Source organism: Pongo abelii, chromosome 2, assembly GCF_028885655.2.
Source record: "Pongo abelii isolate AG06213 chromosome 2, NHGRI_mPonAbe1-v2.0_pri, whole genome shotgun sequence".
Classification (NCBI taxonomy): domain Eukaryota; kingdom Metazoa; phylum Chordata; class Mammalia; order Primates; family Hominidae; genus Pongo; species Pongo abelii.
This window is the reverse complement of record NC_085928.1, coordinates 189,511,380-189,642,412: the sequence shown is the minus strand read 5'-3', so window position 1 is coordinate 189,642,412 and position 131,033 is coordinate 189,511,380. Positions and strand designations below refer to the sequence as shown.

Genomic DNA, 131,033 nt, shown 5'->3' with positions numbered 1-131,033 from the left:
TGAGTTGTCCTACATGCAAGTACTTGTTTTTTTGGTTTTTTGTTTGTTTGTTTTGTTTTGTTTTTGTTTTTGAGACAGAGTCTCACTCTGTCACCCAGGCTGGAGGGCAGTGGTGTGATCTCGGCTCACTGCAACCTCCGCCTCCCGAGTTCAAGCAATTCTCTGCCTCAGCCTCCTGAGTAGCTGGGATTACAGGCGCCCACCACCATGTCCGGCTAATTTTTGTATTTTTAGTAGAGACAGGGTTTCACCATCTTGGCCAGGCTTGTCTTGAACTCCTGACCTTGTGATCCACCCACCTCGACCTCCCAAAGTGCTAGGATTACAGTCGTGAGCCACCGCAACTAGCCCATGTTTTTAAATGTTGTCTGTCTTCTGTGCTGTTCCTGTAACTTTGCTATTAAAATACATTAAACTATAAAAAAGTAATTACAACTCAATTGTAAAAACATTACAAGTTGAATGACTAGTAATAGTAATAGAAATTGAAGTTGCATCACTATAAAAATGCATTCCAACTTTTTTCATATAATGGCACACATTGAAAATGATATTTGTACAACCCACCGAAATAATCAGTCAAGGATACGTCTTGCAGCCAGAGCCTACTAATCTGAGGATCACCACAGGTCCCATCCATGGCCTCTCAGAGGACTGAGGAGATACCACACCTGAATCCATCTCTGTGCACCAGAATGCCAATGGCACACCAGATGGAAAGTTCTAATCAAACCAGGGAAAAATAGAAAACATCTAAACATAGAGAAGTCATTAAATTAGATACATCTACTCAAAGATGCTTATACAAACTTAAAATGATAATTATGAAAATGATTGACTTAATATGTTTATAGAATGCTGCTTAACATGCTTGCTATGCTTATATAACATTATTGCAACTGGGTAAAAATAAATATCCATTTTGACAAGACTGGAAAATTTAAATAGTTATGTTTGGGATTAGGTTATAAGATTTTGTTTCTATTTTCAAAATGTTTCCAATGATATCACATTTGTTTTGTAATATAAAAAGTTATCAGCCGGGCGCGGTGGCTCAGCACTTTGGGAGGCTGAGGTGGGTGGATCACCTGAGGTCAGAAGTTTGAGACCAGCCTGACCAACAAGGTGAAAACCCATCTCTACTAAAAATATAAAAATTAGCCAGGCGTGGTGGCAGGCGCTTGTAGTGTAGTCCCAGCTACCTGGGAGGCTGAGACAGGAGAATTGCTTGAACGCGGGAGGCAGAGGTTGCAGTGAGCCATGATCGTGCCACTGCACTCAAGCCTGGGCGATGGAGCAAGACTCCATCTCAAAAAAAAAAAAGTTATCAAGACAAAAATGTTAGTAAAAGAAGCTTCACTGAAGTATGACCACTATGTTAATCATGACATTTTAGGAAAACATCTGGTTCAATTACTGGAATATTTAAACTTAATTTTGCAGATTCTACATATGAATTTTTTTTTTTTTTTTTTTTTTTTTTAGAGACAGGATCTCACTCTGTTGCCCAGGCTATATATCACAGTGGCACAATCAAACCTCACTGCAGCCTCAAACTCCTGGGCGTCTGGGTTCCAGTGATCCTTCCTACCTCAGCCTCCTCAGCAGCTGGGACTATAGGCACACACCACTGTACCAGGCTAATTTTTTTTTTTTTGGAACCAGAGTCTTGCTGTGTTGCCCAGGCTGGTTCTGAACTCCTGGGCTCATGTGATCCTCTCACCTTGGCCTCACAAACTGCTGGAATGACAGGTATGAGCCACTGTGCCCAGCCTACATATGAATTCATAACTGTTTTACTACTAGGCTAGTTTCTGTATGTGAATCCCAGTCATGAGCAAGAGGAAAGAAATGATGGGTAAACAATTTTCCAACATAAATTCAAAGTCTTACTACAGAGGTTTTAAGAGACATGAAGACTATGAACTGACTTTTGCCACATCAGTGTGTCAGGCCACCATGTCACTCTACTGCTCCAAACCCTCCTCTCACGATTCAGGGTGGAGCCCAGGCTACGATAGACTGAAAGATAGACTGAGGCATTCAAGGGCCTCTTCCACCCAGCAATGATCTATCTTTCAGACTTTACCTCCCACTCTTACACATCTTGTGAGCTCAGCTTACTCTTCCCTAGCCTTTATGAAAGCTCTCCCCTTTTATTTCTATCTTCTCAATCCTTTTAAAATTTAGTGTTTTCTGGTTGGGCACGGTGGCTCATGCCTGTAATCCCAGCACTTTGGCATGCCAAGGTGGGCAGATCATGAGGTCAGGAGTTTGAGACCAGCCTGGCCAGCATGGTGAAACCCCGTCTCTACTAAAAATACAAAAAATTAGCCGGAAATGGTGGCGCACGCCTATAATTCCAGCTACTCGGGAGGTTGAGGAAGGAGAATTGCTTGAACCCGGGAGGCAGAGGTTGCAGTGAGCTGAGATCGCACCACTGCCCTCTAGTCTGGGCGACAGAGCGAGACTCCAACTCAAAAAAAAAAAAAAAAAAAAAAAAAAAAAGATGTGTTTTCTCCATGAAACAGCCTTTTCTGACTGTTCCCATCCTTAAGGATCAATCTTTAAAACAATTACAGCCCCTATTGCCTGTCGTATTCATCACTGGAAACTGCCTTATGACCTCTTTTGTACTGTTATTTAATTAGTCTTGGTTCTGTGTCTTATATGTCTATGTAGAAAGCAAATCCTTTAAAATAAGTTATATTTCTTAGTATCCTTGTACATTATGGAAGCTCAGTGTAGAATATTGCCAGCCTAGATGGTTTTATTTCAGGCACTCAATAAGTGTCTCCCAAATGAATGACTCACATCAGTGACATTGTAATAAAATTGTTTTGCAGTCTGCATTGTGTCTTTTAGGAAAATTAATTGCTGCACAAATGTTATTCCAAGAACCGACAGAGGTTACATTAAAATGTGATATAAATATTAGTTACTATCAGTAATGTCAGAAAGGGGAATTGGGAAAATCTACAGAGAAGAAAATCTAAATTATTTTAATACATAGAATAACTCTTGATCTCAGATGTCTTCCAATAACATGCAGGGATCCTACAAAGCCATATATGGTAAGACTCACTGTGGAGGCATACTCATAAAATTTTCTATAATCGCAGGTAGCCTCTGCAAGAAGCACTGGTTACTAAGTGTAGAACACTAAGGCACTGGTTAAGAAATGTATGCCATTTTCTGTTTGAGAGAATTCTATGTAGCCATGAAAATCATGTGGCATAAGAATATTTATTGACGGCTACACGGTGGCTCACACTTGTAATTCAGCACTTTGGGAGGTTGAGGCGGGTGGATCACCTGAGGTCAAGAGTTCGAGACCAGCCTGGCCAACACAGTGAAACCCCGTTTCTACTAGAAATATTTTTAAAAATTGGCCGGGCGTGGTGGCACATGCCTGTATTCCCAGCTACTCAGGAGGCTGAGGCAAGAGAATCGCTTGAACTCAGAAGGTAGAGATCACACCACTGCACTCCAGCCTGGATGACAGAGCAAGATTCTGTCAAAAAAAAAAAAAAAAGTATTGATATGGAAAGATGACAACCATAATAAAAACTTTGAAAACAGACTATAAATAAACATATACACTATTATCCCGCTTAAATACATAAACGTATGTCATATTTATAGCATAGATAAAAGACTAGATTGGAATAGGGTGTATGCTAGCAGTGGTTATCTCTGGGTGATAAAATTATTTTTGTTGTTGGTTTTTTCTTTGTGCTTTTATTTGTTAACTTAGTCTTTTGCATTAAGTATCCACTTTTATTGTTGTTTGTGAGACAGAGTCTTGCTCTGTTGCCCAGGCTGGAGTGTAGTGGCATAATCTCAGCTCCCTGCAGCCTCCACCTCCCAGGCTCAAGCAATTCTCCTGCCTCAGCCTCCCAAGTAGCTGGGATTACAGGCACGCCCCACCACGCAAGGCTAATTTTTTTATAGTTTTGGTAGAGATAGGGTTTCACCATGTTGGCCAGGCTGGTTTCAAACTCCTCACCTCAAGTGATCTGCCGACCTCGGCCTCCCAAAGTGCTGGGATTACAGGCGTGAGCCACTGCTCCCAGTCTTTTTTGTTTGTTTGTTTTCTTTTTTCTTTTTTCTTTTTCTGAGACAGGGTCTCACTCTGTCACCCTGGCTGGAGCACAGTGGCACAATCTTGACTTACTACAGCTTTGACTTCCTGGGCTCAAGCAATCCTCCCACCTCAGTCCCCCAAGTAGCTGGGACTTCAGGCACTCACCACCATGCCTGGCTAATTTTTGTATTTTCAGTAGAGACTGGGTTTCACCATGTTGTCCAGGCTGGTCTTGAACTCCTGACCTCAAGTGATCTGCCCTCCTTGGCCTCCCAAAGTGCTGGGATTACAGGTGTGAGCCAATCACACCCAGCTGAGTATCCACTTCTTTTTGTGAATAAGAGGGAAATGTAAACTTTATATACTGCCACGGATCATATCAGTTTTCACTTTCATCTGCCATCTTTCTTATCTGCTTCCCTCTTTCACTGTTTATTTAAAAGTAAGCAGGTTTCTGCTATTAGGTTTATAAATGAGCCACCTAGCTACAGGGTAGGTTCACAGGAATGAACAAACTCCTTGAGCAGCTCTTAACATCAGGATGAGGTAAGCTTTTATTCAGCTTAAGAGGAAATGTGAGATGCCTGTTCACATTTTCTGGTTTCATGCTGTGAAAGACTCCCCACAGTCCTTCCAGGAGCCTGACTCATAAGATACAGAGGTCGTCAGATTGTCTTTCAGGCCCTTCTGACAGCACCATCCCTCCTCATGCGCACCACCAGTTCCATGCACACACAGGGAGTCTTGTCCTCCATTCAGGTACAGAAGCTCAGTGTGGACACAGTAATAAAACATTAACCATGGGACCAAAGGTTGCTTTTAAGATTTCCCAGTAAATGGGTCAAAGCAAGCTATTTAAATATGATACATATTGCCTCCAAAATCCAAAGAAGCTCACCAAAGAGTTCCTCATTCTTTTTTGTTTTGTTTTTGTTTGTGAGATGGAGCCTTGCTCTGTCGCCCAGGCTGGAGTGCAATGGCGCGATCTCAGCTCACTGCAAACTCCACCTCCCGGGTTCAAGTGATTCTCCTGCCTCAGCCTCCCAAGGAGCTGGGATTACAGGCACCCGCCACCATGCCCAACTAATTTTTCTATTTTTAGTAGAGATGGAGTTTCAACATGTTGGCCATGCTGGTCTTGAACCCCTGACCTCAAGTGATCCTCCCGCCTCGGCCTCCCAAAGTGCTGGGATTACAGGCATGAGCCACCGTGCCCGGCTGAGTTCCTCATTCTTAGTGGGAAAGAGCTGAAGATGATGAACTTGACCTTGAGTAAGACAGTAAAGTTGTGCTGCATACCCTCAGGTAATAGCTAACTTGCTTATCCTAATGTGGAAAATGCTTTCACCAGATGAGCAGTGGCAAACCGAAGGCCTGCGGGGAGATATATTAATTTGCTTCAGTGAGGAGACCATCCCTGGGATATTAACCAAATTGAAATCACCACCTTGTTAACTTTACCATAACCCATCATCATTCTCTATTATATTTAAAGCCAAGATATAGGGTGGGAATATAATAGAATCACGAAGTCTGTTTCTTCCGGATCTTTGGTAATGGCATAAATTCCTGCAGTTCCACTAGGATTGCAGTCTTGTTTCATATTTCTATTTTGTTAGGGACGGGGAACACCAGTTCATCCTCTTGCTCCTTCATACTATAGTAATTACTTCACAGGTCAGGGAGCCAGTGTGAAGATTCTAGAGTTTGTTGCAGCTATGAATTCCAATAATACTTTCAGGAACTGTGGTACAGTCACAGGATGAGCTTAGGGTCCCAGTGGGCCTACTATGAAATGAACTAGGGTCAGAACCCCATATATACTCAGCCCCCAATAAGCCTCCATGCTGGCAGATGGGAATGGCATTCCAACTGGCTCCAGTTTTGCTCTGAGCCAGTTTTGCTGTAAAAGATTTGGAGAGCACAGTCACTAGGGGAGTGGCTGCAGAGAAGGGCAGGAGGAAGTTTCAAACTGCTCATATATATTTTTGTAGATGGGAGTATCGCTATGTTGTCCAGGCTGAAGTGCAGTGGCTATTCACAGCCTCCAACTCCTGGACCCAAGTGACCCTCCCACCTCAGCCTCCCACGTAGCTGGGACTATCAGCACACACCACCACACCCAGCTATGCACTGTCCATATTTGATAGTTCTGCAGCATATTTCCTCAAGGAACACTCCCTCTCCTTCAGTCAAGGAACTCTGGGTGTGCCAGTTAACTCCTGGCTGTGATCACGACTATCTAGCATGGTGGCTCGATTCAGACCTCTGCTTGCTGAGCCTGGGGATGGTGGGATATGGGATCTTAGTGGTATGCCCACTGCTTACACTCCTGGGACCCCCATGATGAACCACAGCCAGAGTTATCTGTGAATTAGCCATTCCCTGAGATTTGCTAATCACATTTAGACCGCTAGCTAATATCAAAACCACCCTGGCTTTCCTCCTGGTAGTAAATCACTACCACCTACAATGTCCACCCAGGACTCACCTCATCTCCACAGGGATCAGAAAGCCCACATGGGTAAATCCTGTCACCAGCATTCTGGACTAGTTGGAATCATTAGTAACTTGCCTTTGAAAGATTCCAGGCTGGGCACAGTGGCTTATGCCTGTAATCCCAGCACTTTGGGAGGCTGAGGCAGGCAGATCACTTGAGGTCAGAAGTTCAAGACCCACCTGGCCAAAATGGTGAAACCCTGTCTCAACTAAAAATACACACACAGGCCAGGGGTGGTGGTTCACACCTGTAATCCCAACATTTTGGGAGGCCGAGGCGGGCGGATCACCGAAGGTCAGGAGTTCAAGACCAGCCTGGCTAACATGGTGAAACCCCGTCTCTACTAAAAATACTAAAAGTTAGCCAGGCATGGTGGCACGCACCTGTAGTCCCAGCTACTCAGGAGGCTGAGGCAGGAGAATCGCTTGAACCCGTGAGGCGGAGGTTGCAGTGAGCCAAGATCACGCCACTGCACTCCAGCCTGGGCGACAGAGCAAGACTCCATCTCAAAAATAATAATAATAACAATAATAACACACAAAAATTAGCCAGGCATGGTGGCGGGCGCCTGTACTCCCAGCTACTTGGGAGGCTGAGGCACGAGAATCACTTTAACCCGGGAGGCAGAGGTTGCAGTGAGCCAAGGTTGTGCCACTGAACTCCAGCCTGGGCTACAGAGCAAGGCTCCATCAATGACGAAGAAAAAAAAAAAGATTCTAGGCCCAATGAAAATATCTCTTATAGAGCAAATTCAGCATTTCTGTCTCTTGAGTCCCTTCCCCTATGTTATGCTAAGGAATTTCTAGCATTTTGTCATCATTTAGCAGATAGGAAATGAAAGAGCTGAAATCTAAAGCTCTAATGCCTGCCCTCAAGAAGTGTATAGTTTTATAGAAGGGCAAAGTTTAATACATGACTGTATTAATCCATTCTCACATTGCTATAAAGAAATATCTGAGACTGCACGAGTTATAAGAAGAGGGATTTAATTGACTCACAGTTCTACAGGCTGTACAGAAAGCATGGCTGCATCTGCTTCTGGAAACGCCTCAGGGAGCTTTTACTCATGGCAGAAGGCAAAGTGGGAGAAGGCATCTTACATGCAAAAGTGGGAGCAAGAAACAAGGTTGGGCTGGGCACAGTGGCTCACGCCTGCAATCCCAGCACTTTGGGAGGCCTAGGTGGGTGGATCACCTGAGATCAGGAGTTCGAGACCAGCCTGACCAACATAGGGAAACCCCATCTCTACTAAAAATACAAAATTAGACAGGCGTGGTGGTGCATACCTGTAATCCCAGGTACTTGGGAGACTGAGCCAGGAGAATCGCTTGAACCCAGGAGGTGGAGGTTGCAGTGAGCCAAGATCATGCCACTGCATTCCAGCCTGGGCAACAAGAGTGAAAACTCCATCTCAAAAGAAAAAAATAAAGGAAGGGAAAGGAAGGGAAGGGAAGGGAAGGGAGGGGAGGGGAGGGAAGGGAAGGGAAAGGAGAAGGTGCTACACGGTTTCGAACGTCCAGATCTCACAAGAACGAATTCACTATCGTGAGATCATGAGGACAGTACCAAGGGGGATGGTGCTAAGCTATTCATGAGAAATCTGCCCCTGCCGATCCAATCACCTCCCACCAGGCCCCACCTCCAATGCTGAGGATTACATATTAATATGAGATTTGGGTGGTGAAACACATCCAAACTGTATTAGTGACATAAATGAATAAATAAGATAAGACAGTATGGAATCAAGGCCCATGTTGTATATTACAGTGTTTATTCAAACTTACTTATTTCTGCCTGTCCCTTCTCAGGCTTACCTATGGGCCAAGTATTTTATCCACATCAGTATCATCAAAGGTTACTCTTCCAATCTGGATTCTTGGAAACAGAAGACACATGATACCAGCAGAGCCCAGGAGATCGAAAGCTAACTCTCAGCCCTTAAGACCAAGAAACAATTGTTCATTATTGAAGTCACTGAGATGTTGGGAGTGTTTGTTACCACAGCAGAAGCTGACTAATCCAGACTAAAATGGCATTCAGGTTTTCTGCTAAACTTTATTCCTTTTTCTGTTATTTCCCTGACAAAAAGCAGTATCTTTTAAACTATTTTTAGACAGTCCCTGTTCTTTTTCTATTTTTGAAGAATATGAACAAAAAAGTTTTTGTAAACTGAACATTAGTTCACTCAAATATAACTAAATGACTCTCAAAATGTTCCACCACAGTAGTTTTAAAAACAGAAACAATAAGGCTGGGTGCGGTGGCGACGTCTGTAATCCCAGCACTTCGGGAGGTCGAGGCAGATGGATCACAAGGTCAGTAGTTCAAGACCAGCCTGGCCAATATGGTGAAACCCCATCTCTACTAAAACTACAAAAATTAGCCAGCACAGTGGCAGATGCCTGTAATCCCAGCTACTCGGGAGGCTGAGGCAGGAGAATCGCTTGAACCCAGGTAGCAGATATTGCAGTGAGTCGAGATTGCACCACTGTACTCCAGCCTGGGTGACAGAGTGAGACTCCGTCTCAAAAAAAAAAAAAAAAAAAAAAAAAAACAGAAACAGTATGAAAAAATCAAGTCATAACAAAAGTTACAAGGAATAAATCATACCAATCATCCAAGATTTTTGTATTCAGAATTACCACTGTTAATACTCCATGAACAGCCAAGTGTGGTTGTGTGCCTCTGTAGTCCCAGCTGCTTGGGAGGTTGAGGTGGAAGGATCTCTTGAGTCCAGTAGTTCTTGGCTGTAGTGTGCTATGGTCACGCCACCGGACCATAGCATACTACACTCCAGCCTGAGCAACATATCGAGACCCCATCTCTAAAAATAAAAAATAAAAGTGAATACTACATAAACTTGATTCCGGATACAGTGTCTCTCTATGTGTATCTATGGATAGAAAGGTGGATGGATGGTTGGATGGCTAAAAAGCAATGGGAGCATGCAATACCTGAAGCCAGATTGATTTTTCTACCTTATAAATGATGTGATTTTTCTGCTTAGAAATTTTCCCCTTCACCCCATTTTTAAGATCTAAAATGCAGTCATTTAACCAAGATATGTCTTAGTGTCTATTGTTTCAATATTTCTGGCTGGGTGCAGTGGCTCATGCCAGTAATCCGAGCACTTTGGGAGGCCGAGGCGGGCAGATCACGAGGTCAGCAGATTGAGACCATTATGGCTAATACGGTGAAACCCCGTCTCTACTAAAATACAAAAAATTAGCCGGGCATGTTGGCACGTGCCTGTAGTCCCAGCTACTCGGGAGGCTGAGGCAGGAGAATCGCTTGAACCCGTGAGGTGGAGGTTGCAGTGAGCCGAGATCGCACCACCGCACTCCAGCCTGGGTGACAGAGCGACACCCTGTCTCAAAAAAGAAAAAAGAAAGCCTGAGGCGCATGGGCCTGTTTAAAATTGGAGACAATGTGGAATACAGCAAACCCATACTGCTGAACATGTTGACTGCTGTCTCTATCGTCTTCAGTTCCATCACCTAAAAGGTGTTTGACAAAGGCAGTGTCTCCAACTGCAGAGTGCTTTAAAAAAAGGTTTTTTGGGGCCGGGCACGGTGACTCATGCTTGTAATCCCAGCACTTTGGGAGACCAAGGTGGTCAGATCACTTGAGGTCAGGAGTTCAAGACCAGCCTGGCCAACATGGTGAAACCCCGTCTCTACTAAAATACAAAAATTAGCTGGGCATGGTGGTGCATGCCTATAATCCCAGCTACTCAGGAGGCTGAGGCAGGAGAATCGCTTGAACCTGGGAGGTGGAGGTTGCAGTGAACCAAGATCGTGCCACTGCACTGCAGCCTGGGCAATAGAGCGAGACTGCGTCTCAAAAAAAAAGGTTTTCTTGAGTCAGGATCTTGCTCTGTCACCAGGCTGGAGGTCAATGGTGCAATCACAGCCCACTGCAGCCTCAGTCTTGCGATCTCAAGCATTCCTCCCTCCTCAGCCTCCCAAGTAGCAGCCACCATGGCTGGCTAATTTTTTTTTTTTTTTTTTTTTTTTTTTTGAGGTGAGGTCTCGAAATGTTGCCCAGGCTGGTCTCAAACTCCTGGGCTCAAGTGATCCTCCCGTCTCAACATTCTTGCTTGCTGTAGGAAATCCATGATGCTATGATTATCGTGTTTAAAGAAATCAAAGACAACTTCAAAATACCGAAAAGGGGCTGGGCTCAGTGGCTCATGCCTGTAATCCCAGCACTTTGGGAGGCCGAAGCGGGCAGATCACTTGTGGCCAGGAGTTCGAGACCAGCCTGGCCAACATGGTGAAACCCCATCTCTACTAAAATACAAAAATGAGTTGGGCGTGGTGGTGCACACCTATAGCCCAGCTACTCAGGAGGGTGAGGTAGGGGAATCACTTGAACCTGGGAGGCAGAGGTTGCAGTGAACCAACATCACTCCATTGCACTCCAGTCTGGGCGACAGAGTGAGACTTCATCTCAAAAAAATAAAAGGAACTGAAGGCTACTTTCTGAATAATTTCGTATTGTTGGCATTAACTACCTTTTATTACAATATAATGAGTACATCAAGCAATTTCATAAACAGAGTCAAATTGCCAAGATCTGGAATACTGAGCAAAGGTATAAGATCTGTGCTGAATGGGAAATGCTTTTTGAGAATGGCATTGCTCAAAAGACTTTGAGGGTGTTGATAGAAACTGTCATAAAATCCTACCATCAGTCTGACAAGACACGAAGTCTTTAAGACTTTAGGACTGGCCGGGCACAGTGGCTCACGCCTGTAATCCCAGCACTTTGGAAGGCCAAGGCAGGTGGATCACCTGAGGTCAGGAGTTTGAGACCAGCCTGGCCAACATGATGAAACCCCATCTCTACTAAAAATACAAAAAATTAGCCGGGCGTGGTGGCACATGCCTGTAATCCCAGCTACTCGGGAGGCTGAGGCAGGAGAATTGCTTGAACCTGGGAGGCGGAGGTTGCAGTGAGCTGAGATGGCGCCATTGCACTCCGGCCTGGGCAACAAGAGTGAAACTCTGTCTCAAGAAAAACAAAAAACAAAAAACAAAAAAACCGACTTTAGGGCCTGAGAAAATCTGAGAAAATTGATGCCCTCTCATGCTGTTCAATGGGAGTGTGAATTGTTACCATGTTCCAGGAGGGCAACCTTGAAACATGTATCACAGCCTAAAAACACTCTGACTAAATGTTTTTCTTCTAGCAATTTATACTAAGGAACCAATAGGGATGCATACAAATATGTAGCTATGAGATTAGAAATAAAATAAATATCAGAAAAGGGGTGGAGGGGTGATTGTTAAAGAAATTATGTACTTCCAAGGGAAAGGAGGAGAGCACTGGGCACTTAGGGGACAAAGGTGCCAAGCGAGAGTCACTTTACAACATGCCAAGACCTAATTCTGTCACTTCTTTCCTAAGACTAATCAGCTTTTTATTTATTTTCTATTCATTTTAAAAATATGGGCTGGGCGCAGTGGTTCATGCCTGTAATCCCAACACTTTGGGAGGCCGAGGCAGGTGGATCACTTGAGCCCAGGAGTTCGAGACCAGCCTGGCCAACATGGTGAAACCCTGTCTCCACTAAAAATACAAAAAATTAGACGGGCATGGTGGCACTCGAGTAGCTCACCAGCTACCCGAGAGGCTAAGGCAGGAGAATCGCTTGAACCCAGGAGGTGGAGGTTGCAGTGAGCCGAGATCGTACCACTGCACTCCAGCCTGGGCAACAGAGCAAAAACTCTGTCTCAATAAATAAATAATAAATAAATAAATCATAAAAATATGGTATAACTTTTATTAGATGTAACTTTAGGGTACTTACTTTATTTAAACTTTCTGAGCATCAGTTTTCTTATTTAAGTGAGGATAGTGATATCTCCACTGAAGCCTATTCTAAAGAAATAAATGGCCGGGCGTGGTGGCTCATGCCTGTAATCCCAGTACTTTGGGAGGCTGAGGCCGGCAGATCACGAGGTCAGGAGATTGAGACCATCCTGGCCAACATGTGAAACCCTATCCCTACTAAAAATACAAAAATTAGCTGGGCGTGGCGGTGCATGCCTGTAATCCCAGTTACTCAGGAGGCTGAGGCAGGAGAATCACTTGAACCAGGGAGTTGGAGGTTGCAGTGAGCTGAAATCGTGCCACTGCAATCCAGCCTGGCAACAGAGCAAGATTCTGTCTCAAAAAAAAAAAGAAATAAATAAGATAAAATATACGAAGTGTTTAGTTCATGTTTGCTGCATATTGGACTCGATAAATAATAGCTAGTTTTTATTTTTATTTTTTGAGACAAGATTATGGCTCACTGCAACCTTAACCTCCTGGGCCCAAAGGGTCCTCCCACCTCAGCCTCTCAGGTAGCTGGAACTACAGGTGTGAGCCACCTCCCCGGGCTAAGTTTTTGGTTTGTATTTTTTGTAGAGACAGGGTTTTGCCATGTTGCCCAGGCTGGTCTCAAAGACGTGGGCTCAATCAATTCACCCGCCTCAGCCTCCCAAAGTGCTGGGATTACAGGCATGAGCCACCGCACCCAGCCTGATAGCTAGTTTTAATTTATTTAAAAAGCAATGTAGGCTGGGCACACTGGTTCACTCCTGTAATCCCAGCACTTTGGGAGGCCAAGGCGGGTGGATCATGAGGTCAAGAGATAGAGACCATCCTGGCCAACATGGTGAAACCCCGTCTCTACTAAAAATACAAAAGTTAGCTGGGCGTTGTGGCGCGTGCCCGTAGTCCCAGCTACTCGGTAGGCTGAGGCAGGAGAATCGCTTGAACCCAGGAGGCGGAGCTTGCAGTAAGCGGAGATCCCGCCACTGCACTCCAGCCTGGCAACAGAGTGAGACTCCGTCTCAAAAAAAAGCAATATAAAAAGCAATAAAATAACATCACAGGATGTTGGATGTTTGAGGAAAAAAGAATTCCCCCTCCCTCAGGCAACTATTTTATCTTTTTGTTTCACTTTTAGGTTTTTCTCATGTTTGCAATTAGGATATATATATATTTATTTTTAATTATTAATATATTTTTAATATTAAATATGAATGTAATTTCAAACTTACAAAAAGTTGCAAAATAAAAATAGTACAAGGAACACCTCCATGTCCTTTATGCAGATTATCTATAAACCTTTTACTTCATCTGCTTTTACTTGCATTCTGGGTGTGTGTGTGTGTGTGTGTGTGTGAGACTATATATTGTATATACACTGTGTATGTATAGTATTGGCCCGCCAGGGCTGCCCTAACAAAGTACCACAGACTGAATGGCTTAAACAGCACAATTTATTTTCTTACAATTCTGGAGGCCAGAATTCTAAGACTAAGGTGTCAAAAGGGTTGGTTTTTTCTGAGGCCTCTTTCCTTGGCTTGTAAATGGCTTTTTTCTGAGGCCTCTTTCCTTGGCTTGTAAATGGCTTTTTTCTGGGGCCTCTTTCCTTGGCTTGTAAATGGCTTTTTTCTGAGGCCTCTTTCCTTGGCTTGTAAATGGCTGTCTTCTTCTGTCTTCACAGGGTCTGTCCTCTTTGTGTGTCTGTTACCTCTTCATAAAGGGGACCAGTCATAGTGGGTTGGATTAGGACCACCCTAATGATGTCATTTTAACCTAATTAACTCTTTAAAGATTCTACCTCCAAATACAGTCACATTCTAAGGTACTAGGGGTTAGAACTTCAACATATGATTTTTGAGGGGGACACGATTCAGCACATAACACATGTATACATACGTATGCATGTGTGTATATTTATATATATATGCATTAACACACCCGTATATATGTATATAATATTTTTCTCAACCATTTTGAGGGTGTCACATACATGATATCATGACCCTTTAGCCCGAAATATATTTCAGTGTCTATTTTCTGAGAATAAGGATATAAGGATCTGCTTTTTTTTTTTTTTTTTAGATGGAGTTTCACTCTTGTTTCCCAGGCTGGAGTGCAATGGCTTGATCTCGGCTCACTGCAACCTCTGACTTCCAGGTTCAAGTGATTCTCCTGCCTCAGCCTCCCGAGTAGCAGGATTACAGGCATATGCCACCACGCCTGGCTAATTTTTATATTTTTAGTAGAGATGGGGTTTCACCATGTTGGCCAGGCTGGTCTCGAACTCCTGACTTCAGGTGATCCCCCCGTCTCGGCCTCCCAAAGTGCTGGGATTACAGGTGTGAGCCACCGCGCCAGGCCAGGATATTCTCTTATATAACCACAGTACACTATCAACTCCTACATTCACTATGATATAATACTTTTATCTAACCCACCTTCCATACTCCACTTTTTGTCAGTTGATCTAATAATATCCTGTATAACATGTCTCTCACTCTACTACAAGATTCAGTGTAGTGTCAGGTGTTGCATTTACTTGCATGTCTTTTTATCCTCTTTTTATATGGAAGATTTCCGCAGCCTTTCTTTGTCTTTCCTGGTATTCACTTTTTTGTTTGTTTGTTTGTTTCTGTTTGTTTGTTTGTTTTTGAGATGGAGTCTCACTCTGTCACCCAGGCTGGAGTGCAGTGGCGCGATCTCGGCTCACTGCAACCTCCGACTCCCGGGTTTAAGCCGATTCTCCTACCTCAGCCTCTCGAATAGCTGGGACTACAGGTGCTCACCACTATGCCAGACTAATTTTTGTATTTTTAGTAGAGACTGAGTTTCACTATATTGGCCAGGCTGGTCTTGAACTCCTGACCTTGTGATCCCCCCACCTCGGCCTCCCAAAGTGCTGACATTACAGGTGTGAGCCACCGTGTCCAGCCTTCACTTTTTTTTTAAGAGACAGGGTCTCGCTCTGTTACCCAGGCTGGAGTGCAGTGGCATGATCATAGCTCACTGCAGCCTCAAACTCCTGATCTCAAGTGATCCTCCCCCTCAGCCTCCGGAGTAGCTAGTGATACAGAAGCTAAAAAGAAATTATTTAGGCAGATAGTGAAGGTAAGCGAGTTCTCAGCACGGCTTTCCTTTTAACAAAAAGCAGCCCCCAAATCATTTCTTTTCTAACAAAGAACAGCCTGTAAAATTGAGCTGCACACATGGATAAGCAAGCTTGAAGCAAGCTGGAAGTTTGCACGGGTGAATGCCGGTAGCTGTGCCAATAGAAAAGGGCTACCTGGAAGTCAGGATGTTCCACATGGAGGCTCCGTCTTCCCTTTTCTTTGTCACCACATGTAAAGGAACAGTCAGCATGGTGCCGGCCACGTAGAGAATCCCTATGCATAATGAAAGATTATGGTGGGGTGGCCAGCTTCTTCGCGCTATGTAAATGGCACACCTGATCTGAGCAATCTTTTGGGCCCTATGTAAATCAGACACCACTTCCTTAAGCTAGTCTACAAAACCCTGTGCATTTCACCACAGACCCAGAAGATGTGCTCTCGGGAGCCCCTCTCTCTGCAGGAGAGAGCTTTTCTCTTTCTTTCACCTATTAAACCTCCACTCTTAACCTCATTCCTTGTGTGTCTGCATCCTTGATTTCCTTGGTGTGAGGCAACCTCAGACATTATCCCAGATGAACAACGCTTCACTAGGACCACAGGTGATAATTTTTAAAATTCTTTTTGTAGGGATGGGGTCTTGCTCACTGTGTTACCTAAGCTTGTCTTGAACTCCTGGCCTCAAGCAATCCTTCCACCTTTGCCTCCAAACTGCTGTCCTGGGATTACAGGCATGAGCCACCACACCTGGGTTATATTCTTTTTTTTTTTTTTTTTTTTTTTTTTTGACCCGGAGTTTTGCTTTTCTTGCCCAGGCTGGAGTGCAATGGCAGAGTCTCGGCTCACTGCAACCTCCGCCGCCTGGGTTCAAGCAATTCTCCTGCCTCAGCCTCCCGAGTAGCTGGAATTACAGTCATGTGCCACCACGCCTGGCTAATTTTGTATTTTTAGGAGAGACAGGGTTTCTCCATGTTGGTCAGGCTGGTCTCGAACTCCCTACCTCAGGTGATCTGCCCGCCTTGGTCTCCAAAGTGCTGGGATTACAGGCGTGAGCCCGCGCCCAGCCTATATTCACATTTTTAATGAACACAGTCCACTCACTGTTTTCAAAATAAAGTGTTTTTTTTGTTTGTTTGTTCAATGTTTCTTTGTGATTGGATTTAGTCTGAAGTCTGTTCAACTTACACTATGTCTTTTTATAATGTCGGGCTCCTGTAGAATTGCAGAAAAGAAAAAAGATTATTTAAAGATAACCCAAAACCTGGCTGGGCGCAGTGGCTCACGCCTGTAATCCCAGCACTTTGGGAGGCAGGCGGATCCTGAGGTCAGGAGTTGGAGACCGGTCTGGACAACATGGTGAAACCCCATCTCTACTAAAAATACAAAAATTAAATGGGCCTGGTGGTGCACGCCTGTAATCCCAGCTACTCCAGAGGCTGAGGCACGAAGATCACTTGAACCTGGGATGTGGAGGTTGCAGTAAGCCAAGATCGTGCCACTGCACTCTGGTCTGGGTGACAGAGAGAGACTGTCTAAAAAATAAAAATAAAAAAGAATAAAGATAACCCCAAACCATGTTAATCCCATATATCATCCACTCAACCGATCTTTACTCAGTGTCTACTGTGTTCCAGAGGGTAGGAAATGAGCTGGGGATAATAAGATGAATAAGCATGGCACATTTTCTAAAGGAGCTCTCAAGTCAGTAAGACCTGATGATTTGTATACAGCCCTAATACAATAGAAAATGTCATAACAATTTTTTAAATGCCGTCCTATGGAAGAATTCAGGATGGCATGCGTTCACCTTTGCCTTCATAAAGGAGGTAGCTTCTGAGCTAAGACTTGAAGAATGAGAATATGATCAGTCATTCAAATGGCAGATGAGATGGAAGAGGTGACAATGTGGCTTATTCTGGGAAGAGCAAGTTGCTTAGTAAGTTTATGGGCCAGAGTGATGTGAGAACTTGTAGGGGGTAAGATTAGACAGTGTTCAGCTGGGCGCGGTGGCTCACACCTGTAATCCTGTGCTTTGGGAGGCTGAGGCAGGTGGATCACCAGAGGTCAGGAGTTCAAGACCAGCCTGGCCAACATGACAAAAGCCCATTTCTACTAAAAATACAAAAATTAGCCAGGCACGGTGGTGGGCACCTGTAGTCCCAGCTACTCAGGAGGCTGAGGCAGGAGAATCGCTTGAACCCAGAAGGCAGAGGTTACAGTGAGCCGAGATCATGCCACGGCACTCCAGCCTGGGTGACAGAATGAGACTCCCATCTCAAAAAAAAAAAGAAAAAAAAAGATTAGACAGTGTTTCAGGCCACTACCTGAAGGCTATTAAAGATCAGAGGGTGTAATTAGATTTAAAAATTAGAAAGATCACTTTGGGTAAGTATGGGGAAAGTTTTGCAGTAAGGGGAAACTGGAAGGAAGGATACCAATATAATTTAGTTGAGTAACAGGGATCTCTACCAGATGAGCAAGGATATAAAGAGCTAATTAGAAGCAGAATGGAATGACAGTCCACTCTTTGAAGACAACTTCAAATTCTTCCAGCTTCCATGCTCAGTTTTGCATAATACACCAGTTCTTCAATCTAAACGTCACACTTTCCCACTTCACTTCCTCCCCTAAGCAGATTATTTCCTGGTTCATTGTGTCAGACACTCTCCTTAATGCCATAGGTTTCCTTTCCCCATGTTCCTTCCATTGCTCCTGTCCAAGCAACCTTCATCCTCCAACATCTACCTTCCCTGCACATGCACTCAGGCTAAGTGCTGCCAAAAGAGGCCACCAACTTCACAGGTAGTGCCACAATGAATAAATGGTCGCCAATCTCAAATGGGCTCTCAATGATGCTTAGTCAAAAGACCACTTTCCCCACGTTATCTTACTCTCCTATTCTCTGCAACTACTTTCTTTTCTCAGTTTTCTCAAAGTCCCATTTCCCCTTACACTCTCAGCAGATGACCTTTCCTCTTGCACCAGCAAAAAAGAGAAATTATCAGGTAAGAACTATGCCAGCCTCCTACCACCAAACCTACTGCCTAATCTTTCCTTTCACCTCCCTAGGATCTCCTTTCCTCCTGCCTTCCCAGATATCTCAGCCCATCAAGTACTCCTTTTTTTATCTCTATCTTCAACCTCTCCCTCTCTACTGCCCCTTCTGCTCAGCATTTGATATATGGAAGCCTCTCCCCACAAATTGTCCATTGACTAGCTCCTCCATGTGCTGTTAAATTTACCTACCTCTTTTCTCCTCTGCACTGCCAAATGTCTTGAAGTTGCCTCCCTTCTATCACTCCCCATCTTCCTCAGCCTAAACTGGCTTCTGTTCCACTCGACCATAGCATCTGTTTCCATTGAGGTCATGAATGGCCCCCAGGTTGCTAAATCAACTCTTTTCATCTTTTAGTCCTTACTTTTCCCTCTCGAAACACTTTCTTCGCTTAGCTTCTGTGACACCACCTTCTCATTTTCTTTTGCCATGAATATTACTGTCTCCCAGGACTGTGTCCTAGGTCCTTTTATCTCCCTACTCTATATGGGAGAGAAGGTCTGCAGGGATCTGGAGGCACCTCAAAATCAAGTCCAAAACTGAACTCGTCTTCTGTATCAAAACTGTTTCTCCTATCATTCCTCCCCATTTCAGCAAATAGCAGCAATACCCCATTGGTTAATCCAGAAATAGGATTTATGCTTCACTCCTTATTTCCATTTCCCAAAACACTTGGTTGATTCACCAAGTCTTGTTAATTCTATCACCTCAATATCATTCAATTTCTTAAATTTGTTTTCATCCATCCCCATTGCTACTGGCCTCGCCATGTGATCACCATCTCTCACTTGGATGATCGGAACAACTTCCCAACTGGTTTTCCCTGCATTTATGTCAGTTTTTCTCAATCATTTTTTCCACTATCGCCCCCTATGGAGCATGTTAGATTTTTTTTCCCCAAATTGTTCCTTCCCCCACCATAAAATTTTAATACCACAAATGTACTATATATCTGCTCATGTATGTATAGCTATGCTTTGTACATAAAAAAGTAAGATCTTTTTATCCCCCAAGAACCAATTTTTGTCCCCTTTAAGGATAATATTGATTCCATTCAGAATGAATAATTTACACTCACTATCTTTAATTTGTTCTCCACCATGTAGCCAGAGTGATCTTTAAAAAACAAATCCAATCATGACATTTCCCCATTTAAAACACTTCAATGACATCCCATGGTCCTTAGGATGAGATCCAAATCTTCACCGAGAGCTGCAATAGTGCAAATAATCTCATCCGCACTCTCACCTCACTCACTCATGCCCTATATTTCAGGCTTCTCTAACTGGCTTTCATTTCAATTTTCTCTTGCCTCTTATTTTCTCTACTTGGAATATAGTATTCTTCCCCTCCCTCCATACATCCTCGGGTTACAGCTCACAGTCATTCCAGTAACCCTTGGGCTACCTTGGGATCCCATAGCTTACTACAAGTGCCTTTTTCTTTCTCTTGACCAATATTGAACATGTTTAAATATTTGAACTTTTAAAAAGTTAGCATAAGAATCAATATAAACACATATATTAGCTTTAATTGGCACTTTTTTTTCCCAAGCAACACTTTACAACTTAAAAAAGAAAAAAAAGGTCAATCCCATTTTATTTTACTTTTTTTTTTTTTTTTTGAGACAGTCTCGCTCTGTCACTCAGACTGCAGTTCAGTGGCATGATCTCGGCTTACTGCAATTGCTGCCTCCCAAGTTGAAGCAATTCTTTTGCCTCAGCCTCCTGAGTAGCTGGAATTACAGGTGTATGCTACTAGGCTCGGCTAATTTTTTGTATTTTTAGTAGAGACAGGGTTTCACCATGTTGGCCAGGCTGGCACTGAACTCCTGACCTCAAGCAATCCTCCTGCCTCATCCTCCCAAAGTACTGCGATTACAGGTGTGAGCCACGCACTCTGCCACAAAAGCCTATCCCATTTTTTATACATGATCCCAGCTGTGTTAAATAAAGCCTAGAGGAAACTTCTGAAATGTCTTTATGAACATTAGGATTATCAGTATTTATTGTATACTTTCCATATTTTTTATTCTAAGCTTTTCTTACATTTACAATAGTAGAAAGGAGAAAATAAAGTAAAAACTACAACTGTCAAAAAACATCCTGTAGGCTATTTTTTTAAGGTGAATATATCAACGTATATAAATCTAGGATCATTTACTGTCACCATGTACGAGACCTATCTGCTTCAATTCTCTTTATCCCTCTTCTACAAACTGGTTTGCATAAGCAGGGGCTTTAGAGAAAATATGCCCTTCTCCCAAATCCTGTGGCAGAATTATGAGGTGGTAATTAGATTGCATAGGGAAATCTAAAAACAAAACAAACTAACAACATAAACCTAGGAATGAATTTATCCAAAGAAGTGAAAGATCTCTACAAGGAACACTATACAACACTAATTAAAGAAATTGAAGAGGGCACCAAAAAATGGAAAGGTAGATATCCCATACTCGTGGATTGGAATAATCAACATTGTTAAAATGTCTATACTACCCAAAGGAATCTACAGATTCAATACAATCCTTATCACAATACCAATGACATTCTTCACAGAAATAGAAAAAAAAAATTCTAAGATGTATATGGAACTACAAAAGATCCCACATAGCTGCCAGTGTCTTCAAAAAATTGTGCTGGGAAAACTGGATATCCATATGCAGAAGAATGAAATTAGATCCTCATCTTTCACTATATATAAAAATCAACTCGAAATGGATTAAAGATTAAATGTAAGACCTGAAACTATAAAACTATTAAAACATTGGGGAAATGATATAGGACATTGGTCTGGGCAAAGATTTTTTGGGTAAGATCTCAAAAGCACAGGCAACAAAAACATAGAAAGACAAATGGGATTATGCTGAGCTACAAAAGCTTCTGTAGAGCAAAGGAAGCAATTAAAAAAGTGAAGAGACAACCTACAGATTAGAAGAAAATATCTGCAAACTATCCATATGACAGAGTTTGGATATTCGTCCCCCCAACTCTCATGCTGAAATGTGATTCCCAGTGTTGGAGGTGGGGCCTGGTGGGAGATGACTGGATCATGATGGCAAATTTCTCACGAATCGTTTAGCACCATCCCGTTGATGCTGTCCTCACAGTGTTGCAGGATTTTTAAGGAATCAGAGAGACCGATGGGGTTCAGGAGGATATTTATTATTTAGGTGCACTGGCCCAGTCAGATTAACATCCAAAGGACTGAGCCCTGAACAAAGAGTTAAGTTAGCTTTTAAGCATATCATGGGGCAGGGGGAGATCTGTGCAGGGGGAATTACAGAAGCAAGAAACAAAGCCAGTTATTCAGTCAAGACATGCATTACATCATTTCTTACTTTTCAAGGAAAAACATGTTTTGCGACTTGAGTTTATCTGTCTAGTGACCTTGCAGCTGCACAGCTAGGGAAACAGGGTCTTCACAATGCCTGGGAAGGGAGGAGAGATAACACTCACTAGCCACCAGAAAAACAGGCAGTTAATTTTTAAAGGACTCCAGCTCTTTCTCTTTCTCAGGGGGAATTGGGTTTTCTTACGTACAACTGAGTTTCTGCTTACACACTCTTTAATTTCTTTTAATTCCTTTTCTAACAATGAGTTCTTGAGAGATCTGGTTGTTTAAAACAGTGTGTGGCACCTCCTCCACCTCTCTCTTGCTCTCTTGCCATGTGATATGCCTGCTCCTGCTTTGCTTTCTGCTATGAGTGAAAGTTCCTTGAGGCCTTCCCAGAAGCCAAGCAATGCTGGTGCCATGCTTCCTGTACAGTCTGCAGAATATGAGCCAATTACACCTTTTTTCTTTATAAATTACCCAGACTCAGGATTTTCTTTATAGCAACACAAGAATGGCCTAACACACCATCTAACAAGGGATTCATAACCAGAATATATAAGGAACTCAAACAATTCAATAGCAAAAAACCCATAACCTGATTAAAAAATGGACAGGCTGGGTGCAGTGGCTCACACCTGTAATCCCAGCACTTTGGGAGGCCAAGGTGGGTGGATCACAAGGTCAGGAGTTCAAGACCACCCTGGCCAACATGGTGAACTCCCTCTCTACTAAAAATACAAAAAAATTAGCTGGGTGTGGTGGTGCACACCTGTAATCCCAGCTACTCAGGAGGCTGAGGCAGGAGAATTGCTTGAACCTGGGAGGCGGAGGTTGCACTGAGTCGAGATCGCACCACTGCACTCCAGCCTGGGTGACACAGCAAGACTCCGTCTGAAAAAAATAAAATGGACAAAAAGGCCAGGCACGCCTGAAGTCCCTGCACTTTGAAAGGCCAAAGTGAGCGGATCACTTGAGCACAGGAGTTCAAGACCAGCCTGGGCAACATGGTGAAACCTAGTCGCTACAAAAAATACAAAATTAGCCGAGCATGGTGGCACTTGCCTTTGGTCCTAGCTACTTGGGTCATCCTGAGGTGGAATGATCACTTGAGCCGAGGATGCGGAAGCTGCAATGAGCCCAGATCACCTCCAGCCTGGGTGACCCCAAATCAAAAAAAAAAAAATTTAAAAAAAGGGCAAGAGGTCTGTATAGACATTTCTCAAAGGAAGACATATGAATGGCCATTAGATATGAGAAAAAATGCTCAACCATAATTAGGGAAATGTAAACCAAAACTACATTAAGATATCATCTCACCCCTGTTAAAATGTTCATTTGAAAAAAAAGAAAAAATAACAAATGCTGGTGAGGATGTGGAGAAAGGGGAACGCTCATCCACCACTGGTAGGAATGTACAGTAGTACAACCACTATGAAGAACACCAGGAAGGTTCCTCAAAAAACTACACATAGAACTATCATACAATCCAGCAATCCCTTTGCAACCTGTGTCCATCAACAGATAAATGGATATAGAAAATGTGGTATGCATGGACAATATTATGAAAAAGAATGGGATTCTGTCCTTTGTAGCAACATGGATGGAACTGGAGGTCATTAATGTAAGTGAAATAAGCCAAGCCTAGAAAGACAAATATTGAATGTTCTCACTCATATGTGGGAGACTAAAAAATGGATCTCATGGAGGCAGAGTAGAAAGGTGGTTACAAGGCTGGGAAGGGAAGGGGAGAGTAGGAAATTCTGAAAAGTTAGTTAATGGTTACAAGAATACATTTAGATACAAGGAATAAGTTCTAGTATTTGATAGTACAGTAGGTAAATTATAGTTAACAATAACTTATATAATAATATACTTATATATACTTCTAACTTGCTATATCTTATTTTGAAATATAACTATATTTTGAAATATGTATATTCAAATACCCTGATTTGACCATTATACATTGCATACATGTATCAAAATAGCACATTACATGTACAAGCACATTATCAATAGAAATAATAAAGTTATTTGTTGAATGAATGGCCTGTGGCTTTTCAATTCACTTGTGTGTTTAGGCAGCAAAAAATTATTTCTCCATTTGGCCTTAAGTGGAGACCCACTGGCCTGAATCTTAGGAAGCCTGGATTCATTTTTATTTTTATGAAGAATGTAAAACATACTTCTAAGATGAGATGCATTGATAAGCTGTTACAGGTTTGAATATCCTGAATGCTTATGGTAAAAAGCCATTTTGAAGGTTGAAGTGTAAATGTTTTAAATGTTTATTTTTGTAAATACTGAGCTTGTGTTTAACATCTGAGCCTCAGGTTTCTAATGTGTAAAACTCAAGAGAGTAATACTACCTCTTAAGTCATTTTGAAAATAATGTTGGGTGCAGTGGCTCAGGCCTGTAATCAGCACTTTGGGAGGTGGAGACAGGCCAATCACCTGAGGTCAGAAGTTCAAGACCAGCCTGGCCAACACAGCGAAACAGTCTTTACTGAAAAATACAAAAATTAGCCGGGTGTGGTGGTGGGTGCCTGTAATCCCAGCTACCTGGAAGGCTGAGACAAGAACTGCTTGAACTCGGGAGGCGGAGATTGCAGCCAAGATCGCGGCACTGCACTCTAGCCTGGGAGACAGTGCAAGACTTCGTCAAAAAAAAAAAAAAGAAAGTAATGTTAAAAAATGCGGTTATTTAATATAGTGTCTAGCAGACAATAAATGCTTAATAAATGACAGTCATTTTTAGCTTTTACTCACACTTTATAATCTCTGCAGGAATCACATTACCTAGTGCAACTACTTCCCCAAAAAGGGACTCTAAGGGATCCCAGAGATTGCATCTAGGGAAAGAGCGTGTGTGTGTGTGTGTGTGTGTGTGTGTGTGTGTGTGTATACATGTCTGTGTGTATGTGTGTAGTTTAAAAAAGAACAATACATGGCAAAAAAAAAACCATGAAAGCATTATAAACTTTAAAATTTGTTTACTGAAAATCTGTTTATTAAGGAGTTAACGTTTTAGAGTTGGTTCAATACTTTATGGAACTTAAAATCCTGAGTTGCCCCTCAATAATACAGACATCTACAGTACAGGCTGTACAAAATACTATAATTACTGGTGCTTAACATTATTAGACTTCTTTTCTATAACTTCCATTTGTCAGGTAAATAAAACACTAACCTTTCAAAGTTGCTACAATTTCAGGAGTTCACAAATTCCTATTTCTCCAGTTTTTATTGGTACATTTTAAACCTTCTTTGGGGACTGGAAGCCAAACCCCCCAAACAAAAGCCTCAATCTGAACCAACACTGAGAGACAGTAATGTCAGAACCTCTTTTGTTTTTCACGGAGAGCAAAAATACAGAATATATTTACTAATTTATTTTCCAATAAAGAGAATATGCTTTGTATTTGGAGAAAAAAAATGCTTAATTGTCAGGAGTTGCTTTCGGAGAATGATCAATAAGTTCCTTGTCAATCGTCTCATAGTAATACCAGGGTCCATCTCCTCTCACACGCATCAATTTTCGTACTTCCAGCTCCTTTAACCTGTAACAAATGGAACAGCAATATTGAGATTCCAGCACTTCCAATTATAAATTTAATGAGCCATTTCCATAAAGGACAATCACTGGAGTCTGCTTTTATGTAAAGTATAATGTTCCTCCACAGACCCTTATGTAGGCATACATCTGGTATATATCTAAAAGCAAAATTTGGGACTTATTTTTGACTTTTATTATGTTGCTTATATAGGGAGCTATCAAACAGTTTTTTTGTTGTTTTTGTTTTTTTTTTGAGACGGAGTCTTGCACGGTTGCCCAGGTTGGAGTGCTATGGCGCAGTCTCAGCTCACTGCAACTTCTACCTCCCAGACTCAAGTGATCCTCCTGCCTCAGCCTCCCAAGTAGCTGGGACTACAGGGGCCCACCACCATGCCCAGCTAATTTTTGTATTTTTAGTAGAGACAGGGTTTCATCATGTTGGCCAGGCTGGTCTCTAACTCCTGACCTCGTGATCTGCCTGCCTTGGCCTCCCAAAGTGCTGGGATTACAGGCGTGAGCCACCGCATCCGGCCTACCAAACAGTTTTTAACACCAAAACATTACTCAAATTGATAGCGAATTCTCTCCTTCAGTGTGCCTGCACAGATCACTTTCATCCGAATTGTTACAGTGCTTTTCCTATCTTCTCACCTTTTAGATGCTAGGACAGTCATTTACAGAATGTCTACTACTATGGCCATATGCTGTGCCAGGTGTTAGGAATTAACAAATGAATAAGCCTTTTTGGAGTTTCACATCTTGTGTCCGCCTATCACCATTAGCACAGAAAACTTTTCAAGAGTAGAACTGGTTTTTTATTCACCAGCATTATACCAGGCCCGGTCAACATCAGACACTCAGTCAATATTTATAAAAACATAAATAGAAAGCAAGAAAAATCAAGATTAAGAAAAATATTCTCCAACTCTAACATCTACTTACTTGTCCTTGTCCTTCTTCACAAATTGAATAATCTCTTATTTTATACAGGTGCTTTCCCTCTTCCATATCTAAGTCTTTGCACAAACAATCACACATTCCTGAAGTAGTCCCTTCTCCATCAAACCTTTTACTTTCTGTTTTTATAGAATACATACTTTTTCATAGGACTAAAAATTTATCACAGTTAAATAAGTCACTTTATGAACCTAAACCAGCTCACTTACCCTATGTGAGATTATACACCTTTGTGAGGGTATGTTTATTGATCTTTTTTGAAGGATTAAATAACGTTCTCTTTCTTGTCTACTCTTTAGAGTATAACTATCCAAACCGTGAGTAATTAAAATATTTATCAACATGAGACTAACTGGTTAAATTATGATTAATCCACATAATGGACTACTATGTACCTGCTAAAAAGAATGAGAATCTGTATGTAGTAACATGGGAGGAGATGCTACATATGCTGTTACGTTTTAAAAAAGCAAGGTATAAAATAAGCATGTGTAGCACCTTCCTATTAAAAAATAGTAAGCTGGGAGCAGTGGCACTTCTGTAGTCCTGGCTACTCAGGAGGCTGAGGTGGGAAGGTTGCTTGAGCTCAGGAGTTCAAGTCCAGCCTGGGCAACATAGCAAGTCCCCATGTCAAATTAAAAAAAACAAAAACAAAACAAAGGACAAAAACAGGCTGGGCAAGCTGACTCATGCCTGTCATCCCAGCACTATGGGAGGCCAAGGCAGGAAGATTGCTTGAGCCCAGGAGTTCGAGATCAGCCTGGCCAACAGAGCAAGATCCCATCTCTACCAAAACAAACAAACAAAAAAAACCCCCAAACAATTAGCTGGGCATGGTGGCCAGCACCTGTGGTCCCAGCTACTCAGGAGGCTGAGGCTGGAGGATTGCTTAAGCCCAGGAGTCCGGGGCTGCAGTGAGCCATGACTGCAACATTGCACTCCAGCTCAGGCAACAGAACGAGATCCTGTCTCAAAAAAAGAAAAGGAAGACATGGGTGAATATTAAAAAAAAAATTTTGGAATTATATATTTACTGATTAAATCATCATCAGAGATCTCTGTATGACACAAAATCCCAAAAAGCTAAAGACTGTCAAACCTGACAATAATTATAAATGAGTAAATACATAGAAAGTAATTAAAACACTGATACAAAATGTACTCAAAAATTTATTAGCGGCCAGGTATGGTGGCTCATGTATGTAATCCCAGCACTTTGGGAGGCTGAGGCAGGCAGATCACTTGAGGCCAGGAGTTAAAGACCAGCCTGGCCAACATGGCAAAACCCGGTCTCTACTAAAAATACAAAAATTTGTGGGGCCTGGTGGTGGGCGCCTGTAATCCCAGCTACTCGGGAGGCTGAGGCAGAATCGCTTGAACCCGGAAGGCAGAGGTTGCAGTGAGCCGAGACCACGCCACTGTACTCCAGCCTGGGAGATAGAGCAAAACTGTCTCAAAAAAAAAAAAAAAAAAAGAAAATGTTATTAGTTACTATTACAGTTTTGTTACCTGAAAATGTAAAAACACTTCTGTGTTGCAAAAATTTCTACACTGCCAAAAGACAATATATAGAGAAAGAAATACACACAGCCAGGTACAGTGGCTCACGCCTGTAATCTCAGCATTTTGGGAGGCCTGGAGGGTGGATCGCTTGAGCCCAGGTGTTTGAGACCAGCCTGGGCAACATGGTGAAACCATGTCTCTACAAAAAATACAAAAATTAACTGGGCATGGTGTCATGCACCTGTAATCTTGGCTACTAGGGAGGCTTGGGTGGGAGGACAGCTTGAACCCAGGAGACCAAGGCTGCAGTGAGTCAAGATCATGCCACTGTACTCCAGCCTGGGCAACAGAGCAAGACTTTGTCTCGGGGGGAAAAAAAAAAAAAAAAAAACAAAGAAAAGAAATACACACAACTAATAGATATTTAAAAACTACTCAACTTTACAAAGAAATATAAAATTGAAATGATGAGGTAACATTTTTCAATTACCGTATCAGCAAAAATGTTTCACTTTGATAAATTCCATTACAGAGAAACATGGAAAACTGAAACATGGAAACTGATGAAGAAACAACTGGTGCAACTTTTTGGAGAACAGTTGGCAATATCTACCCAAAGTTTAAAAGCATGTGCTATTTGGCTTATTAATGCCACTTCCAGAAATTTATTTTCCAGATATGTTACATAAATATGCAAACAATATGGGGGAAAATTAAACACAGCAGTATGTATAATAGCAAAAAACTTGGAAAGAACCTAAGTACCAGCAATAGGGGACTGATTAAAAAAACACAGGCACTCCAAGTCAATCCTAAGCCAAAAGAACAAAGCTGGAGGCATCATGCTACCTGACTTCAAACTATACTACAAGGCTACAGTAACCAAAACAGCATGGTACTGGCACCAAAACAGAGACACAGACCAATGGAACAGAACAGAGCCCTCAGAAATAATGCCGCATATCTACAACTATCTGATCTTTGACAAACCTGACAAAAACAAGAAATGGGGAAAGGATTCCCTATTTAATAAATGGTGCTGGGAAAACTGGCTAGCCATATGTAGAAAGCTGAAACTGGATCCCTTCCTTACACCTTATACAAAAATTAATTTCAAGATGGATTAAAGACTTACATGTTAGACATAAAATCATAAAAACCCCAGAAGAAAATCTAGGCAATACCACTCAGGACATAGGCATGGGCAAGGACTTCATGTCTAAAACACCAAAAGCAATGGCAACAAAAACCAAAATTGACAAATGGGATCTAATTAAACTAAAGAGCTTCTGCACAGCAAAAGAAACTACCATCAGAGTGAACAGGCAACCTACAGAATGGGAGAAAATTTTTGCAATATACTCATCTGACAAAGGGCTAATATCCAGAATCTACAATGAACTCAAACAAATTTACAAGAAAAAAACAAACAACCCCAACCAAAAAGTGGGTGAAGGATATGCACAGACACTTCTCAAAAGAAGACATTTATGCAGCCAAAAGACACATGAAAAAATGCTCATATCACTGGCCATCAGAGAAATGCAAATCAAAACCACAATGAGATACCATCTCACACCAGTTAGAATGGTGATCATTAAAAAGTCAGGAAACAACAGGTGCTGGAGAGGATGTGGAGAAACAGGAACACTTTTACACTGTTGGTGGGACTGTAAACTAGTTCAACCATTGTGGAAGTCAGTGTGGCGATTCCTCAGGGATCTAGAACTAGAAATACCATTTGACCCAGCAATCTCATTACTGGGTATATATCCAAAGGATTATAAATCATGCTGCTATAAAGACACATGCACACGTATGTTTATTGTGGCACTATTCAGAATAGCAAAGACTTGGAACCAACCCAAATGTCCAACAATGATAGACTGGATTAAGAAAATGTGGCACATATACACCATGGAATACTATGCAGCCATAAAAAATGATGAGTTCATGTCCTTTATAGGGACATGGATGAAGCTGGAAACCATCATTCTTAGCAAACTATCGCAAGGACAAAAAACCAAACACTGCATGTTCTCAGTCATAGGTGGGAATTGAACAATGAGAACACATGGACACAGGAAGGGGAACATCACACACTGGGGCCTGTTGTGGGGTGGGTGGAGGGAGGAGGGATAGCATTAGGAGATATACCTAATGTTAAATAACGAGTTAATGGGTGCAGCACACCAACATGGCACACGTATACATATGTAACTAACCTGCACGTTGTGCACATGTACCCTAAAACTTAAAGTATAATTAAAAAAAAAAACAAAAAACAGGCACTCAGCACCATAAGAGAGGGGAAAAAAATATATGTCTAGCTTTTTAATATGTATATAAAATATAATATATAAGAAAGAAAATCCACATAGCTTTCCATAACAGCATATATCCCTTTCTTTTTAATGGCCACATTATATATTTCACTGGATGGATATATCCATCCATCTGCTTCCCAGCTGGGGCAACAGAGCAAGACTTCCACTCTAAAAAAAAAATTCAAAAATTTAAAAAAGAACTCCTTTTATATCTCCTAATAGTCTCCTTGTCACCAGTTTATAATTTTCACTTCAAACAAGCTAATTCTATCTTTATCCGTTGTTTTTTTTTGAGACGGAGTCTCGCACTGTCACCCAGGCTGCAGTGCAGTGGCATGGTCTCGGCTCACTGCAACCTCTGCTTCCCAGGTTGAAGTGATTCTTCTGCCTCAGCCTCTTGAGTAGCTGGGATTACAGGCACGTACCACCACGCCCGGCTAATTTCTGTAGCCTCCCAAAGTGCTGGGATTACAGGTGTGAGCCACTGCATCCGGACGTATCTTTTTCCTTTTACATAAAGCATCCTATAGTGCTGAAATATTAATAGTTTTATTAATTTTTTCTGGTGGTTTGCAACCTTAGGAAGATTTTCTTTCCCACCTACCCCCTCTTTTTTCCTACCGTAATTCAGCCGTTTCAGCTTCAATCTGAAGGACGGCCATTGTTCTTTCATATATCTTTTCAGGACTATCATAGAAATTACGGGCAATCCATCTCGATATGGGATGCTACAACAGAAAATTCGTTTAATATTAGTCCATTTCTGAATAATACTTTGCTTTTCTAGTTGACTATTCTTTAAAATGATCATTTCAGTTAGATAAACCAATAACATCTACTATGTAACTAATATACATATATATAAAATAATTTTAACAGATCAGGTGGATACTATTTTTGTCCGCATTTTAAACATAAGCGAATTGCACAAAGTTACGTAGCTAATAAATGGCAGCACCTGAACTCAAACCAGGTCTGTCTGACTCCAAAGCTGTGTACTCTTTTCCATTACACTATGCTGAGTATCTTAGGTGGCAGATTCAGAAGACAAACCCAAGTTTTGGTAATTCAAAATTGGAGCTCTTTGCACCAGTTAGCATAAACGAACTAAGTGTAAGGTCTGCCTTAAGATTTAATGGTTTAAGATTTATATTTAAAATATAATTCATTCAGATAATAAAACATGATGGGACATACTCTATTCAAGGCTCACAATAACACTTGTAAAAACAAGTAACAAAATTAATTTTGGATTTTGGTAGCAGTGGCAGTATGGTATAATGACCAACAGTTCAGGCTCTGGAGTCAAAGTTGCCTGGGTTGAAATAGTGACCCTATCTAGACAGGTCACTTAACTCTTTTAGCCTCAGTTTCTTCATCTCCAAAGAGGGAATAATAATAGTACATTTTACATGGGATGAAATAATAAATATTTGTAAAACACTCAGCACAGTACCTGTTCAGAGTAGGTGCTCAATAAATGACAGCTAGCAATAACATTGGTGAAATCTTTCCTAAGGCATTTAACTTAAGATAAATTATGTTACTCTGTTAGGCTGAGAACACACTGCAATCACTCTTTAAAAAATTGTAAAGCTTAAAATGATTTTTCAAAAAATGAAGTACCAAAACTCGTTGTTTATAAAAAGTATGCAAAAAATGTATCTGCTTGATATAAAAAATGAAATATAAAACTCTATCATGGCTGGACACAGTGGCTCACACCTTTAATCCCAGGACTTTGGGAGGCCGAGGTAGATGGATCACTTGAGGCCAGGAGTTCGAGAAAAGCCTGGCCAACATGGTGAAATCCTGTCTCTACTAAAAATACAAAAATTAGCCAGGAGTGGCAGCACACACCTGTGATCCCAGCAAAATGGGAGGCTGAGGCATGAGGATTGCTTGAATGCGGGAGGCAGAAGTTGCAGTGAGCCGAAATCGTGCCACTGCACTCCAGCCTGGGTGACAGAGCGAGATGCTGTCTCAAAAAAAACAAAACAAAAAACCTGACTATATCATAATTGCTGAATTAAGACATTAACTAGTGCGCTGACAAGGCATGTAACAGTATGTAATTGTCAATGTCCTATACAAACCTTATAATATTCCCAGTGTTCTGGGATATAGCCTTCTGGAATTTCTGCTAGTTCAGCTTGACCTAATAAGAAAAAATGGTTATGTTCAACTTTAGCATGAGGAGTTTATAAAATTAATTATTCACCATTAAAGTAAGAAACCAACTCCTTGTGGTTTTAAAGGATTCTTTAAAAAATGTGTACCAATGAAGATATCTAGTATTTTTAATTCACTTTAATCTGGTTGAAAATCAATTCATTTGTCAGACATTTTTAGACAGCTCTCTGTGTAAGGCATTATTTATAGGTATTCCATGAGTTTCTCATTTTGTTTTTATATACTGTAACAAGATATAATAAAAGACATATTATTCCTTCTGGTCTTCCCTATACCTATGATACAAAACATTTTAGGATTCAAGCTGTTAGAAGTACTTTGAACAAAATTTCCCATGAAAATCTAATGTTTACTGTCATTGACATTTTCATTCTTTGTAAGAGATTATAGTGTTTTTTTTTTTTTTGTGGGGGACAGAGTCTCACTCTGTTGCCCGGGCTGGAGTGTAATGGCACCATCTCAGCTCACTGCAACCTCCACCTCCTGGGTTCAAGCCATTCTCCTGCCTCAGCCTCCCTAGTAGCTAGGATTACAGGTGCCTGCCACCACGCCCGGCTAATTTTTTGTATTTTTAGTAGAGATGGGGTTTCACTATGTCAGCCAGGCTGGTCTCGAACCCCTGACCTCATGATCTGCCCGCCTCGGCCTCCCAAAGTGCTGGGATTACAGGCGTGAGCCACTGTGCCCGGCCGAGGATTATAGTTTTATATGTTCTAGGATGGATTAAAAAATTCTTAGTTCAGATTGAGATTTGGTTATTTTAAGATAAACTGCCATGCTTATGCTTATTTAATTATTTAAAGAGCTTTTCATTACAATATCCATAATTTCTTTTTTATATTAATGTACATATGTTTAAAAATTTTTCCAATCTGGTGCTGCTGGCAGGGGATGGAAGTGACTTACCAATGAACACATTCACCAGAGTTATGAAAATTGCTACTGGAATCCCAGTCAATGCAATGTAGAATCTCTAAGATAAAAAATAAAAAAGTGTTTCTCATGACCATTTCGTAACTCTCCCCACACACAAATCATCCTCATGATATGATTTCCTCATATTTCTTATAAAATAAACTTGCCAAATTGGGCATACAGTTACCAAATTATTGATTTCTGTGATTTTACTTTTTGGTAAAGCAATGCCATGAAAGAAAATAATACACTTTTGTTAAGAACAAAAGTGTAAAAACATCAGGGTGATTTCTACCACTAAACAGGATTTGAGCTGGTCATAACAAGAAAAGTAAGGGCTCAACCAAGGAGATGAAAAAGGTCATTAAACACAATGGAAGGGCAAGAGAAAGTTTTAAGGTCAGTACTCAAATGATGATTCAGAGCTTTATCTACCGTGGCAGATGGTCCAGACAATCTCCCATTTTCTAAGCCTCTACTTTGTTCCTATAGAGCCTTCAGACAGAAATACAGTCAGCATTCTAAATAAGCAATGTAATTATATTATTGCTAAATTAAGATTGCACTATAGATCCCGGTTACTCTCTGAAATCAATGTTCTTGAACAACATATAAATATAAAATCATATCCCAAAATAATGTAGCTCCTTTATTTAAGCAAGTCTTTCAACAAGTTCTTTGGTAATTTAAAGAATATTTTAGTTACAGGAACATAGATTCTATTTCGAAACGCCATAATCTTCAGAAGAAAGGAATGGTTCAAGTTTTACCTCCATTTAGTGTAACTCCTTTTGTGAAGAAGGAAAGCTTCATTAATTTAAAGAGAAATTCAATAACAAATCAGACTTTACAGTCTCAGTATCTTCTACAGAAAGAAATATAAATTTACAAAATAAAATATTTCCTAAAATGAAAGATGTTTTCTAAAGAGGCAAAAATTTTTTCCCTGTTACATGCAAAGACTTTAATTCAACAAAAAATTTAAACTTACCAATAACTTCAAAAAACGCCTGTCATAGAATCTAGAAGGTCTGATGAAAAACAGTCTTTTCCCATGGGCTCCACTGTGCCGAACAGGAGCTGGAAATATTGAATTCCCCTGTTTTATACAAGGTTCATATGGGTATACTGTTACATTCTGAGTTAAAATCAGATTATAAAAAAAATACAAGAATCCTTTTGTAGCTCATAAGCAGGATGACTGGGTTTTCACACTCATGTGTGAGATGTGCCTCCCTCAAACCTTGTTATGAGGTAGGCACATTACCCATCTGACATGAAACAAAAAGAAAATATACATTCTTAGATGTTTAATATGAGTTAAGATTTTAAAATGTCTTATTTGAGTAATAAGGCCAGGTCAGATAGGATATCTTTAAACAAAGATGGATCTACTGTTCTAAAGCATAACTTTCCTCATTTTAATTCAAAGTTAAAGTATCTAAATAATCATTTTAATTTGTTTCAATAGCAGGCAGGGAGGTTAGGTACTTAATGAGCTACTCATCTGTGTCTCCTCTGCAACAAATATTTGCTAATGCTGCAAAAGAAATAGATTTAATTTAAATTATTCCATTATGCCATTTCACATGACACATTATCTGTATTATATGTATTATTATGCTGCAAAATAGATGGAAAGGACCAGCCGTACTTATTCAACAAATCACCAGCAGGAATTAGAACTTGTTATCAAACTACACACTCTAAAATATCTTGATAAAATCACGTGGTAAACCATTGCTGATTAAGAATATCCTCTTCAAGTCTCCCCCCTGCCAGAATTTAATCAAGCCTTGCTGGAAGTAAACTGAGGCAAAATTTCACTTCTGGATCCTCTTTCTACATTCTTCCTCTTGAAGGTCTGCAAGGATTACGAGGCATTCCAAGCCCTTTCCATTGGGAACAGGAAAGGATCTAGCTGTTACTTAGAAACTGAAGGTTCCTATGTTTTCACTGTGTAACTACTCTCAAGGATATTTTGCATGTGAGTCACTGTAGAATAAAAAACTTTAATTTCCCATTAAAGGAATTTCAGTCATAATAGATGTCAGAAAGATCTGAATCTTTTGTTCATGTTTAATGTCTGGAATGCTGACCCCTCTCCTGAAATCTATGTTAGGCCCAGATAACATCGTATCTTCCAAGATGCAAACATTTTTCCCAACCACACCAGATCTTTCCTACTTTTGAATTACTGTACGTTATTGTGACGTGTATATTTGTGTTCACTGCTGCCACTTTTAAGTATAAATATCTTGAAAGCAGGAACTATCTTCTTAATTTTGGTAACACCTGCAGCAGCCTGCAGTGAGTTTGGGAGGCTGATTCACAAGAGAATTAGAAACTGGCATGAATTTACTACATATAATTCATATTACTAAGGCTTTTTAAATAACAAGATTAGAGAATTTGACAAAGTAAGTACGGACTTCAGCAAATCATCTGAAACATACATAATTTTTTTTGTGGACTAGATGAAGAAAACCGGTTGGATGACAGTACAAAGTACTCATTAGTTCAATACATATTTAATTGCATACGATGTACAGATCCTATGCTAGACCTATATACGGTCTAAGAGGGATATAGATCTTGCTGGGAGAAATACACACTACACAAATAATTACAAATCTGTAAGGGTAACAAGGGAAAGAAATAGGATACAGTGGCCCAGAAGAAAAGTTCCTATTTAGACAAGATGGGGGGGTTGGGAAGAGGGGACATTATAAGCTGAGAGAAAGAGAAAGTTAGAGAAATTTGTAATGGGTACTTGATTGACTGTAACCAAAAGGTACTGATTAACTACTGCAGTAACCTGGCAAAGGGATCTCTCAAAAGCCCTGCAGCATCAAGGTTTTTATGAATGGCTTAGATGAGGTGGATACAGCATTCCTGACTTGTCGAGTCTTAGAAACACAAAGCCACTGCTACAAGAGTGACTAAGACACTGATGAAACGGGGTCCCAAAAGAGTCTTTACACACATTACAAAAGGCTGAATCCAAAAGGATTCAACATAATAAGGTAAGTGGAAGTTCTGCCTGGAACTCTCAGAAATTTAGTTGCTCACAAAAAAGCCAAAGGCCAATTCAGTCTTAATCTGATACACTAGAAGTACAGGGTCAAAACAGGATGATCTTCCCTGTCCCTTAAACCCTGACTACACCTGCAGAAATGTGTCCATTCAAGAGCATACTCTTTTAGAGGGACAATCTATTTTCAGCTTAGTATTGGTTTGGTGCAAAAGTAATTGCAGTTTTTGCAACTGAAAGTAATTGCGGTTTTTGGCCGGGCGCGGCGGCTCACGCCTGTAATCCCAGCACTATGAGAGGCCGAGGTGGGCGGATCACGAGGTCAGGAGATTGAGCCCAACCTGGCTAACACGGTGAAACGCTGTCTCTACCAAAAATACAAAAAAATAGCTGGGTGTGGTGGCAGGCACCTGTAGTCCCAGCTACTTGGGAGGACACAGGAGAATGGCCTAAGTAAACCCAGGAGGCGGAGCTTGCAGTGAGCCTAGATCGTGCCACTGCACTCTAGCCTGGGCGACAGAGTGACACTTCGTCTCAAAAAGCAAAAAAAAAATGTTTAATGCACTTAGTAATGTGAACTGCTTGCTCTTTGTTTACACATATTACCCAATTATTAAACAATTAGTCATGTCATTAAAAGTCCTAGATAACTTATTGTTTCAAAGTATATTTCACAGCATGTAACTTTTTTTTTTTTTCCCAGAGACAAGGTTTTTTGCTATGTTACTCAAGCTGGTCTCAAACTCTTGGGATCGAGAGATCCTCCCACCTTCAGCTTGTGGAGTAGCTGGGATTACATCACGCACCACCACAACCGACTTGCCCTTAACTCTTTTCAAATGTTTTGAGCCTTCATGATTTTTGATGTAGTAGGGCTATCTGCTTAAATCTAAAAATATTAGTGTGTAACCAGGAATGGTGGTGCGTGCTTGTACTCCCAGCTACTCAGGTGGCTGAGGTGTGAGGATCACTTGAGCCCAGGAGTTTGAGGTCAGCCTGAGCAACATAGCTAGACCCTTCCCTCTCAAAAAAAAATTAAATTATTAGGGTGAATATTGCTTACAATGAGGTGACTACCAGGATTTCTGGAACCCTGATTCTCCTGACACCAAAAATAGGCATCTTTCACTGCTCTCTAAAGCCTAAAATTTCTCCATTAAGTATTCATTAGTTTCATAGGCCCAAGGCTTCAATGACTAATTTTTAAAAATGCAAATAGCCTCAGAAAAGTTATTAAGCCTTTGATGACCGAGATTTTTATAAGAATTGAATAAGATCATGTGCAAACTTTTTGTGTGTTAAAGACAACAACTGGGCCGGGCACAGTGGCTCACACCTGTAATCCCAGCACTTTGGGAAGCTGAGGGGGGCGGATCACCTGAGGTCAGGAGCTCGAGACCAGCCTGGCCAACATGGTGAAACCCCGTCTCTACTAATAATACAAAAAATTAGCCAGGCCTGTGATCCCAGCTACTTGGGAGGCTGAGGCAAGAGAATCGCTTGAACCCAAGAGGCGGAGACTGTGGTGAACCAGGATCGTGCCACTACACTCCAGCCTGGGTGACAGCGAGACTCCGTCTCAAGAGAAAAAAAAAAAAAGACAACAACTGAAAATTGTTCATTTTCTTTCCCTCATTCCCAGTAAAGGGCACCACCATCTCAATTACCTTGGATAAAAAATCTCAATCGTCTTCCTTGTATCTATCCTTCATTCATCATTTGCCAAGGCCTCTTGATTCTAAGGGTTAAATTCTCCATTTCATTCCATGCCTTCTTTACTTTACTGGCCTAGGTAATCAACATCCCCTATAAGCCATCCTATATTCAGAAGCATCTTCCTATAACACACTCCTGATATTGCTCTTCTGCTACAACACTCTGTTGCCTACAAAATCAAATGAAGATACTTTGGCTTTGTAGTCAGTTCCTCCCCTCCCCCAATTTGGTCCCAACTTTCCTTTATTTGCCTTTTCTCCCAACACCTACCTACCCACCCCAAGAGTCACATATCCAATAAAAAAAACTCAATCTTTACTTTTCTGCCAGTTCCACCTATTAAAACTATCCCTATAATTCAGTTAAAATGCCCCATCTATTCCATGTCTGGATTAACTCCACAGCACTGTTTATACATCCATATTAATACTCTTCACATTTTTAAAAAACATAATTTATGCATATCAGTCTTCAATTATAAATTAAATTTACCTGCAGCTGAGGGGAGAATTTAGCTCATTTCTGGAATTACGCCATCTTTGATATTTAATAAATAATTTAATTAAACAGAATAGCTTTATCTGCTAATTTTCTGAGAAAGGTTTACAGAGGGTGATGAAGAACATGACAGCACTAGATTTTTAGGAAGGATGAGGCTATAGGAATTTGTAGAAGGCTAATGCCAGGACTTCAAAGGCACAGGCAAAAAAAGAAAAACTAGACAAACTGGACTTCATGAAAATTTTAAAATTTTGTGTCTGAAAGGACGCTATCAGCAGAGTAAAAAGGCAACCCACAGAATGGGAGAAAATATATGTAAATCATATATCTGATAAGGGATTGATTTCAGAACACACAGAAAACTCAACAACAACAACAAAAAACCAAACAATCCAATTTAAAAACAGGCTGGGCATGGTGGCTCATTCCTGTAATCCCAGCACTTTGGGAGGCTGAGGTGGGGAATTTCTTGAGTCCAGGAGTTTGAAACTAGCCTGGTCAACATAGCAAGATCTCATCTCTACAAAAAACTTAAAAAATTAGCCGGGTGTGGTGGTGTGCACCTGTCATCCCAGCTACTCAGGAGGCTGAGGCGAGAGGATCACCTGTGTCTAGGAGGTTGAGGCTACAGTGAGCTATGATTGCGCCACTGCGCTTCAGCCTGGGTGACAGAGCAAGATCCTGTCAAAAATAAACAAACAAATAAATAAAATAGGCAAATAGCCTGGCAGAGTGGCATGTACCTGTAGTCTCAGCTACTTGAGAGGCTGAAGCAGGATTGCTTGAGTCCAGGAGTTCAAGTTCGGCATGGGCAACATTAGGGAGACCTCACACTCAAGTTAAAAAATAATCATATAATAAATTATAAGCAAAGGATTTCAACAGACATTTCTCTAAAGAAGATATATACACAAATGGCCAAGAAGCACATGAAAAGATGCTCAACAAAACTAATTAGAGAAATGCAAATCAAAACTACCATGATATCATCCCATACCCATCAGAATAGCTACTATCAAAAAACCAGAAAATAACAAGTGTCAGTGAGAATACGGAGGAATTGGAATCTTTGTACGCTGTTGGTAAACAAAGGAATGTAAAATGGTATTGTTGCTATGGAAAATAGCATGAGGGTTCCTCAAAAAATTAGAAACAGAATTACCATATTGTGGAATCCTAGTAAGATACATAAGCAACAAGGAAGGGGCCCCAGGTGGAGGAAAGCAATTCTGCTGAGACACGGCTAATCACAGGCAACCCACAGGCACAACATCCTGTTCCCAAATACCTCGTTCACCACACAGTCCCAGTAGAATGACCTTATCTGCGCATCTTCTCTGCTCACAGCCCCTTCGGTAGGACCCTATAAAACTTCCTTCCAGTGCCTGACTCTGCAGATAGCCCCTTCTCTGCTGTGCTGCCCATTGTTCTCTTCCAACTCTTTGTATTTTCTCTAATAAATCTGTCCTCTTTACCTATGACTGTCTTGGTAAATTCTTTTACCATCCACAATGCCAGTCCCAGCCAATAACACCCATGACACACATGACCCAGCAATTACACTTCTGCAGATATACCCACAAGAATTGAAAGCAGGGTCTCAGAAGAGATATTTGTACATCCATGTTCACAGAAACATTATTCACAACACAAGTCATACTCAATGTCACTGATAAGTTCTTGGAAACTGCGACTTTAAGTGAAACCACATACAGCAGGTCCTTAGACAACATCACTTCCTTCTTTATTATAGGTTTTGACGGTCGCAGTTTCAAGAGCCAATGATGTTAAGTGAAGCTTTACAGTAATTAAAATCTGCAAGTGCTTCGGTGTAGTGGCTCACAGCTGTAATCCCAACACTTTAAGAGGCCAAGACAGGTGGATCACTTGAGGACAGGCGTTCGAAAGAATTCTTAACAGAACCCATTTAGGATTAAACAAGTTTTATTGTGGGTCTGAAGAAACTCCCCAGGCCTCCACAAACAAGTTTACTGGAGGTCTGAAGGAACTTCCCAAACCTCCGTGATTTAGCAGGAGACAAGATAAGGGTAATCACCCCAGCACCTGGACCAATTTAAATTAAGTAAATTTACTAAGGCTCCAGAGGAAGGTCCTGAGGACTCAGACCTTAATTACAGATTTAAAATAGTCACTTTTGTCTTTAGATGAGTGCACACTTACATGTAGACATATAGCTTAAAAGGTCTACAAGCTCTGGAAAACTGTAATTTTAAGTTGGTCTGGCGATAATTTCCAGGACTTCTCCCTGTAACCGGTTACAGGAATAAAAACTCTCTTCCGGCACGGCGTGGTGGCTCATGTCTGTAATCCCAGCACTTTGGGAGGCCAAGGCGGGCGGATCACCAGAGGTCAGGAGTTCAAGACCAGCCTGGCCAACATGGTGAAACCCCATCTCTACTAAAAATACAAAAAATTAGCCAGGCATGGAGGTGTGCACCTGTAATCCCAGGATTACAGGAGGCTGAGGCAGGAGAATTGCCTGAACCCAGGAGGCAGAGGTTGCTGTGTGAGCCAAGATCACGCCACTGCACTCCAGCCTGGGCAACAGAGTGAGACTCTGTTTCAAACAAAAAACAAAAAAAAACAAAAACTCTCTTCCTCCTCAGCTCCCCAGTTCATCTGCATCTCATTATTGGACAGCAAGAAATAGCAGCCTGACCCTCAGTTTGATACGAGAACACCGGAAGCCAGGGGTTGCAGTGAGCCAAGATGGTGCCACTGCACTCTAGCCTGGAAGACAGAGCAAGATTCTGTCTCAAAAAAACAAAACAAAAAACAAAAAACAAAAAACCTAGAAGCAACCCAATTGACAGATGATGGATAAGCAAAATGGGGTAAATACATACAATGGACAACGGACAATTCAGCTTTAAAAAGGAAGGAAATTCTGACATATGCTACAACATAAATATGCCTTGGGGATATTATGCTAAGTGACAGACAAATATTATATGATTCTACTTACATGAGAAATAGAGTAGTCAAAATCATAAAGACAGACAGCAGAATGGTGGTTACCAGGGGCTACATGGAAGGGCAATGGAGAGTTATTGTTTAACGGATACAGAGTTTTAGTTTTACCATATGAAAAAAGTTCTGGAGTTGGATGATGGTGATGGTTGCATAGCATTAGGAATGTATTCAATACCACTGAACGGTGCACTTAAAAATGGTTAAAATAGTAAATGTTATGTGTACTTTACCACAATTTTTTTAAAGGCTATTGCTGCCAGGCACTGTTGATTTTTTCCACTCACTCTTCACAACTACCTTTTGAGGCAGGTTAAAACTCTCATCTTTTTTAAAGAGGAGGAAATGCAGGTTATGGGCAATTAGGTGTCTTCCACTTTAGCTTCCAAGATGTGATGATCACAGACATGGCTTCTGAATTCTAGAGCCAGAATTTGAGGATAGGCAGTCTACTTCCAGAAAAAAACAAAACAAGACAGGTTCTCTACTACATTAGAGCTTACATTCTTGTAGGGACAGATATAAATAACCATGTAAGAGATTAAAAGCTTTCGTATCACAGTGACAGATGCAAAATACCTTTGAAAGCAGGTACACAGCTGAAAACACAGTAACCTTTAGTAAAGATAGCTATTAGATCCTTCCCTGCTCTGATTGGAAAGGGTGCAGAACACGGTAATGATCCTTTGAGAACCCCAAGAAAGGGCAATAATGTAGAAAGAGAAACTGGGGGTGAAATTTTGCTGCAGTTTATATCCAGCTAGATTTGATTAAATACTACCAGAGCGAGTATTTGAAGGATTTGTATTTGGCTATATGAGAATATCTGTAATCAGAAATGGCTTATAAAGGGATTTTCATAAAGGAATGTGAGCATATGTAGTTTTGTAACAAGTTCAAATTCCTGCTGGAAATTTGTTAAATACCACTGGTTCTTTGCATCATGTTTCCAGCAAATCCCAATGTACATTGCCTTATCCTGTGGAGTGGCATAATTCAAATTAAACTGGGAGAACAGGGGTAAAAACAGAACAAGATATTTTGAGGCTGGAGACAACTTTCTGACTTTAAGTGTTTCACTTCCTCTTTACCTGCTTCTATTGCACAGGGCAAATAGCTTACAGTATATATTTAATGAAGAGGATTAAATACATACTTTAAACCCTTAAAATGATGCTTGAGGTCAGGTGGGGTGGCTCACACCTGTGATCTCAGCACTTTGGGAGGCCCAGGCGGGTGGATCATGAGGTCAGGAATTCAAGACCAGCCTGGCCAACACGATGAAACCCCATCTCTACTAAAAACACAAAAAATTAGCCGGGCATGGAGGCGTGCAACTGTAATCCCAGCTATTCAAGAGGCTGAGGCAGGAGAATCTCCTGAACCCAGGAGGTGGAGGTTGCAGTGACCCAAGATCACGCCACTGCACTCCAGCCTGGGCAACAGAGCAAGATTCCGTCTTGAAAAAAATAAAAATAAAAAAGGATGCTTGACACGTAACAGGTGCTCAGTAAATGTTGGCTGTCATTATTATTTAGTGACACATTATTTAATAATTGAGTCAGTTTCCTCATCTGCAAAATGAAAATAACATTGTAATTTCTTTGCAGTCTTTGAGATAATAAAGTACACTGAATATCAAGCATTTGATCTCTGCTATGATTATTCACACCGCCATGATGCAACTCACTGTCTCCAAGGGGGTCCAAATAGCCCTGTTAAGACTGTATTGGTCAGGTGCAGTGGCTTATGCCTATAATCCCAGCACTTTGGGAGGCTGAGGCAGAGAGATCATTTGAGGTCAGGAGTTCGAGACCAACCTGGCCAACATGGTGAAACCCCATCTCTACTAAATATACAAAAATTAGCCAGGAGTGGTGGTGTTCATCTGTAGTCTCAGCTACTGGGGAGGCTGAGGCAGGAGAATCGCTTGAACCCGGGGGGTGGAGATTGCAGTGAGCCAAGATGGTGCCACTGCACTCCAGCCTGAGTGACAGAGTGAGACTCTGTCTCAAAAGAAAAAAAAATAAAAAGATGGTATTATGACTTTCCTGAGACCTAGACACTTTTGCCTTCAAGGGCCCCTTCCTCTAAGTTATTAAAAATAATATTTTATGACTGCATTGGTATAAAACGAACATAATACAAGCTGGATTCGTTATCATAAACATTATGGTCTTTTTAAAAAAGAAATTTAAATTAAAAGACTTTCGTGGACCCCTAAAACTATCATGGGTTCAGGCAGGAGAATCGCTTGTACCCAGGAGACAGAGGTTGCAGTGAGCCAAGATCGCGCCACTGCCCTCCAGCCTGGGCAACAGAGTGAGACTCTGTCTCAAAAAACAAACAAACAAAACAAACAAAAAAAACCCTCTCTTCCTCCCCAGTTCATCTGCATCTCATTATTGGGCGGCACGGTACTTACTGTGCCTAAAGAATAAGTTGGCCCTGAGCCTCTTTACCTGTCTACATATTACCTGTCTTCAAAATCCTTAGCATAGGGGGGCTTCTCAGCAAGATGACTTTGCATCTGTGGGACTAGAACCTAGCCTTTGGGCAGGTGGAACGCAACAATAAGCTTGTGCCCTGGAGATACAGGTCTCAGCTCTCTACCTTTCTAAACTCAGCTTCATCCGCAAATTAGCATTAATTGGGATGGTGAATAACAACGTTTTAGAAATTCTAATAATGTAAACACGATCTATCCACCTACTTCAGGAAAACCCCTCATATAGCTTGTGCTCCGTCTCTCCTCTCAAGCCCCAAGCCCACAATTTGTCCCGGCTCCCTCCGGATCCCACCAAGGTCACCCTGGAAGCGTCCTCCCTTTTCTCGCCCCGCACCCGCTTCACGCCCGTTCTCCCTAGGCCAGCACCCACCAGCAGCCTTCGGAAAGCCACGAGTGAGGAAGCCCCCAAATCCGAGGCGAGTGCCAAGGGGGCGGCCAGACAGAGCTGCCACCGCGGTAACTGAAACCCGTCGCAACAAACTCATGGCCGCCATGGCTACTACGGCCAAGAGGAAGAAGGAGGGTGGGTCACGGAAGCTGAGAGAGCCAATTTACCAATGAGGACAAAGGCAGGATGTGGCCATCTTAAGTGAGGGCAAATTTTCCATTCTCCTCACCGCCGGCTTGAGACGCCGGAAGTGACGCTATCGTTGGCGGAAACGCATTTTGCCAGTTTTATGCGAAAACATGGCTGCGGCTGGTTTGTCCCTTCTTTGTAGGAGAGTTTCATCTGCCCTGAAAGCTTCCCGATCGTTAGTAACTCCTCAGGTCCCTGCCTGCACAGGGTAAGTGATGTATAAAGTAGGTTTGCCCACCTCTCCAACTTTGGATCTTGTATGGTTGCCGAGATGCCGAGAAGAACTCAAGAATGGAACGGCCGCCTGGGTGGCAGAGCCGGAGCCCACTTTGGTGAGGAGTGAGTGACCTTGGAGAAGTGGCCCACCTCCGACATTTCTATTCCTTCTTCATTTTGTTGCTGCCTGCTGTGGACAAGACAGTATATGGGGTTTGTAGATGTCCAGTTGTTGTTGAAGTAAATAAATCTATAAGTACAGAAGCATCCTCTTGGGCTGGGTGAGGTGCGAAAAACTTTACCGAAGATGTTTTTGTTATGATACTCAAGTCTGTGTCAAGTTTGGATGGATTAAAAAAGAAGAGATATTTGTATTTACAGGATGTGTTACAATGAAAGTAACTGGTAACTTAGTAACTTCTTTTGTTTATTTTTTTTTTGGTCCTGGATCCAGTAAAGGATCATTTATTACATTGGTTGCCGTGACTCTTTAGTCTCTAATCCGGAACAGTTTCTTTCTTTTCTCTCTTAATGTCGTTGACATTTTGATGAAATTAGCTTTTTAAGAATCTTCATTTGAATTTGTCTGATTGTTTCCTCATGATTCGATTTAGGCTAAATATTTTTGGTAGGGATACAACACTTGTGATAAACTTCATTATTTAGTTTCAAATCATCTCAGGTCATTAACTATTTTTTAAAAACAGGATTTTTGAATTACTGCATAATAATTTATCATCCAGATGCACAGTAATTTTTAAACCATTCTCAGCTGCGTATTTACATAATTAAAAACTTGATATCCTATATAGTGCTTTAATAAACATCTTAATTTAAAATTCCCATCTATGATAATTTCTTCAGTTGAAACTTCTAGATGTAGAATTACTGAATTAAAGGAGGAAGTATTTGAGGCTCCTGATACATGTTGCAAAATTGTGAGTTTTTTTGTTTTTTGAGACAGGGACTGACTTTGTTGCCCAGGTTGGAGTGCAATGGTGTGATCTCAGCTCACTGAAACCTCTGCCTCCCAGGCTCAAACCATCCTCCCACCTCAGCCTCCCGAGTAGTTGGGACTATAAGGCACTTGCCACCACGCCTGGCTAATTTTTGTATTTTTGTTAAAGATGAGGTTTTGCCATCTTGCCCAGGCTGGTCTTGAGCTCCTGGGCTCGAAGTGATCCTCCCACCTCGGCCTCCCAAATTTCTGGGATAACAGGTGTGAGCCACCGTGCCCAGCCCACATGTTGCAAAATTGACTGCTCTTTTTACCTGCGCTTGCACCCATTAGCGATGTAAGAAGGACCCAAAAATGTTACCTTAAAATATAATTGTGTAAATATGTTACCTCTGAAATTATAAGGTAGCAGCTTCTATAATGCAGTATTAAAAATACTTTCTAAAGCATTTTCAAAATTTATTGTGGCCAAGCATGGTGGCTCATCTCTGTAATCCCAGCACTTTGGGAGGCCAAGGTGGGAGGATCACTTGAGCCCAGGAGTTCGAGACCAGCCTGGACAACATAGTGAGACCCAGTCTCTAAATAAGAAAAAAAAAAATTAATTCTTGTGCAGAAACCCTGAGTAGCTTTTTAAAACGTTATTGATGACAAAATGATTATGTTTATTATGATAATGTTTATTGCTTATAAAATCCAGATATTATAAAACTTTATTTATGTGTGTTCAATTGCAGGTTTTTTCTTAGTTTGTTGCCTAAGAGTACACCAAATGTGACATCCTTTCACCAATATAGATTACTTCATACCACATTGTCAAGGAAAGGACTAGAAGAATTTTTTGATGACCCAAAAAACTGGGGGCAAGAAAAAGTAAAATCTGGTGAGATACTTGGATTTGTCAACATTAAATATATTTATGGAACCCCCCCCCCATCATTCTAGGATTATATATCCAGTTTAGGAATTATTTAGATGTTTCCTTTTTCAGTTTTCTTTGGGACTGTCTACTACAGAAAATTAAAGGGACAATATAATAGTAGAGTTAATTGTTCCTTGGCAGATTGGCAAGATGGTTAGAAAAGGAATAGGCTGAAATTATTAACTAAAGTAAGGTTTAGAGCTTATTTTATATTTTATTTTTTAATGATAATTTAAAGTTTGTTTATTTATTTAGAGATGGAGTTTTGCTCTTGTTGCCCAGGCTGGGGTGCAGTGGCACAATCTCGGCTCACTGCAGCCTCTGCCTCTCGGATTCCAGTGATTCTCCTGCCTCAGCCTCCCGAGTAGCTGGTATTACAGGCATGTGCCACCACGCCCGGCTAATTTTGTATTTTAAGTAGAGATAGGGTTTTGCCATCTTGGTTAGGCTGGTCTTGAACTCCCAAATTCAGGTGATCCCCGCCGTCTTGGCCTCCCAAAACGTTGGGAATACAGGTGTGAACCACTGTCCCAGTTAATTTATAATGACATAAAGTATTTTGTCATTAGGGTGTGAAACTACGTTCTGTACTAATGCTAACATTTTTTGAATGCTATTGCCAGTCACGTTAGTAGTATTTTCGTATGTTACCTAATTTATCTCTAATTACACATTGTTATATACTATAAAAAAGCTGTTATATATTTTACAGATAAGAAAACAGGTTTAGACAGGTTTAGAGAGCTTAAATAATTTTCCAAAGGGCACATGGCTAGAAATATTATTTCATGTTATGTATTATTTTAATAGGAGCAGCATGGACCTGTCAGCAACTAAGGAGCAAAAGTAACGAAGATTTACACAAACTTTGGTAAGTATACTAAGTACATTAACATCTAGACGTTTGAAGCAGTTATAGTGTAACAATGAGGTAAAAACTATATCTGATATAAGAAATTGAGTAAAGCGATTTGTTGTACTATGGATGATAAATCTGATGTTTAAGATCATGAAAGATTTTATATGACAGAGGTTAGATTATGACAAATGTCACAATTCTCAAGTAGTTGGGAATTCAGAAATTTTACTGTAATTTACATTGGTCCTACTAACACCTTTATACTAGCAATTTCAGTCAATTAATAAAATGAAACAGAGAATAGTTGGTTGCTTTTGTTTTTTTCTTTGAGACAAGGTCTCGCTCTGTTACCCAGGCTAGAGTGCAATGGTGCAGTCACGGCTTACTGCAGCCTTGACCTCCTGGGCTCAAGTGATCCCCCACCTCAGCCTCCTGAGTACCTGGGACCACAGGTATGCACCACCACACCCAGCTAAGTTTTTTGCGTTTTATGGAGAGGGAGTCTCCCTATGTTATCCAGGCTGGTCTCACTGGGGCTCAAATGATCCTCCCACCTCAGCCTCCCTACATCCTGGGATTACAGGCATGAGCCACTGCGCCCAGCCATTGGTTATATTTAGAATTCTCTCCTTTTTATTACATTTTCATGATCTGTAATCTTTAGCGTATTTGCTTTGGAAAGGTTTGTTGGAGGGTGCATTTAATTGAGAATTTAGGTTAGATTTTTCTGGCAGGCTCTGATGAATTAGAGAGGGTTGGAAGGATTTAAGATAGGGTTGCATTTTTAATGTACTATATGTAGCCCAAAGATATGTTTTGTTTGGACTGTAATTGTTTTTTAAATTGAGAAGTTTCACACAGAAAATATTATTTCTGTCGGCTCTTGAATAATGAGACCTGTGATTTGGCAACACTGGCCCTGCATTCCTACATGGCAACAACTTGGCTGGTCTGTGGAGCAACTGCCCCTTCTAGATGGAGCAGGGACACACCACTTCTCAGCCACCCTGTGGTTCTTTCACTATGTCTACTGCCTTCATAATTGTTATCTGCCTAGGGACTCTGGTAGACATTTACTTTTTTTAATTTTCTCTTTTTGAGACACAGTCTCACTCTGTCACCCAGGCTGCAACGCAGTGGCGTGATCTTGGCTCACTGCAACCTCCACCTCCCAGGTTCAAGCAATTCTCATGCCTCAGCCTCTCAAGTAGCTGGGATTATAGGCTCACGCTGCCATGCCCAGCTAAATTTTGATATTTTTAGTAGAGACGGGGTTTCACCATGTTGGCCAGGCTGGTCTTGAATTCCTGGCCTCAAGTGATCCGCCTGCCTTGGCCTCCCAAAGTGCTGGGATTATAGGCATGAGCCACTGTGCCTGGCCAACATTTATGTTTGTTGATGTAAAGCATTGTTTGTCTTTCATGACAAATTAAAGAATTGTAAAGTGTTTATAAAAACCACTGATACTATGTTTATTCACTATAGAAAAATAAGTTGTATTAAAGCACTGTTAGTTACTGTGGGTTATCAGTGAAAGGATAGTTAAGGCTACTTCAACATTCATCATGGCTGCAACCAACCAAAGTTTTGCCATTTCTCTTTTTTGTTTTTTGTTTTTTTTTTTGAGACAAAGTCTCGCTTTGTCGCCCAGGCTGGAGTGCAATGGCACGATCTCAGCCCACTGCAACCTCCGCCTTCCATTCCAGGTTCTACTGCCTCAGCCTCCTGAGTAGCTGGGATTACAGGCACGCACCACCATGCCCAGCTAATTTTTGTATTTTAGTAGAGACGGGGTTTCACCATGTTGGCCAGGCTGGTCTCGAACTCCTGACCTCAAGTGATCCACCCGCCTCGGCCTCTGAAAGTGCTGGGATTACAGGTGTGAGCCACTGCACTTGGCACCAACTCTTATTCCCAAATAGATGTATTCAGAAAATCTGCCTTCACTTTAGCTCTGCTGCTTCAGTACCTTTGATTATGTTTGCTCTGCTCTCCCTTCTATCATAAATTCCATCTCTATGACTCTTTCCCTGGTCATCTTAGCTAGAAGAGATGTTTCTCATCTCCCCCACTTAATTCTTCTGGTGCTTATTGCCTGTCCCACATATTATCCCACATCACATTACAGTTTCAGAAGCAGCATGGTGGAGTTAAAATAGAATGGATTTTATACACAGAGATCAGGGATTTGAATCTTGAATTACCTGTATGACCCAGAATACCTTACTTCTCTCAGCCGTAGCTTCTTTGTTTAGTAAGTGGAAATAATACCAACCTCAGAAGGTGGTTGTGAAAACTAGATGAAATAAGCGTATATAAAATGTTTAACACATTGTCTGGCATATAATAGGTACTCAGTAAATGTTATTTATCTTCCATCTGCCTTCTCTACTCTCCACTCAGAATGTAAGGACTATGTTTTATGCCTCTTTGTAACTCTCTTAGCACTTAATACATGTGGCAAATTGAAAGTTTATTGAACAAATGGATAAGCAAAGATAGTTATGTATAATGGATTATTCTTTGTAATCATATTCTATATATTGAGATTTCTAATATGACTTTTTTTTTTTTTGAAGCAAGATCTCACTTTATCCCCAGGCTGGAGTATAGTAGTGTGATCTTAGCCCACTATAGCCTCAAATTCCCAGGCTCAAGCAATCCTCCTGCCTCAGTCTCCCAAACAGCCGGGGCTACAGGTGTGTGCTGCCATGCCCGGCTAATTATATTTTTTATTTTTTGTAGTGATGGGGTCTCGCTGTGTTGCCCAGGCTGGTCTTGAACTCCCGAGGTCAAGCAATCCTCCCACCTCAGCCTCCCAAAGTGCTGGGATTACAGGTGTGAGCCACAGCACCTCACCTCTTAAGTGACTTTCAAGTACAGATAATTAATTTTGATGTCAGAAATCACAACTTTATTAACATAACCACAGAATAGCCTCACAAGGTTTGTGTTCTTTTGTATAGGTATGTCTTACTGAAAGAAAGAAACATGCTTCTGACCCTAGAGCAGGAGGCCAAGCGGCAGAGATTGCCAATGCCAAGTCCAGAGCGGTTAGATAAGGTAAGGATTGGGAGAGGCTGGAGACTGGTATACATGATTACAGCTAAAAGGAGTGAGTATGTGGTTCCTGTATTTCTTGTCAAGTAGATTTTTTCTTATTTGTTTGATTTTTAGTAAATTTGAGTAGTGCAACCATCATAGCTCATTTGGAAACATTTCCATCACCCCAAAAGAAATCTCATACTCATCTGCAGTCATTCCTCATTTCTACCTGCAGAGTGTGTGTGTGTGTGTGTGTGTGTGTGTGTGTGTGTGTGTGTGTGTGTGTTTTCTCACTCTGTCGCCCCCAGGCTGGAGTGCAGTGGTGTGATATCTTGGCTCACTGCATGAGGTGAGCCAAGGATCCACCTCCCAGGATCAAGCGATTCTTCTGTCTCACCCTCCCAAGTTGCTGGGATTACAGGCACGTACCATCATGCCAAGCTAATTTTTGTATTTTTGGTATAAATGTGGTTTCACCATGTTGGCCATGCTGGTCTCAAACTCTTGACCTCAAGTGACCTACTCACCTTGGCTTCCCAAACCTACCTGCAACTTCTAACATACATGTGAACAAATGTTTTTGAGTAGATACCTAGGAGTGAAATTGCTGGCTCATATGCTAAATCTGTATTTAGCATTTTAAGAAACCGCCAAACTGTTTTCTAAAGTAGCTGTACCACTTTACATTTGTAGTTCTGGTTTAACCATTTCCTTAGTAACTAGATCAGTTTTTTACTGCTTTTTAAAATAACTGTGGTAAAAATCACGTAACATTAAATTTACTGTCTTGACCATTTTTAAGTGTAGTAGTCAGTATAGTGTTTAGTATATTTACAATATTGTGAAAGGTTGGTTATTTTTTTTTTCTTTTTTTTTTTTGAGACGGAGTTTCGCTCTTGTTGTTCAGGCTGGAGTGCAATAGCACAATCTCGGCTTGCTGCAACCTCCGCCTCCCGGGTTCAAGCAATTCTCCTGCCTTGGCCTCCCAAGTAGCTGAGACCACAGGCACACACCACCACTACTGGCTAATTTTTTGTATTTTTAGTAGAGACGGGGTTTTACCATGTTCGCCAGGCTGGTCTTGAACTCCTGACCTCGTGATCTGCCCGCCTCAGCCTCCCAAAGTGCTGGGATTACAGGTGTGAGCCATCGCGCCCGGCCGAAGACTTAAGTTTTTATTTAGATGTATGTTTTTACTCGATTGCTTTCAAGATCAACCCTTTATTGATTTTTTCTGTGGCATAGTAATGAGAACAGAACTCAGTTTTTATAATAGCATTAGTCCTGCTGCCTAACCTTAGCTACTTTAGTTTCCTTTCCTCACACCAGTCGCAGCCATTTTTACCACACTGCCTTTAAGATGGAAGGACATAACGATTCCTGGAGAAAATCAAAGAAGGTATAAAATGAAACCTCATTGATTTACCCTAATTATGGAGAAGGTTATTCTGATGTAGTGAAAGTTGAGTTATATAACATTTTTTTCTTTTATCTTTATTTTGACGTAATATTAGACTCACGGAAAAATTACAAGAATAGTAGAAGGAATTCTCATATACTCTCCAGATTCCTGTGTTTTACTGCATTTACCTTATCCTTCTATGCATCTATCAGTCCTCCATACACAGTATTTTTTCTCAAATGTTTGAGAGTAAGTTGTACACATGACATCCCTTTATCTATAAAAACTTCAGGAAAACCAGGATATTCCCTTATATAACCACTATGTAAATTTCAAAATCAGGAAGTTAATATTGATACAGTTCTATTAGCTATAATCTACAGATCTTATTCAGAGTTTATCAATTATCCCAAGTGTCCTTTATGGCAAAAGAAAATTCTGCATCATGAATTTTCATGTGTCTCTTTAGTCTCTTTTAATCTGGAGACTCAGTCTTTGTGTTTTCTGACATTGAACTTTTTTAAAAGTATAGGGCCTGGGAGGTTGAGGCTGCAGTGAGCCACGATTGCACCACCAAACTCTAGCCTGGGTGACCAAGCGAGACTCTGTCTCAATAAATAAAAAATAAAAAGTGCATTGACAAGTAAGGATGCTTTATAAAGAACACATTATTTGATGAAAAAGCTTTTGCTATAATGGTGCTGTTACAGAACTTTTCAACTTCAACCATGGATTATCTGCTTTAAATATATATTTCAGAGGTGAACTTCAGCCCAGTAGGTCATATGTACTGCACTTTCTCAATCAGTAGAACCCAAAATAATAAAAGTTTACTCCAGAGAAGCTGAAAGTGACCATAATTTTTTCAAACTTCAAATATATCTGGTGTTTCCGGTGTTTTGTGACATACTACTAAGGAAACTTTATTAAGCAAAAATGTAAAAAAAATTCTCAATATAAGATAGAAACCGAAGATTTGGAACTGTTTAAGGAAGAGTAAAAGAGAAAAGAATAATTATAATTGGGATATAATTCTTATCACTGGGCTGATCTGAATTGATATCCAGTTGAAGCATATTACAGACAAATTTTACTTACAGAATAATGTAAAAATTAAGGGAGAAATTATATAATTCTGGCACAATAGTTAGCTATGATTGTAACTAAAGTATTAACTATCCATTTGAGATAAATGACCCTCACTATATGTGCTTCTCTTCAGAGTATTAGTACCTATTTATCACACAAATAAATGACATGTTAGTCCCCTTGTGTTCGAAATACAGAAACAAGGCAAATGATAAAAGATTGATTATAATTTTGCAAGTGTATCTTTTTGTCTCTTTTAAAAAAATGTGTTTCAAGGGCTACTCTGTAATGTTAATTCTTGGCTGTAAAGAGAAGTGTATACTCTTACCCTGGAACACAGTCCTATTAATTTTATATTCTCTCAACTGACGCTCTTAGCACTGAGAAACTTATAGAAAAGAAGGCTCTTTGAGGTTGACTTGTTTTCAATAAGGTATATCTAAATAATACTTTTGATTTTCCTTCATATTTCTTGGCATGAACTTCTGAATGTTAATTCTGTGGCCTTGGTAGCCATTTACTTTCTATCTTTGTGAGCTAACACTGGATTTCAGCTGGAAGCTCAAGTCTTACCCTTGCTTAGGCAAACTCTTTAATGCAGTCAGTGAACAACCAGCTTTACTAAAAATTTCTAAATATCAGAGAGTTTTATATAAAGCCCTTATCAATGTGGTCCCTTTACTCTCCTAAGTTTGCTTGTCTTCAAAATAGAATTTGTCTTAGTCATCATTTCTTTTTCAGGGATTTTGTAGAAAATAAAATAGTTAAGAGGAAGGCATGTGAATTCAGCTACTGTAAGGCATTTAGTGAAGCTGAGGATAGCAGAAGTGCTGAGTGTGAACTGAGCAGGTTATGGGCTGGTTGCAATGGCTCACGTCTGTAATCCCATCACTTTGGGAGGCCAAGGCAAATAGATCACTTGAGCCCAAGGAGTTTGAGACCAGCCTGGGCTACATGGCAAAACCCTGTCTCTACCAAAAAAATACAAAAATTAGTCGGGTGTGGTGGTGCATGCCTGTAGTCCCAGCTACTTGGGAGGCTGAGGTGGGAGGATTGCTTGAGCCTGGGAGGCAGAGGTTGCAGTGAGCCAAGATCGTGCCACTGCACTCCAGCCCAGGTGACAGAGCTAGACCCTGTCTTAAAAAACAGAAACGAAATAGATTATGAAGTAATTTATCTAAATTTGTGGCTTTCATATCTTTTTCAGATCTCATAGCTACCTGGGAGATTATATTCTGTGCTTTTTTTTGAGGATTCTTATGAGAAACAAATGTGCTTATGCAGTATTTGATATCTATTGTGATGCTTAAGGGACATACACATAAAATGGCTCTCAGTATGTATTTAGGACTATGAAAAAGTTTGGCCCATCTCACATTACAATCCCCAACATATGAATATTTATATGTAAACAAATATAAGGCCAGGTATGGTGGCTCATGCCTGTAATCCCAGCACATTGAGAGGCCAAGGTGGGCAGATCACCTGGGGCCAGGAGTTTGAGACCAGCCTGGCCAACATGGTGAAACCTCATCTCTAATAAAAATACAAAAAATTAGCCAGGTGTGGTGGCAGGTGCCTGTAATCCCAGCTGCTCAGGAGGCTGAGGCAGGAGAATCGCTTGAACCTGGAAGGTGGAGGGTGCAATGAGCCAAGATCACACCACTGCGCTCTAGCCTGAGTGACAGAGCAAAAAAAAAAACACATATATATGTGTGTATATATATATATGCATATATACATGTATATATACACATATACATGTATAGATGTATACATGTATATGTATATACACACATATGTATACATGTATATGTATGTACACATGTATACGTATATATACACATGTATGTATACATATATGTATATACACATGTATGTATACATATATGTATATACACATGTATGTATACACGTATACATGTGCATATACACACGTATACACGTGCTTATACACACAAGTATACGCGTGCATATACGCACACGTATACGCGTGCATATACGCACACGTGCATACACACATACACGTGCATACACACGTATACACGTGCATATACACACATATGTATACATGTGCATATACACACGTATAGTATATATGTACATGTGTATATGTATATATACATATATACATATGTACATATATACATATATACATATATGTATATATGTACATGTGTATATAGATATGTGTATATACATATATACATCATATATGTACATGTATAGATATATATACATGTATATATGCATATATACTTATATACGTATATATGCATATACATATACATATACATACACATATATGTATACATACACATATGTATACATACACATATATGTATACGTATATAGGTATATATACACATATATACACATACGTATATAGGTATATATACACATATATACACGTATATACACGTATATACACGTGTATATACACGTATATACACATGTATACGTATATGTGTATATACGTGTATATATGTGTATATATATAACTGCCAATATATACATTATAAAACAATAGAAATCTTAAAGAGGTAAAAATAAATAGAAGTTTAATAGTATCATCTTGCATCTTGATAAATCTTTGGAGATTCATATCTGGATGGACTGCTATTCCTTTCCCTGTAGTAACAACAGCTACCAAGCAGGCCACAATATCTGTGTCTGCATGTCAGGGACACAGTGATTAGCTGAGACCAGAACATGTCTTTTTTAATATAATGAAAATAGCAAATTGTTATCACTTCTTATTAGCTCATTGAGTTTTGAAATAGCATGAATCAAATTGGGTCTCTGAAAGGAATCTATATAAGTGTATTTCACTCCAAACAAAACTAATAGATGGAAATATATTTGTAGTTAAAACTGTAAGCTTTTTTAAAAATACAGAAAGTGGTAATCTAGACACCCATGTAGAGATATTTGTGCCAAAAAGATTTTTAGGAAATACTTAACAGAGTGGTTCTTTGGCATAAATATTCATAAGTTTTCTGTAGCAGAAGTGTTTATACATTCTCTTTTTTAGGAATTTTGTAGTAGGTGATTGTTGAAATTGTATCTTTCTATTCTCTTTTCAGGTAGTAGATTCCATGGATGCATTAGATAAAGTTGTCCAGGAAAGAGAAGACGCCCTAAGGCTTCTTCAGACTGGTCAAGAAAGAGCTAGACCTGGTGCTTGGAGAAGAGACATTTTTGGAAGAATCATCTGGTATGTAGTTAAGACTGTGGCTCTTCTAAGATGAGAGTGGAAATCCATGCCTCATTCCCCTGCTCAATATCTTTAAAAAAAAAAACTTGTACCATATGAGATAATATTAGAGATATGTCTAATAAAAGAAGAGGCCCCACACCCCTTTGGACTTTCATGAAGGAGGATATGAATGAAGGTAGCTTTATCTGGTAAAACCAGCCCAGACATACCATTCCTATGATTCAGTTACCTGTAAGTCTTTGTTGTAGTGGTTCTTAGTCTTATATGAATCACAAAGCCTTTTGAGAATTTGATGAAAGTTTCCTCAGAAACTTTCTGATGATCGTTTCCTCAGAAAAATGTACATGTACACATATCACTTCAGAAGGTATAAAATCCATGAAGCTAACTTCAGGACACACACCTGCCCTCTTTGCCCATTGAGAACCTGGAACTATTTTTTTTAAGGTCTCAGGGAATGTCACATGAACCAGTTTCAGTTTGCTCCCATTGCCATCAGGATAAGCCCTAGGGCAAATTATGAAATAGTTTATTTTTTATACCTCCTTGTTTCTCCTACATTCAAATCCCAGAGTCTTGTCAGCCTTTGGGAAAGGATCTGGTAATCAGCCTTCGTGCTAAGGTGTAAATAACTGAGAAGACCTTGTGTAAATAAACCTCCTTCGGTGGGGAGGCTGTTCAACCCAAAGGTAAATAAACCTCCCCTGAGGGGCTTATCCCCTTGGGCTGAACAACCAAGATGAAATATCATTAGACTTTTAAACGTAGGCAGAATGGGGAAGGCATTTTGGTTAGAGACCTTCCCTGTACTCTTGACATTATACCACTCAACTCATAACTCATTTGGTAGGTTCTTTTAATGGGGTTTAAGTCTAACACAGAAAAGAGAAATTGCCAAAGCATCTCACTAAAAACGTTTATGTTTTATTTTCTACTAATTTTTATTTGGATTAACCCTTTTGAAGTAAATTAGGAAAGTGAAAATGTATTAAATGTTTTCTTTAAGGCAAATAACTTTTTGCTTTATTGGCAGGCACAAGTTCAAGCAGTGGGTTATACCTTGGCACCTAAATAAAAGATACAATAGGAAACGATTCTTTGCCTTGCCTTATGTGGACCATTTTCTCAGGTGAGCACAAGTACCTTTAATAAAACATACTGTCTTTATACCAGATGACATATAGTCATATATCATACCAGATGACATAAAGCTTAAGCTGTCTTTAAATTTTAATTTCTGTTATTACATAAGTATTTTAAAAAATAGGAAAGTCAGGCTGGGTGCAGTGGCTCACACCTGTAATCCCAGCACTTTGGTAGGCCGAGGTGGGTGGATCACGAGGTCATGCAATTGAGACCATCCCGGCTAACATGGTGAAATCCCGTCTCTAGTAAATATACAAAAAATTAGACGGGCGTGGTGGCGGGCACCTGTAGTCCCAGCTACTCGGGAGGCTGAGGCAGGAGAATGGCATGAACCTGGGAGGCAGAGCTTGCAGTGAGCAGAGATCGCGCCACTGCACTCTAGCCTGGGTGACAGAGTGAGACTCCGTCTCAAAAACAAACAAACAAAAAAAGTAGGAAAGTCAGGTAAAAAAGAAAATTGAAGTCATATATAAGCTCACCATCAGAAATAGCCACAGTCAGCCAAGCATGGTGGCTCATGCCTGTAATCCCAGCACTTTGGGAGGCCAAGGCAGGCGGATCACTTGAGGTCAGGAGTTTGAGAACAGCCCGGCCAAAGTGACGAAACCCCATCTCTACTAAAAATACAAAAATTAGCCGGCCGTGGTAGCATGTGCCTGTAATCTCAGCTACTTAGGAGGCTGAGGTACGAGAATTGATCGAACCTGGGAGGTGGAAGTTGCAGTGAGCTGAGATTGCACAACTGCATTCCAGCCTGGGCGACAGAGTGAGACTTCATCTCAAAAAACAGAAAAAAAAAGAAATAGCCACTGTTAAAATTATAGTATGTATCCTTTCAAAAGTTTTATTGCCTTTCTATTCTTGTATCTATATGTAAATGGAAAAATTTCTACTGTTGTGTTAAAATGAAGGTCCAAATAATTCAGTTGCATACAATGTGAGTTCATGTTATTGCAAGGCTGTTGAAAAGAAATGGGGCTAGGAAGAGAAGTCTGTTGTATTATATCTAAACTCATGTTGTCCTGCAGAATGTTGATCTCCAGAAATTTCCTTTAGCACATTTTCCTGCATTAGGTTTATCATTGAACAGGGAGAACATAGGGCTTCTGTTATGATAGAGGAGTGCAGTGTTCCCATGAACCACTCGCTGGTAACTCTACAAACTTAAGATTTTTTTTAAAGAGCTATTTTAAAACACTTGGGCCATATCCAAAAGGAGACAAAGCCAGAGGATATAGTTTAATCCCCAAAACTGCAATTAGAAGGGAAAAGTGTTGCTAGTTTATGGTTTCCTGGGCCAAGGGTGCTACTCAACACCCATTGCTGTGGCTCCAGAGAGAGACAGGGCAGAGGAACCGAAGGGCTCCTGGCTAAAATTGCTAGAAATCAGAATTCAAGGCTGGGAAGGCATCTGGAAAATTAAAGGGGAAATCGTAGCAGCACGATAGCAGCACAAGAACCACAGCTTTTAACAACTCTTGAATAATACATTCTACTTTTAGCAAGTTCCTCAAAAACCGATTTTCCCTCCCCGATTTTCATACCAAAACAAACTTTTAAAAACAATTTAAACAGGAATGGAATGTATCTTTAAGCTTGGCTTTAAAGTGTTTAGTGTACTTTAGAATCACGTTTAAAATTACTCATATTCCCTACTGAACCAGCTACCTCTCCTCATTTTATCTGTAGTACATCCAGTCTACATTAGCCCTAAACCGTCAGTCGTCTTTTTCATCACCATTGCTATATATTTAATCAGTCCTTGATTTAATTCTTGCTGCAGAATGTCTCCAGGATCTGTCTTTTCTTCTCCCATTGTCTTTGCCCTAGTGCAGTCTGTGTCTTCATCAAATTGAATTACCGAACATCTTCTTGACTCCAGTCCAATCAAGTATTGCTTCCTGGCTAATTTTCCTCAAGACTTTTTTTTTTTTTTTTTAAATCACATCAGGGCTGTTCAGAAACATACAACAGCTTCTTGTCTACAGGATAAAATCTTAAACTCTTCTCCTCCCAGCATTCCTACAAGTCTTAGCTACCTTACCCTTCATCGAAGTCAGAACTCTTGCCTTGTTTCCTAAGTGTTCCTTGCTTATTTTCCACTGTTGCTTCTTCTGTTGCTACAGCTTTTAAATCTTTGCTACTCACGTTTAAGACCTAGTTGAGATGCTAAGCAACTGAAGAAATCTGACTGCACTTTTTCTCTGAGATTGCTCCAAGCCCAGGGTTGTGCTATTTGATCCTTTTGTCCCTTAGTCATACAGGGTGAAGTTATAAATCACCTTTTTTTTTTTTTTTTTTTTGAGATGGAGTCTTGCTCTGTTGCCAGGCTGGAGTGCAGTGGTGCGATCTCGGCTCACTGCAACCTCCACCTCCCAGGTTCTAGCGATTTTCCTGCCGCAGCCTCCTGAGTAGCTGGAACTACAGGCATGTGCCACCACACCTGGCTAATTTTTGTATTCTTAGTAGAGACAGGGTTTCACCATGTTGGCCAGGATGGTCTTAATCTCTTGACATGATCCTCTCACCTCGGCCTCCCAAAGTTGGGATTACAGGCGTGAGCCACTGCACCTGGCCATAACTTTTAAAATAATGTATGAGAATGTATCAATCCAGTATCACTTTTACAGGTTTTATACATATTCGAATGATTTTGTTTTTGAAACTACCTTTTTTAGCCTCACCTTCAGAATGTAGCATCATCATCTTAAGAACAGCAAACCTTTATTCTTTCAGATGGGTCTTTTTGTAAATGGTCAAAATTTAGTTGGAGCAAAGACTGATGAATAGAATGGGTAATCTCATTTTGACTTTGTTTAGCCTTTATACTTTTTTCCTATATATGTGCATATTTTTTACTTCACCCAGCTGCAATACGTGTTATCTCAGTTTTCTATGACCTCTCCCATAGCACTGGCATATTGTATTTTTTCCCCCCAAAACCTCATTTGTAGTAACTTCAGCAGTACATCTCTTTATTGCTGTATTTTATATAAGCTTATTTCTATTGACCAATATCCTGTAAGATATCAATTCAAATAGAGCTTGGTATGCAAGGATTTTTTTCACTTTCAATTTTTACAACTCCCAAGTTGACCCTACGTGTCAAGTAATTTATGCTGTAATTTATGCAGCAAATGTGTCATGCCCTGGGATACTGATGTGTGGGAACAAACTCATTTAAAGAATAGTAAGTCTAGCCAGAGCCTAAGAATTTATTTTTGGCATCATGAGATATATCCTGAGACTTATGGGAATTCCCTACTTTCTAATAGTACTCACTCTAGCTTATCATTTCCCCTACACACAGAATAACACTCTGCTAAGAGATGATGCTTAGTCATATGAGGATTGAACTTAAGGCCCAATTTGTTACAGGTTCATAAGATCTGGACATTCTTTCTAGTCAGGAAATAGGGATAGTTGGTATAGTGTTTCAGATGCTCTTGACTTGTGTAGGTTTACAGTGATTACTATTCAAGTTTAATAATATATATAACACACCAAATACAGAGACTAGCATGTTTGAAGCTTTGATGTAATTGATTTATGCATATTTTGATGGTATTGAATAACAAGGAATTATTTTTGTATAAATTGCTGTTATGCTTTTTTTATTCTAGACTGGAACGTGAGAAACGAGCCCGCATCAAAGCACGGAAGGAAAATTTAGAGAGAAAGAAAGCAAAAATTCTTTTAAAAAAGTTTCCACATCTTGCTGAAGCCCAAAAGTCAAGTCTTGTCTAAGAAGTCTGAACTCTTAAATTTACCATTTTGTTTTTCTTGAATAGTCTGTGTACAAGAGTAAATATGTTAAGTGGTTTATAAAGAAATTCTGTTTTTAGTCAAGTGATTTTACTAATCAATCAGTTGTTCTAAGTGTGAATATGGCATGCTAATTAGCTAATTTGGTAGAAGCTAATTTGCTTCTAAAAATCAGGTATAAAGTTCAGATTAAATTCCCACTTTATAAATTCTGACATTTAAGCAGGCTTTAAATGTCACCTGCTACCTTAGAGTGTGAAGGTGATGGTAACTGCCACAGCAAAGGCAATACCGTAGTTTTTGAATTTAAATAATAGTTTTACCTCTGTTGTTAATAGGGTATGAAGAGGATGTGGGGACTGCTGTTAATAAACAGGGAATATTTTGATTCAAAATAATGAGAAATACATTTAGTCCTTAAAGTAGTAATCACAGTGCACAACAGTCCAAAATATATTTCTGGAATGGCTAATTTTTATTTATTCTATAAGCCTAAGGTAAAAAGCATAGGCAGTAACTTTTACTAGTCAATAAAAAGCAATTCTACCAATCCACTGGTAATTAATACACTAAACAGAGTTGGAAAGCATTTTACTGAAAGCAAAATATTTAGAGAAAATAGACATTTATACAAAATTATAAAATGCTTGTAATAAGAATAAGTGCATTTCAAGGAAAGCACAAACTTATCTTAATTTATAGAGCCAGTTAAAGCTTTAAAAAATTTAAGTGGAAATTGAAATATGCAAAAATGTATAAACATTCTACAAAAGATGGTCATTCTTTTCCTGAGTATACTAAAGCTATGAAACGTAAGGTGACAAAAGGAAGGTAGAAGCTTGGGAACTCTTTCTCAAGGGCATTTTCTTTCTACACACTGCTTCCCTCCTTCTTCATATTCTTGCTTGGAAATCCACATCTGTTGAAAGGTACCCTGTAAAATGGAAACAAATTTATATAATTATGCCTTACTTCTTACTAGAAATGGCTTTTTTTTAATTTATTTTTTTGAGAGAGGGTCTTGCTCTGTCAGCCAGGCTGGAGTGCAATGGTGTGATCGTAGCTCACAACAACCTCGAACTCCTTGGTTCAAGGGATCCTCCCACCTCAGCCTGGGACTCCAGGGGCATGCCACCTTGCCTAATTTTAATTGTTGTAGAGATGGGGTCTCACACTATGTTGCCCAGGCTGGTCTTATACTCCTGGGCACCTGTGATCCTCCTGCCTCAGCCTCCCAAAGTGCTGGAATTATAGGTGTGAGTCACTGCACCAGCGTTTTTTTTCTTTTAGTATCTTATTTTCGTAACTCCTAAACTTTCAATAATTCATTTAAGAGTCCTGTCCCCCAAAATAGTACTCAATTATTTCTGCCCTCCTCCAGAACCATCCAAACACACTATTTAGCCTTGCCTTTATGGTTAAAAAGAATACTAAGTCCTTCTGTATCTGTTACATTGTACAGGATTTAGAAAATATCTGGCAAGGAAGACTGAGGGTTTAGGTGTGATGGCTTGATGCCAACCTAAGGCAATAACAGAAACTGTCAGAAGGCTTGACTGAATACTTAATGACATTTACTTTTGTTGCTCTGAGGTAAAGGGCATCCTCCCCCTTTATATACAGTATATATGTATATAAACTGTATATATACAGTATATATGTATATAAACTGTATATATACAGTATATATGTATATAAACTGTATATATACAGTATATATGTATATAAACTATATATACAGTATATATGTATATAAACTGTATATATACAGTATATATGTATATAAACGGTATATATACAGTATATATGTATATAAACTGTATATATACAGTATATATGTATATAAACTGTATACAGTATATATGTATATAAACTGTATACAGTATATATGTATATAAACTGTATGTGTACAGTATATATGTATATAAACTGTATATATACAGTATATATGTATATAAACTATATATACAGTTATATATATGTATATATAACTATATATACAGTATATATGTATATATAACTGTATACAGTATATATGTATATAAACTGTATATAAAGGGAGAAATGCTCTTAAGTCCAGGATGCAGAAAAGTACAAGGACTTTTTGTCCTTATTCAAGGCAGATGGTAGTCCAAGCAACATCTTACACCCAGCACCATGACTTCACCGTTTGCTCCAAGACCAATTCCTGACTTCTAGACCTCACTGTAGACCGGGGAATGACCAGAACTTGAGAAGGAATGTTTTAATTTTAAATGCACTCCAGACAAGCCCTGACCAGTGCCAATGGGGGTATTATTAGAAAAGGCATGCATACATGAACATATTTCCACCTCTGTTTGAGAGGGGACATTGAAATTAGGCTGACAAATGTCCACTAATTAGGCAGAGGCATTTTGTTATATCAGAACACATAAAACTGGTTATTCCATTAGGTCCTCCACTCATTTGACAGTTATAAAATGCAAAGATAAATGAAGCACTGGAATAATTTTTTGTATTTTTACTAAATTTAGTATAATTCAGTAAGAACATTTTTGCAAAGTAGCTCATCTACTAACCAAAGAGGCTAGAATGGAGCCGCCAATCCATGAGCTAAACCTCCGTTCCACTGTTGTATTATTTGCAATCAATTTCAACCGCATACTCTGAAATAGAAGAATATGCATTAGTACAATCAAATCTTGTGACTCAACTTAGGAAATTCTTTTTACTTTTTTTTTTTTTTTTTTAAATAGAGACAGGGTCTTCCTCGCCATATTGTCTAGGCTGGTCTTCACATTTGCACTCAAGCAATCCGTCCATCTCAGCCTCCCAAAGTGCTGGGATTACATGCATGAGCCACTGCACCCAGCCAGGAAATTCAATTTTGACAGACTTCTTAATGGCTCCCTGTGGTTCAAACACTGATTAAAATACGGTAATTTTGAAATAGCCAGGATAACAAGCATAGGCTAGACTAATGTATAGACTTTTAAAGTACTTTGATTATGGCTTTTAATATGCAATTATATGATGAGAAAATATACAAACTTTAAAAAACTGCATACTAAAGTACAGCATTCACAATTTCTATCCTAAAATAGCAAATCCACACCTAACACTATAAATCTGGTGCTGTGCTAAGTCTTTATTATTTCATTTCATCCAACACCAACCTAATTATCATCCCAATCTGTCTTCCTTTCTGTAGTCCTCCCCAACCTTCTAACTGCTTCCTTTCTAGGCTTTCATGCTATCCTAATCCCTCCTTAGTTCACCCCAACCCTTCCAAATAAAAACGCAACCATCAGATTTCAGGTTAGTTTTTTATTCATACTATTTCCTTCTAAATTAGTGCTTCTGTTCTCTCATTTTCTCTTGATAACATAATTTTATTGCACAGTACTATCCCCTATCTCACTTCCTATATCAAGAGGTTTTTTTTTTTCTCTTACCAAGGAATCTGCCTCTGGGGATAGTTCCCAAGTTGTTGACATCTTCCTATTATTCTATAAATGAACATATTTTTTGAGCTTTTCAAAGTGAAATAAGTATGTGTACAACAAGGGTGGGTAGAGTATGGGATATGGGTGGGTAGAAGGTACTGGGGACAGGGTAAACATGGGTTTTTGTGGGTAAGAAAGATTGATAACTATTAAATAGAATTTTTTTCCTGTTCTTTCATAGATTGTTATCACCTCCTAAAGGACAAGGATAGTTTCTAACTGGCCTTGACCACACCTTGGGCCATCCTTATCTGTATTCATTATTCAGGGATTTTCTATGAAATCTAATCATTAGTATTATAGACCGGTGCAGTGGCTCACGCCGGTAATCCCAGCACTTTGGGAGGCCAAGGCAGGTGGATCACCTGAGGTCAGGAGTTTGAGACCAGCCTGACCAGCATGGAGAAACCCCATCTCTACTAAAAATAAAAAATTAGCCAGGTGTGGTGGAACATGCCTGTAATCCCAGCTACTTGGGAAGCTGAGGTAGGAGAATCGCTTGAACCCAGGAGGCGGAGGTTGCAGTGAGCCGATATCGCGCCACTGCACTCCAGCCTAGGGGACAAGAGCAAGACTCCGTCTCAAGTAAATAAATAAATCTCAAATCAATCAATCAATCAATCTAATGATTAGTATTATAATTCAGGTATGCTCTAGATCTCCAAGAATTTAGAAAATACAAGGCAGATGTCAACAGTGTGCCTATATATTTAGATACCACTTTTAATTACAGAAATGTGGTATACGTAAAACATTCTTTTATATGGGAAGCTAAAAGACTATTAAATATACAGATTTATAGATATTGTTAGGGCATATGTAACCACTAATAAGGTTTTTTTAAATGTAATCTTTAGTGCAGAATACCTTACAAAAAAAGCACTTGAAGTTTTTTTTCCTGAGCCAGAGTCTTGCTTTGTCACCCAGACTGGAGTGCAGTGGCATGAGCTCGGCTCACTGCCACCTCCGCCTCCTGGGTTCAAGCGATTCTCCTGTCTCAGCCTCCCAAGTAGCTGGGATTACAGGCATGTGCCACCGTGTCCGGCTAATTTTTGTAATTTTTTTTTTTGAGATGGAGTCTCGCTCTGTCGCCCAGGCTGGAGCGCAGTGGTGCGATCTCAGCTCACTGCAACCTCCGCCTCCTGGGTTCAAGCAATTCTCCTGCCTCAGCCTCCCGAGTAGCTGGAATTAAGAGGCGCCCGCCACCAGGCCCAGTTAATTTTTGTATTCTTAGTAGAGATGGGGTTTTACCATGTTGGCCAGGCTGGTCTCCTGACCTCGTAATCCATCTGACTCGGCCTCCCGAAGTGCTGGGATTTTAGGCGTGAGCCACCGTGCCCAGCTGATAGAAATTTTAAAGTTAAAAGCTTATAACTGTCATTCTGTTATCGAAGTACTATATAAATTACCTTCTCAAACCGAGTTTTTCTATCCTTTTAAAAGTTATTATAATATACCCACTGATCTTTTTAAAACAAACATATGAGCTCATCAGTCCACTGCTAGATTTTATCCTGTGAAGAAGGAAGTATTTTCCCCTAGAGATTCAGCATAGCTCCACTGACACCTTGAGGCTTCTAGCCTCAAGAACTATAAGACAATCAATTTCTGTTGTTTGAAGCCACCAACATGTACTTTGTTATGGCAGCTCTAGGAAACTAATCCATCTTTCTAGCCATATTGCTTTCTCCACTTATGTAAAGCCTAGAAGCCAACTACTTTGAATTACTGGAACATACCTATCTTAGTATTTTTGTAAATGGTTTTATTCCCTCCATCTAGATATCCTTTCATAAATTAGCAATGAGTTGAACTATTCATTCAAACTATAGCTTCTTCATGAGGCTATCCTCTGATACTCCTAGAGTTAAGTAGTGGCTTCTTGGTGTTCCCGACAGCACCTCGTTCATGACATACTGAATTGTTGAGCATGTTACAGTCATCATTTTCTGCATGTCTAACCATCCTAGTAGACTGAGCCCTTGGTGTGCAGGGACTAGTGCCTAGCGGACTATACGTACTTAAATATTAAGTTAATAAATGAGATTCAAATAATTTAAGAGAAACTAATAGATGTCAACTAGGAAAACTTGATTAAAGGATATTAACTTTAGTGATACTATACCAGGCACACACAAAATATCATGTATCTATTGAAAAATGAACGCTTATCTACAAAATTACACCATCAGTGAGGAAATATATGGCTGAAGAATACCATTAAAGAACAAACAGAACTTACCGGAGGAGTTTTCTGAGACAGCTCTCTATTCAACCTGTCAGTAAAACTCTGTATTAGTGTGTTTCCTCCTGCCACTATTACACTGCCATAGAGGCCCTAGGATAAAAATACAAGAAAAATCAATTAGTTCCATATGTTTCCAAAAGTTTTAAATACAACTACAAATATAACCATGTGCTCTACTACAATTTTCCCTTTCATTTTTTGGAAATGTTTTACTATTATATAGACCTAATAGCTTAATCCATCAATTCTCCATCCTGGCTGTACATTCAGCTCATCTAAGGAGCTTTTAAAACACAAATTCCTAGGAGCAATTAAACAAAAATGTCTGGGGATGGGATCCAGGCAAGGTTACTTTTAGAGACGGGGTCTTGTTATATTGCCTACATTGGAATGCAGTGGCTATTCACAGGCACAGTCATAGCGTACCACAGCCTCAAACTCCTGGGTTCAAACAATCCTGCCTCAGGCTCCCAAGTGGCTGGGACTACATGCCACTGTGCCTGGCAGGCATGGTTTTTAACTCCCAAGATTATTTCAATGTGCACAAAGTTTTAAGAACCACTAATTTAAAGGAATCATTCTAAAAATCATAATTTTTTTTGGCAGATAGCTGCCAATATTTAATTAGAAGTACATTTTATAATGACTTTATCTTAGAATGCTCATCTGGAAATATTAATAGCAACTACCAGCCAAAAATTAAAATTACAAATATTTTGAAAAAGAATGCTTATCTGTAAGTTAGGATATTCAAAATTAGACAATATTTTATGATTATGACAGACAATGATAAACTCTGAACATATTCCTCGCCAAAATTATTGCTACCTTTCTCTTTTGCAGAGGTAAGCATCAGAAGCACATGGGAGCTTTTCCAAAAGACACATGCTAAGGCCTTCCCAAATAAAAATAAATTACTACTTATAAGGAGTGTATTTACTTTGAATTTGCATGTATGCATCAGAAAGTTAAATGTCAACCTTGTTTAGTGCATAAGTTCCTATTTTTAAAACATACTTCAAATGTCTAAATCATCTGAATTTTGAAGTAGAAAATGGAATGCAAAAGTATCTCATTAGTTAAAAGGAGAAACTTCACTAAAAACAAAGTTATTACTGTTGCAATAAATATACTTCAATTCAATTACCTTCCCCCAAAGGTGGAATTGTATTTGCGCTAAAAAAAATCCCAAACTTATACTACTATTGTCCTAGAAACATCACATGCCTACTAGGTTACCATGTGAAATAAAGGTAAAATAAAGTATGATTTTCATAGCCACTCAAAGCCTTTTTTGAATAACATAGTAGCTATTAGCACTATGCTTTAAGCAAATTAATTTACTCAAAATCTAGGCAGTATGTGGGTGATGAGCTGAATTGGGTTTAAATAAGATAAAGTAAGTCCTCATTTAATGTCATCAATATGACCTTGGAAACTGACTTTCAGCAAAATGACATGTAACAAAACCAATTTTTTTCCTGAAACAATGTCCTTCAAGGACCTACTGTACATCGTTTCAGTTAAAGTTGCAGTCTCCAAGAACCTATCACTGATAATGAGTGAAGTGTATAATACGGAGTTAGTATTTAAAACCTGACAAAGCACAAAAAATATGAAGATCATTTAAAATAAACTTCATGTAAAAGTTACTCATATAATTTAAACCATGCCTTCCTGAAAAATAAAAGTAGAAGTTGTGCTATCTGTAAGAAAATCACCAACAATACATATTTTGGTTTGCCACACTTCAGGAAATCTCTAGCACAGCACTGTCTACAATAACTTTCTGTGATGATGCAAATATTCTATATCTGCACTGTCTGATGCAGCAGCCACTAGCCACATTTATAATGAGGCTACTACAACTGAAGAATTGAGTTTTATGTTTTTATTTATTTTAATTTAAATTGCCACGTGGCAGGTAGCTACAAAACTGGACACCATAGCTCTAGAGTTTCACATTTTTCCTTTTCTAGTACTTCATCTTTTTACATATACTGTTATAAAATGAACTTCAAAGTCAATGACACTGACAACCATTAGGTCACTGTCAACCTAACAATGATTTGGGGGAATTTCAGTCCCCTAAAAGATACCTTTAAACCGTAACAGGAGACTGGCACTTACTGGTCTGATATCAATATCACACATCCCAACACTTGTGGTGACAACATGACTGACTCCTAACATTGTGTTTCCTGATAACCCCTACAACAAAAGAAAACAAGTAGTCACATGGAAGCTCTTCATACAGTAAGGCATATCCAAAACATTTTAGCCACAAAAGCTCTTTACCTATATAGGAAAAGCCAGGCTAATTATGAAATAAGCTTTTATACCTTTACATTGGAAGGGTCAAATAATCCTTCTGGAATCTTTAGCCGCTCTGCACCGAAATCACAATTGTAGCCATTGGGGAATTCATAATGAACAGTTGGCATCTGTGCAGCCACTCTGAAAACATATTAAACCGTATTACACAAAAGATAAAAATAATTCTCTTCAAAATTATAAACTACTAGGGAATTATCAACTTGTAAAAAAATGGGAGTAAGAATATTTTAAACATTATTCAATTAAGTACTTTCTATATTTTTTAAACAAATCCTTTTCTCATTTATAAAGTATACTATTTAAATAAGAAAACATACTGTTCATCATAAGTTGAATCTGACACTTGAAGTACCGAAGCTTGAAAATCCTGGATAACACACTATGAGTAAAAGAAAAAAGTAACAAACAAGGTTGAGATTTATCTTTGTAATCTATACTTTTATAACATATTTTAAATACTTTTCAGAATGAAATTGGACCATGTTTCTAGAAGGGTAAATCATTTCAAGAGTATAAATGTACCTAACAAGGATTCTGAGTATCAAGAAACCTAATTCTAAACATTTCCATTAGAAGCTAAATTACACACATTTAAGTTACAACAGTTATGAAACGAGAGATAAACAACTGCAGGTGCAGGAACCCCTGCACCACAGTTCTGCATAACAAAACCAATTTCAGAACACCACTTTCTCCTTAAAAATAAGCTAGATTAGAAGCAAGATTTCATTACCTACATATACACATGTGCATATACATCACATTTTATGCAACTTTTAATGACTGTACATAGTATAAAACAGTTTAATAAAATGCTGTGAACTAACACGACCTCTGGAAAAATCTTGTCTAATATCTAGGAAAAATGACTAATTATCCTAATTTTTCCTCATATATTACATGTACACACAGAAAAAATCTTTATCTTTAGGTGCAAAAACTGTCAGAGCTGGATGCAATGGCTCATGCCTGTAATCTTAGCACTTTAAGAGGCCGAGACAGGAGGATCACTTGAGGCCAGGAGTTCAAGACCAGCCTGGGCAACATAGCGAGACACTGTCTCTATAAAAATAAAAAATAAAAAATTAGCTGGGCACGGTGGCGTGCACCTGTAGTCCTCCCTACTTAGGAGGCTGAGGCGGGGGAGCCCAGTGTTTGAGGCTGCAGTGAACTACAATTGCACCACTGCACTCCAGCCCGGGTGACAGAGAGAGACCCTGTCTTTATTTATTTATTTATTTTTTGAGACAGAGTCTTGCTCTGTCATCCAGGCTGGAATGCAGCGGCACAATCTTGGCTCAATGCAACCTCCACCTCCCGTGTTCAAGCAGTTCTCCTGCCTCAGCCTCCCAAGTAGCTGGGATTACAGGCGCTCAGCACCAGACCCGGCTAATTTTTGTATTTTTCGTAGAGATGGGGTTTCACCATGTTGGCCAGGATAGTCTTGAACTCCTTGCCTCAAGTGATCCGCTGCCTCGGCCTCCCAAAGTGCTGGGATTACAGGCGTAAGCCACCGTGCCCAGCCAACCCTGTCTTTAAAATATATATATGTGTGTGTGTGTATATATATATATGATATAAATAAAATAATTTTTTTAAAACCTGTCAGATATGATCCCTCTCATAGTAAATTATGACTCATAATTTTACTCTTAGTTTCTTTTGCTGGATACACATTAATTTCTATCAACGGAGTAAGCAAACAACCTACAGAATAGGAGAAAATATTTGCAAACTATGTATCTAACGAAGGTCTAATACCCAGCTTCTATAAGGAACAACAACAACAAAAAGCCTTATTAAAAAGTGGGCAAAGGACACTAACAGACACTTCAAAAGAAAACATACATGCAGCCAACAGCATATGAAAAAAAGCTCAATATCACTGACCATCAGATAAATGAAAATCAAAACCACAACGATACACCATCTCGCACCAGTCAGAATGGCTATTATTTATTATTAAAAAGTGAAAAAATAGGGCCGGGCACAGTGGCTCATGCCTGTAATCCCAGCACTTTGGGAGGCTGAGGCGGGTGGATCACGAGGTCAAGGGTTCGATACCAGCCTGGCCAACTAACAATACAAAAATTAGCCAGGTGTGGTGGCATGCGCCTGTAGTCCCAGCTACTTGGGAGGCTGAGGTAGCAGAATCGCTTGAACCCGGGAGACGATGGTTGCAGTGAGCCGAGACTGCACCACTGCGCTCCAGCCTGGGCGACAAAGCAAGACTCTGTCTTGAAAAAAATAAATAACAGATGCTGCTGACAAGGCTGCAGAGAAAAGTGAACGTTTATTCACTTTTGGTGAGAATGTAAATTAGTTCAACCATTGTTGAAAGCCGTGTGGCAATTCCTCAAAGAGCTAAAAACAGAACCACCATTTGTTTTTTTTTTTCTTTTTTGAGATGGGTTCTCACTCGTTATCCAGGCTAGAGGGCACTGGTGCAATCACAGCTCACTGCAGCCTCGACCTCTCAGGGCTCAGGTGATTCTCCCACCTCAGTCTCCCAAGTAGCTGGGACTAAAGGTGCACACCCCCACACTTAGCTAATTTTTCTTTTTCTTTTTTTTTTTGAGATGGAGTCTCACTCTGTCACCCAGGCAGGAGTGCAGTGGCACCGTGTTGGCTCACTGCAACATCCATCTCATGGGTTCAAGCAATTCTCCTGCCTCAGCCTCCCAAGTAGCTGGGATTACAGGCACCCACCACCACACCCAGCTAACTTTTTTATATTTTTAGAGACAGGGCTTCACCATGTTGGCCAGGCTGGTCTCCAACTCCTGACCTCAGGTGATCCACCCGCCTCGGCCTCCCCAAGTGCTGGGATTACAGGCGTGAGCCACAGCACCCGGCCCCACTTAGCTAATTTTTCTGTTTTTGTAGAGACAGGTTTTTGCCATGTTTCCCAGGCTGGTCTCTAACTCCAGAGCTCAAGGGATCCACCCACCTCAGCCTCTCAAATAACAGGCGTGAGCCACCATGCCTGGCCCAGAACTACCACTTGACCCGGCAATCTCATTACTGGGTATATACCCAAAGGAATATAAATCAGTCTATCATAAAGACACATGTATGCGTATGTTCACTGCACCACTATTCACAATAGCAAAGACATGGAATTAACTTAAATGCCCATCAGTGGAAGACTGGATTAAGAAAATGTGGTACATACAGACCACGGAATATTATGCAGTGAAAAAAGAAAAAAGGAGATCATGTCCTTTGAAGGAACAGGGATGGAGCTGGAGGCCATTATCCTCAGCAAACTAATGCAGGAACAGAAAACCAAATACAGCGCACGTTCTCTCTTACAAGTGGGAGCTAGATGATGAGAACACATGGACACAAAGAAGGGAACAACAGACAGTGGGACCTCCCTGAGGGACGAGGGAATGGAGCAGAAAAAATAACTATTAGGTACTAGGCTTAGTACCTGGGGGACAATAATCTGTACAACAAACTTCCGTGATACGAGTTTACCTATATAACAACCTGCACATGTACCCCTGAACCTAAAATAACAGTTTTTCTTAAAAAAAAAAAAAGAAATTAAGGCTTATCTGTGGTGTCAGGTTGTTTTACTAACCTCTTCCCCATCAGTAAGCCATACGTTCAGAGACGGGTGTTTAGTAAAGAGAATCTCTCATGGGTTCCTTGTTCTGAACAAAAACACATTTTTGATATTGCTGACTGACGCTGGGAAACAGAACATAACTGAGACATACTAGTAGGCCTCTACAAAACCTAAAACCATTTTCTCAGCCAAAAATGTTCAGAATAGCATAAAACCAAAATTCCTTCCAGGTCTCACCATAGTAATCCAAGTGAATATGTAGTAATTTGTAGAGATATTTGTATGGCAAATATGAAAAGCATGCCTCTCACAGCAAAGCTCTTTTGTTAGTAAAATATCATTAAAAATATAGAGTGTGACCCTGAGATCATGTTCTATTTAATCTTCAAAATATATTTAGTAATAAAAGGAGAAAGAGCTTGAAAATATAAAGTGCCCATATTTTACTCATGGATTTACAGCCTATATATAACTTTTTTAAATACTCATGCAAAAAGCCTGTAACATTTTTGTAAAGAGAATGAGGGTTACTTACATTACACATATAATTGTGCCAAGACCTCGTAACCTGAGGCAACTTCTCTTTTCTTTTCCAGTTTGCTGGAGATCCTTCACGAACAGCTTCCTGAGAGTACCAGGAGATGCTAGGTTAACGGAGTTCATTTCATAGGGGTGGGGGAGCTAGAAGCTAGCTCTACAAAGAAAATTCAATAATTACTTACTTTTGATGCAATCATATATGGAGGAACCAATTCAATATTCATTTCTTGGAAGAGTTCTCTGCATTGCATAGTAATAAAGTCTCCAGCAAGAGGGGATTTCACAATGCCTATGAAACAGATGAAACAAGGCTAAGCGGGCAGTAAGTCCAAACTTCCTAGAAAGAATTTCCTCTGTGGCTGTGTTTATGTGAATAACTTTTTCAGGTAGAATGAACTGAACTATCCTTCAACACATAAATAAAGCCATGCATCAGTTTTAAATATACATTATATACTAAAGATTTTTAACATACTTAAAAAAAATCTTATTCAGAAACGGATATGCTTTAATAGTGCTATGCATCATTTTATTTCATTATGTGCACCCTCACGGCATCTAAAATCATCTCAGTGTATCCTGGTTAAATACATTTACCTTGTTGAAGGACATAGCCATCGTGGACTGGAATTGCAGTGGTATGAGTGGCTCCACTGTCCAAAATCAGCCCAGTAGAACGACCATTAGCAAATCTAGTTTAAAACATTAAGGAAAAGAAAGTATCAAGGCCGCTAAAATAATGTTTATTGTAAAGGGCAGGCTCTTATAATGTTTCAGAAACTATTTCTTAAACATGTACCTTATAGTTAAAAATGTATTACAGTGAATCTAGGGATAAAAATTGGTATAAAATAATACTTCTGGCTTAAAAACAAATAGCAAGAGGCAGGAATTCCAGAATGGAGGTATCAGGAACTCAGGGAAACCTTTATCCTAGAAACAGCTACTATTAAGCTGGTCAAAATTAACATAATCACTAAAAGTCTCTGGAGACTGATCAAAGAGCTTACAACAAACTGAGATGCATTTATTTAACAAAATATACAGAAACTTGGTAAGAACAGTGGGACGTTGTGACAATTGAGCTAGGGACTATAACCATTCTCACATAGCGTTGAAGAAGAGCTGTTTCAGCAGTTTGGCAGCCATATGGCAGTTCCTATCTCCTCCAACTCAATGAGCGGGAAAACTATTCCACGTGAATTCCACAGTGGGTGAATATTGGCAGATCCCATTTTCCACAGTTTTGTGCTGCAGACGGCCTATACTACCTGAATATACTAAACTGATGTTTAGGAGTAGGAACGTTCACTCACTCATCAAATATTTACTGAGCATCTATTAGGTGTCTACTAAGTCTGGTGCTTAATAAGGAGGGAGGGAGGAAAGGAGGGAGGCTGCTCACCTGGCACTAACAATTCCTTTTAACACAGTAGACACATAATGGTGCACCAAAACTGCCTTTTCCCTGAAGGTTATCCTGTTTAGTGAAGTAGATGATCAATAAAGCTGTAAAAAGAAAAGCTCAGGATGTCCCAGGGAAGGTAGTGGTGTAAAAGAGAAACCTATTCCTGAGATATTCAATAGTAAAATCTGGGGAAGGGAATATGGGCAAGAGTAGGAGCATGTGGGAAGACCAAGAGGCAAGAGAACACAGCGAGGTCAGAGAACTGCAAGTACCTCAGTACAGTCTGGAAGTAAAATAAAGGAAGAAATGTAGAAGACGATTCTGGCTTAAAGCAGACTAGCACTTTAGAAAGATTATTTAGAGGCTGGGCACGGTGGCTCATGCCTGTAATCCCAGCACTTTGGGAGACTGAGACAAGCAGATCGCTTGAGTCCAGTAGTTCGAGAGCAGCCTGGGCAACATGGCGAAACTCCATCTCTACCAAATAAATAAATAAATAAAAATAGAAAGATTATTAGAGCAACAGTGTAAAGAATGGGCAGACAAGAGGATGTGCTTCAGTAATCCTGGAAATAGCCTCTACCTAATGCTGTGGCAGTGGGACAGAGAAAAGCAAATAGCAGGGAAGAATAGGTAGGATTTGATGACTGACTAAATTTGGAGAATGAATTTACAGCCAATTTCCAGTTTTCTATGATATTGGAAGGGAGGGAGATTTTAAAATGGCAGTCTTTCAATTCATCTAAGCCAACTGGTTAAAACATTGCCTTCTATCCACATGCCCCTTCTTAAAAACAAAAACGAAAACATCTTAACACTCAGAATTTGAGTGTTACTTTATTTCCCTCATACCTTCTGGTGTATCATCAGTTCTAACAAGAAACACTAAAAGATGAATAGCTAAAAAGCAAGAGAAAAGGGAAAAAAACAACTTCTGAACATGCAATAATTGGCTTATGCCTTCTCCCAGAGTTTTCACATTCAGTAGTATTGTATACACTTCAAGAGGAAAAGTATTACTCTTTCAAGGATACGCTGTCAAAACTGCAGTTTTGCAAAGGAAGAATGCAGGGATGTTGTAGTGTTCAAACATTAACTCTGTCAGTTTCTCTCTCTTTGCTCTAGTATTCCACTTGAGAAGAGGGGAAAAAGAAATGCAAGTTATTAAGAATTAAAAAGTTGATTTATCTCCAGATAAAATCTAGCACTATATTAACAAAGATATAAAACATTAAGAACAGAATAAAATACCACGGGAAATCATCTTTCATAATATCTCGCAAAAATAAAAAACAAAACCTCTATAATATTTATCTTTAGATGTAGATTAAATTTAATAAATCAATCAGATAAGAATTAAAATTCTTTAATAATAAAATTGCTCCTGACTTTTCCACATATGAGGAAATCAGGATTCTTATAAACATATTATGAAATCTAAAGGGTAAATATGGTAATTCAAATCCTAAGTATTAATTTTAGACCACCAAATTCTCCCACTTATAGTTGGTATTCATAAAAGAATACTGTAAGTTAGTAACAATAAGATACTGATAATTTATGACCATTATGCATGCTTTCTGGGACCCTTTTGTCTATGTACCAAATGTATTTCACAAGAGATTTTGGTCCAGAAATTTCCAGCCCTTGTTCAACATCTCAATTCTTTCTTGGAAACTTGAATAAAAGTAGATATACGCTGCCCTTGGGGCACAAGAAATGATTCATAATTCAAAATGGGAAGCAGTCCTAGGAAATAAAATGTTAAACAAATCCCTAGAAATACATAAATAACCACAAGAATTCATTAGGGTGTTTTGTTGTTCTCTGGGTATTTTATTTATTGGAATAGTAAAATAAAAGTTACAATAGTGTTAAAAAATTAATCCTTTTCCCTAATTTTCAAATTCAAAATATGAATTTCTATGCCTCTTTAAAGAAAAATATTCATCAAATGAGTAGAAAACTAAAGGAAAAAAAGAAAAAAAAAAAACAACTAGAGAAACATGAAAAAGAAAATCTTTATCTCACCGGTGCCTCTGACATGAGAACAGGATGGAGACTGGCTTCTGATTTCACATGCATTTTGTAGGTATGATCCAAAATAGCCTGGAAACTATCCCAGTCTTCAACTAGAACATAAGATTAGTAACTTGGAAACAATGCATAGTTGAAGATGAATACAGCATCTTTTGAGAAATTGTTTCTATGACCTAACAATTAATACTTTAGTATACAGAACCTACTGATTTTACAGATCAACTGCATACCATATTACTTTATATAGAGATTACCTTTGCCTTCTAGATATATAGAACTTCTTTTTGGTCCCTCCAGCCCCCAGACCTGTCCCAAACATAATTAATCTAACAGACCTAAAATAAGAAGTAAATGTTATTCAATTCAATAAATACTTATTAGAGGCCCAGAATGTGATCAGAATGACAACAGGAAGTACAGAAGAATTGTATGGCCTTCTGATGATACTATTGCTGGATTTAAAAAAAAAAAAGAAAGAATTGTATGGTCTAGACCCGACACTCAAAAAAACTTACAATCTATTTGGAAAAAGACTAAAAGACATGTTAAAAATTCAAAGGAAAAAGACTAAAAGACATGTTAAAAATTCAAAGAAGAGCATCTGTCTTCAATTTGGCTTCCGCCTAAACATTCCATTAAAACTACTGACGTAAGTCACTAATGACCTTCTTCTTTCTTTTTTTTGAGATGGAGTCTTGCTCTGTCCCCCAGACTGGAATGCAATGGTGCAATCTCAGCTCATTGCAACCTCCGCCTCCTGCGGTCAAGCAATTCTCCTCCCTCAGGCTCCCGAGTAGCTGGGATTACAGGTGCCCGCCACCATACCCAACTAATTTTTGCATTTTTAGTAGAGACAGGGTTTCACCATGTTGGCCAGGCTGGTCTCGAACTCCTGACCTCAGGTGATCCACCCACCTCGGCCTCCAAAGTGCTGGGATTACAGGCGTGAGCCACCGCGCCCAGCCACTAAAGACCTTCTACTAGGCAAATTCATGGATACTTAACATTTTTAATCTCATCTGACTTCTCTAAATTACGACAGTATTGCCTACACAAGAGTTTACAAACTTTTCTGTCACAGCCCAAAGAAAAAATATCATTAATTATATATTTCCACAGGCCCACCTGGATTTTAACTTCTTTCTTAGTGTAAAGCTTTCAATGTCACAGCAGAAAACACTGAGAATAACTGGAATTTTATGCTTCCAGAAACTTTTTCTTTTCTTGTTCTCCCCAGATTTTTTTCCTACATCCCTAATTGTTCCCTTTCATTCTCCTTCAAGGGTATCTTTTATTCTCTATTGGTGAAAGTATACAACAAGTTTTTGCTAGGAACTCCATCTTCAATCCTCTTCTCACATTCCAAATTTTTTCAGAGTAATAAAATGCAACTCCATGTCTTAAAATCTTTCTTATAACCTTTTATTCCCCTGTTTACTGAATTATCACCTGGATGTTCTAAGTACTTTGAACTCAGTGAACCCATTTACTTACTACACGTGCAAGAGTTAACACTGCAAGCCTGAGAAAGGCCTGCTTGTAAGGCTGACTCTTAGCTGGTGTCTGGAAACATGACTGGCAAACAGTTACCTATGTTCATATAAAACTTGTCCCTAAATGGTAAGAGTAGCTCACTATACCTACACTGTTTATACAATATGGTTTGTTCTGAGCACTTGCTTTCCTTCTGAGAATCTAAAATTTTGTTACATGCCAGGTAGATAGTACCTACATAACCAGCCCTCTGTAAAATCCTTGGGTACTGAGTCTCAGAGTTCTCCTGGAAGGCAACACAGGTTATAACTTGTTGCTGGAGGGATTAAGCACATCCTGGGTGACTCCACTGTGAGAAGACTCTCCAAAGCTTGCATCTGGACTTCATCATCCCCTGTCCCTTTTCCCTTTGTCGATTTTGTTTTGTATCTGAATCTTCAGTACAATAAATCCTAGCTGTGAATACAACCATATGCTGAGTCCTGTGAGTCTTGCTGGTGAATAATTGAACCTGAGAGTGACTTTGGCTATCCCTGATAAGCTTGCTTTTTTTTTTTTTTTTTTGAGACAGAGTCTCACTCTGTCACCAGGTTGGTGTGCAGTCATGGGATCTCAGCTGCAACCTCTGCATCCTGGGTTCAAGTGATTCTCGTGCCTCAGCCTCCCGAGCAGTTGGGATTACAGGTGGTACACATCACCATACCTGGCAAATTTTTGTATTTTTAGTAGAGATGGGGTTTTGCCATGTTGCCCAGGCTGGTCTCAAACTCCTGGACTCAAGCAATCCACCCACAGTCTCAGCCTCCCAAAGTGCTGGGATTATATAGGCGCAAGCCACCACGCACGGCCAACCATGCCTTTTAAAACCATAACACTTGCTCCTTCCCTTTATATTCCTATCTCAATGCATGGTACTCTCTGTTCAGAGTTACCCCAACCAAAAATCTAGGAAACTTTCTCAACTTCTCTCTTGCTTTCACTCCCTCGATCATTTAGTACCATTTGTCTCCTGGTTACCCTGAAAGTCCCTTCAGAATCTCTACCAGCATTATATAATAGTTTAAACCTTTTTCATTTCTCATCTGGACTCTTACCATCACATCTGTTTAAATTCCTTTGGGGTTATCCTTCAGTCACTAGCTTAATACAACCCTGGGATGGTTTACAAGCCTTTTATGACTCCTCCCTGCCTACCTTTCCTGCTACTGCTCTCTGCCTACCTTTCCTGCTACTGACCCTAATGAGCCCAATGCTGCAACCATACTTAATTGTATTACATTTTTAAGCACCTAAATTTCTTTCACAATTCCATCCTTTCACACATGCTGGTCCCTTTGCTTTACCCTGCTTTGTCAGCCAAGCTAATTCTTATTCATTGATCAAGATTCATCACAAGTTACCTCCTTTGTGAAAACCATCACTGACTCCCAACACTAGAGTCAAATACCTCTCCTCTCTAATCCCACTGCTCATTGCACATACCTATATTGTAGCACTTATCCCACAGTGTACCATTATTTGTATATATACATCTATTTCCCCTAACTAACTGTAAGCTTTTAATGAAAAGGAACATTTCTTATGCATCTTTGTATTCTCAGTGTCTGGAAATCAGTTTGTGGAATAAAAAACAAAACAAAACAAAAAACCACGGTTGATGTTCAACTTATAGGAAGCTACTGCTTTATATCTAAAATATAACATGTACACTCCATAATCAATTCCATGGGGAAAACATCATACCCATCCCATTTTTTAGAGGTGAAATGGCCTCCATATTCTCCCTCGGAACACGCAGAGCATTAGTATCTATGTAGTAGGTGGGACCGCCTTGTTTGCCTTTATCACCATCTATTTCCATTAATGTGCTTCCGTCGTCTCTTTCTACCACCATACCAATAGCTGTAGGAAAATCCACCTGTAAGGGTCAGAAACATGATATACAAGTTTCACCTTTCATCAAGGAAGCATTTTTTTCCCCAACTAATGTATTTTATTATATTTTGTTTTGAATCAGAATTTCTGCATGAATTTAATTTACATGAATGGCTCTACATATCCAATTAACTCTAACATTACACTTACCTTGGGGCAGTCCTCACCAGCATAACCAGCTCTCACAGTATAGGATCCAATGTCAAAAACAAGGGCTCCAACTTCATCTGAAAAGATTAAAGATAATTAGCATTAACAGCTTGCAAAATATCATATGAAAATCACAGCTCACTGCAGCCTCAACCTCCTAGGCTCAAGCAATCCTCCCGCCTCAGTCTTCCAAGTAGCTGGGACTACAATGCACGTCACTATGCCCAGCTAATTTTTTAAATTTTTTTGTAGACATAAGGTCTCACTATGTTGCCCAGGCTGGACTCAAACTCCAGAGCTCAAGCAATCCTCTGCCTCAGCATCCCAAAGTGCTGCAGGCATGAGCCACTGCACGGAGCCCAATTATATTCATATTATTACTCACTTGAACCTAGTTTCAAATACACCTTAAAGAATCATTTAATTAAAATATAACAAGTCATACACTGTATTTAAGTAGAGGTTCAATCAGTTAAGAAATGGTACACTAAAACTGGGTAATTTCAGTTTACTTATTAAAGGGAATTATTTGCAAAGATATAGGTGAAATACAGGACAACCAGAAGGGACAGTACAGTACCCCAGTACTATAATGATAACCAATAATAATGGATCCAATGCCATTCTTCAAACTGAAGAAACAAGAAGAAATAACTGTTATCAGAATCTGGAGAGAAAGTTGTATGGGGAGGGCTACCTGATAGGAGCTGTGACTTTTAGTAGAGGGGATGCAGTTAGCCATGGATTACCCTGAGGTGAACGAACCAGGCTAATAAATATACCAGTAACCTCCCTCCACCATCAACTAGGGTGATTATATAATTTATCATCCAAAGTGGGACAACCACTATGGGCAATTTAGTCATATCTACTAAAGTTGAAATTGTGCACACATAGAATTACACTTGGAGACAGTCTCTCATACAGGTTGCAAGGAGACATGTACAAAACAGCTACAAGAACTGAGCAATTTATTAACCTCGCTGCTTCATTTTCCTAATATGTAAAATGTACATAATAGCTCTTATCTCACAGGATGCTCTAATGATTAAACGTGTTAAATGCTTTCATGTATACGAAGTCTTAGAAAATACACATGCTAAGTGTAAGCTGCTATTATAATTGACACACCGCTTGCCATAGGAAAAGGCAGAAATAATCTAATGGTCTCTCAGCAGGGAAATAGATAAGCAACAGTATATTCACACAATGTAATCCTGTACAGCAGTTCGAATGAACACTTCAGATCTTCATATGTCAGCATCAATAAATCTAAAAGAATGCTTAGTTTTAAAAGCTAGTTATCAAAAACCTATATGTATACACATACATATATACACACACTCACATCAAAAAAAAAAAAAAGAAAATATGCATGGGGTCTGGGAATGTTACATACCAACTTCAGTTCAGTGGTTACGTGAACTGAAGAGGGGAGAGAGAGGAAATCTGTATCAATAACATTTGTATTCTTAAAATATCTGAGGTATTAATATGGCAAAATATGACATCTATTTAATCTCACTGGTGAATGTAGTATTGTATTACATACAAACTTACAGGTGATTACAGTAATATCACATACAAACTTACATATTTTTAATATGTTTAAAATATTTCAAAAACTTAAAATTTTAAAAATCAAACCCATTACTTTGCAAGTATCAGTTAAGAGACAGTAGCTTTGCAGAATGATCTTTTTTTTTTTTTTTTACACGGCGTCTTGCTGTATTGCCCAGGCTGGAGTGCAGTGGCATGATCTCGGCTCACTGCAACCTCTACCTCCCAGGTTCAACCGATTTTCCTGCCTCAGCCTCCCGAGCAGCTGGGACTACAGACGTGCACCACCATGTCCAGCTAATTTTTGTATTTTTAGTAAAGATGGGGTTTCACCATATTGGCCAGGGTGGTCTCAAACTCCTGACCTCATGATCCACCTGCCTTGGCCTCTCAAAGTGCTGGGATTATAGGTGTGAGCCACCGCACCCAGCCTCTCATTTTTATTCAAATAAAACAGAGACATATTTTAATTTCTAATATAAAAGAAAGTTTATGTATTTGTTACATTTCTCAAGATAATTAACCCTTCCCTGTGAAATTCTCTGGTCCAAATTATTTTGTCAGAAACTAGGGGGTCCTTAAAAGGAGAACACTATTTGTTTTCACCACAGCACCTAAACTTGAGTACAAATCGTAAGTATAGCAATGAATATGAGTTGGTAAAATTTAATACTTTTATTAACCAGAATGCTGGGTAAAGAGATATCCTAATTAAATGAATTAATTGTATAGTTAACCAAAAATTTCAACTTCTGTTCCTCAAGGATTTATCTTTTGCCCTGCACCAGGAGCCCTTAACCTGTTCTGCGTTATAGACCTTTATGACAGTGTTGTGGACTGAACTGTGTCCCCCTAAAATTCATATGTCAAAATCCTAACCCCTAGTACCTCAGAATGTGACTGTACTTGAAACCAGAGGCTTTATTCTTTATTTATTTGTTTATTTTTTTATGTTTTGAGACAGAGTTTCACTCCTGTCACCCAGGCTGGGGTGCAATGGCACAATCTCAGGTCACTGCAACCTCCACCTCCTGGGTTCAAGTGATTCTTCTGCCTCAGCCTCCTGAGTAGCTGGGATTACATCTGCTGGCCAACAAACCCGGCTAGGTTTTGTATTTTTAGTAGACATGGGGTTTCACCATGTTGGCCAGGCTGGTCTCAAACTCCACACCTCAGGTGATCCACTTGCCTTGGATCTCCAAAAGTGCTAGGTCTCCCAAAGTGCTTGGTCTCCCAAAGTGCTAGGATTATAGACGTGAGCTACCATGCTCGGTGAAACCACAATCTTTGAAGAAGTAATTAAGTTAAAATGAAATCATTAGATTGGGTCCTAATCCAGTATGACTGATGTTTTTAAGAGAAAATTCAGGCCGGGCGTGGTGGCTCACACCTGTAAGCCCAACATTTTGGGAGGCAGAAGTGGGTGGATCACGAGGTCAGGAGATCAAGACCATCCTGGACAACATGATGAAACCCCAACTCTACCCAAAATACAAAAAATTAGCCGGGCTTGGTGGTGCGCACCTGTAGTCCCAGCTACTCTGGAAGCCGAGGCAGGAGAATTCCTTGAACCCGGGAGGCAGAGGCTGCAATGAGCTGAGATTGTGCTACTGCACTCCAGCCTGGGTGACAGAGCAAGTCTCCGTCTCAAAACAAAAAAACAAACAACAACAAAAAAAAAACAGAAAATTCAGACTTGGACTTGTACAGAGGGAAGGCCCTGTGAAGACAGAGGAGGAGATGGCCGTCTACACACAGAGACAGACCTCGGAAGAAACCAACTCTGCTGACACTTAGATCTACCCCTAGCCTCTAGAATTGTGAGAAAACTAATTTCTACTGTTTAAGACACACAGACTGTGGTACTTTATTATGGCAGCCCTACAAACTAATACACACAGTTTAGGAAATTATGAATCCCTTCTTAGAATGTTTTTAAATGTTTATAAAAGAAACCAATTATAATAAAATATAGTTCTACCACGGAAACTTTGGGAAGGCCACAAACCCCATGTTAGGAGCCCCTTCCCTAATTTACCCTTTCCTGGGCAATATATTCTACTCCTATAGCTTCAACTTCTACCTAAATACTGATAATTCCAATCTCAAATCTCTCTCTCTCAAACTCTAACCAGTGTCTACAACCATATCCTGAACTTTCCACTGTACATCAACATAATTGCATCTGATGTCTCATGGGTATCTCAAATTCAACACATCTGAAGCACTGCTAATCCCAGCATTGCCTAACACATTGCTGACCACCAGTCTGCACTGGCAAAAACCTGAGAGTTGTTGTGAACACCTCTATCTTTCAAGTTCTGCCAAATATTTCTGCTAAGTATTTCTCAAATCCCCTCCTTTTTAATACCACTGCCACTGCCTTCAATCAAGCTCTTATCTCAACAGGGAAACTACAATTCCCTACAGATATTGTGCCTCCACCTTTTTGCCTCTTAAATCCACCCTTCCAACTGCTGCACTGTGATCTTTCAATACTGTAACTGTCACTATTTTGGTACATAAATCCGTCAACAAAAATTAGGGGGTGAATCATTCCATGGTTTCTCATCACTGCATTTGATACAATTTAAATCACTCTAGCCAGTTGAAATTCAAGGTGTAGCAAAATCTGGTAGCAGTCTCACTTCCTGCCTCATACACTAACTTACTGGGTAATATGTCATCTCCTGCACACACCACATACTCTCATTCAGCTAACCTTTGCATATGCTGTCCCTTTCCACTCCTCCTCCATCATCCCCATTACCTCTATTGTAAAGTCCCTTGACTCCACCACACGGAATCAGTAACTTTATTCTCTGAGCTACCTTTGCACTATATATATATATATAAAAAACATGTATGTATTATATATAATATATAACATACAATATATATAATATATAACATATATTATATGTTATATATAATATATAACATACTATATATAATATATAACATATATTATGTTATATATAATATATAACATATATTATATGTTATATATAATATATAACATACAATATATAATATATAACATATATTATATGTTATATATAATATATAACATACAATATATAATATATAACATATATTATATGTTATATATAATATATAACATATATTATATGTTATATATAATATATAACATATATTATATGTTATATATAATATATAACATATATTATGTTATATATAACATATTATATATTATATATAACATATATAACAAACATATATATTATATAACATATAACATATACATTATATAATATGTAACATAGTATATATAACATAACATATAATATATAACATATTATATATTATATATAACATATATAACATATATATAACAAACATATATTATATAACATATAACATATACATTATATATAATATATAACATATTATATATAACATATATAATATATAACATATATATAACATATATAATATATAACATAATATATAATATATAACATAATATATATTAAATATTATATATAATATATAACATATATAATATAAAATATATATTATATATAATATATAACATATATGTAACATATAATATATTGTATATTATATATTACATAATATATATTATATATAACATAACATATATGTAATATATATGATATATAACATATATAACATATATATGTTTGTTTTTGGTTTTTTTAGGATAGAGTCTCACTCTGTCACCCAGGCTGGAGTGCAGTTCCAGGTTCAAGTGATTCTTGTGCCTCAGCCTCCCCAGTAGCTGGGACTCTAGGCATGCGCCACCACGCCCGGCTAATTTTTGTATTTTTAGTAGAGACAGGGTTTTGTCATGTTGGCCAAGCTGGTCTTCAACTCCTGGCCTCAAGTGATCCGCCCGCCTCGGCCTCCCAAGGTGTTGGGATTACACCGCACCTGGCCCTTTCTACATATTGTTATCAATGAACATCTCTCATTGAATTACAGCTACCATTTCTGATCAATATAAGATGCTATCAACTACATGATGCACCACTATTTCCTGCATCACTAACAAAATAATATGGCAATTAAACTCTGCCACGCTAGCACTGTTAAGACATATTCGGACTGGGGGCAGTGGCTCAAACCTGTAATCCTAGCACTTTGGGAGGCTGAGGCGGGAGGACCGCCTGAGCTCAGGAGTTCAAGACCTGTCTCTATTAAAAAAAAAAAAAAAAAAAAAAAAGATATATTCCAACTTCAGCTGTTGAAATGTGGGAAAAAATGTACAACGAAGAATCAGTGAAATACGGTGTCTATTTACCTAGCAGACTCATCTACAAGACTGAGCTTCTTGATGACAAGAGCCTATACCTGCCACATAGCAAGTACTCAAAAAACATTTTTGTGAAATAGAAAAAGTCAAACATATCAGCTCATTTTCCTGTCCTAATTAGTTTAGTAAACTGGATATGGTGGAATTTTAATTTAAGACTCTAAATTCTTAGAATTTTACATCTGTTCCTTCTCCAGGATGGGAGATACATCTAATTCCTGTACCCTGCTTCATTAAAAATCAAGCCCCATGAACCCAAAGTAGGAGAGTGGCAATGGGAGGCAGGAGGCTTAATAGAACCAGAGTTCTGGATGTTTAAAACCTAGGATGCAATTTCTAGTGTATAAAAATCCTCAAGAATTGAACCTCTACTCTACTAAAAAGGCTTTTCTTTTTTATTTTAATGTTTTTCTCCTTCCAAGTTTAGGGGTGATGTGATTTTCTTGGGGAACATGAAGGAAAAATCTTATTTTTGTTGTTTCCTACCTGTAAAATGACATCCTTTATAGAAACAGCATCACTACTAGACACAGTAACAATAGCAGTAGTCTGGATTTGTTTTCTGGGTCTCTAACTCATCAAACACAACCCAACACATGAATTATATGTATCAGTGTTTCGATTAACCTGCAGATCCTGCAAAAATGGAGGCTCTAAATCAGTAGATTTTGAATGACGCATGAGATCCTGCATTTCTAACAGGCTTGCAGGTGATGCTGACACTGCTGGTCCATGGACCAGACTTTAAGTGGCAAATGCAGCATTATTTCATTTAACCTTCATGCCCACCCCCATCGGCTAGGAATTATTCCAGAAATGAGGCCTGAAGTTGGAAAGTTACATAAATTGCCCAAGACCAAAGCGCTTAATAAAGAGTGAGGTGGATATTTCAACCCAAGTCTGTAACTCCCGGCACCTGGTAATCTTTCTACCACACCACAGTCTAATCAAGGAAAGTCTAAAAATAACACGCCTAGGACCCCCAGCAAACTTTCTGGGCATCCTTAAATTACACGTGCTCCTGAACTGATCTCAAACAGACCCGCCCACGAGTCACTCTGGAGACTCCGCAGCCAACAAACCCGCAGGAGTTACTGAAAGGTGAGGCAGCTCGCGCATGGGGCGCAGACGGGGAGGAGGCAGTACCCTAAGTGGTCGCCGCTTCCCTAGTCAGTTCTACGGCTTGAGGCTCGCTTTGCCACCTGTGGGACACTCTGGGAACCCTCCGTCCACGCTTGCAAACGGCCGAGACCTTCCAAGTTTAGGCGCGCGCACACGCGCCCCGACACAGCTGAGTCCGGGAAGCACTCGGGGAGATGCGACCCTGGGGCGGTCACCCAAGCTGGGGCCCGGCGGCCGGCTAGACTGAGCCTGCCGCCCAGCCCCGAGGCTCCCTAGAGAACCGAGCGCGCACCCCAAAACCCTGCTCCTCCGGGTACAGAGGCAGGAAGGGGCCACAGAGAGCCGCCACTCCAGAGCGCCCGAGGAGCACGGCGAGCCGGGTGGGCTGCGGGGGCGGGCAGAGCGTGGGGCGGGGACGGGGCGGGGAGGCCGGGGTCCCGAGACGGGGAGACCGGAAGGGAACGCCGGGAAGGGGAGGGCTGGGAGCGGCGGTTACAAACCCCACACGCCGAAAAGGCGCGCTCTCTCGTCCGGCCGCACTCACTCACCTCCCCCGTACACGCCGCCGCTCATGGCTGCTGCCGGCGCCACTCCTACCCTAAGGGCTAATTGGCGAAGTGACTGCAGTGGCCGCGACTGGGAGTCCCGAGAAGCGATAGCCCCTGACTCCCTTAACTTCCACCGCCACCCCCCTCAGGCAACAAAGCGGCGTCCACACACCCCGGAGCTCAGCCACACTTGCTGGCTCCTCCTATCAGCCAATCACGAGGGTCCAGGCCTAAGTCTAGCCAATCAGAATGCGGCTGCGCCGCATCCCGGCCGCGGCCCAGCTGGTTTAGCCAGTCGAAGGCAGCCATGGGGGCGGGGAAAGAGGAAAGCGACAGCAGGACAGAAGGAGTTGGGTTGCGGAGCTGGAGGGGGCGGAGCTTCCCGGGTGGGCGAGGGAATGGGCGGAGGCAGTGGGAGAAGAAGGAGGAAGGCTGGAAGAAGCACGGGGGCGGGTCTAGGAGGTGAGTCTGGCTGCTGAGGAGCGGCGGGAACCCGGGTAGGGGAAGGTAGACTTCTGGAAATTGAACGGGTGTCTCCACGCCGATTCCTGTCCAGTGACTGTGGGGAATGCGGATTTCTTTTTTTCTTCAGAAAAAGTATTTTAAACTAACTTTTATGTTGAAAAAATAAAAATTTTGCGCTCCACTTTGGGATAGGGGAATCAGTAAATCAGACAAATTGATAGGATCTTGCAGTTTTTAAAATGGTTATTAATAAGTAAAAGAAGAATGAAATTATGCATTATCCCAGCTAAACCTAGGTAGCGCTTTAAAAATTATTTAAAAACTTACTCATTTCTTTAAAAAAAACCAAAAAATTTCAGGCCGGGCGTGGTGGCTCACGCGCGTAATCCCAGCGCTTTGGTAGGCCGAGGCGGGCAGATCACGAGGTCAGGAGTTCGAGACCAGCCTGGCCAACATAGTGAAACCCTGTCTCTACTAAAAATGAGAAAAGTAGCCGGGAGTGGTGGCGCGCGCCTGTAGTCCCAGCTACTCAGGAGGCTGAGGCAGGAGAATCGCTTGAACCTGGGAGGCAGAGGTTGCAGTGCGCCGAGATTGTACCACTGCACTCCAGCCTGGGCGACAGAGCAAGACTCTGTCTCAAAAAAAAAAAAAAACTATTTCTTTTATCCTGTGAGAGGTATTTAAAACAGCTAATCAATCTTCATTCAAGCAAGCACCCAATCCTAACTATGCATCCCAAAAACAGCCTGTCTTAGTCCCCTATTTCTACCAGCCTAGTCCAGATCACCTTCCTTTATCCCCAGATTACTGCAACAACTTGTTGCTCTGTCCCTTTGCCACTTGTGATCAAGGGAGCTTCATCTGTGAAAAACGCCCAAACCCGATCAGGACACTCCAGTGCTCAAACCCTTAAGATTGCTGCCTATTCTTGTAATTGATCCTTGTCCAGAGTCTAGACATACGGTGTCTACTTTTAACCTTAGAAACAATTGACTAAAACCCCATCTCAGTGGCAGAGGGTGGCAGAAAGTGATGAGGCAGTAGGGTGGGAAAAAAGGCTAGCAGGAAAACTCTTTCCCATTCACTTGACAATATAATCACAGTATATCTGATCATTTAGAAAAGCCCTATTAACCCAGTGAGATTATGCAGATGTCAGCACACTATGGCACTAGGGCCAGATCCAGTCTTTTGTGTGGGGGGCGGGGAGGGGAAGTGAGGAAAAGGGGAAGCAGGTGGGAAGACTGCCTTTTTTTTTTTTTTTTGGCCTTGAGCTAAGAATGATTGTTTCTGTTTTTAAATTATTTTTAAAAAATATTTTAAAGAATAATATGTGACAGGTTGGGCATGGTGGCTCACACCTGTAATCCCAGCACTTTGGGAGGTCCAAGCGGGAGAATCGCTTGAGGCCAGGGGTTCAAGACCAGCCTGGGCAACACAGGGAGACCCCCATCTTTACAAAAAATTTTAAAATTATGTGGGTATGGTGGTGCACGCCCCCTAGCTACTCTGGAGGCTAGGGCGAGAGGATTGCTTGAGCCCAGGAGTTCAAAGCTTCAGTGAGCCGTGATCTCCCCACTGCACTCCAGCCTGGGTGACAAAGCAAGTCCCTGAAAAAAAAAAAAAAAAGAAAAAGAAAGAAAGAAAGATGGAGAGAGATGTGAAAACTATACGAAATTCACGCTTCAGTGACCTTAAACTAAGTTTTAGTAGGACATAGCCCACGCTTATTCATTTATGACTATTTTGCTCTGTAAGGGTAGAGTTGAGTAGTTGGGAGACAGAGACTATGTGTCCCATTCAGCTGGAGAATACATTTATTACTGGACCCGTTACAAGAAGAGTTTGCAGACCTGAGCTAACACATGTAATATAACCAGCATAGCATGCATAAGTACCCTATGTTAATTGTTGTCCCCATTATTATAGCTGTCACTGTAGATGCATATCAAATCCCCCAAATATTTCTTCTTCCAATCTATGTTTTTATGATGTGTTTGACTAGTAGCTGAAGAGTTATAAAATATTGAAGATATTGAAGATCCACCTGCCTCGGCCTCCCAATCTTCAATTCTTAGGAAAACTAGTTGAAAGTACATTAAAACAAAAGTACTAACCCAGCAAAATCTGCTTTATGAAATATAAATAATTAAATATTGAAGAGATGCTATTTGTGAGTTTATAATACACAGTTATCCATTTAAATCAATGTAGCATTTAAATGCCAAGTAATTTATATACAGCAAATTAACTAGATTTTGATATTGCTGAACATTGATATCTCTCTTCAATACTATCTCCAACATCTCTCATGTTTGAAGATAATATATCCTAGAAGTAAAATACCTATCTAGGCTAAAAGAGAGTAAAATATTTGTTCCACTTGTTCAGCATTTATCTTAAAACAAAACAGTTCAAGAGAGTTTATGAGGACCACACCCCCTAACCTCTGGAAAGCCTGAGATGGGGCTGTCTCCTCCCCAGATTTAAGACTGTTCTGCACTGTGTGCGGAGTAACCAAACTGTGCAGGAGAATCGTAAATCTGACAGCACAAAGAAGGTGAAAGTCACACTTAGATGATTTTGCTTAAAGTCAGGTTTTGCTCCATTTGATAATTTGGAAAAATACTAGAAAACAGATCATTCGTTTGTTCATTCATTCGTAATTTCAGGTTGGCTTGGTCTCTTGATGTCCCATTGGAACCATGGCTTCATTTAATAATAAGCCATTGAAATGAATTTCAAAGGAAATAAACTTCACAGTACATCTGATGTTTCAGGACAAATCACATGTTGACACAGATAAAAGTGCACACTTGTGAATCCTTTGATACATTTTAATCAATAAAAATGTAATAGGACACTGAGACTATTGGCCCTGAAATATTGAATTGCTGGAGGATGGGATTGTTCAGAAAGAAAACCTGTTCAGCCTTCTAAAAGAACTATGTCGGGGGTTGGGCATCCTCCATATTAATGATGTTATTTCCTTTGACTTAACAGTATGGCAGTTTGTTTTCTTCTATTCTTTTTTGTGTGTGTGTGAAACACAGTCTCGCTCTATAGCCCAGGCTATAGTGCAGTGGCATGGTCTCGGCTCACTGCAACCTCCATCTCCCAGGTTCAAGTGATTCTCCTGCCTCAGCCTCCCCAGTAGTTGGGATTACAGGCATGTGCCACCACGCCCAGCTAATTTTTGTATTTTTAGTAGAGAAGGAGTTTCACCATGTTGGCCAGGCTGGTCTTGAACTCCTGGCCTCAAGAGATCCACCTGCCTCGGCCTCCCAATCTTCAATTCTTAGGAAAACTAGTTGAAACTACATTAAAACAAAAGTACTAACCCAGCAAAATCTGCTTTATGAAATATAAAATATATGAGGGTTGGGGTTTTTTGAGTAGTGATATTCCTCTCCTGTTGTCTAACATGTTTTCTCTAAAGTCTTGGCTCAGCCTATATTAATGTTGTCAATAACTAGTCAGATTAAACAGCAACAACAACTCAAGGTTATTGTCTGTTATTTCAGTTCTCAAAGGCACAGCATATCAAAACTATCAATGCTTGCAATTTTCCCCCTCAACCAATATATCAGGTATGTCAACCTAAAAACAAAAGATGTTGAAGTAACAGGTATATAAATTTATCTAGCCCATAGTAGGTGCTCAGTGGTTGATTCTGAATCCAGTTTACAAAAATAAAGAGCCTTTCAAAAATCCTTTGTAATATCCAAGCATCAAGAATTTCCTCTGTGGCCCCAGGTGCAACAATTGGCTTTGCCACATTGGGTCGCTGGTCCTCCATTCTTGTAATGATGCACCAGGACTTGTGATGCTGGATCCTCTCTACTTTCTTCACCAGCCATCAGCACTCAAGTTTTGGAATTTCAGCAGTCATTACAAAATGTTACATATCTTGTCCTCTGTCTCAGCTTTTATTAAGTTCAGCATTGAAAAAAAAATGCAACTGCTATTTATGCAAGCTAGGAAACAAATTCAGAAAATTATCATCCGTCTGTCAGGAAGAAATGACACAAAAATTTAATGTACATTTAGAATTATTTTGTTTCATGTTGCAAAATATATAAAGTTGGCAATAGTAAAAAGCAATTTTCAAAATAGACATATTTGTGTGGATATGTGTATGAGGAGTCATTGTAAGCACCATCCTTTGTGTACTGAAGTTCCAAATGTATAACACTCATCTAAGCACTACTGAGATAAAAGATAAATACCTGGTATCATATATAGGGTTTTTCAACAATAGAAATATGAATGGTAAGATTCATACATGTTTGCCATCAGAATAGTAAGAGATCTATCCATTTCAATAATGTAACCTAGATCTACCAAGAAGCAAAAAGAAGTATGTTTGGTCACAGCTGGTAACTTTATAACACACTAATCGGTTTGCTATAGTATTAACAATGGTCCTGAAGAGACAAGAAAGGAAAGAAAAAAAGATGAAGTGCTAAATGCTCGGTGAGTTGTATGAGTCTATATTGTTATTTCATTATCTTTAAAAAAAAAAAAACCTCTTCTTTGTTCATTTGATATAGCTTTTGGGGAAAATCACAATGTGAGTAAGCAATGCCAACATTTAATCAGTTGGTGCTATAAAGTGACACTGTGTCACTTGGGGCCACTTTTGGGCAAATCAGGGCTTCTCATTGATCTAGGTCAGTAGCAACACCATGTTGTAAGGCTGTTACACAGCTCGAGGAGCAATACTCTCCTGAGTCCAAGGTTCTTGCTAAGGATGGCTTCTTTGGAACACTTGAAACTGTTTTGGAATAGAAAGGATTTCATCGGCCATACGATAATAATGACTACAAATTACTGAACTTTATGTGCTATCATAGGAAAGACGCTTTATATATAATATTTTCCATTTAATCGACTTATCCTTCTGAGGGTTTTGGCAGAAGAGGCCCAGAGATTTACCAGCTTGCGCAACATCACAAAGCTATTGAGAGTCAGGATTTGAAACTAGAGTTGTCTGAACCTACTGAGTATGCTGTTTCTACTTCAAGATATCTTTCTCTTTCCACTTCCATGCTTCTAGTAAACTTTAAAAACAATAATTTCAATTATATATAATATATAATAATATAATCTGTATATATTATATATGTATATATACAGATATGTATGTAAATCTAAAGGTATAAAAAGATACAGAGAACTAAGTCTTCCCTTTTACCTGTATCCCTAGCTGTCTCCTCTTCAGGGTGGTTCTATGCTTATACAACTGATTATGTAGATATATTCCCCCTTCTCTATTTTTTCTGATCCAAATGTAACTCACAATACACTAGGGATCTTTCAGAAGCATTCTCCGGCTGGGCGCAGTGGCTCACGCCTGTAATCCCAGCAGTCTGGGAGGCCGAGGCGGGTGGATCAGGAGGTCAGGAGATCGAGACCATCCTGGCTAACACGGTGAAACCCCGTCTCTACTAAAAACACAAAAAATTAGCCGGGTGTGGTGGCGGGCGCCTGTAGTCCCAGCTACTCAGGAGGCTGAGGCAGGAGAATGGCGTGAACCCAGGAGGCGGAGCTTGCAGTGAGCCGAGATCGAGCCACTGCACTCCAGCCTGGGCGAGAGAGCAAGAGTCCGTCTCAAAAAAAAAAAAAAAAAAAAAAGAAGCATTCTCGGCTGGGCACAGTGACTCACACCTGTAATCTCAGCACTTTGGAAGGCCCTGGTGGGAGAACTGCTTGAGCCCAGGAGTTCAAGGCCAGCCTGGACAGCACAGTGAGACCCCTGTCTCTACAAAAAGTAATAAAAAAAATTAACCAGGCTGGTAGTGTATGCATGTAGTCTCAGCTATTCAAGAGGCTGAGGTGTGAGGATCACTTGAACCTGGGAGGTCCAGGGTGCAGTGAGCCATGATCACATCACTGCACTCCAGCCTGGGACACAGAGAGAAACGCTGTCTCAAAAAGCATTATTCTTTTTGGAAATGAATTTTAAAATATTTACTTTGGACATTTTTATTTTAATAATTTTAAATGGTCTACACAAGGCTAGAAACTGAAATGACACAAGAGTGAAAAACAAAGCTCCCTTTCTCCTCTTTCAATCCTCCCAATTCCTCAGTTCCTCTCCCCAAATTGAACTGTTACCAGTTTCTTATGTAACCTTCCAGAGATAGTCTTTTCAAATAGAAACATATATTTATATTCCTTCCTCCCATTATTGTTATTTACATAAGCTGTAACATACTGAGCACGTGATTTTGTACTTGACTTTGTTTACTTAACAGTATTATCTTGGAGGTCAGTCCATGTCAACCTGTATAATTCTTATTCCTTTTAACATCAGCACAGAATTCTATTACATGTATATGCCATAATTTATTTTGCCAGTTCTCTATTGAAGAGACATTTAAGTTGTTTCTAGTCTTTTACTATGACAAAGAATGCTGTAATGACTATTCTTTTCTTTGCGCATATATGAGAGTTTTTGTGCAGGATGAATTAGCAGAAGAGACTTTTCTGGGTCACAGGGTATATACATTTTTAATTGTAATGGTCATTGCCAAATTACACAGGACTTAAACAATTTACATTTCCCCAATAATATGTTTGGGAGTACACTTTTTCCTCCAACCCTCACCAACACAGAACTTTTTGAAACTTCTGTTAAGATGGAGCTTTTATATAAGATGTTTTGTTCATTCATTAGCTGTTTAGGTAGAGCCTGTGATTTACTGTTTGTACCAACAATAGTGCATCAGATCCAAGAGTGCATTTTGGGGGCTCTAAGACTGTATGAAAAAAGAAGTAGAATAATTTACAAGCAAAACTCCTCATCTGCTAACTTTTTGAACTCCTGCTCTAAGCCTGGCACCAGGGATACTAGGTGAAATAAGCCATGCTTTCACTCAAGGGCTATAACAGTTCTTCCATTAATGTGAAAGTGGCTGCTAGCACATTCCAGTTGCTACTTGGAGAATGGATCCCAAATATCCACTTAGGCTGAAGCATCCACCAGTGCTTGAGAAGATGTGGGTAGTGACTACACAATTCCTTCTTCCATTTAAAGTTGTTTCTCTCCACCCTGACACATGATTAAAACAGTAGTAGACAAAAGAAAAGACATTTGCCACACCTAGTATGTAGTATGTGCTACATTTCTAACCAGGGATTGGTTATAGAGTTTGTTTTGTTTTGTTGGAATGAAGGAAAAAGGCATTTCTTTTGTTCCCTTTTTTTTTTTTTTGAGATGGAGTCTCGCTCTGTCGCCCAGGCTGGAGTGCAGTGGCACGATCTCCACTCACTGCAAGCTCTGCCTCCCAGGTTCACGCCGTTCTCCTGCCTCATCCTCTTGAGTAGCTGGGACTACAGGCACCCGCCACCACGCCTGGCTAATTTTTTGTATTTTTAGTAGAGACGAGGTTTCACCATGTTAGCCAGGATGGTCTCGATCTCCTGACCTTGTGATCTGCCCACCTTGGCCTCCCAAAGTGCTGGGATTACAGGCGTGAGCCACCGCGCCCGGCCCTTTTTTTTTTTTTTTTTGCAGAGGGAGGTGGAGGGAGGTGGGAAAGTTTTTTCTTTCTTTTTCTTTTCTTTTTTTTTTTTTTTTAGGAAAAATCTATGAGAAGCAGGGAGATTATTATTTTTATTTTCCCCCTCTTATAACCACTATACAAATGAGAAGGGATTATTAGTTATGAAAGTCATTGGTCTTTGCAAAATTATTCAAATAACTGCCAGTTACCAGCTCTACCTAAACTGACTGGAAGAAAGCCTATATTTAAGCTTACTATTGTGTTTGTTAATTTCTAATAAAACCTGCTCCCCAAATGTTCATAATCCAGAAGGAAAAACTAAATTATTGAAGAATTTGAGCATTAAATTGGGCCGTAATCAGCCTATCGTGCCTACTTGATATTACAAGGTTAGCATTGTTGAGTGCACACTCTCCTTGCCACTCCTCCCCTTACCTCAGGTAACCTAGAGAATCACATTATGATAATCTAGGATCACTCACCTTGGTTATCAACTGTCAGACTTTGATAAACTCCCACAGGGATTTAAAAGCCTCTGTACTATCTGTGGTACACCAGATCCAGAAGCACATGGGTCTCTAGACTAGATGACAAAAGCAAGAAGAATAATTTACAAGTAGAAGCTGTGATCATTCTATATACACTTGATCCTTGAACAACATGGATTTGAACTGTGCAGGTTCAAAATACGTGATTTTTGTTTGTTTGTTTGTTTTGTTTTGTTTTTTTAGACAGGGTCTCACTCTGTTTTCTAGGCTGGAGTGCAGTGGCGCAGTCTCTACTCACTACAACCTCTGCCTCCCGAGTTCAAGTGATTCTCCTACCTCAGCCTCCCATTTGGGAGATGGGCTGAGATTACAGGCGTGTACCCTCACATGCAGCTAATTTTTTTTTTGTATTTTTAGTAGGGACGGGTTTTTGCTTGTTGACCAGGCTGGTCTTGAACTCCTGACCTCAAGTGATCCACCTGCCTCCGCCTTCCAATGTGCTGGGATTACAGGCGTGAGCCACCACACCTGGCCACGAATTTTTTTCAATAATTATATTGGAAAATTTTTTGGAGATCTGTGACAGTTTCAAAAGACTGACAAATGAACTGCATAGCCTAGACATATCCAAAAAGTTAAGAAAAAGGCATGTCATCAATGCATAAGATATATGCAGATAGCAGCCTATTTTATCATTCACTAACTTAATAACAAATCTATTATAAAAAGTTAAAATTTATAAGAACTTATTATACACACAAACACAGATCTTACATGGGCCCCGTTCACAGTCAAGAGAAATAAAACAAATGTAAAAATGCAGAATTAGGCTGGGCAATGTGGCTCACGCCTGTAATCCCAGCACTTTGGGAGGCTGAGGCGGCAGATTGCCTGAGCTCAGGAATTCGTGACCAGCCTGGGCAACAAGGTGAAACCCTGTCTTACTAAAATACAAAAAATTAGCTGGCATCGTGGTGTGCGCCTGTAGTCCCAGCTACTCGGGAGGCTGAGGCAGGAGAATCGCTTGAATCCAGGAGGTGGAGGTTGCAGTGAGATGAGATCGCACTGCTGCACTCCAGTCTGGGCGACAGACCGAGACTCCATCTCAAAAAAAAAAACAAAAAACCGGATTGTGTATTTATAGAGTATGTTGTTATTTTATTAAAAGTTATACGTAAAAATTATATAAATAAAACTGTGTGTGTAACTACATAATTATATATAATTATTATATATTATGTGTGTAACTACATGTAATTACATATTAAAATATAGTTATATATGTCTATATGTAAAATTATATCTATCTTTATATAGATAAGCAGATAATATAAGCAAAGGAAAAAACCTGATGTAATATGCACCAAAATGTTAACCTGAGGACTAAAGCCTCAACTTAGGATTGTAAAATCTTTTCTTAGCATAAAAGTTTACATTTTTTTTTTTTTTTTTTTTGACACAGTCTCACTCTGTCGCCCAGGCTGGAGTGCAGTGGTACGATCCTGGCTCACTGCAACCTCCGCCTCCCAGGTTCAAGCGGTTCTCCTACCTCAGCCTCCTGAGTAGCTGGGACTACTGGTGCGCGCTACCATGCCCGACTCATTTTTGTATTTTTAGTAGAGACAGGGTTTCACTATGTTGGCCAGGGTGGTCTCGAACCCCTGACCTCAGGTGATCCGCCCACCTCAGCCTCCCAAAGTGCTGAGATTACAGGCATGAACCACCATGCCTGGCCTAAATGCTTTTTAAAAAGCAATCATCTTAAAACAAATTTATGATACAAAATGAAACATTTTAAAATGTATACATTACTAGTTATATACAATCACTTTTGTCTCTTTTCAATGCTTGTCTGCACTTTATACTTGTCAAAGTTTACATATTTTCCTAGTTTTCTTTGCTTTATTCCTATTGTATGCTCAGGGTCAGCAGCTTGCAATAAACCACAGTTTAAAAAATATTAGGCTGGGCCGGGCGCGGTGGCTCACGCCTGTAATCCCACCACATTGGGAGGCCGAGGCGGGCAGATCACGAGGTCGGGAGATGGAGACCATCCTGGCTTACACAGTGAAACCCCGTCTCTACTAAAAATAAAAAAAAAAAATTAGCCGGGCATGGTGGCAGGCGCCTGCAGTCCCAGCTACCAGGGAGGCTGAGGCAGGAGAATGGCGTGAACCCGGGAGGCGGAGCTTGCAGCGAGCGGAGATCGCGCCACTGCACTCCAGCCTGGGCGACAGAGTGAGACTCCATCTCAATTTAAAAAAAAAAAAAAAAAAAAGGCTGGGCGCAGTGGCTCTCGCCTGTAATCTCTGCACTTCAAGAGGCCGAGGCGGATGGGTGATCACCTGAGGTTAGGAGTTCGAGAGCAGCTTGACCAACATGGTGAAACCCCATCTCTACTAAAAATACAAAAATTAACCTTGCGTGGTGGCCGACGCCTGTAATCCCAGCTACTTGGGAGGCTGAGGTAGGAAAATCGCTTGAACCTGGAAGGCGGAGGTTGCAGGATCACACCATTGCACTCCAGCCTGGGTGACAGAGCAAGACTCTGTCTCAAAAAAAGAAAAAATTAGATAAAAGTTGTGATTATGATCTTAGTGATAATAATGTAAAATACAGCAAGTTTAGGTAAAATTTCTAAAAATAAGCCTTCTTGGGGAAAACCAACACACTCACAAATGTTACTCTCAAGTGTTACTCAAGAACCTTTCAGAAGGGTTATCGTGTGGAATCCTTCAGAATCTCTTTGTTCATATGTCCCTGGAGACAGACACCAAAAACTTCCAGGAGCATTGCTACTCTGTGTTTCTTACTACAGCCCAATTGGCACAATGGGAACAACTCTGATGCTTTTTAATAGCTGTAAGAACTACAGTTGACTCTTGAACAATGCAGGGGTTAGGGTTCGCCTAAGTTAACTACTAATAGCTTTCTGATGACTATTTATGGATAATGTAAATAGTTGATTAACACATATTTTGTATGCTTCTACTGTATTCTTACAATAAAGTAAGCTAGAGAAAAGAAAATGTAATTAAGAAAATCTTAAGGAAGAGAAAATACGTTTACAGTACTGTAAATGTATTTATAGACACTGTAGATTTATGTCACCTGTTTACAAGATGAATTGTATGCCTGAAATAGCAGGCAACTTCAGCTGCAGGCCTCAATCTCCAGTACATATCAAGCAATCCAACTTCTGCACTGCAGCCTGTGAGACAGAGGGAGGCTCCATCTCAAAAGAAAAAAAGGAATGGCTCACTTTTGTTAAAATAGTCAACCCCAGAACTCATAGGAACTGTTTTTTTGTATTTTTTTTTTTCTTTCCAGAAAACCTAATCTTCTGACTTCTCTAGTACGTGGATGGGCCTGCTTGTTCTTTTTTCATCTATGTCAGGAAAACTGCTCAAAACCAAAGTAGAGTGGGGGGGTAGCTGCTGCCTGGGACTTGGTCCCCTTACTCTGGTGTGCTCCAGCTGCCTAGAACTGAGCTGATCTTCTCAGGCTCTGAGTTGAATTCTTTTATCTCCTTATTTGTTTCACATTCTTCTTCTTTATTTATTTATTTTTTTAAATTGAGACAGGGTCTCGCTCTGTCACCCAGACTGGAGTGCAGTGGCATGATCACAGCTCACTGTGAACTATAGGCATGCACCACCGCCACCACGCCCTGCTAATTTGTTATTGTTGTTGTTGTAGAGACAGGGTCTCTATATATTGCCCAGGTTGGTCTCACACTCCTGGGCTCAAGCACTCCTCCTTCCTTGGCTTCCCAAAGTGCTAGGATTACAGGCATCAGCTACCATGTCCTGCCATCTCCTCATGCTGACTAGCATACTAGAGGACCCTGCCTGGGCTCCTGCCTGGCCTGGCTCTCCCCACACAGCCTAATGGCTCCACCTGTGTCCCTGCCTTATTTGGATTTGATTTTTGTATATGGTGAGATACGGGTCTAGTTTCATTCTTCTATATATGGATATCCAGTTTTTCCAGCACCATTTGTTGAAGAAACTGTGTTTTCCTCAATATGTGTTCTTGGCACTTTTGTTGAAAATGAGTTCACCATGGCTGTATGGATTTATTTCTGGATTCTCTATTCTGTTCCATTGATCTATGTGTCTATTTTATGGCAGTACCATGTTGTTTGGGTTACTATAGCTCTGAGGTATAATTTGAAGCCAGGTAATGTGACTCCTCTAGTTTTATTCTTTTTGCTCAGGGTAGATTTGGCTCTTCTTGATCTTTTGTGGTTTCACATAAATTTTAAGATTTTCTTTTCTTTTCTTTTCTTTTTTTTTTTTTTTTTTGAGATGGAGTTTTGCTCTTATTGCCCAGGCTGGAGTGCAATGGCGCGATCTCAGCTCAACACAACCTCCGCCTCTTGGGTTCAAGCAGTTCTCCTGCCTCAGCCTCCCGAGCAGCAGGGATTACAGACATGGGCTGCCATGCCTGGCTAATTTTGTATTTTTAGTAGAGATGGGGTTTCTCCATGTTGGTCAGGCTGTTCTCAAACTCCCAACCTCAGGTGATCTGCCTGCCTCGGCCTCCTAAAGTGCTGGGATTACAGGCATGAGCCACCGCGCCCAGCCAGGATTGTCTTTTCTATGTCTGTGAAGAATATTGTTTGTATTTTGATAGGGATTGCATTGAATCTGTAGATTGCTTTGGGTAGAATGGAATTTTAGCAATATTGATTCTTCCAATTCATGAACATGGAATATCTTTCTATATTTTGTGTCCTCTTTAATTTCTTGCATAAATGTTTTATAGTTTTCATGGTAGAAATCTTTCATTTTGGTTAACTCCTAGGTATTTAATTTTATTTGTAGCTATTGTAGATGGGATTACTTTTTAATTTCTTTTTCAGATCATTTGCTGTTGGCATATAGAAATGCTATGATTTTTATATGTTGATTTTGTATCCTGAAACTTTACTGAATTTGTTTATCAGTTTACATAGTTTTTTGGTGGCGTCTTTAGATTTTTCCAAATATAAGATTATATCATCTGTAAACAAGGGTAATTTGACTTCTTTCATTCTCATTTGGATGCCTTTTATTTCTTTCTCTTGTCCAATGTTTCTTTGTTGATTTTATGTCTGGATGCTCTGTGCAATGATGCAAGAGGGGTGCTGAAGTCTCCAGCTATTATTCTGTTGAGGTCTATCTCTCTCTATTGCTCTAATAATATTTGCTTTACATAATCTGGGTGCTCCACTTTTGGGTGCATATATATTTACATCTGTTATATCCTCTTGCTTAATTAACTCCTTTATAATTAGATGATGACCTTCTTTGTCTCTTTTTATAGTTTTTGTCTTGAAATCTATTTTGTCTGATACAGTGATTCTCACTCTTCTTTTGGTTTCCATTTGCATGGAATAATTTTTTCCACCCCTTAATTTTCAGTCTATGTGCATCTTTATAGGTGAAGTGTGTTTCTCGTAAGCAACAGATCATGGGGTCTTGCTTTTTTTAGAAAAATCCATTCAGTCACTCTATGTCTTTTGATTGGAGAGCTTATTCCATTTACATTCAGTTATTATTGATAAGTAAAGACTTACTCCTATAATTTTGGTATTTGTATTCTGGTTGTTTTGTAGCTACTCTTCCTTCTTTTCTTCCTTCCTGTTTTCCTTTTAGTGAAAGTGATTTTCTCTGATGACATATTTTAATTTTTTTTGCTTTTTATTTTTATGTGTTCATTGTATGTTTTGAGGTTACCATGAGGCTTGTAAATAGTATCTTATAACCCATTACTTTAAACTCATGATAACTTAACACTGATACCATTAACAAATTAACAACGAGCAAAAATAAAATTAATAAAATCTCTGTTGTTTATCTCCCCACTTTTTAACTTTTTGTTGTTTCTGTTTATATTTTATTATACTATCTATGTCTTTAAAGTTGTTGCAGTTATTTTTGGTGGTTTCACCTTTTAGTCTTTCTATTTAAGATATGAGTAGTTTACACATCACAATCACAATGTTATCATATTCTGTGTACTTACAATCACCAATGAGTTTTGTACCTTCGGATGATTTCTTATTGTTCATTAACATCATTTTCTTTCAGATTGAAGAACTCTCTTTAGCATTTCTTATAGGACAGGTCTGGTGTTCATGAAATCCCTCAGCTTTTGTTTGTCTGAGAAAGTCTTTATTTCTCTTTCATGTCTGAAAGCTATTTTCACCTGATCTACTATTCTAGGGTAAAAGTTTTTTTCCTTCAGCATGTTAAATATGTCATGTCACTCTCTCCTGGCCTATACGGTTTCCACTGAAAAGTCAGCTGCCAGACATATTGGAGCTCCATTGTGTGCTATCTGTTTCTTTTCACTTGCTGCTTTTAGGATCCTTTCTTTATCCTTGACCTTTGGGAGTTTGATTATTAAATGCCTTGATGTAGTCTTCTTTGTGTTAAATCTTCTTGGTGTTCTACAACCTTCTTGTACTTAAATACTGATATCTTTCTCTGGGTTTGGGATATCCTCTGCTATTATCCCTTTGAATAAACTTTCTACCCCTATCTCTCTCTGTATTTTCTCTTTAAGGCCAATAACTCTTACAGTTGCCCTTTTGAGGTTATTTTCTAGCTGTTGTAGGCATGCTTCATTCTTTTTATTCTTTTTTCCTTTGTCTCCTCTGACTATATATGTTCAAATAGCCTATCTTCAAGCTCACTAATTATTTCCTCTGCTTAATTGGTTCTGCTACTAAGAGACTCTGATGCATTCTTCAGTATGTTGATTGCATTTTTTCAACCCCAGATCTTCTGCTTGGTTCTTTTTTTTTTTTTTTTTTTTTGTGACAGGGTCTCACTCTGGAGTACAATGGCATGATCATGGCTCATTGCAGCCTTGACCTCCTAGGCTCAAGCAATCCTCCCACCTCGGCCTCCCAAGTAGCTGGGACTACGGGTCACTGTAGTGCACCACCATGCCCAGCTAATTTTTGTATTTTTTGTGAAGATGGGGTTTCACCATGTTGCCCAGGCTGGTCTCAAACTCCTGAGCTCAGGCAAGATCCACTCATCTTGGCCTCCCAAAGTGCTGGGATTACAGATGTGAGCCAGCATGCCTGGCTTTGATTCTTTTTAATTATTTCAATCTCTTTTTAAAATTTATCTGAGAGGATTCTGAATTCCTTCTATGTGTTATCTGGAATTTCTTTGAGTTTCCTCAAAACAGCTATTTTAAATTCTCTCTCTGAAAGGTCACATGTCTGTCTCTTCATGCTTGGCCCCTGGTGCCTTATTTAGTTTGTTTGGTGAGGTCATGTTTTCCTGGATAGTCCAAATGCTTGTGGATGTTCATTGGTGTCTGGGCATTGAAGAGTTAGGTATTTATTGTAGTCTTTGCAGTCTGGGCTTGTTTGTATTCCTCCTTCTTGGGAAGGCATTCCAGGTATTCAAAGAGACAGAGACTTGGGTGTTGCGATCTAAGTTTTTGGCTACTGTGGTTGTATCTGCATTCAGGGGCTCCAAGCCCATTAATGCTGTGGTTCTTAAAGAGTAGAGGTACTGCCTTCATGATCTTTGATAAGACCTGCAAGAATTCTCTGGATTACCAGGCAAAGACTTGTTCTCTTCCCTTACTTTCTCCCAAGCAAGTGGAGCTGCTCTCTGTGCAGACCTGCCTGGAGCTGGGGGAGGGGTGACACAAGGACACCTGTGGCCACCGGCACTGGGACTGTGCTGAGTCAGACCTGAAGCCAGCAAGCACGGGCCTCACCCAAGGTCCGCTGTAACCACTACCTGTCTACCCTGTTTGCTCAAGGCCCCAGGTCTCTGCAATCAGCACATGGCAAAGCCAGCCAGGCTTGTGTCCACCCCTTAAGGGCAGCAAGTTCCCCTGGGCCCTGGGCAGGTCCAGAGATGTTGTCCAGGAGCCAGGGCCTAGAGCCAGAAATCTTAGAACTCTACCTGGTGCTCTATTCTACTGCAGCTGAGCTGGTACAGAAACCACAAGACAAAGTCCTTCCTATTCTTCCCTCCCCTTTCCCCAGGTGGAGGAATTTCTCCCCATGTCCACCACCACCACACCTGCACCACAGGAAGTACTTCCAGGGTGTAGCTGATATTCACTTAAGGCCCAAGAGCTCTTCAGTTAGCTTATGGTGGATGCTGCCAAGCATGGGACTCACCGTTCTGGACAGTGGGCTGTCCTCTGGCCCAGAGTAGGTACAGAAATGCCACCCAAAAGCCAAGGGCTGGAACTGGGGACCCCGAGAGCCTGTTTGGTGCTTTTCCTCAGTGTGGCCAAGTTGGTACCTAAGCTTCAAGACAAAGTCCCCGTTCTTCTTCCCTCTTCTTTTCTCAAGCAGAAGGAATCTATCCTTGTTGCCACCATAGCTGTGAATATGTTGGCTCACATCTGAAGCCAGTACATCTCAGAGTCTTACCCAAGGTCCATAGTGTGTACTACCTGGTTAATGCTGCTAATTATTTGGGGCCCAAAGACTCTTTAGTCTGCAAGTGATAAATCCTGCCAGGACTGAGTCCTTCCCTTCAAGACTGTGGGTTCCCTTCTGGCCCAACATGTGTCTAGAAATGTTATCCAGGAGCTAGGATGAGGGAGGTGTGGTGTCAGCAATTCAAGACTCTTCTACCCTCTTCAGTAACTCTTTCAGTGATATGAATTTAAAACTAGGTACTGTGATTGCTCACATGATTTTTGGTTCTTATGAAGGTGCTTTTATGTGTAGATAATTGTTCAATTTGGTGTTCCTGCAGGGAGGATAATCGGTGAAGGATTCTATTTGTCCATCTTGCTCCACTTTCCTCAATATTTTTTCATGTTCTGAAAACTTGTTATATGCCAGGTATACTATTCCGTGTTCTATATATGTAACTCCAGTATTAAGACACTTACTGTGGAGGAATAAGTCCATTTCAAATGATTTTACTCTTAGCCTATAAACCACACCCATGAAATTCTGAGATATATGAATTTAGGACTTTTACTTAAGTTCAAGTATTATATTCTAGCTCTCACAGAGTCCATAGAAATAAGAAATGAGTGCAAAGGTATCAGAAACTTGGAAGTAGCTTCTCTAGTCCTTTCAACTTATCTCTAGTTCTGTCCAGGGGACCTTTTGTCCTGGACAGTGGGACCAGGATATCCTGGACAGTGGGACCATTACATGGTCACCTCCATGGCTGGCTAAGAGTATCTTCCAGGGTGCTGTCCACATTTGAGCTGTGTCCACTCCTTTTATCTCTTCACTCCCAAGCTCTTCACTCACCTCCTCTGCTGTCCAGCCACCATCCTAGGAGCCAGACATTCTTTCTGGTTCCACTGCTGGAAGGAAGATGGGGGAGGAGACAAGTATCAGTAAGTCTTTGTGGCGGTCTGGTCTCAGGTTGGCACATCTTCAAGCAATCAGACTTTTTATATTTTAATGGTCAATACTCTCTTTGTTAATACTAAAAGAGAGTGTTTATATTCTTCCCAGTCTTAAGTCACATTACAAAAGGCTTTCATCATTATGGATGTGTCTGACTCATGGGAGTATGGGAGAAAAAGAAAATCTAAATCCTCACATTAAATGCTCACACTGAATCTTCACAGAGCCCTTGAAAAAGAGGCACAGTTGATTCTCATTATTCATGGTAACTAGAAAGTCACCATGAACACTGACTCAGTGAGTATTGAATCATTGTTTAGTATTGTTTAGTTCAGAATACTGAACCTAGGGACAACACAGGGTTAGGTTCCTCTAAGCTTCTGGTCACAATATGTTCATCAACCAATCAGTACAAAATATTGTTTTATGTTTGTTTTTGTTTAATGACATTGTCTTAGTTCATTTTCTGTTGCTTATAACAGAATTCTAAAATTGGATAACTTATTTTTATAGGAGTTTCTTTTTTTTTTTTTTTTTTGAGATGGAGTCTCACTCTGTCGCCCAGGCTGGAGTGCAGTGGCGCAATCTCAGCTCACTGCAACCTCTACCTCCCGGGTTCAAGCGATTCTCCTGTCTCAGCCTCCCGAGTAGCTGGGACTACAGGTGCACACCACCACGCCCAGCTAATTTTTGTATTTTTAGTAGAGACGGGGTTTCACCATATTGGTCAGGCTGGTCTCGAACTCCTGACCTCAGGTGATCCACCCGCCTCGGCCTCCCAAAGTGCTGGGATTACAGGCGTGAGCCACTGCATCGGGAGTTTATTTCTTATAATTATGGAGACTGACAAGTCCAAGGTCAAGAGGACACATTTGGCGAGGGCCTTCTTGCTGGTGGGGACTCTCTACAGAGTACCAAGGTGGCACAGGGCATCACATGGTGAGGGGGCTGAGTGGGCTAGCTCAGATCTCCCTTCTTCCTTTAAATCCCACTCTGTGACAGCTAATTAATCAATTAACCCATTAATCCATAAATGGATTAATTCATAAGGACAGAGCCCTCATGTCCCAATTATGTCTTCTTTTTTTTTTTCTTTTCAAGACAAGGTCTTGCTCTGTCACCCAGACTGCAGTACAGTATGTGATTTTGGCTCACTGCACCCTCAAACTCCTGGCCTCAAGAGATCCTCCCAGCTCAGCCTCCCAAGTAGCTAGGACTACATATGCCACCACGCCCAACTAATTTTTGTATTTTTGGTAGAGACAGGGTCTCACTGTGTTGCCCAGGCTGGTCTCAAACTCCTGGCCTGAAGCAATCCTCCCGCCTTGGCCTCCCAAAGTTCTGGGATTACAGACATGAGCCATTATGCCCAGCCTCATTCACCCCTTAAGGTCCTACCTCTCAATACTACCACATTGGGGGTTAAGTTTCAACATGAGTTTTGGAGGGGACAAACATTCAAACCATAGCAGAATAATCATAGCATAAGTATTGTTGATTCATTAACATTGAACTCATACCTGACAGCACTATACCTCATGCCTGAACAAAGCTTATCTGGCACTTATCTGCACCCCCATGTCTTTTGCAGCGCTATTCACAACAGTCAAAATACAGAATCAAACTAAGTGTCCATCAACAGATAAAGGGATACAGAAAATGTGATATATATACATAATGGAATACTATTCAGGCATTAAAGAGATGAAATTCTAGGCCGGGTGCAGTGGCTCACGCCTGTAATCCCAGCACTTTGGGAGGCTGAGGTGGGCAAATCACCTGAGGTCGGGAGTTCAAGACCAGCCTGACCAACATGGAGAAACCCTGTCTCTACTGAAAATACAAAATTAGCTGGGCGTAGTGACACATGCCTGTAATCCCAGCTACTAGGGAAGGCTGAGGCAAGAGAATTGCTTGAACCTGGGAGGCAGAGGTTACAGTGAGCCGAGATCGTGCCATTGCACTCTAGCCTGGGCAACAAGAACGAAACTCTGTCTCAAAAAAAAAAAAAAAAGATGAAATTCTGTCATGTATAGCAACATAAATGGAACTGGAGGTCATTATGTTGACTGCAATAAGCCAGGCACAGAAAGACAAATATCACATGTTCTCACTCATATGTGGGAGCTTAAAAAGTTGATGATCTCATGGAGGTAGAGAGTAGATGATGGTTACCAGAGGTTGGGAAGGGTAGAGGGGAGGTGATGAAGAGAAGCTGCTTTCCCAGTACAATTTGAAGGATCCTGAAAGCTTGCTTGTCTCTAAACGTATCCTTTGTTAATACGATTTGGATATTTGTCCCCTCCAAATCTCATACTGAAATGTGATTCCCGTTTTGGAGGTGGGGCCTGGCGGGAAGTGTTTGGATCATGAAGACTGGTCCCTCATGAATGGCTTAGTGCTACCCTCTCGGTGGTGAGAATTCTCGCTCTGTGTTTATGAAAATCTGTTGTTGTTTTTCTAAGAGCGTGCCGTCTCCCACATTACTTGCTCTTGCTCTCGCCATGTGATGTGCCTGCCACCTCCTTCCATAAAAAGGTTCTTAAGGCCTCACCAGGAGATGCTGATGCCATGCTTCCTTACAGCCTGCAGAGCTGTGAGCTAATTCAATATATTTTATTTATAAATTACCCAACCTCAGGTTCCTTTCTTTCTTCCTTCCTTCCTTTCCTTCCTTACCTTCCCTTTCCTTCCTTCCTTCCCTCCCCTCCTTTCTCTCTTTCTTTCTTTTTCTTTCTTTCTCTCTTTTTCTTTTTCTCCTTCCTTCCTTCCTGTTTCTCTCTTTCCTTCCTTCCTCTCTTTCTTTTCTTTTATGTTTTCCTTGCCTTTCTTTTCTTTTGTTTTCTTTTCCCTCCCTCCCTCCCTCCCTCCCTTCCTTCCTCCTTCCTTCCTTCCTTCCTTTCTTTCAACAGGGTCTCACTCTACTGCCTTGGCTGGAGTACAGTGGTGTGACCATGGCTCACAGCAGCCTCAACCTTCCAGGCTAAAGAGATCTTCCCATCTCAGCCTCCTGAGTAGCTGGGACAACAGGTGCACACCACCACACCCAGCTAATTTTTAAAATTTTTGTAGAGACAAAGTCTTGCTATGTTGCCAGGGCTGGTCTCAAACTCTTGGGCTTAAGCAATCCTCCTGCCTCAGCCTCCCAAAGTGCTAGAATTACAGGTGTGAGCTACCGCACCCAGCCACGTATTCCATTATAGCAATGCAAACAGGATAACACATTGATCCATCCACATAATGCTTAAATGAAATCTCTTCTAAAATCCTACTATTTAAAAGCCTATCTCAGCAGGCATTGCCTGGAAATGGTAAAGAGGAGAGGCAAATATCTACGGTAAGAGTTGAGTGGTGTTAGGAACTAGTCACTATGGTTTGGGTATTTGTCCCCTCCAAACCTCGTGTTGAAGTTGGATTCCCAATGTTGCAGTTGGGGCCTAATGGGAGGTGTTTGGGTCATGGTGGCAGATCCTGCATGAATAGATTAATGCCCTCCTTGGGAGTGGGAGGCTGTGAGTGAGTTCTCACTCTCTTAGTTCCCACAGGAGATCGTTGTTAAAAAGAACCTGACACCTCCCACTCCCAACCCCCACACCTTTCCTACTCTCTTTCCACACGATCTCTGCACAGACTCTCCTTCACCTTCTGCCATGAGTGGAAGCAGCCTGATACCCTCACCAGAAGCCAAGCAGTTGCTGGTGCCATGCTTTTTGTAAGCGTGCAAAACTGTGAGCCTTTTTTTTTTTTTTTTTTAATTACTTAGGCTTAGGTATTCCTTTATAGCAGCACAAAATAGACTAAAACACTGAGACAAGGACAAATATCTGAAGAATGAGCACTTTGGGGAAGAGCAGTCTTATACAACAATTCAAAAGCAGAATCAACAGGAAGAAGCGACACTTTGCCTCCTTCAAAGTTTTGCCAAAGACCAGTCCTACATCTTGATTAGGCTAGAAGCTGAGATGACCTCAGCTATAAGCCCAGGCCTGATGGGCTTGTAGCACTTCTGAGAGTTCCTTAAGAGGCCTTAAGAGAGCTGGGCATCAGCAGCAGATCGCTGGAATGTTCTCTGTACTGACTTACTCACTCCCATTTCCTGTGCTCCTTAAGTCACTCCTGGGGTTTGAGCTCCTATGTCCAGTGCCAGCTTTATGCCCCTTGAGCTGGAGTGTATGTACTCCTGGGATATGACAAAGGAGGTGGCCAAAGAGAGGAGGTCCTCTAAGCTACAGAACGTGGCATATCTTCTTACAGAGCCTCTTTTTTGCTCAAAGACAGAAGAGAGGGGCATATGGAGAAAGGGAATTAACCTAATAGGAAAGTCAATGAAAACATTATTTAACCCATGTGTGGGTTAAAATATGAAAACTTTTTTTTTTTTTTTTTTGCTCCTGTTGCCCAGGCTGGAGTGCAATGGTGCGATCTCGGCTCACCACAACCTCCACCTCCCTGGTTCAAGTGATTCTCCTGCCTCAGCCTTCCCGAGTAGCTGGGATTACAGGTATGCGCCACCACGCCCAGCTAATTTTGTATTTTTAGTAGAGATGGGGTTTCTCCATGTTGGTCAGGCTGGTCTCGAACTCCCGACCTCTGGTGATCCGCCCACCTCAGCCTCCCAAAGTGCTGGGATTACAGGCGTGAGCCACCGCACCCGGCCAAAACATTTTAATATTACAACAAACACTGATAAAGCACTGAGTAGAATGTAAAATTTAAATAATTTTTGGAAAAATCCCAAACTTTTTGCTTGCTGCAGGCCATTTCAAACTTTCTCCTCAGTGACCATTGCCTCACCCCTCATGCTGGACATACATCCATGCACATCTCTAATTTGAGGAGAAGTGAAAGGAAAGTGCTTTGGCATAAAGATTCAAAAATTGTTACTAGTCGAATCAACCAAAAAAGAGAGTACAACCTACCCAAGCTTGGGACCAAACTAAATTTGGAGTCAGAGAATTAGGATGAATTAGGATGCACGATCCGTTATATCAGCAGTTGCATTTTTGCAACAGTTTGTTAACTAGCAATACAGATACTGGCAAGTCAAAACGCTAATAGCCAAATCACATTAAAGGGTATCAAGAAGCAGTTTTCATAATGATGAAACTCGGCAAAATTTTTCTCTCACCTTATTTTCCCTTTTCCCATGGCAGTAACCACTGCCACCCTCCCATAGATGACACTTGACCTTCGCCTGTCCCTTTGTTGTCTAAAGCACTCTTACTGAGGAACACTAGGTTTTCTCTTTCTTTCTTTCTTTCTTTTTTTTTTTTTTCAGAGATAGACTCTCACTCTGTCCTCCCAGGTAGAATGCAGTGGCATGATCATAGCTCACTGCAGCTTCAAATGTGTAGGACCAAGTGATCCTCTAGCCTCAGCCTCCCAAGTAGCTAGGACTATAGGTGTGAGTCACCATGCCTGACTGATTAAAAAAAAACTGGGTGTAGGTAGAGATGGGGTCTCATTATGTTGCCCAGGTTAGTCTTGAACTCCTGGCCTCAAGCAATTCTCCCAAAGTGCTGGGATTACAGGCACGAGCCACTGTGCCTGGCCAGGTTTTCATTCTACCCAGAGTTCTCCAAACTTTACATGCTTCAAACAAAGGATCAGGTCACATGGCCTAACAAATATAGTAGAATTTTTAACAAGCCAAATAGCGAGAGAAATTTTTAAAATATAATTAGTCCTAAAAAAATATTGAACTCCTGTTTAAGTTAATCATACTGAGATACTATAGCCCTTCCATTCCTCCTAAGCAAAAATTTGAAGGCCCTCTATACTGGTTTCTGCTGAGCATTAAGAGCTAAGTATTTTGATTAGCTAATTACAAAACTTTAAATGAAATGTAATGAACTCTTCCAGTTAACGATCTCAAGGGATGTTTGTGTTTTAAAATAGATGCCTGTGAATCCAAATGAATGAATCTCTACTTGGCTGAAAACATGGGGAAGATATTTTTCTTCTTCATTTTCTATTTTTAATTTGAATTTCTTTATACGTATGCATATGTTGTAATTTTACATAGATGAATGAATGCTATCACATTATACATACTGGGTTTCCCAATGAAGTCTTTTAATGTTTTTCTTTTTTTTTTTTTTTATTGGTTCCCTAAACCCCACATCACCCCCTGTATCAGTTTCCTAGGGCTGTCACAACAAAATATCACAAATGGAGTGGCTTCAAACAACTGTGAGAAATTAATTGTCTCACAGTTCTGGAGGCTAGAAGTTCAAAATCAAGGTGTTGGCAGGACCATGCTCCCTTGGAAGCCTCAGAGGAAGATCTTCCCTTTCCTCTTCCAGCTTCTGGCAGCCTCAGATGTTCCCTGGCTTGTGACAACACAACTCCAATCTCTCTGCCTCCATCCTGTCACCACGTGGCCCCTCGCAGGGCTGTATTCTCCCGTGTCTACACTGCTTTCCCTCTGTGGGAGTCTGTCTCTATGTCCAAATGTTGCCCTCTAATAAGGATACCAGTCATGTTGAATTAATTGAATTAGGGTTCACTGTAATGACCTCATCTTAACTTGAATACATCTGCAAACACCCTATTTTCAAATAAGGACACATTCACAGTGATATAATTTAGATATTTGTCACCGCCAAAATCTCATGTTGAATTTTAATCCCCAATGCTGGAAGTGAGGCCTGATGGGAGGTATTTGGATGATGGCGGATCCCTGATGGCTTGGTGCTATCTTCAAGATAGTGAGTAAGATCTCACAAGATCTGGTCACTTAAAAGTATGTGGCACCTTGCCCACCCATTCTCTTGCTCTTGCTCCCATTCTTACCCTGTGGTAAGCCTGCTCCCCCTTTGCCTTCTGCCATGACTGTTAGTTTCCTGAGGCCTCCCAAGAAGCAGATGCTGCTGTGCTTCCTGGACGGCCTGCAGAACCGTGAGCCAGTTAAACCTCTTTTCTTATAAATTACCCAGTCTCAAGTATTTCTTTATTGCAGTGCAAGAATGGCCTAACAGACACAGGCAGTAGGGGTTATGGCCTTACCATATCTATTTGGGAGCGATATCACTCAACTCATGACACCTCCCAAACCCATGTTACCCATCCTAGTTTGCACCCTTCAGCACTTTCTCACTCATTCTCCCAGTTTCCCATGCCTGCAGGGGGCCTTTCCATTTCCTCCCTTCTTCCATCCAGCTCTTTCCTACCAAGACAACTGGGTTAGCAGCCTAAAATCCCATTTCAAACCCAGCATTGGCCTTTGCTATAGTATCACAAAGGCAGGCAAGAGCAGTGATCACAGCATCAGAGCCACAGACGCAGGGAAAAACTTCTGGGGCTCTTTTGGCGTGGGCTTTGCATTTGCTCAGTGCTCTAAAAACAACAGGCAAGGAGGGGTGGACTGGGATAGATCTGCTTATCTTGACCAAAAGCACATTTCCCAGGGAAGGGAAAGTTTAGGTATTTTTCCCTCCCCAGCACCCCTACCCCACCTCTGCCTTGAAGCTTAAGTCAGAGTCTTTCTCTGTAGCCTGGCAGCAGCATTTTAATTATAGAGTAAATAATTTTTCTACAGACTTCCTTCTGCTTTTCTAATAATGTGTCCACATTCTCTATTTTGATGAAAACCATTGAAAAATGCCTATGGTGTTTTAGAAAAGTTTAACAACTCAAACACCAAAAAGCAAATGCCTCAGTCAACCCTCTCGGCATCTCTTTTCCCATCCCTCAAAACCCCTCAAATGCCAGTACTAATCCATTTGAGAGGACTGTGAGTAGGGACGGCATTTTTGAGCAACTGAGAATTGGGGTCAGTCCTCAACCAAGACAACTTATAAATCAGGGCAATTCAAGGAGGCTGGCTGGTCCAACTCAGGAGTCTGAGCTTTGTGGAGGTCACCCGTTACTGTCTGCCCAGCACTTGCCTCCTCTCCTCCTGAAGAACAGCTCCTGTCCTTACTCCAGCTGGTTGGTTCTAGACAAATACTGATCTCAGGGCTAGGCAAGTAACCCAAGCATGGATCTTCAAAGTCCTCATTCAGGAGTTGTAAAATTGGAACAAAAACATCAGGGACTATCCCATGTGTGATGAAGTTGAAATGGTGAGCCTGGAAGGAGCTTGGGGCCTCTCCATCACTGTGCAGTCTGAGAAAGGGGGCAGGGACAGGTAATCCTAATGGCATTTGACTTTCTGTTTCCAGGCATCCCTGGAAGCCCACTTGTGCCCTGCCCTTTCCTCAGTTTATGAGAACCAAAAATTTCCGCTTTTGCTTATTCTATTTTGGCTTCATTTCTGTCATTTGCAACCAAAAGAGTCCTGACTAGTACAACACTTCCTGTCTATGGGGAAGTTCAGCAATCACTTTGTCCCCTTACCCAGAGCCTAATACAGCCAAAGCTGAGATACTGAGACCCATATTTATCCTTGGTCAACCAGTTAAATGAGGAATGCCACAGCTATTTGAATGGAATGGTTGCGCCTGCTATCTTCGCTCTTCCTCCTAAAACAAACAAAAACCCCCCAAAACCAACAGTGTTGTGCTGAATGTGAAATTTCATTTTATAAATGAATAAATAAATATATATATTTTCTAGGAATCCTGTAGAAGAGACAGATTTTTGTCAGCTAAACTGAGTCAGGAAAGGATCAAGAGAGTTGAGGAAATCAGTCAAACACATTAACATGGAGGCTGCAAATAGAGAACAGTCTTTGCAAAAGCTTGTCAGTTATATAAAGCATGCTTTCTGGGAATGGCACCAAGATATTAGTGAATAACAGTGTCACATTTTAAAATAAAGAAAACTGTTGCTAGTGCAGTACTAATATATTTTATCTGATGGCCTCAGAGTCCAAGTGACCTAAATTCACAGCCTTTGTTTCTGCAGAGTTTATGTTACCATCTTCTCAATACAATTGTTTTTTTAAAAAAGTACATTCACACTCAGGTAATTTGTAACATTTAAAAGCATAATCAGAGATGTATAATACTAGGGCAATTCAAGGAATTAGTTGTCAAGTCTGTAAAGATGCCTTCATGCACCAAAAGCATAGTATAATTATATTACCATATGTCATTTTTTTAAAAAAAGTATTTATTGAAAAAAATTTTATCAAGCTGCAACTGTGAAGTGGGTGTTAGGTTCATCAATTGGAATATGAAATAGTTCCTGCTTTGATCATATTCACAGCATAGTACCCGAGAGATATTTAAAAATAATTGTCTGGCTGAGTGCAGTAGCTCACGCCTATAATCCCAGCACTTTGGGAGGCCAAGGTGGGTGGATCACCTGAGGTCAGGAGTTCGAGACCAGCCTGGCCAACATGGTGAAACCCCGTCTCTACTAAAAGTACAAAAATTAGCTGGGCGTGGTGGCACTCACCTGTAGTACCAGCTACTCGGGAGGCTGAGGCAGGAGAATCGCTTGAACCTGGGAGACGGTTGCAGTGAGCCAAGATCATGCCACTGCATTCCAGCTGGGCAACAGAGTGAGACTCCGTTGCAAAAAAAAAAAAGAAAAATTGTCTGTGTATATTTCCTGGTGGTTTCTCCCTGTTTCCCTCTCCTTCCCATACCTGGTACATCTATAGATATGCACAGCTGCTGAGAGCCTCTGACCAGAGCTCAAACCATCACCTCCCTTGAGGTCCGACACAACATATCAGCATATCTGGAGTGTCTAAAGCTTAATTGCAAAGCAAGTTCAACTACTCTGAGAGAAGAAAAGGTCAAGAATGTTGAGGGAGAACAAGAAAGGGTCCTGAGAGTTTCAGGAAAATAGTAGCTTAGGACACTCTAGGAGAACTGTTCTTTTGTTTGTTTGTTGAGACAGTTTCCCTCTGTTGCTCAGGCTGGAATACAGTGGTGCCATCTCGGCTCACTGCAACCTCTGCCTCCCGGGTTCAAACGATTCTCCTGCCTCAGCCTCCTGAGTAGCTGGGATTACAGGCATGGTGGTGTGCCTGTAATTTTTGTATTTTTAGTAGAGCCAGCCTTTCACCATGTTGGCCAGGCTGGTCTCGAACTCCTGACCTCAAGTGATCCAACCGCCTCAGCCTCCCAAAGTGATGGGATTACAGGTGTGAGCCACTGTGCGCGGCCAGGAGAACTGTCTCTTGAAGAACCCTACCTTCACTGAGCCTCTACCCAGACACCACGTGTTCCTGTTTTTCTTCTGCCACACAGACTCCCCCTTGGCAGAGCCCACCTCTTCTTTCTGGCCTCTAAATATTACAGTGTCCTAGGAGGCAGTCCTCAAAGCTCTTCTTTTCTATCTATTCACACTCCCTAAGTGATCTCATCCAACCTCATTCAGTTAGGAGCAGTGACTGCACCTAGAGAGAAACAGCTGTGGGGAGGCCTGTGTGATGGGAGCTGTGGCTTTGATCAGGGGACTCAGGCAATCTTCAGGGAGGGAGCTGAGGGAATACACCACCTCACTTGCTCTTTTTTTCTGATCTGCCACAAGGCTGGCTGAATCCAGCTGGAAACCAGGGGTTGGAGTTCATTGACTTAATCCATACAGGTCAGGCTGTGTGAAGGTAAACAGCAGAGTGGAGAGGCATGGAATGAGAATAAGGAAGGCTGCAAAGACATGCAGCACACTGTCGATATGCCGAAGTCTCCCTCATTTGTGTATTTCCAGCCCTAACCTTTCCGGTGGAATCCCAATGGCCTGCTTGGCCATCTCCTCCTGAATATTCACTTGATTGTCCCATCCCCCAGCCTGGTCCACCTCCCCTTCCTTCCACACTCTCCTCCCAATTTCACCACCATTCACACAGTTGTTTAGGCCCAAACCTACCTTCCATCCCTGAATCCTTTCTCTTATAACCAACCCACGAACAAGTTATGCCAGTGCCACTTTAAAGAAATGTCCAGACTCTGGATATTTCTCACCACACCCACTGCTTCCACCCTAGTCCATGCCCACATTATCTCTTGCTTGTATGAGGGCAGTAACTTCCTAACTCCCACTCCTACCCTTGCCCCCAGTATGGTCTAGTCTACCTTGGCCCCATGAGGTCTACACAGCAGCCAGAGTGATCCTTCTCCAGCTACTCTTTAACCCCTTACCTTGTTTTAATTTTCTTTCCAGCAAGTAACTCCACGTAAATACCTATTATATGTTTATTCATGTATGTGTTTATTGTTGTTTCTTCCATTAAAATGTAGGTTCCATGATGGCAGGAATCTTGTCTACCAAATTTTCCCCTCAGTTGAATAGACTAATTGTTTAATGGAAAATGAATAGAACTTTTTAAAATACACTGTCAAGAGGATGAGAAGACAAGCTTCAGACTGGTAGAAAATATTTGCAATAGATATATGTGATAAAGGACTATTACCTAAAATACAAAGAACTCTTAAAACTCAATAATAAGAAAACACATAACCTGATTAAAAAATGGCAAGAGACCTGAACAGATACCTCACCAAAGAAGATATACAGAAGCAAGTAAGCATATGGAAAGGAGCTCAATATCATATGTCATTAGAGAAATGCAAATCAGAACAACAATGATGAGATTCTACCACACAGCTATTGGAATGGCCAAAATCCAAAACACTGACATCTCCAAAGGCTGACAAGGATATGGAACAACAGGAGCTCTCATTTGTTGTTGGTGGGAATGAAAAATGGTACAGTTACTTTGGAAGAGAGTTTGGCAGCTTCTTACAAAACTAAACTTACTCTTACCATATAATCCAGCAATCATGTTCCTTGGTATTTACTCAAATGAGTTGAAACCTTGTGTCCACATAAAAACCTGCACATGAATGTTTATAGCAGCTTTATTCACAATTGCCAAAAATTGGAAGTAATCAAGATGTCCTTCAGTAGCTGAATAAATAAACTGTAGGACGTCCAGATAAGGGGATGCTAAAAAGAAATGCTAAAAAGTGCTACAAAGAAATGAGCTATCAAACCATGAAAAACATGGGAAAAGCTTTAAATGCATATTGCTAAGTGAAAGAAGCCAATCTGAAAAACTATATCACAAGTTCAATTCTGTGACATAAAGCAACACATCACAAAACATTTTTACAGATAGCTTGTTTCTAGTTTTTAGGGCTGGATATTCATATTTTCTTATAAAAGGTCAATAGGTTCGGAAATGTCACTTCTTAGATTCTACAAAGAGTGTTCCGAACTTGTTAAATGCAAATTCAACTACGATTTCAACTATGTGATTTCTGGAAAAGGTAAAACTATTGAGACAATAAAAAGATCAGTGGTTCCCAGGGGAAGGTATGATTTCAACTATGTGATCTCTAGAAAAGGTAAAACTATTGAGACAGTAAAGATCAGTGGTTACCGGGGGAAGGAGGGATGAATAGCAAAGCACTGAGGATTTTAAGGCAATGAAACTTCTGTAGGATTCTACCATGGTGGATATATATCACTATATATTTGTTCAAACCCATAGCATGTAAAACACCAAGACTGAACACTAATGTAAGCTATGGACTGTATCAATGTAGGTTCGTTGGTTGTAACAAATATGCCACTCTGGTGTGGGATGTTGACAGTCGGGGAGGCCGTACATGGTGTTGGTGCAGGGGGCATATGGGAATTCTATGTACTTTCTGTTCGGTTTTGCTATGAACCTAAAACACCTCTAGAAAGTAAACTCCCTTTTAAAAAAGAAAAAGAATAATATGTGTGGAGACCCTAGAGAAAAAAAGGACCATAAATCTAGAAAAACTAGCCCACTACACTCTGAGACTAATCATTTGTCAAAACAGCAAATGTATACTTAAGATTTGTACATTTCATTGTAGATGTTACATGTAGATGTTATATCAAAAGAAAACCTATAAACAAATATTGAATTCTAGTTGTGATATGCATGCTGAAATATTTACAGGGGAAGTGCACTCATGTCTGCAATTTATTTGAAATGCATCAAAATTGGATGGATTAAGATATAGATAAAAGAATAAATGGATGGATGGATGGATGCATGGTAGACAGACAGACATATGATAAGGCCAGTTGAGTATATTGAAAATAGAAGAATCTGGGTGATGAGTATATGGTTGTTCACTGTAAAATTCTTTCAACTTGCTGTATGTCTGAATTTTTTCATAATAAAATGTTGGGATAAACTATATTCAAAACAAGGGTGCAGCTTCCACTTGTTTTTGAGATTTATTAGTACCAAACATTTTAATGACCTTGGCAGTTATGGTGGGACAGAACACTTAAGCTAATAACTGAATTGTCACTTTGCTTAAATTAAAAATTCAAAGAAGTTTTTTCAGAACTTCAAGTCCTTAAAAAGTTTATGAAGAATGTTTGTGAAATGGAAGATTGCTTATGCTCATCTTAAAGCCACTTAGTGCTGGCACAAGCCTCAGTCCTCAGAATCATCTATAATGCATGCAGTGTGTGCTCTCAGCAGTGTTTTTTCTCTTTTCTTGACGTCAGTTGCCATTTGTAAGGGTTTCCAAGGTAGTGACCAGACACATCTAAAGGCAAGCCTACAAGAAAGAACAACATACTTATTTTTTCCCTTTTAGCCTCAAATATATTTAAAATGCATAACACATTCGGTTTGATGAAATTCTGCTTCAGAGAGAACCAAACTACACAGTACAGAAAAGAGCTCCCTACTCTTGTCTCTGCAGCTCGGCTTTTAATGACTGGATTTGTTTAAAAAAAAAAAAAAAAAACTGTATGTGGACTTCTCTTTACACCACAGTTTCTCTCTGCCCCCAGGGAAAAAATGTGAGAAGGTGCTAGGTATATTTTTAAAAGAATTTTGGTAAAGTCAGTAGAAAGACCTAGTTTACCTCAAAAGTCAGCATGGGAAAAATTTGGATCTGTTCAAAACAGGAATTTATCATGTTCCTTGGAAAGTATGTGATTTTTAAAAATTAATTAAGACATAATAGGGCTATCAATCGGTATGGTTAATTGATATATTTCTACCTGGACAGATGTAACATTACATCAGTTCTGTATTTTATATAAATAAAAGGTAAGTTTGGCTAGGTGTGGTGGCCTGTGCCTGTAATCCTAACACTTTGGGAGGCTAAGGCAGGAGGATTGTTTGAGCCCAGGAGTTCAAGACTAATCTGGGCAACATAGGGAGACCCCCATCTCTACAAAAAAAATTAAAAATAAAAAAATTAGCCAGACCTGGTGGTGCATACCTGTAGTCCCAGCTACTGAGGTGGGAGGATCACCTGAGTCCAGGGAGTTCAAAGCTGCAGTGAGCCATGATTGCATCATTGCACTCCAGCCTGGGCAACAGAGTAAGACTCTGTCTTAAAGATAGATAAATAAATAAATAAATAAATAAATAAATAAATAAATAAATGTAAGTTTTATAACTGTACACATTTAACATGTATGTTTTTATTTGTGGCAGCAATAAATAAACCATTATGGATTAAGGAGGAACCCCATCACAGTTTTTAAACCTACACTCAAGCCAGGTTCAGCAGTGTGGTTCTTATAGTCCCAGTTACTCGGGAGGCCAAGGTGGGAAGATTGCTTGAGCCCAGGAGTTGGGAGGCCAGCCTGGGCAACATAGCAAGACTCTGTACTTTTCTGTTTATTTATTTATTTCAGAAATGGGATCTGCTATCTTGTTGTTTAAAAACAACAACACAACAACAAGGAAATAAATTCATTTGGCCCATAGCCATCCTATTTAAGCTTCTGATTTTTTTTTTTTTCTTTTTAAGAGACAAGGTTGGAGTGCAGTGGTGTATCACAGCTCACTGCAACCTCAAACTTCTGGGCTTAAGCAATCCTCTTGCTTCTGCCTTCCAAGTATTTGGGACTACAGGCATGCACCACCATGCCCAGCTAATTTTTTTTACTTTTAGTAGAAACAAGATCTTGCTATATTGCCCAGGCTGGTCTTTAACTCCTGGCCTCAAGCAATCCTCCCCTGTTGGCTTCCCAAAGTGCTGGAATTAAAGGTGGGAGCCACTGAGGCCGGCCAGTTTCTGATTTTTTAAAAAAACTTTTAATTGATTAATTTATTTTTGGGGGAGATCTCACTGTGTTGCTCAAGCTGGTCTGAACTCCTGGGCTCAAGTAATCCTCCTGCCTCAGCCTCCCAAGGAGCTGGAATTACAGGTGTAGCCACTCTTTAAGCTTCTAATTTTCATGCACACTCATTTAACTAAGATATATTAAATTATTTCTGTTTTTCAGGTGTTATGTTGACAATAGGTAGCTGAGTATGTGCCTCTTCTCCAGGGACTTGCAATCTAGTTGGAAAGACGGCATGTAAATAACTTTTTAGGGATATGTGACAAGCAGTCCATTTGGGCTGCTGTAATAAAATACCTTAGATTGGGTGATTTATAAATAACAGAAATTTTCTTCTCATAGCATTGAACATTGAAAGGGCCATACTAACAAGTGCTGCGAGAAGCCTTTGATTCTGCCTGGAAAGATCTGGAAAGGCCAAACCCCTGTCCTCAGTTCCTTGTAGAGACAACAGGGTAATCTTTTTTTTTTTTTTTTTTTTGAGACAGAGTTTTGCTCTCATCACCCAGGCTAGAGTGCAATGGTGCAATCTCGGCTCACTGCAACTTCTGCCTCCCGAGTTCAAGCGATTCTCCTGCCTCAGCCTCCCAAGTAGCTGGGATTACAGACACGCACCACCACGCCCGGCTAATTTTGTATTTTTAGTAGAGATGGGGTTTCTCCATGTTGGTCAGGCTGGTCTCGAACTCCCGACCTCAGGTGATTTGCCCGCCTCGGCCTCCCAAAGTGCTAGGATTATAGGTGTGAGCCACCGCGTCTGGCCTAGCAGCAGGGTAATCTTTGTACCAGGATTGGAAACTGGTAGCCTATGGACTATATCAAGATTCCAAACTCATTTTGTTTGGTCTATATAGGATTTTGAAAATCCAAGAATATCTTATATAAAAATTCAGATTTGTGGAATTTTCTGAAAAATTGCAAGATCTGGCAATTCTGGGCTACAATCAACTGGATCTGGACAAGCTGCTTTCAGTTTGTTTTATAACCAAACTGCATGACCACTGACTAATTATATTGCCTTTCAACAGTTGACCTTCTGTCCCATTAAGTAGGATTGATAATACCACATTTGTGTTTTTTGAAAGTGGATTCTGTAAGAGCAGGGAGTGGAGCAGTATTTCTCAAAATGTGGTCTACAGCTACCTTTGTCAGTATCATGTACAATAGTTCTTCCCAACATTTACTGTGGGTATGAATCACCTGGCTATTCTGCAGACTGTGCTCTTTCAAAGTCATACAGTACATTATTCAACAAAGGAGTCACTAGTCACATGTGACTACTTCAGTTTAAATTAATTCACATTCAACTCCTCAGCATACTAGTCACGTTTCAAATGCTCAACAGCTACATGTTCCTGTGGCTACATCACTGGACAGTGCAATAGAACATTTCCATCATCACAGAAAGCTTCATTCGATAGTGCTGTACACAACATTGTCTTAGTCCTTGATGGCTGCCATCACAAAATACCTTAGACTGAGTAACTTATAAACAACAAAAATGTATTTCTCACAGTTCTAGAGGCTGGAAAGTCCAAGATCAAGGCACTGGCAGATTCAGTATCTAGAAGACACCTGCTCAGAGTATCCTCACAGGGTGGAAGGGGAAAAGCAGCTCCCTGGGACCCTCTTTTATAAGGGTACTAATCCCATTCATGACAGCTCTCGCCTCATGACCTAACCACCTCCCAAAGACTTTACCTCCTAACACCATCACATTGGTGATTTCAAAACAAGAATTTTGAGGGGATGACCTTCAGGCCATAGCAAATGTTGTCTAAGTCCACCTGAAACCACTGATCACCTAGGGATGTGATTTTGTTTGATCTACTATGCTTTATTGATTAGGGTTGATTGTCTTTAAAATTAGATGTGAACATTTAGAAAATTAATCAGTCACAATTGGTTTTTTGTCGTATAGAGAGTCAAATGATTTATGTCCAATAAAAAAGAAGCTTAAAGGTTTTTTTTGTTTGTTTGTTTTTTGTTTTTCAGATAGAGTCTCACTCTGTCGCCCAGGCTGGAGTGCAGTGGCACAATCTCGGCTCACCGCAAGCTCTGCCTCCTGGGTTCACGCCATTCTCCTGCCTCAGCCTCCCGAGTAGCTGGGACTACAGGTGCGTGTCACCACGCCTGGCTAATTTTTTGTATTTTTAGTAGAGATGGGGTTTCACCATGTTGGCCAAGATGGTCTCAATCTCCTGACCTCGTGATCCACCCGCCTCGGCCTCCCAAAGTACTGGGATTACAGGTGTGAGCCACCGTGCCCGGCCAAGGTTTTGATTTTATTGCTCTGTGGGACATTAGTCAGTTCTCTGTCCTCTGTATAACTCTGCAATTTTATCTAGCATTCTTTTCTTCTACTGGTGACATGTATACACACACACACACACATACATACACACACACACTTATCAGCAATCTTCTATCCTCCTCTTTAAACCAGCTGGTTCTGTCACAAATGAAGTAGGTAAGTCTTAGACTATATATTTGTATGAAAATCATGTTTTAACTTTTTGAAATTTGTATTTTGATAGGAACAAACTTTGAATTTATCCTTTGGGAAACCTATTTAACTTCGTAAAGCCTCAGTTTGCTCATTTGTAAAGTGAGGAATAGTTTCTGAAACAGAGACTTTTCTCATTGGGTTCTTGAGAATTAAATGGGATAATGAATATAAAACATTTAGTGCAGCTCTTGGCATGTAAAATTGCTAAATAAATATCATTATTATTTAAGAAAGCTTTCTTAACTGTATTTCTGGATGTCTAAGCATCTCAATTCCTACTTTTGTGTTGCTCCATTCAAATGCTGGAAGTTCCAACTGTATTCTGGGCACAACGCCTGCATCTCCCAACTTTGGCTTCACTCTGTCTGCACTCAGCACCTTTTTCATCCTTTCTGTAGCAATGGGAGTTTTCTGGCCAATATCTGGCTTCAAATTGAGAGAGAAAGTCTTCCAGGCTGAGAACAACTAAGAATCCTCCTTCCCGGCATCCTGCTTTTCTTTCCCTCCCCCTTCCCCTCCACCCCTTCCTGCCAGCAGAAGTCATTGACTCCATACTTCCTGCCTTGCACTATAAACACTCTCTCCAGCTGTGGCCTGCTTTCACTGGAGGTTTAACTATTTAATTGCTAAAGACCCTTTTCCCAGAACAATGCACAGTCTTATCCTGGGGTTGGGGAACAGTTTACAGAATGTTCTCTCTGCTCTCTTAAGCCTCCTCATGCATTCTACAATGTCCGTTTGTACTGTTCATATATAAAATGAATTTTTGTTGCTGTCAATTTTGGGAATGGTGCCAAAAAGAATTTTCCTATAGCTCAGAACTGTTTATTGAGGATCTTCTAGGTGTGTAATACTGAGATTTATTTCTCATCTAAGGAGCTAGCTGATGAGAAAAAGAGAGAGGAAGATTTTGTTCTGTTTTCCAGAGTTTATACAACCAGACTAAGAAAACTCAATCTAGATTATAACTTGACAGAGCCTTGGCATGGAAGCACGGTTCAGATATTATGCAATAAAGACAACAAAGACAGTGTTGAGTTAGAGACAGAATAAAATAGAGACATCCAGAAGAGAGGTAAGCATACCACTCAGGGTGGCCTTCCGGGGTCCAAAGGGTGGCCCTCAGCTTTATTGGCCCAGAAACTCCTATTTTCATTTAGACATCAGAATCTTCTGAGGGATATTTGATCATATCTCTGCAAATTGAAGTGCAATATGTTTTATCTTCAGTGACAGTGGGGTAGAGAAAGGCAACAATCCCAGTTCTGCATTTTCTAGCTATACAATCTGGGGCAAATGATTTTACATTCTTGTGCCTGGTTTCTGTCAGGCCTCTGAGCTCAAGCTAAGCCATCACATCCCCTGTGACCTGCACATATACATCCAGATGGCCTGAAGCAAGTGAAGAATCACAAAAGAAGTGGAAATGGCCAGTTCCTGCCTTAACTGATGACATTACCTTGTGAAATTCCTTCTCCTGGCTCATCCTGGCTCAAAAGCTCCCCCACTGAGCACCTTGTGACCCCCACCCCTGCCCGCCAGAGAACAACCCCCTTTGACTGTAATTTTCCTTTACCTGCCCAAATCTTATAAAACGGCCCCACCCCATCTCCCTTTGCTGACTCTCTTTTCGGACTTAGCCTGCCTGCACCCAGGTGAAATAAACAGCCTTGTTGCTCACACAAAGCCTGTTGGTGGTCTCTTCACACGGATGCGTGTGACATTTGGTGCTGAAACCCGGGACAGGAGGACTCCTTCGGGAGACCGGTCCCCTGTCCTCGCCCTCACTCCATGAGGAGATCCACCTGTGACCTGGGGTTGTCAGACCAAACAGCCCAAGGAACATCTCACCAATTTCAAATCAAGTAAATGGTCTTTTCACTCTCTTCTCCAGCCTCTCTCGATGCCCTTCAGTCTCCCTGTCCTTCCAATTCCAGTTCTTTTTCCTCTCTAGTAGAGACAAAAGAGACACATTTTATCCATGGACCCAAAACTCCGGCACCGGTCACGGACTCGGGAAGACAGTCTTCCCTTGGTGTTTAATCCCTGCGGGGATGCCTGCCTGATTATTTACCCACATTTCACTGGTGTCTGATCACCACGGGGACACCTGCCTTGGTCATTCACCCACATTCCCTTGGTGGCAAGTCAATTGCGGGGACACCTGCTTTGGCTGCTCACCCACATTGCATCCCAGGGCTGCTCACCACACCCCTTCTCCGTGTCTCTACCCTCTCTTTGCTCTGGGCTTGCCTCCTTCACTATGGGCAACCTTCCGCCCTCCATTCCCCCTTCTGCCTTAGCCTGTGTTCTCAAAAACTTAAAACCTCTTCAACTCTCGCCTGACCTAAAAGTTAAGCATCTTATTTTCTTCTGCAACACCGCTTGGGCCCCAATACAAACTCAATAATGGTTCTAAATAGCCAGAAAATGGCACTTTTGATTTCTCCATTTTACAAGACCTGGATGATTTTTGTCAAAAAATGGGTGAATGGGTCTGAGGTGCCTGATGTCCAGGCATTCTTTTACACATTGGTCCCTCCCTAGTCTCTGCTCCCAGTGTGACTCACCCAATATCCTTCTTCTTTCTCTCCTGTCTGTTCCTTAAGTCTCCACCCCGAGCTCTGAGTCCTTTGAATCCTCCTTTTCTACAGACCTATCTGACCTCTCTCCTCCTCCCCAGGCTGTTCCTCGCCAGGCCGAGCCAGATCCCAATTCTTCCTCAGCCTCCGCTCCCCTACCCTGTAATCCTTCTGTCCCCTCCCCTCCTCACACCTGGTCCGGCTTACAATTTCGTTCCAAAACGAGCCCTCCCCCACCTGCCCAATAATTTCCTCTTAAAGAGATGGCTGGAGCTGAATAATGCCAAGGTTAATGCTCCTTTTTCTTTATCTGACCTCTCCCAAATCAGTTAACGTTTAGGCTCTTTTTCATCAAATATAAAAACCCAGCCCAGTTCATGGCTCCTTTGGCAGCAACCCTGAGACACTTTACAGCCCTAGACCCTGAAAGGTCAGAAGGCTGTCTTATTCTCAATGTGCATTTTATTATCCAATCAGCTCCCGACATTTAAAAAAAGCTCAAAAAATTAGATCCTGGCCCTCAAACCCCACAACAGGACTTAATTAACCTCGCCTTCAAGGTGTACAATAATAGAGAAGAGTTATAATTACTTGCCTCTGCTGTTAGACAAAACCCAGCCACATCTCCAGCACACAAGAACTTCAAAATGCCTAAGCCACAGTGGTCAAGCATTCCTACAGGACCTCCTCCATTGGGATCTTGCTTCAAGTGCAGAAATCTGGCCACTGGGCCAAGGAATGCCCACAGCCCAGGATTCCTCCCAAGCCATGTCCCATCTGTGCGGGACCCCACTGGAAATCAGACTGGCCAACTCGCCCGGCAGCCACTCCCAGAGCCCCTGGAACCCTGGCCCAAGGCCCTCTGGCTGACTCCTTCCCAGATCTTCTTGGCTTAGTGGCTAAAGACTGTTGCTTCCCAATCACCTCAGAAGCCTCGTGGACCATCACAGATACTTTGGGTAACTCTTACAGTGAAGGGTACGTCCGTCCCCTTCTTAATCAGTACGGAGGCTGCCCACTCCATATTACCTTCTTTTCAAGGGCCTGTTTCCCTTGCCTCTATAACTGTTGTGGATATTGATGGCCAGGCTTCTAAACCTCTTAAAACTCCCCAACTCTGGTGCCAACTTGGACAACATCCTTTTATGCACTCTTTTTTAGTTAATCCCACCTGCCCAGCTCCCTTATTAGGTTGACTAATTATCTGCTTCCCTGACTAATTATCTGCTTCCTTGACTATTCCTAGGCTACAGCCACACCTCATTGCCGCCCTTTTCCCCAGTTCAAAGCCTCCTTTGCATCCTCCTCTCATATCCCCCCACCTTAACTCACAAGTATGGGACCCCTCTACTCCTTCCCTGGCAACCAATCACACGCCCATTACTATCCCATTAAAACCTAATCACCCTTACCCTGCTCAACACCAATATCCCATCCCACAGCACACTTTACAAGGATTAAAGCTCGTTATCACTCACCTGTTACAGCACGGCCTTTTAAAGCCTATAAACTCTCCTTACCATTCCCCATTTTACCTGTCCAAAAACCAGACAAGTCTTACAAGTTAGTTCAGGATCTATACTTTATCAACCAAATTGTTTTGCCTATCCACCCCATGGTGGCAAACCCATATACTCTCCTATCCTCAATACCTCCCTCCACAATCCCTCCACAACCCATTATTCTGTTCTGGATCTCAAACATGCTTTCTTTACTATTCCTTTGCACCCTTCATCCCAGCCTCTCTTTGCTTTCACTTGGACTGACCCTGACACCCATCAGGCTCAGCAAATTACCTGGGCTGTACTGCTGCAAGGCTTCACAGACAGCCCCCATTACTTCAATCAAGCCCAAATTTCTTCCTCATCCCTTACCTATCTCGGTATAATTCTTCATGAAAACACACGTGCTCTCCCTGCTGATAGTGTCCGGCTAATCTCCCAAGCCCCAACCCCTTCTACGAAACAACTCCTTTCCTTCCTAGGTATGGTTAGGTACTTCCACCTTTGGATACCTAGTTTTACCATCCTGACTAAACCATTATATGAACTCACAAAAGCAAACCTAGCTGACCCCACAGATCCTAAATCCTTTCGCCACTCCTCTTTCCCTTCCTTAGAAACAGCCCTAAAAGCTACTTGCACACTAGCTCTCCCTAACTCATCCCAACCCTTTTCATTACACACAGCCAAAATACAGGGCTGTGTGGTCAAAATTCTTACACAAGAGCCAGGACCATGCCCTGTATTCTTTCTGTCCAAACAACTTGACCTCACTGTTTTAGGCTGGTCCCTACATTATTCCTGACACCACACCTGACCCCCATGACTGTATCTCTCTGATCCACCTGACATTCACTCCATTTCCCCATATTTCCTTCTTTTCTGTTCCTCACCCTGATCACACTTGGTTTATTGATGGCCGTTCCACCAGGCCTAATCGCCACTCACCAGCAAAGGCAGGCTATGCTATAGTATCTTCCACATCTATTATTGAGGCTACTGCTCTGCCCCGCTCCACTACCTCCCAGCAATCCGAACTCATTGCCTTAACTCAGGCCCTCACTCTTGCAAAAGGACTATGCGTCAATATTTATACTGACTCTAAATACGCCTTCTTTCACTCGTGTCCGTGTGAAGAGACCACCAAACAGGCTTTGTGTCAGCAATAAAGCTTTTTAATCAACTGGGTGCAGGCGGGCTGAGTCCTAAAAGAGAGTCAGCGAAGGGAGATAGGGATGGGGCCGTTTTATAAGATTTGGGTAGGTAAAGGAAAATTACAGTCAAAAGGGGGTTGTTCTCTGGTGGGCAGGGGCGGGGGTCACAAGGTGCTCAGTGGGGGAGCTTTTGAGCCAGGATGAGCCAGGAGAAGGAATTTCATAAGGTAATGTCATCAGTTAAGGCAGGAACAGGCCATTTTAACTTCCTTTGTGGTGGAATGTCATCAGTTAAGGCAGGGACTGGCCAACTGGATGTGTATGTGCAGGTCACAGGGGATATGATGGCTTAGCTTAGGCTCAGAGGCCTGACATTCCTGTTTTCTTATATTAATAAGAAAAATAAGACAAAATAGTGTTGAAGTATTGGGGTGGCGAAAATTTTTGGGGGTGGTATGGAGAGATAATGGGCGATGTTTCTCAGGGCTGCTTCGAGTGGGATTAGGGGCAGCATGGGAACCTAGAGTAGGAGAGATTAAGCTGAAGGAAGATTTTGTGGTAAGGGGTGATATTGTGGGGTTGTTAGAAGAAACATTTGTCATATAGAATGATTGGTGATGGCCTGGATATGGTTTTGTATGAATTGAAAAAAGAATGGAATGAGACAAAGAGAAAAACAGGTATTAAAGGACTAAGAATTGGGAGGACTCAGGACGTCCAATTAGAGAGTGCCTAAGTAGGTTCAGCATAGCCCTGCCAGCAAAGATTATTTATTTACTTCAAGAGGGAGTTAAGAGTGATGGTTTGGGGATAGCACCAGGAGATATCAGCTGTGATGGCTTGGAGAAACAGTGTAAACTGGCAGCATAAACAAGAGCAGGGCATTTATGAGTAGTTGAGAATGGTGAATAGGAGTATGACTAGACAGAAGATAGTAGGGATGACAAGTTTTTTGGGGTGCAGTCCAAGTTGGTCTGGTGTCTGGAATGAGACTGGGGCCTAATAAAAAGGAGCATCTATACAGGAGCTCAAATGGGCTGTACCCTGTAGCATTCTGAGGACAGGCCTGAATTCTGAGAAGAGAAAGTGGTAAAAGTATTGTCCAGTCCTTTTTAAGTTGGTGGCTGAGCTTGGTGAGGTGAGTTTTTAAAAGACCATGAGTTCACTGAATACCAAGAGCTACAGAAATTGCTTGGGTGATTTGACTAATAAAGGCTGGTCTGTTATCAGACTGTATAGAGGTGGGAAGGCCAAACCGAGGAATTATGTCTGACAGAAGGGAAGAAATGACCATGGTCTCCTTCTCAGACCCTGTGTCTACCCAGACTAAGAGGTATTTTAGTTTTCTGACTTGGGGCATGTGAGTAATATCAATTTGCCAGTCCTGGGCGGGGCAAATCCCCGAGTTTGATGTGTAGGGAAGGGAGGGGGCCTGAACAATCTCTGAGGGGTAGTAGAATAGCAGATGGAACACTGAGAAGTTATTTCCTTGAGGGTAGATTTCCACGATGGAAAGGAAATGAGAGGTTCTAAGAGGCGGGCTAGTGGCTTGTACTATAGCATAGCCTGCCTTTGCTGGTGTGTGGCGATTAGGCCTGGTGGAACTGCCATCAATAAACCAAGTGTGATCAGGGTGAGGAACAGGAAAGAAGGAAATCTGGGGAAATGGGATGAATGTCAGGTGGATCAGAGAGATACAATCATGGGGGTCAGGTGTGGTATCAGGAATAATGTGGGAGGCCGGATGGAAGTCTGGGCCAGGAACAATGGTAACTATGGGAGACTCAACAAAGAGTGAGTACAGCTGAAGGAGCTGGGAAGCAGAAAGTATATGTGTTAGGTGGGAGGAACAAAATAGATTCTGGAAGTTATGAGAACTGTAGAGAGTGAGTTGAGCATAATTTGTGATTTTGAGGGCCTCTAAAAGTATTAGGGTGGTGGCAGCCGCCACACACAGACATGAGGGCTAAGCTAAAACAGTAAGGTCAAGTTATTTGGATAAAAAGGCTATAAGGCACGGTCCCGGCTCTCGTGTAAGAATTCTGACTGCACTAACCATGCCTAGGAAGGAAAGGAGTTGTTTTGTAGAAGGGATTGGGGTTTGGGAGATTAGCTGGACATGATCAGCAGGGAGAGCATGTGTGTTTTTATGAGAATTATGCCGAGATAGGTAACAGCTGAGGAAGAAATTTGGGCTTGACTGAAGTAATGGGGGATGTCTGTGAAGCCTTGCAGCAGTACAGCCCAGGTAATTTGCTGAGCCTGATGGGTGTCAGGGTCAGTCCAAGTGAAAGCAAAGAGAGGCCGGGATGAAGGGTGCAAAGGAATAGTAAAGAAAGCATGTTTGAGATCCAGAACAGAATAATGGGTTGTGGAGGGAGGTATTGGGGATAGGAGAGTATATGGGTTTGCCACCATGGGGTGGATAGGCAAAAACA

General features: G+C 40.6%; 3 protein-coding genes and 1 non-coding gene across 8 annotated transcripts; 2 read left to right on the top strand and 2 right to left on the bottom strand.

Moving 5' to 3' along the window:
- Positions 1–24,896: 24,896 nt before the first annotated feature.
- On the bottom strand, positions 24,897–44,705 carry NDUFB5 (NADH:ubiquinone oxidoreductase subunit B5). 2 transcript variants are annotated; one of them, XM_024244822.3, is made up of 6 exons: positions 44,481–44,705; positions 34,351–34,439; positions 33,351–33,417; positions 32,348–32,409; positions 30,873–30,979; positions 24,897–25,468 (listed from the first exon to the last, which is right to left on the bottom strand). In XM_024244822.3, the coding sequence occupies exons 1-6, from the start codon at positions 44,602–44,604 to the stop codon at positions 25,348–25,350; spliced, it is 570 nt and encodes a 189-aa protein (XP_024100590.1). In that variant the 5' UTR covers positions 44,605–44,705; the 3' UTR covers positions 24,897–25,347. The 2 variants fall into 2 exon arrangements, with proteins under 2 accessions (XP_024100590.1, XP_024100592.1); XM_024244824.3 differs by lacking the exon at positions 30,873–30,979 and having other exon boundaries at positions 25,403–25,468.
- On the top strand, positions 34,533–34,636 carry LOC112132918 (small nucleolar RNA U13). The gene has a single exon (XR_002914619.1). It is a non-coding gene; the product is annotated as a small nucleolar RNA U13 (small nucleolar RNA).
- Positions 44,706–44,724: 19 nt separating the features above from the next.
- Positions 44,725–61,393, top strand: MRPL47 (mitochondrial ribosomal protein L47). 3 transcript variants are annotated; one of them, XM_002814315.5, is made up of 7 exons: positions 44,725–44,895; positions 46,599–46,744; positions 47,594–47,654; positions 50,609–50,705; positions 56,265–56,395; positions 57,432–57,527; positions 61,168–61,393. In XM_002814315.5, exons 1-7 carry the CDS (start codon positions 44,798–44,800, stop codon positions 61,289–61,291), a joined length of 753 nt encoding a protein of 250 aa, XP_002814361.1. In that variant the 5' UTR covers positions 44,725–44,797; the 3' UTR covers positions 61,292–61,393. The 3 variants fall into 3 exon arrangements, with proteins under 3 accessions (XP_002814361.1, XP_054409006.1, XP_054409007.1); XM_054553031.2 differs by having other exon boundaries at positions 44,725–45,116; XM_054553032.2 differs by lacking the exon at positions 46,599–46,744 and having other exon boundaries at positions 44,808–44,895.
- A 368-nt stretch (positions 61,394–61,761) lies between these two features.
- ACTL6A (actin like 6A) lies at positions 61,762–88,280 on the bottom strand. 2 transcript variants are annotated; one of them, XM_024244680.3, is made up of 14 exons: positions 88,057–88,280; positions 80,527–80,603; positions 80,185–80,359; positions 76,939–77,039; positions 75,942–76,039; positions 74,097–74,191; positions 73,682–73,788; positions 73,495–73,584; positions 69,700–69,761; positions 69,388–69,502; positions 69,176–69,256; positions 67,040–67,135; positions 63,871–63,957; positions 61,762–62,243 (listed from the first exon to the last, which is right to left on the bottom strand). In XM_024244680.3, exons 1-14 carry the CDS (start codon positions 88,079–88,081, stop codon positions 62,163–62,165), a joined length of 1,290 nt encoding a protein of 429 aa, XP_024100448.1. In that variant the 5' UTR covers positions 88,082–88,280; the 3' UTR covers positions 61,762–62,162. The 2 variants fall into 2 exon arrangements, with proteins under 2 accessions (XP_024100448.1, XP_054409005.1); XM_054553030.2 differs by lacking the exon at positions 88,057–88,280 and adding an exon at positions 87,533–87,803.
- Between the last annotated feature and the right edge of the window lie 42,753 nt (positions 88,281–131,033).

Bases quoted from the DNA above. Each gene is read 5' to 3' on its own strand.
- NDUFB5 (XM_024244822.3), bottom strand. From the start codon at position 44,604: ATGGCGGCCATGAGTTTGTTGCGACGGGTTTCAGTTACCGCGGTGGCA. The intron at 34,440-44,480 runs GTGGGTGCTGGC...CAATATTTCCAG, and splicing joins TGGCTTTCCGAAGGCTGCTG to CTCCTGTTCGGCACAGTGGA. The intron at 30,980-32,347 runs GTTTGTATAGGA...TTTCTGTTGTAG, and splicing joins AACACTGGGAATATTATAAG to CATCCCATATCGAGATGGAT.
- MRPL47 (XM_002814315.5), top strand. From the start codon at position 44,798: ATGGCTGCGGCTGGTTTGTCCCTTCTTTGTAGGAGAGTTTCATCTGCC. The intron at 44,896-46,598 runs GTAAGTGATGTA...GTTCAATTGCAG, and splicing joins CAGGTCCCTGCCTGCACAGG to GTTTTTTCTTAGTTTGTTGC. The intron at 56,396-57,431 runs GTATGTAGTTAA...CTTTATTGGCAG, and splicing joins ATTTTTGGAAGAATCATCTG to GCACAAGTTCAAGCAGTGGG.
- ACTL6A (XM_024244680.3), bottom strand. From the start codon at position 88,081: ATGAGCGGCGGCGTGTACGGGGGAG. The intron at 73,585-73,681 runs GTAAGTAATTAT...TGGTACTCTCAG, and splicing joins CATATATGATTGCATCAAAA to GAAGCTGTTCGTGAAGGATC. The intron at 63,958-67,039 runs GTAAGTTCTGTT...CTTCTATTTCAG, and splicing joins TGTCTCAGAAAACTCCTCCG to AGTATGCGGTTGAAATTGAT.